The sequence below is a fragment of the Corvus moneduloides genome, chromosome 5, assembly GCF_009650955.1.
Source record: "Corvus moneduloides isolate bCorMon1 chromosome 5, bCorMon1.pri, whole genome shotgun sequence".
NCBI classification, from domain to species: Eukaryota; Metazoa; Chordata; class Aves; order Passeriformes; family Corvidae; genus Corvus; species Corvus moneduloides.
The window spans coordinates 69,981,825-70,126,003 of NC_045480.1; the positions used below are offsets into that span (position 1 = coordinate 69,981,825).

Here is a 144,179-nt window from a genome sequence, read left to right on the forward strand (position 1 = left end):
GGGAAGAAAAGGCAAAACAGTTGGCAAGTGGCATACAGGAGATTTGGTTATTATTTATCGTGTAGAAGTGAAACAAGGCCTTCATGGCCTGCCTTGCTCTGGAGGATAATCAGTGTGTTAGTGGTCAGGGTGATACTCCATGGTGAATTGCACCAGTGCACTCTATAGAGCCTAAAGCCAAGTAACATTTGTTTACCTTAAAAAGGCATGAGAAACTCCAGGTCTAATTGAAGTTTCAGCATTTTTTGTTCCAAGAAATGGAAGTTACTCCACCTCTCACACCTGGTTTTGTGTCTTAAGTGTGAGGTCTGCTTCAGCAAGTACTTACATGAAAACAGAGCTCAGGTCTGACTGCAGGTTCAGGGCTTTAGCAGGAGTTAATTTTCATTAATTTAGGATTGTATTTTGTGCTTTTAAGAAAACAAGGTCTCGAAGAATTGCAAAACTCTCAGCTCCCATGCTGGCAGGTGGATCATGAAGAAATGATCTCTGAAATACTTTAAAGTCTTCCAAATAATCAAGTATAGTGACGAAGATTTTTCCAAATGAATTCTTAATGCAGGATATTCTACTGCACTGTTCTTCTATAGAGACTGCCAACTTCTTTCTTTGCATTCTTTATCTCACATTCTTTTAAGCACATGCTATTACCTTTCTTTGTGCTGCTTCATATTCCCATTATTGCTGCTTCACTCAGTCAGGCCATTCCAACATACACATTGCACCTGCTTGGATATCTTTAAAACTACCTCTACAAATCCCTAAATCCATTACAGATGCAAACAAGAGCCTCGCAGTGAGACAGTCTGTCTTGTGGACACCAAGTTGTCATCAAAAATCTCACCATCACTTCTTCACCTGCTCATGTGGTACCCAGCTGTGCCTTGCTGTGGCCCTGCCTTTGCCTGGAGTGTGAGATTTGCTGTTCAGAGGAGAGATTCCCATTTCTGAAAGACTCCATGTCAATCTCTAGCTGGCCCCCGTATGTTCTTCAAGAGAACATACACAATTAAGTTTTGATGGGGGAGAGGGGAATGCTTTAGTTCTTCTTCCATGTGCGTTAAAATATAAGTGCATATTGTAAAGAAAATATAGCTGCTTAAGGAAGCAGAGTGGTTAGAGTGAAAACTTCCAATAACTCTGGAAGCCAGTATCTTAACATGTTTTACATTACAGTTCACTGTGTTAACACTTGGCCACAGTGCTGTGCAGCTCCTAATGTATCAGAATTATGGAAACATCTGGGCTAAATAGCTTCATGCCGATCCACTGAGAAAATTCACCAAGGATTCAATACTTTTTAAGATATTTCATTCTCTGTCTAGGATAGTAAGTTGCATTATGCTTATATACCGATTTATGAAACACACAGGAACATTTCGTTTCTTTTTTTTTTTTTTCTTTTAGTCTTTTAAGTGCCTACAGGGCACATCTGTGCTTTTTTATTAAGAGCTATGTTATGGCTGGGCCTTGCGTGGCTGCAGTGTGGGAGAGGAGCAGAGAGGTTCCTTTTCCCTTTGCGCAGCCCATCCAGAGACTGCCAAAAATCACAAACCTCTCCAGAGCCAGGAGTAATCCTCTGAAAGAAAGATGTTTCTGCTGCATCTCTGTCCTGCTGGCCAGGAGAGCTGGCTGACCATGTGGGAAAGTACCAGATTACTCTGTTGTGACACAGCCAAGGTGCTCTGGTTGGAAGCCCCTTTGCTGCAGGCATTGCTTCCCACACGCTGTCTGTCCCTGGCACACCCTTCTGCTGGGACTGCAGGAGCAGCACGTCCACTGGCATCCTCTGATCTCACCAAAGTGCTGTTCTGGGGACACCCAACTCTGCTTTGGTGTGTTTGTGTTGTGCTGGTACAGAGAGGATGGTCTGTAGCAAGCACTGAAATCTACCTTGAGGTCTCTTGTAGGGCACACACGGCTCCTGCTGACTGTGAGGTCTGTAGTGTTGTACACTGATCCCATTTGGTGTCATAAGGAGCTTTTGGGTTCCAAAACTTCCTTGCCTCCCTGAAAAGCGTGCATGCTGTACGGTGCTCTGCTGCATAACCCTTACAAAAAACTAACAGCAAGATGTTGTTCTGGTGTGGCTTTGGCCTGTGCAGGTCAGTGCTAGGCATCAAAATGTCTTGAGTTTCAGTCCAGCAGATGATCAGTGTGGGGCTCACTCTGACACCATGTAAAATAACTGCCATTAAACTTTTACTGTTGGGCAAACCCTACATTCTCTTTCCTAAAGAGGTGAGAGATTGCTACAGAGCCTTCATTTTTTCCCTGGAAGTATTCATGTGCTGGATACGTCTTTGAATTGCTTCCTCCTGGCTCTGAAAGCTCAGCCTTCATCTGGTGTTCAGGCTGGACTTCAAATGAGGTGAGGAGCTGGAGAAGAGACGTTTTGTGCGTAAGGGACTGGACTGTCCTGTGGCACTTCCTTCCAAGGTGACAAGTTTGCTTAAGTTAACTGGTCAGGACTGAGTCCCAGTCACGGACTAGAGATCTTCAGGTGCGAGGACACAGAGTTACTCTGGTATCAAGATGACATCTTTCTGTGTGGAGAAGAGAATGTTGTCATCCTTTCTCTGAGTGTCAAATAAAGCATATTCAGCCTTGCTTGTGCAGCATGAAGAACACATAAACTTTTTTTTTTTTTTTCCAAAAAGGATTTTTCCAGATCCTTCAATTTTACTCACATTTGAGAGCAGTAAATTAAACTCCTTCTCATGGCGTGAATTTCTAAATCGTCTGGTACAAAATTTTTCTTCTGTCTCCTTAATTAAATTGGATGTCTTCTTTTCTTCTAGTGAAGGGGATGATTTTCACCCACTGTAATGTTTTAAGCTGACGTGATAAACTCTTGCTCTGATGGAAAACCCGTTAAAAAGCAGACCTGGGAGCAGCAATACCAGCTTGTCACCCAACACTCATCTCCTTGAAGTAGGTATGTGAACTTTAGTATCCCTTCTACCTAAGGTACAGGTTTTGTGGGGTACAAATAAGAACCCTTCTACGTTGTGCTGACTTGCTCTTCACTAGGCCAAAGAAATGTAAATACAGATCAGGAAATGTTCAAGGCAACGCATGGTATGGGGAGTTAATCTACTTTATATGCATATAGAAAGCTTTTATAGGGATGATCATCAACACAAGCTCTTGTCTGATGTGCACTGTAAATAAAGTTGTGTCCCAGGCCTCTGTAAATCTCAGCAGCCTGGACTGCCCTGAGCATTGAGAGAACCCAGCTCAGCACGGAGAACAGAATGCTGACACGTAGCACTTCAGGTCATTGTGAATTTCCCAGCTTTAAACCGAGCCCTAAACACGACTGTAAAAGCGCTGTGATGAGGCCTCTGTGAGCATGAGCTTCCCAGGGTGCGCTGGGATTTTCTGGGATGAGAACAAAGCGCCTCTGTCTGAGGGCTCAGCGTTCTTCGTGACTAATCTGGAGCTGGAGACTCAGCCCCAACAGCAACTGGTTTCTCTGCTCTGGGTTCCAGCTGCTGGGCATAGTTTGTTTACTTTACCCTCTGCAAACCTTGTAATGTGTATACTTAAAGGAAAAAAGTCTGCAAACTTCAGAAGATGAAAGACACCACTTCATAAGTCTTCCACCTCTGAGTATAGGAACAAAGAGCCAGCCATGATTATATTTAACGCATTGTTGCCAAGTATCCTGAAAATACATTGAGGAGTGCTGTATGATTTTTGTATGCACTGGAATATAGATGTGCAAAGCTGAACAGAGCTTCATTTCCTTCCTGTGATTGGTGTTTGCAATGGCTTAGAATCTCTTAAAATGCTTTGCCAAAGTGAGATGGTGAAGAAAAAACATTTTATTGATAGAATTGCTGGTTTTCTCTCCTTTTTTAATGTCATGAGCCTCCATGAAAGCACATCTCCCAATTCTCTTGCCTGGAGTAAATTCCAGGAAAGATACATAGCACAGTGTGTTTCTTTGCATTAAACACCAGGTAAGTGCTGCAGGTGGACTTGTTCAGTTGGCATTACAGATGTTTTCAAGTCCCCAAATGTGCTGGTGACTGGTGTGTGTTCTGACATTCAGGAATACCCACGTGTCAGTGAGAATGAATTTCATGTCATTCCTGCTTTGTTGTAGATGCACCTTTCTCAGCTGTTCTTAGTACTGAAAGTGCCAAGTATCACATTCACACAGTTAAGGAAATCATTCATGAAATAAAAACATATTTTCCAGGACATTTATTGACTTCGTGTCCAAGGGGATCCCATCTGCAGCCCAGGAGGGAAATGCCATTTGGAAAAATCACAGGAGGATGTCTTGCAGCTCTCACTTGTTCTCAGGACACCCATGATTCCTGTCAGTTTTCTCAGGTATTTTCAGTTGGAGAAAGATAACACAAACTGTTGTATGGAACAGTTCTTTATTTACGAATATTTATTCAAGCTTCTTCATTTTTTTACTGTTCTACATGGTCTTTACTGAAATTGGTGCAGTGTTTATCTGCAATGTTTTGGAAAATACTATGTTTTAAGCCTTTTATAAAGGGAAGAAATAAGATAGGGTTGTCAGCATGTTCTGCATTCTCTGCTTTCCTAATGGCACGAAATTCTGTGGAAAGTTGGAGGAAGAAGTTGATCCCACAGTACAAGAGGTTTGGGAAATCCCCATGGCACTGGGATGGTATTTTCCCAGGAATGTCTGAAGGCACCTCAAGGTAGGTGATGATTGTTACTTGTGTTTTGCAGTTGGTAAAATTAAACCACTAGAGGTTTAAGTGGTTCACCTGAAGATCAGGTAATAAATCCAGAGTGTGTTAAGCACCAAACTCCCCAGTTCTCAGCCTCTGGCAGCATAGCTCCACTTAGGAAAAAAGGAAAAAATCCCCAAACTCTCTAATTAGTCGTGGAAGGAGTGAATGTGCAGGAATCTCATACACTTTAAATCATACAGTTCTTTTTTCATTGATGTAAAGCATTTCTGGGGCTTGAGTTCACAGGGAGAAAGGGTGACTGAGGTGAGAAGTGTTCAAACAGCTGAACAAACCACACATGCACTTGAAATTACTGCAGGGTTTGTAAGTTCATAAAAGCCTCATAACTGTAAGGTTTATTAGCCAGCATAATAATTTTCCAAAGGAAATAGGGGGACTTGTGAGTTAATTATTGCTCCACTATGCTGCATGTGCTGTAACACTGGAGAAAAAGATGATTTTTCTTTTTTTTCTGCATGTGATTGACCAATACAGTGGTGATCCAGAGAGGTTATGTGGCTATAAAAATAAAGCAAAAATCCCCAGCAAACCAAAACCCTCCAGTAAGAGTGACAGTGGGGTGTGTCATGTTGAAATGCCTCCAGTAGAGATAACTCATTATTAATGCTCCTGCACACAACAAGGGAGCCTTTGGGGAACATTTTTCTGTATGACTGTGCCATTTTTCTCTGACTTGCAAAAAAGGTGCATTCACACTGAAGCTCATTCAGAGAAATGAACGTGGCACATCAGGGGAATGGATTTCAAAGCAAAATCCACAACTTTTAGGTGGAGTGATTTATTTTTCTGATGTGAGTTTTGTTAGGATAATGATCTTCAAAAGCGTGATTTCTGTGGTTAGAGTAATATCCTTGGTGAGCTTTCCTGCAGCTGGCTAGTATGATTCACTAAAAGTTGGTATTTTAGAATTTGTTGGTTTTTTGGGGGTTTTTTTGCAGGAAAAGTAATTTTTTCCACAAGACTCTGAAAGAAATTTATAACGCATATAAATGGAGTTTATTAAGGCTTTGGCAGATTGTGACCCACGTTAATTTGTAAAACTCAGCGTCTCGTAGCAAGTAGTCAAGTTTAGTGTTCTTGGGTTCAGGTAAAGATTCCTGGATACAATTCTCTGATTCTGACCTCAAGCAGCATGTTTTCTTGGACAAGAACATGTTTTCTCCAGTAGGTGTGGGACAAAAGCTTGTATATTGATCAGACCAGCTACTTCTATCAGATTTAAGGTATAATTCACATGTCTGAAGTGGGTAGCGAATATAAAAGTATCTCAACAGCTGCATGAGCTAAACAGACATTTGAAAAGCTTTGGAGGCTTCCTAAAGCCTCCAAAGAGTAAGACTGAATAGTCAACCTACTAATTTTCCAAGGGAAGTAGGTGATGTGAGTTAACCCTCCAGTACGCTGCACACATTTTAGCAGTAGGAAGTGCCATATGGAACAGTGTTTTCACCTTTTTATTTGCTGACGAGAAGTCAAAAGCACAGGGAAAATCCCTACAGTTGGTTCTTTTTTTTTTTCCCAACTGCAGACTGTTATGCCACTTTAAATAAACACGGTAATCTACCAGACTGGTATTAAGATAAATGTTTTGTGGCCTCAGCTAAGTCCATTTCCTGCACTCATTTCTCAGCATGCAGTTGAGAATGGCAATAGCTGGAGCACTTGGGAGGGATCTGGACAGAGACTGATAAAGTACTCGGTAAAAAAGAAGGAGCTGATCACACCCATGGGTGGTCCTTTGCAATGTTTTGTTTACAGAGATCTCTGGCACTATTTGCAACAAAAGCATTCTTCTGACAGGAGGCTGTTCTGGTTTTTCTGAAGTGTTCTGTATGAGTTAATAGGCAGATGTCCTAAAGAGGGAGATTGAGAGGGCTAGGGTTAAAATCCACTGATGTAAGAGATCGTGCACTTCTTCTGTGTGTAACACGAAACATTTGTCATTTATAAAGGTGATTGATTGCCAACCCGCTTATGTTACCTGAACAAAGGATTTAAACCCAGAGTTGAAAATGGACTGCTCAGCTTAGTGGATTTACTCCTGAGTGGATCCACTTGCTTGTTTGGGAGACTAAGAGATACTACATGATAGGGCTTTGGACACTTGGGATATCCATGAGATTGAAAGGCCAGGTATTCAGTAAGTTTTCCTTGGGACAGGAAGAAACAAGGCAGGTCTGGCCCTACAGAGTTGTTTGCAGGCTGAAGAGAGTTCAAGTTTAGCAGAAGGTGTTAGATCACTCTAATGAGTCTAAAAAGTTTCCAGATAGTGACAGGAGACTTCACAGCAGAATTCCAGAAACAGCAATCCAGATAAAACAGCTCTGGAGTCCCCTTTTTTGTTTTTAGCTTTCTCTTCAACATCTGTGTTTTTTCCAGTGAAACTTTTTGTACCGCTAAGGTACAGTAGACAACGATCCCTCTGCGGCAATATTTCTCCTCCTAGATCTTGAAGGAATACTGATTTAGCTTCCATAGTTTATTTACTGGCATTGCCTGTGCTGGCTGTAGGAAGATCATAATAATGTAGTACTGTGAGTAATGATGCATGTGGGGACCTGATGAGCTCCCAGCAGGTCTTCTGATGGCTGATGCCACGTTGCAGGAAACTTAAGAGAAGCCCTTCAAATCATCAGGTACTTTTTCCCTCTTAGGAGCTGCTGCTACAGAGTTTCAAGATTCCCTTTGAGTGGTGTTATCGTTCCTCTCTGTCCTGTGGGAGAGCAGAGGCTGCTTTATGAAGCTAGTCATGGGAATCCTCAGTGGTGTCTCACTAGAAATCATGTACAAGATGCCATTGCAAAAAGATGGATTTCAGAATTGCATGTATACAGTGGATGATAAATACAAGTGACAACAAAGAAACGTCAATAAGAACTTTGTGTAGGAAAGCTACTGCACCGACTCAATCTCCTTCAGTAAAAATGATTGTGGTCCATAGATTCTGGTTATTCCAGCAAAGCACAGTTTACCTTATCACATTTTCAGTTTCATCTAAACTTGCAGAAAGGTTTATTTGAGCCTTGAACTCTACATCAAAACAAAACCTTTGAAAACTTCAAAACTTTACCAGTCTTTTTTTCCCCCATCCACTCCTTTCTGTTCAAATCCGTTTTTTCCATCAGCTGAGGACATTGGCAGATGAATTGGTATTCCTGAGCTAATAATATTCATTCTGGTGGGACCCCAAACTGAGAGAGGCCTTGATGGGTGTTCCCCTCCAGCAGCGACCTGTGATTCTTGGCAGCCCTGGGAAGGAAAGGGGCGACACCAGCCAGAGGAAGGGTTTCTGCTTTCAGTGCACCAGCCAGATTTTGGGTGCTGCTGCCAAGAATGCAGATTTTATTAGTGCTGCAAAAAGAAACTCTGTTCAGGGGTCTTTATTTTCAATTCCAGTTTAATTCATGTTAATACTGCAAAGCGTATTCTCCACTACCCTGATGCCGTTTCACATCCCTGGGTGGAGTTGCCCTTGTGTGATGGAGTGGAAATGGGTTCAGGGTCTTTAGGGAGTTTGATTTATTATACCAGATTTGATGCATAAATGGGCAAATTACGTGGGTGGGGGAGAGATGGGGTAGGGAGAGGAAAGGCCTGGGATATGTGAACTGGTTTCAGTAAGAACCAGTGTGAAATTTCATCCCATTCTTAAGAAGAAACCAGCCTTTTCAAAGTCTCCCCATTTTTCCAGACTTTAAGTAAGTAAGTAAGTAAGTAGCCCATGCTTCCACTTGTTGGCTTCCAATGGAACCCAGAACCAGGGGGTACAAAAGAGACACAAAAAGTCATTTAATGGCTTGAAATGAAGTAGTTACAAATGGATGAGGATGGGATAGGATTGGTTCTTAAGAATTGCCCTATTTGGTTTCTGTAGCAGAAGAAACCTGAAGAATTTTGTTCACCTATTGGTATGTTCACTATATACATCAAACAGGCTATGCCAGGTGCTTGAATAAAGAAACACTTAATTCCTGAAACTTTCATTTACATTAGCTCTAAATTTTGTTACTTACTTTAATTACCCAACCCAAATAAACACTGAGGAGTGTGTCTCACATTAATTTGGGCCCAGACTCAGCAAGGTAATTTAATTAAGCACCAGTATAATTCACAGCACATTAGAAGTCCCACTGAAACCTACTTCTGCCGCTTTGCAGTTGTTTCGAAGCTGGTTTTATTTCTTGACGCTCCAATACAAGCCAAGCTTATTTTTTTTTTTTTTCATTTCAGCTCAAGTTATGAGCAGGGGAGAAAGGCAATTTGAGGTTAAGTGGAGAAAAATTTTACAGACTACTTGGGGAAAAGCTGAATTTTAAGTAGAAATGGATGTAGAGGAACTGAAGCACGTGTGGGCTGGGTGTTTCTCAGGCTGCAGGTGGAGGATCCTTGCCGTGTCCTCAGTTCCCAAGGGTACTGCTTGGATGGGTCTGCACAGGAGGGGACAGGAGGCCACTCTTTCTTAAATACCCTGGGGCTGGGCTGTGTTGTGCCTCTCACGAGAAGTGCCATGATAAAAATCTTGTTGGATGCTGGCAGAGACCAGATCTGCACTTGATTGCTCACCTTGCTTGCCTGCATAGCTTGGAGTGTGCTGGGGGAGCCTTTTGCTGCTGCTGAAACTGTGGCAGAGGAACTGCCCAGATGAATTTCTGTCCAAAAGTTATAAAGAAACCCTCACCTTGGCATTAGCTTGGTTGGAATACTTACTTTTAAGATCCAGCTTGCTCAGAGTGTGGTCCTGCTCATGTTGGTATGAATAACTCCATTATGTAAAAAAAAATTACGACTGCATAAATTAGAAGAAACTTGGATCCTGTGCCATTCTTTCAAAAAATTGTAAATGCAGTTGGGGAATTGACAAATATCTGGAATATTAATCGAAAACACCAAAATACAAAATTTTTTATTTCTTGTTGTGGCTACAACAGTGTTACAGCTCACTCTCTTTTAGCTTTAAATAATTGTCTCGATAATTAAAGATTTAGTTTTAAACCTATTAAAATCACGCTATAAAATTAGTGCCAGTTCTATATAAAATGTAGAGAAACTTAGCCCATGTGAAATGGTTTTTAGTCAAGGAAAATACCTAAACAACTTTCTGGAAGTTCTGAAACATTTTGACAGAACTTCTGATGTAAAGATAAAGATTAGCTGAAAGGTTAGCATTTTAAACCAAATCTTTTTTGTGTAAAACAAGAAGAATCAATCATCACGTTAAAGGGGGACTGTTATAACAATGAAGCAATTTATCATATGCAAATGCAGGGTTATGAATAGACTCTAAAAATCTCTTAGCTTCTTGTCCAGAGCTGCTTTCCCACAAAGTTAGCATTATGTCACTGACAGAGTTGCTGGGAAACTGGGATACTTGCACGGAGAAAATTTGTTTGGAAAATGTTTCTATTTTTGGATTTATCAACATATAATTCTGAAAAAAGACTTTTCTCATTCTCTCCATACCCTCTCCCTCTGTTTGCCTAAAATTTCAAATGGGAATGCTGCTGCCTCAAGTGAATAGTGGTGCTTGGAAGCATTTTAACTTTGTACAATGACACAGAAATGCAAAGTTGTTATTTAAAATATTAAAGAAATAATCCCTTAAAAATAGCACTGCTGTGTTTTCAAGCAGTTTCAGTTGCTACCACTTATTTTAACTGAATTGTTTGTTTAATTTGCAGCACACCTTCTGTGCAACCTGGTCAGTCTGTGGCAACTGCTGGATTACTCCTGTTTCTTTATCTACTCCTCGGGAAATGTTTCTGAGTCAGCAAAGGGAACCCAGCACATTTTCCAGCATCCAGGAGGGAAGGCTTAGGAGAAAGAAGGGCAAACCATTGATGAGCCAGTAACAGTAAACAGAAAGGAGGAAGAGCAAAGTGGAGCAGCTTGAAAGGAAGGCCCGGGTGGACACCAGCAGGAAGTGCTGAGCACTCACTCTGTCAGTGGGGTAAGAAAACTCAGAGCAAGCACACACAGCAAGATCATGATGAACTTCTCAGAAATTAGCCAAATTGTGTTGCACAAATTTATAATCCCTGCTACACTAAAAGTCACAGCAGGGGTGCTTGTCTTGGTCTTGTCTCTGACACTCCTGTTCTTCAGAGAGCTTAATGCTGTCCAGGGGCTGGAAGTGTGGAGGAAGCCCTTCCTTCCTCCCAGCTGCACCTCACATGTCCCAGGACCACCACAAAAGGGATTGGGGTTAGGGTTCTGCTCTTCAGAACAAGCAGCCAGCCCTAAGCCTTCTTCTCTTACAGGCCCCTCATTGTCCTTGTCCTTGTTCTCCAGGTTTTGTCTGCTCTGTGCACATCCTCCTGGGATGGTGGTGCCCGCAGCTGAGCCTCCTTCTTCCCCCCACCAAGCCAAACACAAGTGTTGCTCCCATGTGTTCTACAGATGACACTTGTTTATTCTTCCCACAATGGTTTTCCATTTTTTCCCAGCAGCATGATGTTGTTGACTCATATCTGTGATTTAATATACTATAGCTCAGTAAGGAAATGGTAGAGGATTTGTGGGTTTGATTTTTTTCTTGCCTGTCTGACTGCTTTAATAAACAGAAGAAGAAGGTACTGTAGAATCACTGGCAGATTTAGCTTATTTAATTTATTGGTTTTCTCAATGCTGAGGTTGAAAAGCCACATTCACATATGTACCTGCTGATATCATGATGTCATTAAGACTGGGCTATCAGAAGAATTGTAGAGCCCCTTCTAATGGTATCAGCTGAGAGAGTTGTGCTTGACTTCAGGTTTGTTTGTCTTCACAAATTAATTTTAACCGTATTTTTTTAAATTGGGTCTGAAGTCAGAGTTTGAAAGTGAAGCTAAAAATCTAGTCCTTATTTCTCTTTTGTTTCTGCAAAGCCAAAAGATTGCTGTCCCCTCGCTGTCTGTGTCACAGCAAGCTCAACTTGTTTTCAGCCAAAATGTTATTTGTGTGTCTAAGCCTTTTTCCTCCTGTCAACAAATCCATATTGATGGAAGGCTCAGTTTTGTTATTCATGCTTAAAACTATGTTTTAACTTGCAGGTCTACACTGGAGCCATTATGGTGTGAGAAATATCAAAGATAAGAAGTCCTACAAAGCCATAATTTGTGTGCAAGCTGACATGGTTCAGCAGCATGGACAGGGATAAAAAGGTTGTGGGGGTTTTTTGGGGGTTTTTGTTGTTGTCTTTGTTTTTTGGCAGGGGGGGGTTGGGGTTGTTTTTGGGGGGTTTTTTTATATTTAAAAAATGATTTGGAAACAGATGAATGCTTAACCTCTTGAGACCAAACATATGTTAGTGTGAAGTAGCAAACTTGTGTGTTTGTTGTCCAGTTCATGACTACAATCTGAAAATATTTTGACATCACTAGTTAAAGTTTGATAAAGGTAATTACTGGTGTAGAAGCACCCAAGATGTTTGCCATGTTGGCTGCCTTTCAGTCTATCCCACTGAATATTGCAGTGCTTTCCAGTCAGACATTAGAGACCATGTCATGAATGCTTACAGCAACCTGGCAAAGTTTCCTGCCACTGTATGTGCACTGGCTCCATAAATCCCAGAGTATTTATTTCTGGGTCTGTCATTTTCTTCTTAGAAAAACATTTAATACTCAGACTGTATCTTCTGCACACATTCAAGTGGGAAAAGAAAAGAAAGAAAAAAGAGAGAGGAAAAAAAAAAAGAGACTTGCAGTAGTTCATTTTCAGCTCGTGTTTTGTGTTTGTGGGTATTGCAACAGTTGTAGATCCTGCAAAGTGGAATGGTTCTTGATTTAGTCTGTGACATGATTTTACTCATTCTCCCACTGCTTCCTGAGCTCAGCATGTCCCAGTGTTGTTTGGGAGAGATACGGAGTCAGCTGGCTGCTTTTCCAGGCAGCATTAGTCTCCCCATGCCTCTCCCTGCAGACAGCAACTTCTGTGTGATAAGGCTAAGTTTTCAGCTCTGAACATTCATCAAAACACACCATTCCTCTAGTAAGAACATTAAACTGAGATCTCTGATGCATGGCCAATTCGTCTCCTACACAATGCTCTTCTCAGTTTGCACCTTTAATGCAGCAGGTTTGGAAACAGGCTTTGAAACAGGACCATGTGGCTGAGCACAGAGAGCAGGAACCAGGAGGTTTGACAATTGCATCATTATCTGTGTCATGCAGACGGAGCAGCCCCACAAGAGAGAGCTCTGTATCACAAATGTAGTGGTGGAAATGGGAGTCAGTCCTCTCTCTCCCCATCCAGAATTTTGGGCAGTAGGCTGGGCAAACAGCATGGATGGTTCAGGGCTGCATTTTTTAGCTCCTGGGCTTTTTGGTTTTCCTTCCTTCTTTCCTTCCTTCTTTCCTTCGTTTCCTTCTTTCTGTCTTTCGTGCATTGGTAGCTTATCCCTCCCTCTTCTCTACAGCATCCTTGAGGCCGATGTGCTGCTAGTAGAACTAGACACTCATATTCAACCCAAATCTCTTCTGCTTTTTTGCCAGCTCTACTTGCCAGTTCCAAATGGTCAGGGGAGCAGTGGTTCTAACCAGGCCAAGGGGCATGTTAGGAAGTGAGAACAGGAGACTGTGAGCTCTTACCAGCAACAAGAAAAGGCTGCAGACAGCTCAGCAGTCATCAGGACTGGAGAAGGATGGGGGCAGAATGCTGGGAGTGCTGCTGGTTCCTGCAGAATTCCACTGGAATGGGTATTTCTGACTTAAGGGGAAAAAACCCTCCCCGTAAAGAATAGGGTGGGTTTAGTTCTTAGGACATTTAATGATGTACTGGCACATAGTAACTGCACTATAAATATAGTCTGAAAAAATACGAGCTTAGTTTGGAAGCTGCTCTCAGCTAAATTATGGGGTTTTTATCCTGACCTAAACTGATCCCACATGTTCCTGGAGTCTCCCAATGTTTGAGTGCACAGTAAATCAACTGTAATTTTTGCTTTTTATTGCAAAGAATGAACAGAAGAGATTGGAAATTATATGACTTTAGCATATGTTTATCACATGGTTCAGGATTGTTTGATATCTTTTTAGCTTTAAGATTTAAATAAAGTTTAAAACAGGTATAGAGGATCAAAACTTGTTAACTGGCATTAGCTCAGAGAAAGCAGCCTGAGGTTTACCAAAGTGTTCATTTCACAAACATTCAGTGCCTCTACAGAGAAGAATGCACTGATTTTACAAGTATTCATGTGTTCTGCTCACACATACTGACTGTGTGAAGAAATAGTACCACAGTAAGGAACAGTAAAGGAGGAGGAAGTATCAAGTGACTTCTTTGGTTATGATACCCACTGCTTTAAAGCAACAGCCATTGTACCCCTGGATCGTGGTGTTTCTCCTTCAAAAAATGAGCACATTCAGTATTTACTCTTTTTAACTCTCCTAAGGCCTTCTCTTCCCTCTTCCTCACTCCTCCTTGTTGTACCCACTTCAGGGGTGATGCCATAAACAAGTGTCTGCTCTGCAGCGTGGAGCTTAGCCTGCCCATTTCAACTTTGAAACTCTTTGCCTTTCTGTTCACAGACACATTTTTTTCATCTGATCCCTGCCCTCCAGCCTTTTTTAAGATATTTCATACTTTTTGTTGTTGTACCTTGTAACTTCTTCCTACTCTTTGGCTGCTTTTTCCAATTTTTTTCTTTTTTTCTTTTAACTTCAGAGTTGGTATTTGTATTCTTTACTGGTACTACTGAAATATGGCTAAACTGTCTTCTTGAACTTGGCTTTCCTAATGGACTGGCTTTCCCCTCTGAAACATTAGTCTTGCAGCATGAGTTTTGTGAGCTGACTGCCCACACAAGTCTACTGCCATGTGGGCTGTAGAGTCAGCTTGTCTGAAGCCTTCCTCAGTAATTACCAGGTAATAAAAGTTAACTGCCCCATAAAACCACATGGATGAACCATGCTATTGCTGGCTTGCCCTACTCAGCCATCCTCTTCCTGTGTGCTTGATCTTTTGGGCAGGGGAAAGGACTACCCAGGGTCCCTTTTGGCACTCTTCTCTGTGTTTCTGATAACTGGCGACCTGGCTATGGGCTGCTGCTGACAAGGCTCAGAAGCACATCTCAAACTAGGAGCCTGAAGCAGTGAATCTGAGCTAAGAAGTTCCTACTTTATCTGTCAGAAGGGGGAAAAAAAGAAGTTAAGGCACTCCAAACTCCTCCAACACTTAACTGTTTTCTAGACGCCTTGAAAAGTGTTACAGAGTAATGCTTCAAAGCTTATCTGTTGGCAGCACTATAACTGCTGCAGAGTGAAGGTGTCTAACATGGACTCAAAAAGAGATCAGCTTTGCAACTTCCCTGAATTGGCCATGACTCAAACTGGCAGAACTAGTCTTGATTTTGTAGTTCAGTAGATGTGTATAATACCTTTCTGGAGAATTGGAAGTGTCAGGTTTCTGCCAACCTGCTAACATGATTTATATTGCTCTTGTAACTTGTAATTTTTACTGCTGGGGCTCTGGTATCTTCTTTCTCGTGTGTGTCTTCTACCTCATTTTTTACTTCTCGATGAGATAACAATCCCATTTGGGGGTTGGGTGTTTTTTTTTTTTTTCTTTCGTTATTACTAAGTAACTGAGTTTTCAGTCTTCTTCAGGGCTGCAAGTATGTCTGTGCAGAGTTCCTGGGAGAATTGTAAAGGAGTTTAAAAATGATACAGAAGGCTGTTAAAATACAGGTGGTAGCTTGGGAGGGGAAGCTGCTGAGTTGTAGAGCATCCAGAAATAGCCAGAATATCTTAGGATATCACTTAATCCATGCTCCTGCCCCAAAGAAGAATCTTTACATTAGTACTCCGAACAGAGGCTTGTCTAAATTGTGCTTACATAATGACAACCCTTCAGCCTCATTAGGCAGCCGCTTACCCTTAACCTTAACCCTTGGAAAGATTTTCTTAATCTTGAGTCTTAAGTATTCCAGGATCCCAGAAAGAACCTGTTTGGGATAGCGCCAAAAGAATTCAGCTTCTCTTTTGCTTGCTGCACTGACTTTACAGGAGCGGAGGAGGGAAGCAACAATATGAAAGGTACTTCCAGAACAAAGTGGGTATTTTCAGTCTTTTTTGTCAGATTGATTCTTTTGGTCATTAACGTTGCTGGGAATGCCTGCAACCACTTCAGGGTGTCCCCTTTGCAAGAGGGATCACAGCTGAGTGTTTCCTGCACTGAAAATAAAATCCTGAGCTTTCTGCAAGGGCTGCACATGGCCACACTGCTTTTAGTTAAAAACCAATAGGCTGAGAGCCAGGCTGAGAGCTAGGCAAGGGAACTGAGAAGGGGAAGCACTTGAGAACGCCTTGATTAATAGCATCCCTAAATGACAATGGCTGTTTTATGGTTTTTGTAAGGACTACAGTGTTTCTCATACATAAAAATAGACAAGATGTGGTTGCAATTAATGGAGAGCTCTTTGTTGAAGCTGTTGACTGTAGGAAAGAACCCAAGGGTTTCTTAAGCTCCTCAGTTGTAAAACTAACTAAATACATCTAGGGCTGCCTTGTGTCACTCCATGGCATCTTTCAAAGCTGTAATTAGCAGATACCTCATGAGTTGTGGCTATAGCATGTGGATCAGATGACTCAAATATTTACTTTAGGCCTCTGATTCTCTGTCTCTACATGAGGGAGAATAACTTGGGTTTAACGTCTAGAGACTCATTTTTCTTTGGTTGTCTTGCCTAGACACTTCCTTTCTTCCCCATGGTCTGTCAAACTGAGTCCTCTCCGGTTTCGTCAGTGGCAAGGTACATCTAAAATGTTTACTGGTGAGTCCTTGCTTCATGAAGCCTATTTTTTATTTGGTAAGAAACTAATCTGAAAACTGAATTTTCACTTTCATTTTTTTGCAAGATTGTCCTGTTGTTTCCCAGTGCAACTTTGGAGCACAGGAAACAAATAAAGCCGGGCTACGTTTTTAGCTAGGAAAGGTAAGGGGCAGCTACAGCCTTTGTTCCACTGCTGTCTGCTTGAACAAAGGTAACAGCTCACAGTGTCAAGAAAGAAGTTGTTTTCAGGACAAGAGTTTGTGTGTCAGTTCAAACTACCTAGTTTGAAGCCTTCCCATTTTTTCAGCCCCCAGGCATTTCTTCTGTGTTCTTTCCTTAGCCCATTTGTAAACTTTGAATATTAGCTTTGTCATTAATTTCATATTGACTGTGCCTGAGCTGACCTTGGTTCAGAAATTTCCTAATTGCTCCCTGTGCTCAGCCATTCCACCATAAAGGATAAATACTCAGATGGACTAAATATTGAGCTAAATCAAAGATAGATCTCTCTGTTAGCTGTTTTTGTACACAGTTGGTTGTTCCTAAAGACTGTTCAAAGCCATTCTGTAAGAAATAACTGCATGAGTTCGGCTGTGAGAACAGCACTACACCTAGACCCATACCTGCAAATAGTGTGTTATGGGCAGCTCCTCTTGCATGTACCTGAAACGGATTTATTCCTGCAATCAGCACTTTCCTAGGCATGTGTCCCAGGGGACCTGAACTGAATGTTCAACAATTCTTTAATGAAGAAAGAAAAAGCATGGGGGAGGTTAGCATGTGCTGTAAGTGTATCTGTTTTATAACAGTCATGGTTGTCACAATAAACGTGATTGATGTGCTCTTCATCACCAGCCACTCTCTTAATTCTTTAGATGGTGGCAAAGATGAATAGGGAGCGAACTTCATCCTTCTGGAAAGCTGTGAATTTAAGCCGTGCCAATCTCATGGTTACAGGCAGCTGACTGAATCCCGTGGGAGGTGCAGTCAGGCCGGTAGTGCTTTTCCTCACAGTGATTTTTCATGTGCCAGTCTGGTTCGCCCCTCAGCCCAGTTGTATTTCTCTCGATGAAAACAGAGAGTACTTTTTCCTTTATCAAATTGGCTGTAGTCTTTGGGCACTGAGTAATTCATATGAGTTACGCAATTTATGAAGATAGGCATTACTTTGGCTCCAAGTTCTGTCAAAATACTTAAGTTTGTAGTTACATTTCTGTCTATGACAAGGATTTGTCATATAGTCTAAAGATACGGGTATTCTTTGGGTTTTATTAACCACACACAAAGCTGCAAAACTAACTCCTGTGACTGGTGGGAACAAAAGTTTCCATGAGCCATCAAGTAGGTAAATAACTTCTGCTAATAAGATAGCCTGCCTTGTCTGTCAGTCAGGCAGATCTTACTCTTCTGCTCGCTGCTTTCAGACATACTTAATGGACTGAACTAAAGGAAAATGCCTCCTAGCAAGGATCTTCTTGCTTGAAAGATGTTTGTAACTCTCACTATGAAAGCTTCCCCAAAGTGATCTTTTTAGGATCTGTTTAAAACTAATGAGAAAATCCAGAACTAAAATAGGTAATGAGAGTCATTTAATTGCTTCAGACTATAAGGAAAGTAATTCTCTACTTAATGATTTAGGCTATCAGCCCTTGATCTAGAGCTGAGGGTCTGAACTGCACAGTGTGGTCTGCATCTGGGAACACAAAGGTACAAATTACCTGAGCATCCCTACTCCACCAGAGCCCTCAGCTTCCAAAGTAAATGGGTATCGTCATGAAAAGGCTGGAAATAGTGAGACTGGGAGATGCATGGCATGGCCAGACACTTTCCATTAGAGTCTCCCACCTCTTGGTGAAGCCCCTGGACAAAAATATTGGTAATATTCCATCCTTTTCTTCCAAAGAGGTGACTCATGTCTGGGATCCTGCAACTTTTCCTAAAAGGGAAAGAGTGAAACTGCTGTTGTAGAAGAACTGATTGCAGTGTTTTCCCTCCCTTCAGACCAACATTTTTAACTGAACAAGGATAAAACTGGCAGATAGTCTTTAAGTTTTCTGTCTTGAAATTCCAAACCATTGAAAACAACTAAGCCTGTTCCTGAGTATTCACTCAGAGAAGAGACATAGATAAATAACAAAATTGCGTTTGGAGATGAACAGATGAGTTGACCTTCTGGTCTTTTCAACTTGTTTGCAGTGATTGATGTGAAATTATTATAAAACAAAAATCTGATTGTCTTATAATTTAAAAAGCAGCTGCTGAACTGTTTGTGAAACACAATCAAAGGCTGGTTTACTTCTCATTGTGAGGGTTTGGGTATTTGTACTGAGTGAGAGGAATGGGTTGCTCGTAACCTACCAGGGCACCCTGCTATGGTCTGACCTCAGTCTGCCGGGCAGTCTCCCCTTCATAACCCTGGAAGGGGCTCAGCAGTTTCAGCTGAGATGGGATTTAATCACCTTAATTGCCTATGATGTCTAGGAGCACTGGCAGCTGGATAGAAGGAAAGGATTCCTGTTGGTGCCCACACTGACACACCAGCAGAACCCATCAATTACCTCATGGGTTTGACAACAGCTGCTGGGCCAGCCCATGGCTCCAGCTCCACACTGACCACAGCAGGTATCCACACCTTCCCATGAAGAGTAGATGGCTTAGGGCACTGGAAGGAGACTTATGGGACAAAAATAAGCAGGGAATCAAGTTCTATTAATTTTGCTCCTCATGGAGTAAGCTTTTATTATTGGAGTGGCAGAGCAGCCCCACAGGTCATTTTCTGTCAGGGTGAGATCCCTCTCATCCAGTTTTCAAATCAGGTATCAGTATGTCATGTGCACCTATTTTATTTCTTCTTTTCTTTCCTGCAGAAGGCTTGTTATAAATACAGTCAGAAATTCTAGGAGTTTCTTTCATTTTGAACACATTTATGAAATATATATATAATATTAGTGGAACAAAGGCATAACCAGTACTTATGTACCACTTGTGGCCATCAAAGCATAACCAGAACTGCATTTTACAGGCTATGTATATTTTAATGTCCTTAAAAATTGTCTTCAGTTGATTTTGAAGATGGTCAGAGGTTGAAATACTGATTATCTGTTTTGAGAACGTTATTCCAAGATACAGCAACTGGCAAAGATAATACAGTAGTTTAATAACCTGTGGTATGTTCCTGCAGAGTGGATATAATTTTAAAAAATAATACATAGCTCACAATGCTTGGATGTTATTGACAGATGAGTGAATATAGAACCAAGCTGCAGCCAGTAAACTTCATCTTTTGTGTTGTGAGATAAGCTCGTTTGAAGTCTAGTAGCTACTTTTAATTGTTGTTCATTAACCTTGAATTTTGGCCCCTGAATAACAGGTGGGGGCTACTGTGACCAATGTTTTGGGGAGCTAGAGCGGAGTGTGATGTGCTGATGTGGGAATAGGGTACTGTAAGACACAGCAGCCTTGGCTGATGACTGAATTGCAGCTCTTAGCCTGGCTGGGTTTTTTTGTTTATTTGTCCAGGAGAAGGGGGAATACTGAAGAAATTGTGCATTATTACAACAGTGAACAGTTGGCTGTAGTTTGTATCAAGAGACAAAGAAAGTCATGCCTAATGACTAAAACAGACAGCAGGTTGCAAATTTGGGCTTCATGATGCATTCCAGCCAGTAACATGAAAGACAGGAAATACCTTACATGTGCTGCCTTTGGGAAACCAGAGAAGATATGGAGGTCAAGCATGGCTCTGCTACGTTTGCTGATAAATCTTTTCTAATAGTGGGCTTTTTCCTTTATCTTTTCTTTTTTTCTCCCTGAGCAGCAGGAAGATGAAGCAGCCTTGCAGCCAGCTGCTCAGCATTGGTCACTGCCTGCCAGAAGGATGGGCCCATCATCGTGGCCCAGCACGGCCGTTCATCACCCAGCACGTGCAGAGGTGGGCTTGGGAGTGACCTTGAGCACTGCACCAGAAGCACTTGGCCAAGCCAGTGGTAATGTCCATCCCTTATCTACAGGCACAATCCAACAGGCTGCGCAGTCAGGGATGGCTCTGGAGCAGTTTGTAACTGCTGGCATTTGAGAGCATGTCTAAATTCAATTTCGTGAGACCACTACAGTGTTTGAAACCTCTGGTGTTATTAGGGCTGACAGAGCCCTCTGTCTGTATTCCTTTGCACTCTTGGAAAAATAACATGGCAGACTTAAGGGGGTGTTGTTATTTCTGTTAGCAAAATCTGGGAAAGTCACTAGAAAAATGGTGTGGTAATGAAAACCGTAAAATGGTGGGGGTTTTCGTCATAAATCCTGAAAAGCTGTGAAAAATGGCAACTTTACAGTTGCTATCCAAACACACCATAATAGAGCAAATGACATTATGTGGTTCCTAATATTTTGGCTGTTACCGTTCCTGCTAGAATGACAAGTTAACACTGGCTGCTTTTATGTTACTGAGGAGCAGGATCTTTGTTCCAAGCAGTTGTCATTTAAAAAAGGAAAGAGCAGAAGTGAAGGAATAAGTTTCATGTCATCGATGGATTTCTCTTTCTCAGCTCTTTAATTACTTTATTGTGGTAAGAATGATGAAGATTTTGTATATAATCATAGTTAAAAATCAGCCATTCTATGTCAGGAAAAATATGTGCTGAAGTTCAGTCCTGTTTCAGCAGAAACCACTATCCAAATTCAGAGTAAGTTCAATATTATAGGTTAAGGGATGCAATCCCTGGGTTCGAGTGCAGTAAAAATCGACCGGAAGCCCAGAGAATCAGCCAAGAAACACTTTCAGAAGTCGGGATTTCCTGCGCATAATGAATTCTCAGAACGTCTTGTGGCCCAACAAGGTACAAATTAGGTTGTTGGTTTCCAGCTGCAAGTTATTGGTGTGGGGAATGACATGGATCAACAAATGCTTATGCACTTCCATGTTTCTGGACTTTAAAGAGCTAGTGACAAGGTAATTGCTTGATAGATGCAGTATGTTATGGGACCACTATCCAAATAACCAACATCAACATTTAGTCATATTGTCAGCATATGAGTGATCCGCTCTCAAATTGTGTCTGAAAGCAACAAAACCACATTTTCTCAGAAAAAAGTTACATTTGCATGTTCAGTGGAGAAAAATCTCTGCTGGTGATAACACATTGTGGTCAAAATGTGTTCAAAATGGCTGAGTAACTTCTGCCAGATAAACACACACTGAATTTATTCTGTGAAAACTAAGCATGAGCTTGGCTGGCAGAGCACAGCCCTACTCAGACATGCTTATTCTCCAAATGAACTCTGGGAACCAGTCTTGAAATTCCAATTCAGTTGGAATTCAAACTTTCATTGCTCTGAGCAACGCCACGAGTTTACTGAGTTAGTGAATAGGTTTGGTTGCTTTCATATGAGCCTTCCAGAAAGCAAATTAGGAAAAAACCCAGATCAATAGCATTGAAAATGTCCATTTATATATTATTATACTTGGGTCTGCTTGCATTTTTTTTCTCCATAATCATATTGTCATAAACATTTTCCATTGAAAGTATAAAGTGAACAACCCTTTTATTTTTCCAGGTTGATGAGTTTTTAGGAAGATGAACTGAATAACACATAAATCAGAAAGTGTTGATGGTTGTGTTTCCATGCATTGGGGCCATTTATGAAGGAAGCTATAAGGCAGTTTTCATGTATGAGGTAAGAAAATGGTCACTAATAGGTCTTAAAGCATTTTAGGAGACTTTGACCTTATGTCATGTTAAGCCAGTAAGTTAGAAGTGACTCAACTCTATTAATAACAAATGAAAGTAGGCTTGAAATTTCTGTAAAGTGCCCTTAGAATAAATTCCACCTCAAACAAGTTTCATTGTTCTCCAGGTTTTCCCTGGTATTTTTCAGCTGTGGGCGCATGTAAAATATTAAATATTATCCATTGTTTAGTGTCTCTAGTGCCACACCATTCAGGAAGTGCATTTGGCGTGTCCTGGGGCTAAAAAAAGACTGAATTGTACTTGACACAGTTTCTTGTTACAGGGTCTTGCATGCATGTTTCTCTCTAGAAAATGAGTCAGCATTATTGGTCTGTCTTTCCATTATTGCCATTTTTCTATTTTTAACATGTTTTCTATTAGTGTGCCATAACTCATGTTAAAAATCAGTTCATCCTGTGTTATTGACTCTAGATATTGCTCCTTGAAGATGCAAATTTGCTGACAAACAATACTATTTAAAAAGTAAAGAGTTTCCTTTACTTGCAGACTAAGATAAAAACAATCTCTCAAAACAGATTGATTCAAAGTTCTCCAAGGAACATGTTTAAAAATGAATGGGAAGACATTCGTCTTTGTAATGGATAGTGTATTTTTAGGTAGTATAAATTTTATAGCAGTCATAAAGTTTTATGAATTTCAACAAATGTCCTTCTCAGAATAACTTGGATCTTATTGTCAGTGTGTTATCTGGGAAAAGGTCACCAGATCTGTTCCTAAAAGCGAGGAATTTGCAAGTGGGAGGTTACATAGGCTTGGGAAGAGAGTTAAAAATGAATCCCTGCTTGCTAGTCCCATAAGATGCAAATTGCCAGACCTGAGCTTCAGGAAAAAATGTCCCTGAAATCGCTGTGTGTCCGTGTCCTATGCACTGGCTGGCACCCAGCCCACAGGTGTGCCTGCACTGAGCTCAAAATCCTCCAGTCACCTCGAGGTGCATTGCAGAATTTAATTCCAGCTACAGCCAGGGACATAAACCATGTTATAATTACTGCTTCAAACCCCATTACGTTTATGGATCCGGCTTGCAGTAGGATCCTGTGCAACGACACAAGATCTGCTCCAGCAGAAACTGGGAAGCAGTGACTTTCACCATTTTTTTTCCTGTTCACTTTAAACTGTTGACATGGTGCTAAATTCAGTACGCTGAAGGTGTTTCCATGTGTCACTTCTAATAGGATACAGGTGTCAGACAATTTGAGATTATTTCAAACCTAATTTTCTTAGAGCAAAGATACAAACAGCTACACCAGAAGCAGATGTTGGGCCTTTCTCACCCCTCCGAAATGTGGTTTGGCATCCATCCAGACTGAGTCTATGGGGAAAAAGAGAAAATTATATTTAATTTTGGCTTGCTTGGTTTCCTCCTTTCAAAATCTACATGAATGTGTAATAAAAAAACAAACCCATCCCTTTTCCCTCTGCTTTACACAGGGACTGAGTATCTTGTTGCAAACAGATGGAGTACAGGCAGGTTGGGACGTGAACGCTTTTCCATCTCCACACTATCACTTTGTGGCCCAAAACATGACATAAAATGCTGTCTTTTCCTTTTTGCCCTCTTACCCATGTCTCTGCCACTTGCTTTCCTAGGGCACTGATGCTGAACTAACATCCAGGAAGCAGAGGGGTGGCAAGGACTGCACCTTAACCACCGACTCAGGGTCCTGCCTCTGGCCTGTCTCCATTGGCCTGCTTGGGGGTGGTCACTGTGACTCAGGAGAGAAGTGCTAAAAGAATCTTCTGTTCCTGTGCCTTCCAGCTGCTTCCATCTTCCCTAACTTGAACATCTCAGCTGTACACACGGATATAAGGACTACATCACTTGCTGGCGCTGGCCTGTCCTGAGGACAGTAGGTGTTCTCCATCAGTGAGTTTAGTTACACTTCATCTGAACTTGTGGGTGTCAGAAAAATTGAGCTCATAATCTTAATATTACAGCCTTGTAGAAAAAGACCTTACCCCGAGGTTTGCCATGTGAATTTTGGGTTCTGCTGCTCAAATACCTCTTTCTGCAACTGCTTTTAGTGAATGAATCTTGTGACTGGGAACGCTGCATGCACTAGAACTGTGTTTAAAGCTGAATTATCAAAAAATACTCCAAATTAACAGGGGATTTTAATCCGTGTTTGTTGGTCATTCACATGCTGCTGAGCAAGAAATCCCTTAAGAGTTAAGAGCCACACATGTACACTTGGAAGTGGAGGAGGAATATATTTATATCCTCCAGCCCTATGTGCCAGAGGAAGAAGGGCACAAAGTCCTTCCACACGTGGAGAGGACTCCACAGACAGACAAATACAGGGGGAGAAATGAGCAGGTGGTGGACAGGAGGCATTAAAGCCACAGCTCATCTGCATGGGGGCCCAGTCCAGATTGCACCGGGAAGGGTCCCGAGTTGGCTCCCTGCCGAGGCCGCCGGCGGAGGTGAGGGAATGTGATCAATAGGAGGCATCAAGTGTTGGCTTGGGAATCAAAGGCAAAACCGTGGAAATGCCACTCTGCAAATGGGGTTTTGCTGCGTTGCCAGGAGGTTCTTTAGAGGCATTGGAAGACCAACCCGGTAACAGGAAATTAACCAGAAGCGTTTTTGAGCGGCTCCTCGGCTGGTGAGTGCTGCTGGGGCTATTTATACCTCTGAACTACAGCAATTTACCCTGTTAAGGAGCTGCTCAGATGTCACATATTAGCCACTGCCAGAATAAGTGACCTTTCTGCACAGTACATTAAGAACAAAGAGATGGAAATTCCCATTTTCCAAGCATGGTCCAAAAAAACCTCTGTGCTCTTGTTAAACCAGCTGCATTGAAGAGGAGTGATTAGAACAGGCCTTTTTTTTTTTAAGCCTGCACCTGTCTCTCATTCCACAGCTGAGGACACACTGCAATCCACTTCCTTCCAGACCTGATCCTGTAAGAGCTTCAGGTGGTAATTAAATTCATCATTATCTACATCTATTCTACTTAAAACACTTGAGGGGAAAAGCCACCTGAAGGCCAACAGTTGCTGGAACTTGCAATAATGAGTCACCCACAGGAAAAAAAGAAGCTCCCCCATTTCTTCATCCCCAAATGGGTGAGATTTTTCTTGGTTTTCATTCTTACAGAAATCAAGATCTTGCAAAGGAGGGAGGATCAGTTTTGAGCAGCCTTGGGTGTCAGTCTCTTGAGAAGGTGACAGCCTCACTCCCAGCTAGGAATAAAGGTTCCCTGGCTGTTCTATCAAGAATTACACAGGAAAGAACTGTGCCAGATTACTGCAGGAAAGACGTAAGTGTGATTTTCTTTCTGAGGAATTTAAGACATTTTTAGGGAAAAACCTGGGTTTGGCACTGTCCCTGGAGAAATGGGACCAGTCATTTTTCCTCCTGGCACATCCCTTTGTTGTAAATATGTTTCAAGTGCACAGAGTATCATGAGGTATTCTACTTACTCCATGGAAATGAGCAGTGGCATTTTTAAGAGTGGGTTTCACTTAAAGTATCTCTTCTCTTTCATAGGAATCACTTTTTTGTTCTCTATTATTTTACTCGGCTAATTCTTTCACATTGATCTCAGCTGCCTTCAGAGCTGAAGTTTCTCCATATTCCCTCAGTTGCTCTTCCTTTATGAACGTGCACACTGCCAGCAGTCTGATTTCTGGCAGTGACACAGAACTAATGACTTCAAAATTGTCACTATTGGCATTTTTTAAATCCAAAACCGCTGAATATTTCTGCCTTTAAAACGTGATGGGTGCCTGTAAATTACTGGCACTGTACAAGAAAATTATTCTTTGTACAGTCAGTCAGAAATCCCAAATAATCTGTATTTCTGGGGAAGGAAAAAATCAAAGTAGAACTTGAATTGTTTTGTGACAAAGTGCTGTATGAGGCCGAGGCAAAATAGCACGATGTTCACTGAAATAACTAACCAAAAACATTCATAGCACTAAAACATGTCAAAACAGGCTAATAATAATACATTACTGTATATAAAATGCTGCTTCATCTTGACCCAAAGTGTCACACCAGGTTTTATCACATGGCAATTAGGTGCGAGGTTCTAAAAAATACTAATTTTCAGGGGGAATCGTAGCTATTTCTTTTGTAGATTAATTCTACTTTTGTCACTGCCTGAAATAGGAATAACATTAGGTTTTTTCAGGCAAATGCATTTAATGCGAACAATATCCCCCAGAATGTCTTGCTTCAGAATTAAAAGCAAACTAAACAGGAAATCTAGGAAACTGTCTTAAATAATTTTTAGAGAAATTTTAGAAATATGCCAGATTTACTGAGGATTTTTTGCCTCCTAAAAATAGTCATGAATGTATTTATCTTCTATCAAAGTAAGACACTTGTAAGTTTTTTTAAATTTCAAGGCTGTACTGGAACTTTGCTTAGTTAGATTTTGATTACATATGAAAATGACCACTTTTGGCATTCTAATCAGCTAGTGAATAAATTCCCTAAAAACTAGGGCTATGAACCAGAAAATGTTATTCATTAATTTTGTTTATGGTTATTTAATTTTAATTATAATACTTTAAAGCTATTTAAATCTACATTTCCATCATGTGTAAGTTAATGTAGCATATTTTGCAGAAATAATCAAGGCCTGGTGATACAGATCAGTACAGAGCCCGTAATTAAATCTTTGATGAGAGTTTCAAAGTGATTTTTAAATGTGCACATGGCTTATAAAGCACTTTACAAAAGCTGTACTTCTGTCGTTGTGTCTTCCCAAATGTTCCTCTGGCATTGTCCAAGTTTAATTTCCATTCAAATTCAAAATGGAAGTGTTTGTAATTGAATAATTGCCTTGTAAATAAGTGTTGTCTTTAGGTAAGGAAAACAGTTAATTTTCACACCAGCTTTCCTGTTTAAGTGATAATAAGGATCCATTTTACTGATGTCAATGAGCCCCCGGCCCACCTGCCCCTCTGACAGCAGAAAAATGGGGTGTAAAGGTGTGTTGTTGGTGGGGTTTTTTTCTGGAATCATTTCCTTGTAATTGAATTCCATGTTCAAGACAGGCTTTCACTGCCTCATGTTACAAGATGGGAGCTCCAGGTTTGCAGCGATAAGCAGGCTGCCTGCAGGCAATTAGAGACCTCAGGGCTTGCAGAGTCTAGTCACTAAAATATGTTACAGCTCGAGTCATTGTTTAACAATCCAAGTCTCTTACAGCTGTGAAACACTCCCATCATCAAGTGGGTCTCTGGGACTCCCTCAGGAACGGCAGGCTCTAGATATCCAGCTGCTAGGAACAAAAATAAATCTCTTTGAAGACTTATTTGCCATCACATTGTGTGAGGACTTAGAAAGGCTGAAGCCTTTTAATCATTAATCTCTATTCATCAAATCTTGTCATTTTTAACAAAACTCCAAAATAGTTTCAGCTGTGAGCTGGATGGTGATGACACCAAACTCTGTCTGTAGGTATCAATTTCATGGTTAACATGTGCCACACACAAGAAGTGCCTGTTGCAATCAGAACAGCCCGTGCAGAGACACCGGGGAGCATTTCAGAACTCATTATTATTTATGCCCTTGGCTGTCGTGGAGGGAGAGCAGCAGAACTTTAATACCTATTGATCATCAGCCTCTATTCAGCAGTATTAGAATCTCTTTCATTAATAATCAGTCAGCCTTTGCAGCTGACAGGTGGTGTTGGGTGTCTCTGCTGTGGTGTGATACCATCAGCAGCAATTAGAAGTGATCACCTCACAGAAGTATTCACTGCACAAGTTTGGTTGAAAAAATACCTTAATGCCTCTCAAGCTCGACAAAACCTGGAAGTCTTGACTTCACTGGGGTGTGAAGAAATCCCATTTTTCTAATTGTTTCTCTCTTCTTTTTGTCTTTTCAATATTTTTAAATTTTATTGCTGACCTAAAAAGAAAGGAAATTTTAAGAATTCTAGGAAAATCCAGGTGTAGTTTTAAAACATTCTTTGATCTCTTCCTTCCTAGTCCTTGAAAACATTAGATAAATTAATAGCAAACGTGCTGCATGACTTAGAAGTAAGCTCTTAATGACTTAAAGGTTTTTAGGCTGGCAAGTATTTCCAATACATTTTGTTAGACTGGTTTTCCTTATTGTGTTCCTTGTTTTTTATAAGCCATGTTTTGCTTCTTCCTTCGGGAGCAACCCAGAGAGCATCAATGCCACACTTCTGGCGTTGGACTGGGCCGTACAGTCAGCAGAAGGAAAGGTTACTGCATGTGGGAAAACACACCCTGGCTCCACGTGCACAAGTACCCAAAGTGAGCACTTCAAAGGAACAGCAGCTCACTGCTGGCCAAGCACATGGATATTGCAGGAACACCCTTAGTGTTCTCTGTCCTTCCAGGAGACAAATTTCCCCAGACTTTAGCAAAACTTTGCTTCAGCATTTCTCTGTCCTTAAAATTATGTAGAGAGAGGAGCCTTATCCCACTTCAGAGACAGGACAGCTTTCGGAGGTGCAGAGGTTAGATTGTCTTCCCAAATCGATACAGCATGGGAATGAGGAATAGAAAGTCCTAGCCCAGGAGTTACTTTGGAGGAGTTTTAGTTCTTTGGAAGCACAAGCCAAAACCTCTTGCAGGCTCCTGTGGAAATGTTCACATTAACATCAGTTTTTAATTTTTCTGGGGTTTGGATCTGTTTGATGAAGGAGAGAGAATAATGTTGAAATTGCTATAAAATGGTAAAAATATTTTTACCTGCTCCTGAATTTTAATGTATTTTTTTAAGCTGTGTGGTTTTGACTGTGGTTTTATTTGTGCCCATTGCTGGAGGAAGGGAGAGCCCAGGCAGTGTTTATGCAGAGTGAGGAGGAGACTCCCTCAGTAGCCCTGCTGACCTCACCTTCTTTCTCAGTACAATTTCTCATCAAATTTCCTGTAGCTTCTGATATTTTTGTTTAATTACTCTCTTCTAGAAAAGATTTTTCCTCTTATCCTTAGTTCCAAGGACTTTCTGTGTGATTTATCTTCTATTTTCATGACTCAATGAAGCAGAAAAACAATGTTAGTCTTTGGTGGCCAGGGAAAAGGAGGAAAGCTCGTGGAGGTGATCTCCAGATGATCTGGCCCTGACTGAAGCAATCTCCTTCCAGAAGGAGGGAGCAAAGGGCTGGCAAGTGCAGGTAAAGCTGCCTGCACTCCATGTGCTAAGAAATCACCCACACAAACACATTCCAGCTTTGGCAGTGCTCAAGTAATGGCCATTACTGCTCCAGGGAGGAAATAATTAAAGCCATTTCTTGACTCTGACAGTTTGATACTGGTGGTTTTCAATAGCAAATTACCAACATCTGTACAGCAAAATTCAGCTACTGCAGGAATTATTCAGCAGGGCTAACCACAGAGGTGCTAGGAATTTTTCATTTTCTAGATGTCCCCTCGTTAGATGTGAGCTGCAATTGAGACCCAAGCTCCACACGATGGCAAACTGCGTCTCTCACGTTAGAAATGTAAATGAAACCATATGGAAAGCTGAATATTCCGTGAAAACCCCAGTGGCAAATGCATCAAAGCCAGAAAATGAAAGACTGGAAAGACATCTGAATGGCTTTCTTAATTATGTGACAATTTCAAGTTTCCAAAGCAATTCAGAAGTAAAATTTACACAATTCATTCGATTCCACAAAAATTAGGGCTTTTCATTCCCACATACTGTTACAACTGTTTTGTGTAGTAAACACAAAGAGTGTGACTGTACAAGCTGAAAACTCACATCTACAACCTGTAGCAAGCAGCACAGCACTGCAGATTTTCATGGCTGGTGAAAGAAAGGGGTAGCAAAAAATCTAAATAAGCTTTATACATCTGTAACTCAAATTAACTTCTTTTTAAACATTAGCTAGAAAAGGTAATACAAATCTGAGCAGAAAAGAGAGGCTGAGATGAAATATGTTTCTAGGAGAGAACTGATTTGGGATTGTTAACAAAAATACTGCCTTATTTCACTGCTTATGTTGTAACTACTTGTTTGTCAGGGTTTTATGTTGTAATCCACTTTGGTCATGGATTTACTGATGTATAAAACCTGAGTTTAGTTTGTAAATTGGCACTCTGTCTTCAGCTCTGTTTCACTGTTATTTAAGCTGCAGGACCCCATCAAGGCATAGTATAATTTGCTGTAAAAGTATGCAGTAATTTTAAATTAGAGCTTCAGACTTCAGCAGTCTTTGGGGTGGCCTGGTGGGGGATAAAAATAGCTTGTGCACCTATGAGGTGATAACTGAGAGCTTTAAAATAAATTATAGTCTTCATGGCCCATGTCAGCTAATTAGGCAGGCTGTGGCAAAAAAATCACCTGTAGACATGGGACAATTAATCCCTTGCTTCCCTTTAGAGAAGAGAGAAACAGGCTTGAAGTCCTAGAAAATCAGAGAAAGTTCCTCCCAGTTAGATCAATTTCATTTAGATATTGATATGCAAGTGCCAGTCAACGTAATAACGCATTTAATTGATTGCTACACAGTTATATTTTGAAGTTGATAAGGAAGAGAACCTCTTATTGTAATGCTGTATTGCCATCACTATCATACAGTAATTTCCAGTCCTCGTTGCAAGCAGTGCATTGTGCAGCTTATGGTGAGACTTAACCAGTATCCATCAGCCAAGTCCTCCTTCTAAACTTCAGGAAACGTAGGTCATGACGTTTTTTGTGGTAGTACAAACTTCAATTGCTGTGCACAGCTATGAAGTGCAAACTCAACAGACTAGGAGATACTTGTACAGTTTTGAAAAGGAAGGAATTCTGCTCTGTATTCAGTCAGGTGCACATTATAGAGGAGAAAATAGCTCAGTGAGTATTTTCTTTTCACTCTTAATCTTCATTTGGCATGAATGTGGGCAGGCCAAGCCCCAGGGTATTATATTCACATCAGCAATGCCTTCGGACACTGTGATGACTTAGTGCAGTGAGACCCACATGAATCAATATTGATTGGCCACTTACTTTAAGGCTACTTAATTAAAACTAACGATGGCACAGCTTCCAGGCAAATCCACAGTGCTGTGATTTGTGAGTGTGCTTGAGAGAAAGTGGGAAGGACGCGGTGTAACAGTTCTCTTTACTCTGCAGTTGAGAGCTTTTTGTGTAAGGTGAAATTAAAGAGTTTAAAAAGAGGAACTGAATGAGTGCAATAAATAAACTAAAAGGGCTGTTTTGTCATTATGTAGGCTGTTGGAGAGGACTTCTGGCTTCTTTCCAGGGTACCTGACTGTCTCATGGCATATTGGTGTCATCCAGGGCATCCAACATGAAGCTCTCTAATGTTAATGATAAAAGAAAATTACTTCCCTGTGACGGGGGTTGGAGTGAACACAAGTGGCATCACTGTTCTGTCAGGTTGGTCTTTTGTGTTTCTACTGAATGTATTTAGTTCCACTAATACATCGAATGATAGTGTTTATTTACAGTATCTACGTCTAGGGGAATCCACCAGTCTGAAATTAGGTTTTTTCCTAGAAATCTCCATCTCTTGATGCTTGGGAGGCAGGCATTTATTTTTGATCAGGCTGGTTTAGGCAACAAGTTGTTCTTTATCTGACAGCCTCGTGTATTGTGTGTGAGATGCAGAGAATCCAGTTCCCTGTGTCACTAACGAAACCCCGGGGCTTTGCACCTCCAGATATTTCTGTTTCTCAATGGCCAGTCAGAAGGAGAAGCAAGGAGAGTCTCACAGATTGAAATGCCATAAAGAATTGTTTCTCATCTGCTCATATTTACACAAAAATAAATTGAGAGAATTATGCCTTTAAAAGTTCAAGCCTTTGAATTGTGCTTAGCAGGCATAAGTCAAGAAGTCACTTGCAACACAACTGGGTTTGTTTTTTGTCAGCACTTTCAATATCCTGAATCTCTGCTTGCTATTGCAAACAGTTTGGTGAGGGAGCAGCTGAGATGCCAGAGGACAATGTATTGCTCTCTGAGGGGAAAGTCTTGGACATTGTTAAGATAAAGGCAAGAATAGTTTAGAGAAGTGTGATTTAGGCAGTGAATTGGGTTTTTTTAATATTTCTCCCACAGCAAGAAACAAGCTGTAGAAAATCTTTCTTGACATCTTATGTTGGAAGAGACCAAACTTTTTTCCATCTCCTTATTGTACTAAATGATAGTTTGTGTTTTCTGAACATTCTAAATAAAGCCAGACAACTCCAGGGTTCCTGGAGAAGTTTACTGATAATCTCTTAATTGAAGTAATGCACTTGGCTGAAATCATCCACTCCATATTAGTTCTTCAGTTTTGTTCAGGTGTATCAATTTCCAAAGACTGGCAGGCATCAGTTCTCTGTATTCAAAAGACAAAATTTTTGAAGGTTTTGAACCTTAGAAGTTACAGAACTTGCTGCTTCAAGTATTTCATCTTGGAGTTTTGTCAGATGTCTGAAAAATTATGCTTTTGTTTCTTGAGTTATCTGTAAGGGACATAAAGTTCTCCCAAGAAACATGTATTTGTAAGGAGTTCTTGTGAATGAAAAGGATTTTATTGAATGCAGAGTACTCACAAAACTCCTTGAACCATTTGCTTTCTCATTCTTACTCTTCACTCATTTTCTTCATCATGTTTATGGCATCAGTGGTAAGATTCTTTGAAGGACAGAGTCTCTGACCTCTCAGGAAAGTTTGAAAAATTTTTCTTCTTGGAACTTGACTCATCCTGGGATTTCAGCAAAGATGGTGGTACAGTTGAGCTTATGAGAAGAAAACCCTTCGAAGAGGAGTGCACGTTGCTCCCTGCCCCTCTGCATTAGTGCTGGGGATTTAGCTGGGCAGGACCCCCTGGACTTTTGTGTGGGTGAGAGAATTGCTGTCTTGTGATGTAGTGTTAACACAGCACTAACAAACTGCAGGACTTGCTGGGATGTTTCCCTCTCCTATTAAAAAATATATTGATATAAAGTAATATTTCTCTCCACTGCCATCTAGTGAAGTTACTATGCTCTGTAAAGGCTTTGAGACTCAGTTGAGCATTCTGATAGTGAACTGTGTCATAGTGGCACAGAAAGTCCAGTTCCCTGCAGAGTGTCTGATATTCATCCCAGGGCTAACAGCAAACAGTGCAAAATAAAGGAGGTACAACAAATTTAATCATAGAATTCTGTCAATGGTTATGATGATAGAAACAGTAAAACAATCTGTGCATGTTATCAGCATTGCAGAAATGACTGGCACCACCAAGATTCAAGTTGTAAATAAAGCAAGCACCAAAACCTCTGTTGGCTGAAGGAATGGTATAAAATCAGGCTTTTCTGGTAGAAAGCACACAGGGTCCCTGGGGGTCCAGATCTGCTGCCTCCAGTCTGGATCTTCAAGCCTACAGAGTGATGCCCACCAAAATCCTCAGCAGAGTTCTTCAGCCTAGAACTTGAATGACACTTTTTAAAAAGAAGTTTTTGAGATTTTCAGCAATGCCCAGGTTGTGTTGGGCCGCACACACAGAGGGTGTGCTCTGACAGCAGTGCTGGGATGGGCACCAAAGGGCTCAGGCTGTGAGCACATTGCACCTCTCCATTTCCATTCCACTCAATGGCATTGATTTTGCTTAAAGATCCTTGGCTATTTTTGTAACACACAAGTAGGTCAACCCATCGCTTCCTGATAGTGGAAATAGCTAAAATAGGACATACAGATCAGAAAGCATTATTCTCTTCATGTATCATTTAGTGAGCAAAATCTCTCTCTTAATACTCATATGAAAGTCATCTTAAAACCAGAAGCTGTTCCCAATGCAAGAGAATAAAATAGAGTTGAAAAAAGACATAATATGATTTAGAAGAAGAAAAAATCAAGACAAGTGCAAACCAGATCCCTTTGATGGCTGGAATGTGCATTTCCATTGCCATAGCTGAGCAGTATCTCTGCACTCTGCTTCATTTGCCGTCTTTCCACTTCAGTTTCACAGGCATGATGGAAAAGCCCAAATTCCTACTGATCTGTAAACCTGTGCACTTCCCTTTGTAGCTGCAATAGCAGTGTGGTGGTTTGCTTGTCTACTTTTCGCTTTCCTTCTTCAGATTTATTTACCACAGAATCTATTGGGCAACATTTTAACGGCAAATTGTGTGAGTATCCCTCAGCTCTACCTGAATTATACATTACCTTAAAACAGAAATGAAAGGTGAGTTTATATTTTAACTTGGTGTTGGCTGATGAAGTTTGTGCTTCTGGGTGGGAATTGTACATGTAGAGACTTGCTGTATTTTCTAAAGTTGTGTTAAGGAAGTAAAACAAACTGATCATCTGGCAAATAAAAGACAAGTGCAGGGTGGAGTAAGTTTATTATTATTATTTATAATGTAGCTAACCTTTTTAAGGTTTTTCATTGAATCGTGTCATAAATTGTAAATTACAGAACAAAATTTCTTAACTTTGTTTGCTAAAATGTGTGAGAAATTCAGGAACCTTTGTAAAATCTGAACCTTGTAATTCTGAACGAGTTCGCTGTATTCAGTAATTGGAGCCATGTTTAAAGAAAAGGAAAATCCTTTATTTTACTGAAGAAAGGCTAAATAGGATTGAGTTGTAGCCACTACCCCCCAACCAAGCCGAGTGACTGAGAGAGTTGTTGTTTTACCTGTCTCTTGAGGCAAGGAATAAATCTTAACTAATAAATATATCTTCTAAATAATCTTATTTCACAGTCTGCCCGGGCACATTTGCAGTATGCCAGGGCAGCCAGCCAATGACCGTGCTGCTAGTTATAAGTAAGCAAACAATTTGGTTCATTGGCAACTTCAACACTGATCTTTTTTTTTTATTTCATTTTATTTCCAGCCAATTTGCATTCAAGCTTCTTTGTTCAAGGAGTCCCCTTCCTAAGTTAGAAGCAATGACATTTGAAGTCTTAATTGCATAGTGCCATAATACTTGCACTTCATTTTTATTGAAAAAAAAAATACAATTCTAAGTAGAAAACTTCAGCCAGTGCATTTTCTTTATTTAGAGTTTCATCCCAAGTGTTGCAAGGGGATGTCATAGAGAGAATATGGTTCCTAAGCAGCCCACTATCAATAAGCAGCTAAGAAAGTACATTAGGATCTTAGAGATCTTAAATGCATCACAGAGAAGAAAAAAATTGAATTATTACAGTATTTTCAACCAGAATTTTAATTCCTGGTTTTGACATTGCCAGGTAAGGTTTTAGTATTTAAAAGTTCTCTTTTGTTCTTTCCATGATTGTTTATGTTGGACCTCACAGACTCCAAGCTTTTTTGTATTTCCCCAGAAAGCATCAGAGCTTATGGATCTCCCAGTGGGAAGTAAATTGCCTTGATGTCCCAGGGTCAAAAGCAGCGTGGCAGATGCAGTGGCACATCCCCTTTGGAAAAGCAACGAGAGAGAAAAAGCGGCAGGAGTGCAAAGCCGCTCATTCACTCAGAGTAATTGGTGATGGATAGGGAGCAATAGAGGAGGGATAATACAGGGCAGTTTATTGGGACACAGGAAGTGTGAAGATGGATGACATCCCCAGTTCTGCACGGTGCTCCTTCCACACATGCTATTAAATCCAGACTGGAAAGTGAAGGTAAAATACTGTAGGATGTGCTGAATGTGGCTTTGCACTAACTTGCAGTGCTGTCATCATTTCATTGCAGTATTGGTTTTAATTCCATCCTGTAAAAATGTTGTGTTGAAAAGATAAATCAAGTTCTTCAGATATATGAATATGCAGGACTACTGCAGTTGGATTTGATAAAGTGATACCAAAGTTTCTCATTGTGCCAGCAAGTTGAACACTGTCCTATTTCCACAAGCGAAAAAAAAGGTTGTAAAAAATGGGACATCAAGAGTAGTCTTTGAATAGTTTTCCAGTAAAAAATATACAGATTTTACTTCTAGTCCAGAGTAACATATAGTATCTGCAGAAATGGTTTGTTTTGTCAAACAAAGATATCAAGACAGGTTTTTTTTGGTTGGTTGTTGATTTTATTTTTCTTAGAAGTCATCCTGGCTGTTACATCCTCTCTTTCTTCTTTCCAGTCAGGTAGTAATTGCATTCCACCTTTTACACAGGGTTTCCATTTCATGTCAAAATGGTGCATATTAAAATAAAAACACTGGGAGAAGGGAGAAAGATGTGAGTTACAAAGAGTGAAGGTAATGCTGTCACATAAGACAAGTGTCAGGCCCAATATCCATCTTGGCCCTAACCCTGTATCCTAAAACCACCAAGAATTAATACTTGGGAAGAGTGTAAGTATTCCCAAGCAAATGGTGGTAAAAGGAGAGACTCCCAGGGAAATTTATTGGCAGTCTACATGTCTTAGCTTCTCTTGGTGGATGTTACTTAAAAGTAATAACAATCACTTCATATTTGTAGGGAAGAGCAGAACTCGTCAGCTGTATAATATTGTAAAAATTTATGTACAGTTTTAATTTTCATTTACTGAAAGAGTAGAATGATCAAGTAAAATCTTTTGAAAAATCAAATGAGTATTTTTTTTCCAAGGAGAAGGCATAGAGATATTGCTAATAAGGCTGCATTCCTTTGATGTCAGGCCTCACGCTGCATAAACTTTATGGACCCATCATTAGTCCTTGTCAGCTCTTAGGGTCTTTTGGCTTGGGGCCAAACAATTGATATAGTGGAGAGCTTCCAGCTAAAACAACAGCCTCTGCATCTTTATCTTCCCATCCATCAGATTGTTGGTGGAAGATAGGGCTAATTTGTCACTCTACCCACTTGGAAAAGTTTGATAAATGGCTTAATTAGACTTTTTTTTTTTTCTTAAGAAATCACATTTCTTGAGAGCTAGAGGTTGGGAAAACAAGGGCTGAGGATTGAATTAGAAAAGGAAAATATTTTTTCTTCAGTACAGATCCGAGGAAACACAACCATGATACAAGCAGAGAAGTGGAAAGAATACAGTTGTTTGGAAGGATTTTCAAGGGCAAAAAACCCCAAACCACCCTAACACACAAATGTTCTGTGGGCTGTGCAGCTGCCCAAAGACTGTGGCAAACCAGTCTCTACCATTCACCTGCAGGGTGCTTTCTTAAATATGCTGCCCCCCAAATTGCAGTGCCTTTGTGTTTAGAGCTCTAGAACAGATAGCCAGGCACCCTTGTACCTAAAAGAACATCTAAATAGATAATTAACTATCTCTGGGTGATGCTTTTCCTATCTTCCAGCAGGCAGTCTACACCAAAGGGAGCTGTGCCTTCCAGGAGGCTCCCGGGTTAGTGGCCACACCACTCAAAGCCAGGACTTTGCTTCAAATCACACCTTTCACTTCTGGGACAAAAAGGGGCTGCTCCAAGGCCATGGATCAAGGTCTAACCAAGTCCAGATCACAGTTTTGAATGTTCCTGCTCAGGACATGCTAAAGGTAAAAGGATATTTGCATTTTCTTCTTTTCTTGAGGTAATTTTGTGACTTATGAGTCACAACGTACATGGATTAAATTAATTGGTTTTGAAGTTTCTCCAACTTTCAGCCAGAAGAAAGGGAGAGAGAAAAGGAGTAAAGTTCTTCTCTTGATTGTTATTTCCACCACTGTGTTTGGATAATTATCTTTCCATTTTGCATAATTATGGCATGTATTCCTATATGTGGATGTGTTGGTGAGGGCTGCAAATCTTGTCATGTTAGAGATGTCTGGGCTTTGTATTTCTAATCATCTTTTAATGTAAGTGTTTCATTTGGGTCACTGAGGGAATATATTTCTCCTTTCTGTGGTCTGACATGAATTAACAAAGCAAGAGACAAACTGTATCCTCCTTTTTTTGATAAACTGTCCAGAAATTGGATGTAATTCAGAAATAATTTAAGAGCTCTTTAACCTCTGGGCAGAAATTTATAATAGTAAGGAAAAGACAAATATTTTTCAATTAAAAAGATTTAGAATCCCTTTCTCTGTAGAACACTAATCTGAAATGACACTGAGGGGTAATAGGCCTGGTGTTAGTGCTTCCCCAAAGAAATGTCTTATCTTTTGCACTAAATTAGTTGTGTCTTTCTCACACATCCTAAAGCTGTCTGTTTGGGCATTCTGTATAAGGAAGTTCATGATTTAAAGTTTCTGAGAAGAAAGGCAAAACAAAAGTGTTTAAACAGTAATGACCTCTTATGCCCCAATCTCCATGATCCGTTCTGAAGAGGATAGCATTAACATTAAATCATTCACATTGCAGGGAAAGTCATAGGTACGAGTTGTGGGAGCAGCCTCCGTGTGGGTCAAGTCCTGGAGGCGTGGTGTGCAACTGCAGCAAATGCCAGGATAAAGTGGGGGTCGGTTGGGATAACATGGAGGTCTGGCAAGGGCACCATTGCAGAGTTCTGCTGGCCAACCTCCCAACATAGTTACTACCAGAAATGATCCCACCTGACTCCTTGCTGGCATCTCCAAGACCAAATAATATCAATGCAGATGCCACATGGGAAGGGTGCTGTGTCCCTCCGTGCCAAGGTCACAGAAACGGGACCTTGGTGACCCAGTGCCAACAAGCGCTGGCGTGCTCGTGGCATGGTTTGCCAGGTGGGATGCAGCAGGGGTTCTTGAAATGGCAGTGAGTGGTGGAGCTGCTCCATCCCACCTGGCAAGCCACGCCAGGAGCCCAGGTCCTTGGCAGTGGGGGTGCAGATACCTCACAGCCGCTGTGACCTGGAGTTTGGTACCTTCCCTGCAGCAGTTTTCCAGCTGAGATGGTAACAAGTGCCCACAAGCTGACTTGGCTTGTTCTGCATTGCTGCCTTCACCCAGGCAGGAGGGCTGCCCTGGCCTCCAGCTCAGCAGATGTTGTTTGCAGAGCCACTGTTGCAAAAAGTGCCCCATGTGCTGTTCTGCATCACCCTGCTGGTGGCATCAGTTGCAAAGTGCCCTCTATTAACGCTGGGAGATCAGAGCTCGAAGGTTGTGCTTGTCACTGTGGGACATCTTTAATATAACAGGGAAAAAAGGATGTAAAAAGGCATCTCATGCTCCCACAAGCTGTGTAATGGTGATGGCTGGATGTGCTGGTCTGGGTGGAGCTGTTCATGCACAAGATCTGGTTCCAAGACAGGAATTGCCCGTATCCCCAGTGAAGTGAAGATAAATTGTATTTACAGCTTTAGATCTTCACTAGGAAATCTGATTTACCTGATTGCAGAATGTAAAAGTTCAACAAAGTTGCTGCCATTGGGACATGAAAAGTGCATTTACAGGATTATTTTTTGCATTGAAGAGAAGTCAAGCATTTTCTTCTGTATAAAGAAATGTCTTGGACATGAGGAAAAAAAGGAAAATGTTAATCCCTGTGTTACTGATTTGCTATTTTAAAGTAAGTGAATATATCCAATATGTTTTACTTTATTTTAAAAGTAAGAACTGTCAGAAATAAAACTCTCTAAGTCTAGAGTAATTCTTTTTGATTTGGAGCCAGTTGTGGTTATTAATATATTAAATGAATTCAATATGTTTTGAATTGCTTTGCCACTTGGTTTACTTGGAAACTAAAACCATTTGTAACAAAACGGTTAGACTGGTTTTAAGTCAGACCAGTATAAGAGCATGTAAAACCAATAGTGCACTTCAGACCATCAAAAAACAATCTTCTGGACTAGAAAAAGGATACTTCTAAGAAACCAAACCTAAAACTCTTCAGGTACTTGAAAAGGAAAAATAATTCTCCACACTTCTATCTTAGGATTTGCAATTAAAAAAAATAACAAACAAACATCTCAATTTAAAGGAAACTCAAGGGTCAGGATGAGATTTCTGCATGTGCTGAGCATCCAGGAGAACTGGTAGGAGTGGACTGGAAGTAACTGGAAGTTTTGCAGCAAGTCTTCTGTAAATCCAGACAGATGTACAGTTTTTAGCCTGCCTAAATGCATGTGGCAGGTGATCTCCAAAGGTGTTGCTTCATTTATTGATTAGGAACTGAGGGAGATGATCTTGGTTTCTTCAAGCTGTCAGATGTTCTTCTCTTTTTTTCCCTAGTGATTTTCTACACATAGAGCAGGCTCAGATACTTTTTAACAGGCACACATTTAATATCATTTGCAAAATGATTGTAACTCTGCCATCAGTTTGCTTGTTTATACCTGTGACTTTAGAAGAACCTGTTACATGTGAGTGGAGATGAATAAATAGCTCCTAACCTGTGAAATTCACTGTGCAGAAATAATCTCTAGCAGTCTCTCCTAAGGCATGAAATGAAGGATGCTTTCAGTACTTCACCTTACAGTACACTGAGTTTTATTCAAACCAAAGTCTTGAGAGTTTTATTTCAAGCCTGAGCTGAAATCTGTGCTCTTAAACTCTTTATAAAATGCTTGGGAAAGTTGATTTTTCAATACAGGTTTTCAAAATGATGCCTTCATTTTTATCCAGTGGAAAAGGTTAGACTGAACAGAAGTAAAGGGCCAGATTTATTGAAGCATAAAAACCTGCCCAAGTGGATCCCAGGTGGAGTTCAGTCATGAGCAAAGATTTCAGGTCGTAGTGATGACCTGTGGATTGCTTAGCCATGGACCAAGCTCGCTTCTGGGAAGAGTCGGTGGAATCTACCCTGAAATGAAAAAGTTGCTGTCCTTCCACCTTCTCATTGCACAATGATCTCCGAATATCACTTTTAATTATGGGCAGCTGTAGCTTTGGGATTTGTCAGATAAATGGGAATTTTGTTTAAGTACAAGTGTATTGTTAATGGTTTGATCATTTGGCTGTTGTCAGAGGGGAGAAAAACAGCACAATGAGTATTCAAAAACTTCAGTGCTTCAGTGTCCCTCCAGTGAGCGTGACAGTAGCAGATCCTGTAGTTCCTCTGGCCTCACCTACTGACCAAGAGATACAATTTCTGCCTGAAGTCTCTAGCCCACTATGAATTATTATACATTAAATTAACTACATTTTCTTTTCAATATAGATTCCAGTTGCCCCTGGACTCACTGAGAATGTAAGAGGGAAACACAGTGATGAGGGGATATAAACTCAAGGGCAAGACATAAAGCAGAGGATATGTATGTACTCAAAATGGTTTATATATGTTTGCTTTGATATTTAAATGTAAACCTAATGCTTATCACAAGTTAGTAATTGCTTGCCAGAACCAGATTTGCCTTGCACTGTAGCATCAAACTTGAGGCAATGAGAGCAACATGAAAAACAGCTTGGCAGAATGAAAAATAGCTTCTAAGTTCTTAATGCCTTGGACTTTTTTGCCTTTTCTTTGCCTGTACAACCAGAGGTAAACATATTATCCTTTCGAATTGCTTTGATAAATCTCATTCCCTTTAGGATTAAACATTCCTGAACATTTTTGTGCCTCATTGAGCTCTTCCAGAGAAACATAAATTAATTCTTAGCTCAACATTTAGAGTTGTAAGACCTAATTCCCTTTGGCTTTAGTTATTGTAGCCATGGCCATTTGTGCAGAGTGACCACACTGTTACTCTCCTGCCTGCTTTGTGCACTTAGATTTTATGTACAGAGATTTGGCGTGGCTCTGACCAGTGGGAAATGACTCAGCAGTGTCCTGCAGGGGTGAGTTGGATGGGTAGATGTCAAATATGGATTTTTGGATACAAATCCAGGACGCTTGTGTGCATTCCGTGTATGCAAAATCAGGCTTAACCACTAAGTACTTGACTTTGGGTATCTCAGCTGAATCCAGGCTAAGCTGAACACAGAGAGACAAGAGTTAGCACCTCATAAATACTCCCAAATATTTGCAGAGTCATTGGCACAATGTCACTCAGCTCTCCTGAAGTAATTGGGCCACCTGATTTATACCTTTGGAGGGCGGGCACCTTGGAAAGCTGAGCAGGGACACAGCAGATGGGGTTTTGTATGGCTACCGTGTGGCTCCTTGGAAGGAGATCTTGACCAGCCACAGTCCTTTTGGTTATTTGGCCCTCTGTCCTCGCAAAATTATTTTCTAAGGTGGCCGAGGTCAAAAAGTAAGAATTTTGTGAACAGCTGAGGTTTTATATGATGAGAGTTTGCTGTGAGATGGCTGATCTGAAGCCATTCTCCATTATTCCTGTTTGCCTTTCTAACAGCCAACTAAATCAAACCTGTATATTTCCACAAGGAGCATCCCAATAAACAGTTCATGTGCAGTATTCAATATTTATGTAGCAGCTTGGAGTAGGGAAACAGGTGACAAAGTGTGTGAACCTGATACAGACTTGATAGAAGGTGAATTTTTGTCCCAGCAAACCTTTGTAAAGAAATCAGTGCTCAGGAAGAAGGAAGGAATGGTCCATCCCAGCTCAGACAAAGCCTGAAGCACCTATATAATAGTTTAACAATTCATCTTTTCCTGTGTAATCTTAAACTATATATCTTGGTGATGTTGCACTCCTTGAAAGAGTGAGATAGCACACCAGGTAATATGACCAAAAAAAAATCAAGTGAACAAGAAGAAAAGGACATTTTCTGCTTCAGATGATGACTATTTTGGAACGAATGAGACTTTAAAAAAGCTATCTGCTTTTTCTTTCCTGTGTCACGTAAACAGATTAGGAATTCTCTGGTTGAGGAGCAAGGCTTTCTGTGTGATACAGTACTGAAGTGCTGAGGTGCAACAAAAACAGTCTACAGATGTGAGATACATCTGATTTGCCTTTTACATTGGACCTGCTGTTTGGCTGCTGAACAGCCCTTCTGTAATTGGACGTATAAAATTACACCCTCATTTCCTTTAGTGACAGGGAGATTGCTAAAATTGCTAAAGGAGGTCTCTGCCACACTCACTTTAATTTAGATGATCATCCAAATGCACAGATGTTTGTTCCAATCTCCTCCACTAAAGGAAGTGGGACTCTATGATTGTGCTACTGTGACATTTCCAGTACTCTGGACAGGGCAGGATCCATGCAAAAATGCTCTTCCTTGCACTGCGGAATCAGCTCTGGCAAGGAGTGCAAAAAAAAGGGAAAAATATATTAAAGTAGTCTGCAGGGTTTTTTCTCCAAGTGGCATGATTTGGGATATCTTGTGTTCAAATTAATAGATACATTTCCAACTCGTGTGTTATATTTTTGCACAGTATGGATCTAATTAAATTTGCAAGCAGATAAATAATTCCAAATGAAGTTAGAGGTGACCCATAATACTCAACTTGAGTGCTTCCATATACTGGCTTCCTATTAGATTTCATGTAGTAATTTTAGAATTTAACAGTGCCAGTAACTTCATGTTCATACTTAAGAGTTACTCCCTGCCATTGGTGCTTTTTAACTAAAATAAATGCAATCACATTTCTTTTCCATCTATTATCAACTCTCCATGTGTATTATATAGTAAAACTGACCTCCTAAACCTGCCCAAGTGAAAACCAACTAACCAAAACAAACTAAGACCAAGTAAATGTGATTTCAGTTGCAGAGTTTTCTGGCAATTCAGTTCTGTTGCTTTCAGAATGACATCTTTGGTATTATTGTCCTTAAAAAACTGGAACAAAGTACTAACCACGTTGCAGAAGTAAAATGTAAGAACAAGGCCGTTGAAAGCTTCCTAACTAAAATGGTTCAAGTGTCCTTTAAGAAACTTTGTTCTGGTGCTCACATACATCAGCCTTGCCCTTACAACTGTATTTTTGGGAAAAAAAACCTAAATCACCATTTGGGAGCTGTATTTCCTCAGGTAACATTGGTAAGGCCCATAAAATCCCTCCTGCTTAAGCCAATGTAATCTTGTGAAATCTGTAGGCTGCCATGAAGCATGTATAAAAATGTGGTGCCTGCACAGGCCTTTGTGTGGTGAATGCCAGAAGTACCACTGTGTACAGGACATATTTTTAGTATTGATGAAAATGGAAAAAAAAACCAAGCTCAGCCTGATTTGTGCCCCAGGCTTGCAATGTGAACACTGACAACCTCTCTCGGCTCCATCCAGCAGCGGAGGATGGGGAGGTCAAGAAGTGCACAGGCTGTCAGTGGCTCCTGTGAGCCCCTGGCTGCCCTCATGTCTGGTTGTCATCTTCCTGACTCCTGTGTGTGGTAAGAAAGGATAACATTTCAGTTTAACAGAGAAAACTGAGTTTCAGAAAGACCAGCACTTCCCTTCCCGGTGGTGGAGGAGCGAGTGATTCCACCCACAGCCCAGCCTTGTCTGTCTGTTCCTCTCCCTCCCCACTGAAGGTAGAGGAAGGTGGGATGGGAGGTTAAACCAGGTGCTGGTTTTTTATATGGTTAAATTAGGAAAAATGAATCTACCTTGGCTGACTTCCCCAGCAATACGCACAGTGGTTAGCTGGGGCATGATTAGCTATTCCATCTGCTGGTATCCTAATTACAGATATGGTAACAATGGCTTTTGTCTTGCTGTATGACTATGGAAGGAAAAGACAAAGAAAATTAGGCTCAGCAGACACAAACAATAAGGGGGTGGTTTTTTGTGCTTAGTTATTTTTTTTAACCTGTTAAAAAATCAATGTGTTCTGCTTGTCCTGGAATGTTATTCTCAACCAAAATCTAAGTTTTGAAAATTATGAATTGTTTAGCTCTCTCTGTCTTCTAATTGCTTAATTTAGTTCAGTTCCAACTCTAGAGTTCTTTATGAATTATATAAGGAAAAAGAAATCATTCAGCCCTGAATTGAAACACCCTCCCTCAGTGCTGCTTCTCTTGTGGGCAGTGGTGTCATTTGTGCAAGAGAAGTAATGAATGAAAATGTGATCCAGACTTCAGAACTAGTGACATCTGACACTGACACAGCGCCTTGAGAAAACAATAGGATAGGCTGGCACATCTACTGTAACATATTAAATTAAAATAACCAGGATAAATACCTAAAAATGCCACCATGGATTAATAATGTATCACCAATGAATCACTGCAGTTCCCACCTCCTTGAATTTCAGGAAAGAGCTTTTGATTTTCCTTAAGGGCCTCCCTTATAATAGGGGGGCAGCTGAGGTTGATAAATAAGCAAGGCAAGCCACAAGTCCCCTGGTTCCAGGCTCCAGCCTGGATCTGCTGTGTGTGATCCCAGCAGCCTCCCAGAGCCAGTGGCATTAAAAGCGCTGTTTGCAGCAGCAGGGCATCTCCAGGGTGCAGGGTCTGCTCTGAGCATTTCCAGGTTTATGTGGAGGTTCTAATTTCTGCAGCAATGCAGGACAAAAGCTCAACCTGCATATTGGAAAGTTCGTGTGGGATTTGTCTGAGGATGCTGTGATCAGTGCAAAATGGAGAGGTTTTGTAGTTGAGACGCAATTAAATCATACCTGTCTTCTTCACAGAACTAACTTTTTCTCCTGAAATGACTAGCTGGGGTTCAGGCACACTGCCACCAAGGAAGAGGCATTCCTTAGTTCTCTGCTGGTGCTTCAGTTCTCTCTGGCCTAACAGACAGGATGGAGTCTGGCCTGCAAAGTTACCATTATAATGTCAATATAAATATGATTACATTTTCTCCAGCAATGGAATTAGTGCCACTAGGAAACAAAATCATTTTAGGTTTCTCCTGCTGTGTTTGTATGAGCTTGGGGTCTAACTGGCAACCAGGGAAATTTGGCCTTTGTGCTCAAATAATGCAATGCTGTGCTTTCCATTTCGAGATGAAATTACTGCTAGTGGGATTTATGCCGTAGGAAAAGAATTTGTGTTGCTAAATCTTTTGGTAGTTGAGGTTGCTTTGTCTCACCACATAAAGATAGTTATTTACATGGCCTTGCATACATAGATGCACAGCTAGGGCTTATGTGTATGTGTGAGTGTTGATTTGGGATGTCTTTTTAGGAACATTAGTGTGATGTGAATCATTGTAAGTGCAGTTTTTATGGAAAAGAATATGAGCCTCCTGGTACCTATTCCCTGTCTCTCTGAGTGCATTTTCTAGGGTTGTGGAGGTAGATGGGGGATCTCAGCAGTAGGCCTGGGATGCTGCTCCCTACATCTCCTTATTGGAGACCCAGGCAGGCCATGCTAAGGATTTCCTGGCAGGCCATGTACCCACATTTTTCCTGGTGAAAGCAAGGACTGGATGTAGAAAAGGGGAAAGGCATGATTAGCCATAGGCTTGTATTCTGTGCTTTAATGTACAAGTCAGTTGGGAAATAAATGAATCACAAGAGATTCCTGGAGCATTTATTGTGCATCAGGAAGGTGGCTTTTCCCTCAGCATCATGGAACACAGAATTAACTTAGAGTGATGATGAAGAGCTAATTCTCCTTGTAATTGTACCTCCTGTGCCAATATTGCAGTGTTCCCAAAAATGGTCTCAAATGAGATAAAATCAACAAACTGAAGCAAATGTCTCTTACACGTAGCCTTAAGCCTTTTTTCAAAGAAATCTGAAATTATACTGCAGGATAAATATTCCAGCTGCTGCTTCAGCAGTGTCCCACTGTAGTGATTTAGAGCAACGCCTCCATGAAAGCAACAGGAAATTTGGCCAGCTGGATTCCAGGTGCAAATCAAGCCCTTGTGCTGCCCTTTTTCAGGGATAACAGTACAAATAGGCTGAGGGTAGGCTGGCATTTTAGGTCAGATCAGAAGGGCACTTCTGAAGCAAATTTCCTAATTTCTCCCACTTACCATGCTTTTCCTTGCACCTCAGGTAGGAGCATAGGAACTGGGGTTTTGGATTAAACCAACATCAGAAAGGTGCTCCAGGAGGATAATTCCTGTGCTCCAGCCAGTTAAGACATGGGGCCAGACTGGAAAATTCAGCCACATGTACAGAATGGATGTGGGGTCCCCACTACCAGCTGTGGATCTGCTCCTGTTTAGCTTTCCAGTGTAGATGGAGCCATCTGACACCCAGGTAAAACAGCACTAGTGCACTACAGACTCCCATTTTGAGTAAATTGGAAATTTAAAGAAGTACTAGAAACCTTAAAATAATATAATGCTCATCCCAAGTGACTTAAACTCAAGGCTTTCAACTCCCTAGCACAGTTTCTTTTTTCCCATCCTCAGCTGAAGAAGCAACTCCGCTTTTGAGACTCTCCACTACCACATGCATGTTAAACCAAACCTCTTTTTCACTATGATTTACATGCCAAATGCACTTATTTACTCCTAGGTAGAATTAATTTAATCTTTAATTACTTTTATAGCAATTACATGCTTTTAATCTGTGGTTTAGTGATCTATTATTTACAGCTGCAGTGAACAAAATACACATTGGCTGGGGGAAACACATCCCTTGTGTAGGTGGCCGCTGTAGGCCCTTTTTAAATTATAAAGCCTCATGAGTTAAGGCCTAAGTAGTTTTTAGGATTTGAACAAATGAGCACATTTCAGTCAAGGACATCATTGGCAACTCCTTATTGGAAGTGTAAAGAGGGTAAAACCCAAAAAACTTGCCTAGAAAACTTAAGATCACATACTTTCAGGATTGTGTTCAAACACTCTGTACTGGTTTTAGTCTTCCTCTTGTTTTTCTCTCATTGCAACTGGGTCAAATTACTCAGGATAGGAGAAAATTTTTCACAAACTTTTTAGGTATCTGGATTTAAAGTTTTAGTTGGACCGAATTCTAGTGTGCAAAAACTGTACACTTGTATTGCTCTTCCCTCCTAAACATCTGAAGATGACAGCAGTAAAGAATTAATCCCCAGAGCATTATTATCTACTTCCAACTGATGGGGCACAAAGAGATTTGATGGCTTCTTCAATACACTGTGGTAAAGCTAGGAAAGGAATCCAGATGTCCTGGTTCCTCATCCTGTCCCTGAACCACAAACCACACGTCCCTGCCTTATTAGTGACAATCACAGCACATGAAAACAGACTATTTATATCTAAATATTTCATCTGTTCTCACTCGTTATTCCCTAACTCACCAATGTAATTATGTTGGCAGGGCAACAATCTCTTTTTTCCCAGTAAGAGCAAACAGATTGTTAGGTTTTCTGCTGAGATACAAGCTGCACAAGAAGAACTCCCAAATAAATCAGATCAAAAGGACCATGTTCCCATTGAAACATCCTTGGTCAGGCAGCAATGGGAGAGAAGATTTCGTAACATCTTCCTCAGCTGACTCGAACAGCTGCATTAAAAGCACTGATCACAAAAGGTTAACTTTGAAAAGAATATTAACCCAGAATAGGTTTAGCCAAAGAGGGGGGGAAAAAAGCAATAAAAAGGGGCTTTGGAAAGTTCTGGTTTTTGAATGTCATGTGATATTTAACAGTTCTCAGAGTCTGCATAACAAGCAGCTTTGAATAGAAAAATAAGATGATCTGTGCAAAATAAGTCCAAGATTCACATTTCATAAATATCGCTACAAGTCGCTTAGGTGATTACATATTCTCTGATTAGCAAAAATGATGCTTGTTCTGGTAAAACACTTGCTTCCATGTATGGGGAATATCAGTGCATCTTGGACAGAACACAAAGGTCCTTGAGAACTTCGCTGCTGAAGTCAGAGACATCACATTTCCCTCTACAGAAGGCAAACACCTCACAGGTCTTGACACTGCTTGGGCTGCCTCATCCTGAAGTGGCAGCTACAGTCTGTGTCCCCCGTGCAGCCATTATAGACAGATAACGTGCTTAATCACATCCTTTTCATTTCCCAGTGACATGCAGACACAAGGCTGTGTTTGTTAGTGTGTATGCAACACGTGCACTAGTCCTGCTCAGTGGGATACTGCAGTTTATTGCCATAAAACTTCAGGTTCCGAATTCCAAGCAGACTTAGAGCAAAGGCTGAGAGCATAACATGGATTCATAACGTTCAGGTTTCAGAAAACATTTTGGCTGGGATTTTTTCGCTGCCGACCACATGCTTCCAAATGTAACCGTGAGAAATCTCTCCAGTAGTGGAACATGACTAGTGGTATTTGAGAACACTGGAGGGAGAAGGCACCTAAAGAGCTTTGTGTTTTCATCCATTACTAAGTCAGAAACCCTCCACTGCGCATATGCTCTTCTGTTTTCTCTTGGCCAAGGTTTGGTGACTTGGTACAATCCCACTACATTTCTGAAACCCTCTGTTGTTTAACACCACGAGTGAAATAGGTACCATAACCTCTGTGTGGCCCTGGAGCTGCACAGGAATGATTTCCTGCTCTCTGCAAAGGAAGATGCCTTCAGATTCTGTTAAATGATAACAAATAAGGAAAAGGAGGCCTCCCCTAGTTCTAGCAATCCTATCCCTCCCACTGGGCTTTCCTAGAGGTGGCAGAGTTGAAACTTGCAGGTTTTATTTTCAGAACATGGTCATTTCTCATTTTAAAGTAAACAATCCTTGGTTCCCATGTATTATTCAAGTAGGGAGAAGTGGGTATCCAGTGCACAGATAATCAAACATCCAGCCTGCACCAGGCAACCTTCTCAAATCGCTTGAGAAACTTCCCTATTGCTGTTGTTATCATTCTCCATCCACTTCCTCCAATTATCCAACACTTCAAACATCATATCCCACGTTTTCCCCACAGCTGTGGGGTGAAGCAAGCAAGAGCTGTGTTCCTTCCAGCTCCCCTAGCAGTGCTTGCCCACAGGAGAAGAGAGGGAGCTGCACAGATGTTGCTGGTATCACATTAATACAGAAATAACCTGTTGAAAGTAGATTTGTTTTCAAACCTTTCAGTGAGAAAATATCAGTTTCAGAGAGAGGAATTAATGATTTTAACCTGCCTATCAAGCTCTTTCATTGCCAGCATATAAAATCATTATTGGTGTTTCAAGCTGCAAGTAGTAATGTTGAGGGTATTTTCACTGCTGCCAAAACATTTACATGAAACTGCTGTTCAGATCAAATTATCTTGGAAACTGCGAAGCGTGCGTGGATTCCAAATTATTCAACTTGGAGAGATTGTTGCGTATTGAAATTACACAGCAGAAACCAGCAAAACACCACGATTGCTTCAAATTCACAGGGATAGCAAAAACAGCTTTTGTAAGAACTCTTCACCTTAAATGCAGTAATGAAACAGACACAGGCTTTGGCTATGTTTAAACCAGTATTTCACCACCAGAAAACCCTCTCTTTGAGGCAGAATGGGTGCTTCTGGCTCTCACTTCCACCACCTTCAGACACGGACAGCTCAAAGAGAACAGTGGTGTGGAAGCGAGGCATCAGGAAACTAAAGCGCAGAGAGTAAAGAGCTGTGACTATTTGGGGAATGACAAACTAAAAATATAAATTCCAAAAGGGCAGTAAACTCTCAGAGGTGCTCGCTGCTGGTAGGATCCTATTAACTACCTCACGTTTACCTTTCAGGAACATACCAGTTATGGAAAAGACTCCAGAATATCACCAGAAAGAGGACTGGGCAATTTCAAGTCTTTGATGAGCCATTATTTGAGGTATTTTAATGTGCTTTCCTTTGCATAATGTTCCAAACAAACCGTTGCTTTTTAGTAAGGATTCTATGTTGCAATGAAAGAACAATCTGTCCACATTAAAGACATCCTGAAGAAAAAAGTGCTTCCCTCAAAGAACCATAAAGGTGATTTTCCAAGAATCGCAGGAAGGACTGTCTAATTTAACATCAGAGGTGAGGGTTCATTTCTCTCTAGCAGAGAGGGGATGGACAGATGAAAACACTAAATGCAGAAAAATCTTAGAGGTAAAACTAAAAAACTTCTAACTGCTGTCAGGAAAGAGTTGACAAAGAAAAGCGAGGGCTGTAGGAAGAGCTCACCTGTGAGGAATATTGAGTGTGGCACTGGAGCAGGGTCCTTTGCCCTTTCAGTCACTGATAATTGGAGGTTAACATCTAAAACTTGTGTCTTTTTTCCCAGCAAGTTTGTAATTGATTTGTTCTTGTTCCTTCAGAGAAATATCCTGAAAAGCAACAAAAAAAGCAATAGGGTAAGACAGGTTCCCCAGATGTGGTGGGGAGAGCTCAATGGATGTTTGTCTGCAACAGGAAATAAGTGCCTGTGTGCTCTGCCACTGTGGTGTGTTTTATCATGGCATAAAATCACAGTGATTTCAGCATTGGCCTGATCAACAGATACTCTGCACTGGTGGGTGTCCTGTGCATAAGTCACAGACGAGGCATCCTGTTCAGAACAATCTGATATGCTTCTCTGGGAACAGGAAAAGGAATTAAAGAAAGAGCCGTATCGGGAAGAAGGAAATACTAATGATCTCTTCAGGGGCTGTGCTTTTTCCACTTCTAATGTGCACACAGTGACAGCTCTGTGAGTAGAACATACAGAAGAATGTCCATGAGCTTACACAGTCTGCACATTTCAAAACAATCTGCAATACCTGTTCTCTGTTGCATTCAGACGAACTGGGGTTTTTTTCCTGAAGAGACCTAAGGATTGAGGTTTGCATGTCTTAGGAAAAAACCACTTCTGCAGTACCTCTGACATGGTTTGTTTGGCAATGCTCTTGATGTCACCTGGGAGAAGGGGGGCACAAGGTTTCCCACATCATCTTCTTTCTTGCCAACCCTTGAGGCTTCCAGGAGGGAGATATCTCTTTGTTTTCCACCTTAAAGAAAATCTGAATTAGTGGCTTTGCTTCAGTAGGGCATTTCAACACCTAGTTTAAAGCATCAGATGGGCTCCAGTGGGTACAGGGAGTGTGGGGGCAGTCAGAGTGATACAAGCACATATGTAAATATTTCCCTAGATGAGGCTTCAAGTTGCATTTGGGAAAATGTGAAGCTGTATAAAGAAAAGAACACATTAATTCCTTTTCTTTGTTTTCAGCAGTGCTTAACTGCATTTTTCTTGAAGTAGGGATGTGTGAAAAACTGCACTATTGTAGATAAAAATATATAAAATGTGTTAGATTAAAGATTTGGAAATTAATTTCTCAGGAGACCTTTTTCAGTCTAGACTCTATTGACATGTATCCTGCCAATTTGTTTGTCTGGTCTCCCTGTGAACACAGCATTTGATACTGTAGGCAATGCAAAGATCTCTGATAAGCTTTGCTGCTTCCTGCAGCACTCTGTGTTCACAAAGAACTTCTTAAACACAGCTTTCAGCTTTTCTGCATCATCCCTATTCTGCACTTTTTCACCATGTGCTTTCATGCTTCTCCTTTTTGCGCCCTGTGCCTTCATCCCATGGGGGACCATTCTCAGCTTCCAAATCTCCTGTGAGGACAAGGCATCTCTGAGCTCACACCTCCTCATCCAGCTCACCCTCTGCCTGCTGGATCCTCGCTGCTGAACTGGTAGGATTTGATTGTGATCTTCCTTGTTGCCGGTCCTCACCCTTTGGTAGTTCGTATTTGGATAGGAGCCACTGGAGGGAAAGGTGAACCTAAGGAATTAAAGGTGCTTCCACCAGAAAGACTCCAGAAACAAAGCTGATCTCCAGGGGGTGATGCTGACTCATTACTGGTACTTGTTGCAGTGCCTTTATTGCTTTTTAGTTAAGCACACAATGCAGCTCTGTAATTAAGCCACAGGCATAATACAGGACAAAAGTCACATATGGCTTTTTTTCTGTTTTTAATTTTCTTTTTTGTAGTTATTACTTAGGCCCACTAGACATGAAGAACAGTTGTGCTTGAATTTTGCCATTTTAGATTAATCTGTAAAATTCATGGTGTTTCCTGAAAATAGTATCTTTGTTGCAAGTTAGATAAAGCACATTTTTTCTGAATGCCTTCATTAGTCCAGATATTTTGGATTGAAAAAGAAAGGCAGGAATATTTGGAATTCAAGTATGACCTGGGAATAGGAGAAATCTACAAGCCTTGAAATTTAGGGAGACCATGCAAGTCATCCACAAGGCAAGCCATCTCTGTTTGGAAAAGTGTTTTTACACCCTCACCTATGAGTAATGAATGAAGCTGAGTTCCAAGTCAATATCCAGGCCTGCTTAGGTTGACTTTATGTGAGGAACCTATTACAGGATGCCAGTGAACATCCAGAGGCCTACTTCAATTTTCATCATTCAAATACACCAGCATTAAGAAACGCCCTGCACATGCTATGTCATCTCTGCCCCTCAGCATCCCTGAAATTCTGTGTTCAATCATGGTGTTCAATCATCTGAGTAACCAAGAAAGGAAGAGCAGCTGGAATAAGCTCTGTGTCTTGGTGCTGCAGAATCAACTGGCTAATTAAAATTTATTAGGATTCAGTTTTTTGCCACAGAGGCAATAAAGCATGATTCTAGCAGGCTCAGAGACCTGCTTCTTACAGAACCTGGCACTGGCCTCAAAACAAAATCCCAAAGCCCCCAAAAAAGGCATTCTTTTAGGAATATGTGTTTCTGTACCTTGATCTTACCAAGGGGTAGAAATGTTCACGTTTTCTTTAGCAAGGATGTAATGTGGCTTCCTAGGAATAACTTTAATGTATCCTTGTGTGCATCTAGCATTAAGAAATGCTCCACACCTCACAGATTTCCTCTGGGAATCTTGCTTCCTCTGGCTGATAGCAAGTTTCCTGTAAAATCAGTTTGTACTACAGATGCAGAGGAGTCTTTGTCAGAAAGAAATTCCTCCCAAACCATGGATAATCATTATCCACTCTGAATTACCCAATTATCTTTCGGGGGTTTTATTTATTGTGCGGAAAAAGAAACAAGGAGTTTTCTTGCCAGCTCCCTCAGAAGTGACCTAAATGCCCACTGTCTGAGGGAGATCACAGGCTCAGGCCGCTGTCCCATTGTCCAGCTGGGTGCCTGCAATAGCCTGGCCCCATAAAACAGACATTTAGCTGAACAGAAGCAATTAGCCCTCCATCGTGGCCCCTGCTCACAACAGAAAAACCAGCTGATGTTCCCTTAACTTGAAACAATGGGAGGACAGGCATGGGCTGTGGAACTCTTACAAGCACAGTAACTCCTTCCAGAGGGGGACCGTGAGAAAGTGGAGCCTGTAAAGAGTCTTTTCGTGGATGAACTCCTGAACAGTCTTTTATCCTGTGAACTCATCAGTCAGCTGTCTGTGGGTGCAGCTCTCTTTAGAAAACCCCAGTTCAACTGCAACATGCCGGTTCGTAGTGATAAACCTTTCTGCTGAATGATGTTCTGTCTCAGCGCTGTGTTCACCCCAGTATGGATTTATTCAGCAGCAACTTTTCCCTCCAGCCCTCTTTCACATTCCTTACTGTGCTTGTTCCTCTTCCTAATGATCTGGGAATAGCAATGACCACTGATGAGAGCATGGCAAAAACTGAATGTTGCTCCCAACAATGGCAATGAGGGCTTCACTTAAAATTCGGATGCTGAGAAAATTCCAGCAAAGAAGCTGATGAGCTCAGAAATTCAGCCCTTCCATATGAATCCAGTAATTTACTTCCTTTTGACTGCTTTCTCCTCCACCTAGTTGGAATCTTGCCACCACCCCTAATCACTTGTTACCCAGAACTCAACTCCTGCTAGCAATAAGGCTGTGTTCAATAAATGGTTGCTCTTTAAGGCTGTGTACAGCACTGTCCCCATTCCCACTCAGAATGTTGTCCAAGCACCTTCAGGCAATAGTTCATCCCTTGCAAGTATGAAACTCTTTGAAACCACGAGGCCTCTGCTAGTGACAAGGCAAAGATACCATTAAGTTCGGGAAATCAATCCACAGTAAATAGAACTACCTACTTCATTCAGCACCTTTGGCAACAGCCCAATGATTTGGTTTCCAGCTGATGATGTGAATTTCCTGTAGGCACACATTCCTTATGAGCATCGTTTATCCTTCCCCTTGTGCTAAATTTCCCTGTAGTTCAGCACAGTGTGGATACCACAGCTCCAGAGGTGTGACTCCTGCCTGGGCAGGCCTTTTGCCAGCCAGCTGCAAATGAATATTCTGTTGCTTTCGGAATCTCCTTCCTAAAACCCAATCTAAAATCAAATTGAGTAAGGATTTTCAGTGAATATCACAGAATAGTTTGGATTGAAAGGGATCTTTAAAGACCACCTAGTCCAACCTCCAAGATGTCTCACTTCTGCTGCTATTACCATGGTTTGCATTAAAAAAACCTTTCCTTTGTTCAGCCCCATCGTGGATGTTTCCCCATCATGTCTACTCATTAAATCTTTTGCAAGAACTAATAGAGAAGCCATCCCAGCATAGGATACTGAGAAGACTGGCAGGACTTTGTGGTCATTGAAATGTAACTATGACATCTCCCTAAAAGTGCCACTGGAAGAATGAGGAGTGAAATAAAATAAGGGCCACTACATTTATTAAAAAGCAGATGGTACCAGAGAGCCCCTACCCCTGGATTATCTGTCCATCCAGGGACCTGGGTAAAACAACTGAACAGATTTACTGGTTTTATGGGCATTCTTCTCTTGCTCACCGATAGATGGGAGCAGAGATTTCTCTACTCATGAAATTTTCAGGCTGCAGCGCTTGCAGTTTTTTGTAGACTATGAGGGGGAAAAGATAAAACCAACCAATGACAATATAGCTCATTCACATGCCCACAGGGAGAAGGATATTATTTTGTTTAGTAGCATACAGATGAGGTTTGTAATAGGAGTCAAATGGAAACCAGGAGTCAGCACTCTTGAATTCTTTAACATTGGAATTCTCTGGTTTGGTATCTAGAACTGGTCAGAGGTATTGAATAAGTTTACAACCCCTCATTGTTATTTCCCAGATTGTAAGTGTGTTTTGCTTGGATCCAAGCCTTTACAAAAGCAATTAAATGTGTCCTAAACTTCCATTCATTTTTCTTAAGAGATCAAAGAGGAAAAGCTGTCCAGATGTAAATGGCTAAGCCTCTAATGAGATGATCAGTGAATTGTTTCTCTCTTGTGTTAGAAGCATTTAAATTACAATATTGCACTTAGGGCACTCTGCACTTCTGACTTGTATAGCAGGATCCCAGCACCTAACACAAGCCAGACAAATAACTTCAGCAATTAGCTTTCAGCATAGGTCCCTGCCCTCTGACCTCTCCTGTTCATCGGAGGAAAGCCAAATGCTTTGTTAAACAATATTAATCGGGCCTGGCACTCCTCTAGGGCTGGGCACGTCACAAACAGTTTCTAACAGCAAGAAGCTGTTTGCAAGAAGCAAAATCTCGTGTATTTTCTGCTCAACAGGAGCCTGACTCAGCCATACTGGAGGTGAAGCAGAGCCTGATCTGTTTCTGTGGAAATTTGGGAATGGTAGCTCAGGTACCACCTGTGTGACAGTCAGGACTCCTCTGAACTGCCAGTGAGGGAGAGGAGGATCAGTTTGCATAGCCTGGGGTTGGTTGGTTTGTTTGTTAGGGGGATTTTTGGTTAATTCCCTCTATTCCTGCATAAATATTTTGTGTAAGCATAGTAGGAATCCAAATTTAAGTGCCCCTGGAGCTACCTATAAAGACAAGGGTTGGTGGGACAGAAAGTAAAGAAAACCTCTCTCCTGCCCAGCTGCTGAGTAGGTGCTTTGGGACATGGGCTGGTGTTCACAGTGTTTCAGTACAAACTGGAGGTGAGGTCACTATGAGGTGCTGCCAGGGAATACCAGCGATGTCTGCAGAGGTAGAACATGGTGCTGAGGTGATGCCTTTTCCTGGCCTTAAAATCAAGAATCAAACACGGTTAGAAGGGAAAAAGGGATTTTACCTCGGTATTTATTTTAAGGATCCTTATGTGCACTATGTCCAGGTGGAATGCACTGAAATGCACCCCGCAATGCACACCCACAACAGATCTGGTATAACGTTATAGGTTTTACTAACTAGCATATCTATCAAAAATTCCCCAGTGAGAGGCTTGAATGAGCCCCTCTTCCCCAAGGAACCTTCCCCTGGGTGGTTCTATCTTAGCTTACAGAATGTGTTCTGGAGAGGACCTTGGGGTCTGGGGCACACTGATCCCTAGCTACGAAGCTTCTGAGATGTTTCGTCTCCTAGCTGAACAAACAAGTCCAAGAATGTAGGCAAAAAGCACTAAAAAGGTATAACAGGGGTATAAAAGAAAAGGCAAAAAAATCATCATGGCATCAGAGGCAGGAAGAGAGGATTTCCTCTCTGTTGCCCCTCCTCTGCACCTCGCCTCAGACGGGCCCCTCAGGTTGGGCAGCAGTGGGATATAACCAGGGAGGTGCTTTGCCTGAACTTCTGCCTGGTTCCCAGGCAAGTCTTTAATTGCTTATTTGTTTTTCTTTCACTGATGTTCACTACCATGTTCATAATTTAGAGCTGAAACTTCCAGAGACAAGCAGAAGGTAGGAGCATCTGTAGGTTTCATGAAAGGGGCATCCAAGCTCCTGAGGAGAGCCTAAAGAAAATGTACTTACCTAAACTCATTCAATCTTTTTTTAAAGAGATTTCTTCTTTATCTTAGAAGTGAGTTTACCACCCTTCCTATGAACCTAGCTTTCCAAGACATAGAAACCTTCCAGAGTCTTGATCTTGTCCCAGGGTGTGATGTTGGCTTTGAACAGCATTTCTTAGCTTTTTTCATGTCATTTCCTTTACTCAAGGGGAGAGATCTCTCCAGCTCCCTTTCATGGCAGGGCTTCTCTGAAGCAAGGGTCTAAAGTGATTTTTTAAAAATTTTTTATTTTGGCAGTAATCCTACAGATACCACTACTCTTAACTTGCACTACTCTTAACAGCTAAAGTAGAAGTTGCCAAGAGCTCTGAAAAAAAAATAAAGGAAAACAAAGGCAGCCGACTGCATGCCAACTTTGGAAGTTAAAAACTCTGATTTGTAGTTTGGGTGTGTTCCAACTTTATCAAAGCCATGCCTCCATTCTAGTAATACTCTCTGCTAAAAACCAAACTCCTCTACATAAAACTGACTTTTGACTTCCTAATTTAACAGTAACAGCAGCCTTTCTGAAATGATAGTTTCTGTTAGTGGTGAGTTAAAAATTAAAATTCAAACCTTATCCTGCAAGAGGGAGCAATTTCACACATTTTTAGGCTGCTTACTGTAAGATGGGGGAGGAGTGCTGCAAAATCACCCAACAAAACATCAGCTTAAGATGCTGTTAAGGATGCCAGTGCTCCCTACCTTGTGTGCCCCTTCTGATCTGGAAGTCAGCAGAAGCTCTTGTGAAACTCGAGTGCAGAGGCTGCCCCACTGCTGTCCACAAGGATGTGGGGAGGAGCTGCACAGGGGCCGGGCTGCCCTGCTCACAGCACACATTTCCCGTCCACTCCCAAGGCATTCCTGCTGCTCTGCCAGCCAGCTGCTGGCTCCAGGCCCAGCCTGGGCTTTGCATTCAGGGGATTTAGCTTTGACAGCCCCTTGTCATTTTGGTTTTACATTATCAGCTCTTTTTGTTATAAGCCATGGGCTTCCAATATCAGCGATGAAAAACAATTTCAGGTGGAAGCAGCACCATGGGACCGAGACAGAAAACATTCACAAAAAACAAGTATTTCTCATTTCTTGTAATCACCTGCATTACAGCAATCAAGTGTTGAGTGGTGGTTGGTGATAAGTTGCTTTGCAGGAAAGACAAAGTGAAAAAGAACAGAAAGAGAGGGGTTTTCTGCGTTTCTGATAAACCTGTGGTTATGGCCTTCAGTGACAGATTTGCCAACAGCAAAGAGTAAGACAAATATCTGCAGTCTGAAGTGTCTGGAAGCAAACTCACACATGCCTTCACTGTACTGCTTTTGTTTGCAGAAGCTTTCAATCTGGATGAGTAGCAGGAACAGGAAAGCATGTGAAGCTTGGAAAACAACCATACTGCTGTCTATAAAGCCCTGATAGGATTTTTATGTGGAGCCCTAAAGAGAATGACATGCAGTGCTTTTTTGGTTGGTTTTTTTTTTCTTTTGCCAAATCCAAGAGCTCAGATGTTTGCAAGCAAAACAAAATAAACTCAGGCATTGAAGCTTCTTCCTGAAATGTGTCTGGTGGCTGATGCCATGGCATGTCCCCCAGCACATGCCTTGTGCACCCTTGGGCACTGCTGTGACACTACTAATGGCACCCATGGCACAAAAGGGAAGGTAATCAGCAGAGAATGATTATTGGTGCAGCTAGAAAGTAGATAAGCAATCTTTTGGGTTTCAGTCCATTGCCTTCCCAGACCCCCCCTCCACTGGCTGTTCCTTTCTTCCTTTCTTTGCTTTCACCCCCTTTTTGCAGGGACTGTGGCTTGTTCTGATTCACTCCATTTCTTTCTTCTCAAACAGCCACAGGGCATGCTTGCTGTTGCCAGGGATATGGTCAATGCATGTGACATCGTGCCACCAAAAACAATCCCATTTATTTCTGGTGTGATGGTGCTGAAATTGGCGCAGCCAGGCTGGGAGCAGGACACCTCAGTCAGCCATGCAATTTTGTGAAAACGATTTTCCGTAAAGGAAGTGTTCTTAGAAAATAGCTCTCAGGGAGAAATGTGCAGGTTTTGCTTGTAAAGTGGTTGTTGGCAAAGGTTTCCTTGCCAAAGTCCAGCCAGAGTATCAATGAGGGATGGTAAACACATGCCATTTTGACTAGAAATTAGAAGGCTACATAGCACTGTGGAAAATATTAGACTTTCTTCTTCCCCTGACCTCAAAGGCTCTTGCCTGTTAGGAGATTAAGAATCTCCAGCTCTCAAAGGTATAGCTGTTTTACCGAAATTCAGTTAATGAAGAATAATATTTTGGGAACAAGAGAAAACACCTCTGTAGCATGTGGAGTGTTAGGAATAGATGGAAAGTTGCCTGTATAAACAGTTCAGCAACTCTGGGATGAATTATAGGAGCATTTGTATGCATGATTGCCCGTCTGTGTAAAACAAGACATGCAGTCACACACAGGAATGATGTGCAGGGCAGACCTGTGGGGCTGATATTAACGTGCTCCAGAACAAGACCCATCCTGTCACATCCAAGTTTGACCCAAGGAAGTTGAAATAAATAAGTAAATAAATAGGAGGCCTCATGGGGAGGAAACTCAAGGTATGCTATCTACATCTGTGTTTCTGAGTTTGGAGTTTATTTAGACTCAAGTCAGATTTTGGACTGTTACTTCTCCACTTGAAGTTTTTTTGGCAGTTCCAGGAGGGCTGAAGGCTCAGATCCAGCGGGTTCCTTGCAGCTGCGCGGCCCAGTGCAGGCCACGGGCACTGGCAGGGCCTGGGGAGCTGCAGGACTTCAAACCAGGGGTGTTGTCAGGAACTCTGCCTTGCACAGCTCTCCTCTCCAGTACCAGCTGCGAAATGTCAACACCACCTTCCTCAGAGAACACAATTAATTAAAGGAGGCCTAATTAATTAGTGTCAGGAAAGCAGATGTAGCAATTATGGCAGAAGTAAACAAATGTACATATTGTAAATTGTTCTGCAAAGGATTTGTTCTGGAATCCCCGTGGCCCTTTTTGCTCCTCCCCACGATGCTATTGGGAAGGCCATCAGGGAGAATGTAGAGATAAACTGCAAATTGATGAGGAACTAATGTACTTCTATAAGTTTATGTCGCAGGGAAACAATCAGCAAACGGACTGCTTTATTAACCCCTTGGGACTTGGGGGTGAAATACAATCCTGATATTTTATTTCCATCTCATGCAACATCATGTTCCACAAATAAGTCAACTGTTTAAAGCCTGTTTAATGTGAATGGAAAAAAGCAAATGTGGAGCCACACCAGTCTGGTGTTCGAGTGGAGCCTTTAGACTTTATAAAGGATCTGCAGTGAAAGAAATCCCTCTTACCTTGTAGATATGAGGATGGTCCAAACTCAATATAACAGGCTGTGGAATAGTGAAACACACTTGGAAAACTCAGATAGAAAAGTTTCTGAGTTGCCTTTCAAAATTTCTTCAAGATAAAGAAATGATAAAGAGGACAAATTAGGCTGGTTAGGGATGTAGCTGTAGAAGCAAATGGGACCAGTGTACTGCAATAAGGAGTCGAGATATTAAGAAACCAAGAGCACTGTGTGTGAAAGAAAATGCATTGCACAGTCAGTGCCATGCTGAGGGGAACAGCCCCACGGGCAGCCAGGCACAATCACTTTCTAGATCTCAACAGAGATTTTTACCCTTCACTCTGTGCTCTTTTTTGCTCTGCAGGTAATCATGGCTTTGGTGGAGAGAGGATGGGAGCTGGGATTTAATTTACTTTAGGGTAGAGTCAGTTCACTAATTCATGCTGTGAAGAAGCTGTGAAGGTGGAAAACACCCCCTTGCCCTGGTGATGAATTAAAGGAATAAGGCAGGCAGCAGCAGCCTGTGGCCGGGGTGCTGCGAGAGGGAAGTTGCAGTCAGAGGCCACTGCTCTCCCTGCCTCTTTGTGATTCCCCTTTTCCCCCCAGATGATACTGATATAAGTCAGAAAGAGAAGCTTCCATGGCCCATGCCAAGTTATCTCCTTTATTTCTTCAGGTGACAGTATTTCCTGTGCAAAGGACTGCCACGTAAAGAGCTGCTTAGGAATGCTGCTCTGGGGGTATGGGCTGTTCCCCGCCACTGCGAGTGCCTTGCCCTGCTAATGGGAGATATTTGTGGATTTTCAGTTTCGTCCTACGGGCTTTGAGCTTATGTGAGTTTCTCCTTGCTTTCAAAAGCCAAGATTTAAAGGTGAATAACTCTGTTTAATGATGGTGCAGTGAGTTGCCAACCTCATGTGGGAATGAGTTTGGTTTCTATTCACAGATATTTGCTTCCTTAGCGCTTGTCTCAAACAATTTTTGTTCCAGTGAGTAAATGAGCAGTGAAACAAGTAATGAGAGGAGTGAAGGTGCAAACAGAATAGCTAGAACAAAGTTTAAAAACCATTCCAAAAAAGCCTACCCACAGTAAGATGTGTGAGAAGAGGAAAGGCAGCCTGTTCCTGTGCCCAGCCATAGGATGGAGAATCCATTCGGGCAGCTGGCGAGGCAGATGGATAATTAGTGCCATAGGTTAGGACCTGGGCAGGCACTGCTGGTGACCTGGAAGTTGCTTTTGGTACTTTATTTGGAAATCTCTTCCTCCTGTGCTTTAGGTACTGGCAGAATAGCACGGGACCATCTTGCATTAGGGACTGGGGCAGCAACAAGTGTGCTTGACTCTTTTGGATCTGAAAAGGAAAACAAAACCTTTAAAAGAATGTTCGAAATCCCCCTTTTTAAGTCTCTCAAAGTCCAAATTCTCCCCTTTTAAGTGGGACACAGGGCTCTTTTTCTTCCTCTTCTGTCTCATTTAAAAAATTACTTCTTTTGTGTGCATTCTAATGCATTTTAGAGTTTTTACAAGACAGCTCTGCCAGCTGTCAGCTTTCAACTACAGCTTCTGTAATCTGAGCACCTATTCAGAGAATGGTAACTTTACTTTTAATAATCATTGACAGGTTTTACACAAACATAAAATATAAGTGATTTTCAGGGACTTGATGCATTGAAAGCTAACCAGCTCTCTGTAACATCCCATCCTATTTTTGTACCTTGTTTTGTATTTTAGATCCCACTTAAAAGGCAGAGAGGTAATTAAGGTAGTTGAATGAAATGCTCTGATAACAAATAACATTTTCTTGTTTGTAAAAAGTCATCAGTCAGATCGTATGACCTCTACCTGTGCAGGAATTGTGAGAGTGAGTCCAGCACCATTACTGCATTACAGAGCCCAAGTACATTTGTGGACCTTGTACCACTAGATGTCCACAGGCATCCCCTTTCCTGCCTCTTCATTTGTGTGTCCTTGTGCCGCACCCACACAGTGCTGGCAATGCCTTTCCAAATCCCTGTTTTTTTTCAGCAGTCAGTGAATGACAAGCCAAAAGCAAACGGTATCAAATTTGGCCAGGCAGGGCAATGTCAAAACGAGCCCCAACAGGGTGGTGTGGCTGCAGTCTTTGCTACCTGCCTGCAGCTGAACAGGTTCCATCCTCATATCCTGTACATTTGGCTTAATTGGCCCAGCCCCTCCAAGGAGAGGCAGCAGCACTGATTTACTGCACTGTATAAATGTGTTTATAGCTTGGCACCAGCACACTTACGCTCACTGTTTTCCAACATGGATTTCCAATAAGCCCTTTGCTCAAATGAGTCTATTAACTTTAAAGTGCCTGAAGCTAAAACTGAATTATGAGAGGCAAGCTTTGGGGGTTGAAGCCCAAAACAGCTGGGAAAGGCTCCTGAAGTCTTCTGTTAGTACCTGTTGTGGTTGATATTTATATTAAGGAAAAGTAATTCAGAAAGTAAAAGCAAACCTGGGACACACATGGCCTCAGCCTGAGCTGCCTTTCACTTCAGCTGGCGCTCAGACCCATCCCATTCCACAGGATTATTAGAGCAGCTCCCGATTTAAGCCAATGTGCAATCAGAACATAACCCGTTCCTTCCTCTGCTTATGAATTTAACTTCCAAGAGTCACATTTCCCTGTTTCTGCAGGGGGGTACCACAGCCTGGGGAGAAGCTCATCTGACTGTGGTGCCTCCAGCAGTGAATTTCATGGCTCTGGTTTGGTCTCCGGCGTTCCGCAGAGCTGGAACACTTCCCTCTCCTCTCCCAGCCCGGGGGGCTGCACAGAGCTGCTCTTGGAACCTCTCAGTGCTGCCCTGCTTGCTGCTGGAGGGGCTGGGATACTTCCATGTGGAACACCAATTACTATCCCTGCAGGGACAGGAAATCAGGCAGAAACTTTTAGCAGACCCCTAAGTACAGTCCATAATTACCTACCTGTACCTGCTCAAGGTTACATCTCTCCAGCTAAGGAATAAGACTGGTTTCTAGTTGCTTGACTGCTTGCTAGTGGCTTGACTTTATCTGGAATAAAAAAGGAACGCCTTAAAACCATGGAGGGTAAAAAAAGATTTGTAGAGAATGGAATTAAATTAGGAAAAGTAGAATTTTGGATGAATATCAGGGGTAAAACAGCCATAGTAATGTCTACTGAACTGTGGAATGATCTCCCAGGGTGAGTGAGTGATGGAGCCCCACAGTGTGAAGAATTAAAGCAGCATCAGGCAAAGCCTCAGGAAATCAGTGTCCAAGGAGGCAGTGTGGCCCAGCCATGGCAGTGCAGGAACTGTGCCTGTGTGGGAATGTCCATTGTCTGTACACTGAACCTGGTCTTGCCCTGTAGTAAAATCTGTTGTATTGCTCAGGGAGGTGTGATCTGCTGAGCTATAAATCCTGCCTCCATTTAAACTATTGGAGTCTTGCAGGCTAATCCAGCAGCAAGCACTCAGAGGACTCTGGCTGATACTCCCCTGTCCCATCCTCAGCACGTGATGCCTTAAAAATTCTTCAGACTTACATGAGGTAGAACATGGGTATTACTGGGCATTTCTGCTTTAAGAAAAAGAAGTCTCCTTTTGCTTTTGCAATTTTTTATTCCAAGTTACAGGCTGATCTGAGGAAGCATGGCTGCTCTGTCAGTTGGGAGCTGCTCCCTTTCCACTCCGGTTACTTTAGTGCCAGTAAAATGTTTGTGTGACAAGGGAAAAAAAACCCTGTGCACCAAGGTCAGGGTGCAGTGTCTTGCTCTCTGTGAAGATCAGTTTGCATTGTCTTGTTTATGGATGACAGCCATATGAAAGACCTGCAGACATAATGAGAGGATACAGTTTTTAATTACAAATTATGATGTGTTGGTATCACATTATTAAACAAACTGAACTTGTGAATTTTTGCAGAGTACCCAAATTTAGAAAACAGTATTTTTGATGCAGTATTTCTTGGAGCTGCTGTGATGAGTAAATACTGGACTGCATAGACAGTCATCCAGAGTAAAGACAATAGGATTAGATGAGGGAAAATTCATGAACTTGCTTTGTGTAACACTCAGACATCTCACACCATGTGCAGAGATTTTACCATCCAAAACAAAGGTGTGCACACATGCTAGTCGTGACCCTTGTAGCTGTGCTCTGGAAATTCATGTTTCTGCATAAAAGAAGAAACAGGAGCAGAGAAGCAGCGAGTGAGGCAATGCTCCCTCTCCCGTGTGTTTGGACTAAATGTGGGAAGCTGAGGGGGGGAACAGGGCTGGCTGAACCTGACCTAGGGCTGTGCAAACAAATCCATCTCCTGTGGCTTGACTCCCCCTGAACCTGGGGAACAGGACCACTGCAGGTAAGCAGGATTGCTTCAAAGACATGTGGTGACAATTCCAGTTTTCCTTTGTAACACAGAATATGTGGAGCCCCTGGGTTTTGTTCAACCACTTAGACCAAAGCACTCAGTCTCCTGTCTTTAGCTCCCTGGCACAAGTCATGAGGCAGTGCTGACAGACTCTTCAAAGTCTCGTGGTTTGGGTCTGTTCAGGAAAAAAGTGCCTCTTGCCACTCACCAGATATGCTGGAGGGCTCAAAAAATAGATGTGGAAAAGCAATGGCCATGGCTACTGTCCTGGCTCCTCACAAATGTTGGCTTTCCCATTCTTCAGTTCGACTACTGCTACGTCACAGTGCGCTTCATCTTCCGGAATGAAATTGGTGCCATTTATTTGCCATCTGGGTTCTTTTCTATATATATATTTTTATATAGTCTGGAAAGCTTATCCCTTATAATTTTTGGTTTTACTTGACTGGCTCCACTTCCATGGTAACTCCCTTCCAGTATTTCCCATCGTGGCTCAGAATGGCTGGGGGGCTGCAGCAGGTGGGAGAGCCAGGATCTCAGTGGAGCTCTGCAGCACAGATTCACCAGAGATGTCTGATCCAGCAAAAACCTGCATCAGCCTGGGACACAGGATAAATCATTGCAATGGAAACTGAATCTTTCATTTGCTCTTTGTATTTTCTTCCCTTGCTTTGGGTTTGTTTTCTTCTCTTTTCTTCCTTGCAATTGTCAAGGCAGCATCTGGGAGCTTTATGAAACAGATGTTAGCCATTAAAAGCCCATTGCTGCCTGCCAGAAAGGAAAATGGCATCTTATTGAAAACAATATGTAATGGTTATTGCTGTCTTGTTCCAAGTTATGCCCTTGAAAAATGTTGGAGACATTGGTGAGGAAAAGCCCAACTAAGGCAGAAAATTAACTGTTGCATTATCTTTTACAGCTTCAAACACCATCATACAATGCCTGGTCTGTTGTGTTCCTAGATGTGTTTACAGTTGCTTCAAGGACAAGGAACAACACTTTTCCATGATGCTTTTGTTGCCTCAGTGTTGGAGTCACAAATAATTCCTGTCTGGTTTCACATACGGGCCTTGGAGCAGTGATGGAGACTCCGGTCCTGACCAGGAGAGCACAACTCCAGCGATGAAGGTAACAGACCCCCTGCACACACAGCACCCCTTGGGCACTGCCTGGGGGATACTGTGCCTCCAAGGACACTTCTTACCTTAAGCTGGCACCCTCAGCACCTGTATTGCCAGGCCAAGCTGCTGATTTGCTCACAGACTGTTAATCTTTTTTAATGTTTCTATCTTAATCTGTTTTGTATTGCCTTTTATTTCTTTCATTTATTTTCAAGTTTATCTTGTATTAAAATTAGGATTAATAAATTACTATTAAGTGATTTTTACAAATCAAATTAGGAAAGACAGATCTTTTCTCTTGGAAACACGGCATTAATTTCTGCGCTCTGCGAAAGCCCCTCTCTCAGCACAGACTGGAACCAAATCTGGTGGCAGAAGTTGTCCTTCCTAAGACTGAGCTACCATTAATAGGGTAAATATGACTGAGGGTAATGGCCAAAATCCCTGACAGCCTCAAGTTTGCCAGCAGTGGATTTCCACATGCCTTCAGCTGGGGATTGGGAACCTTGGCTGAGCACAGAGCACTGAATGTGCCGCAGACGGGGCCTTGAGACTTCCTGTGCACACGTGAGCAACAAGCAATGGTTGGGAAAAGCTTGGGGTTCCCACCTTCCCCAGAGCACTGGTGGCAGAGGAATTCTGCCTGGGGTCAGGCACGTTGAGAGGTCCCATAAAGGCACCTCATCCCCTTTGCCCTGACACCTCATAGGCCCTTGTTAACTCTTCTCTTTTTATGGCCCTGCAGGTAAAGGAGTTCGTCCTACTGGAATATCCCTGGGGCTGCCAGCGAGGAACTCTTGAGCTGCCCGAACACAAAACCAGATGCACACGTTCTCCATGGGATCAGTGTGCTCTGATGGGTGAAGCTGCTCCAGCTCCACGGAACAGGGACACAGAGCAGCCCCAGCACAGGCAGAAGGCTCTGAAGTGACACCGGGCTGGTGGGGAACAGCGTTTGTCCCAGGATTATCATCAGGCCCCTCACAACCACATTTACACTCGCGCTGCGTGGATGGGGACTTGTTGACAATTCCCTGAATTCCAATTTGGAAGGAAAAGTTTTGTGTTTGAAGTGGATTATGGGATGGAGAGGCATGGGCTAGAGAGCAAAGCTGCACCGTGGAAATCGTGGTGGAAATTCCATGTGCAGTTTGGAGGCACTCATCAACACGATGGTAAATGAAAAATGAATAGTAACAATCTCTGTATCACAAACCCCACAAGGAACGTAGGTTCAGCTGCCCAGTATTTTCCTCAGCCTCATTTCTGATTCCTTTTGATAACTGTTGGTGCCACTTTCTGGTGCCTGGCCAGAGATCATCACTCAGTCCGGCTTCATTTATTCCTTTCACATCCTGATGACTGTGGATTATGGTGAGTGCACAGTTCAAAGCTGCTGGTGTTCGCTGTGATCTGTCTACAGTGTTACTGAGGGATGTGTTTTCAAGGACTGAGCTTGGCTAACAGGGTCACTGAGTGGTGTCAAGCTGCATTTAGCAACATGGAAAAGGACTTTTGTTAATTTTTTATTGCAAATACTGACTGATTGCTGGTCAACACACAGGAGTGGCAAAAAGGAAGAACCAGGAAACCTGGAATACGAGAGGCAGTGAAAGTCCCAGGCAGGGATGGCAGTGGAGGGGCACAGAGGCGTTTCTGGGCTGGGAATTCCAGGAGCAAACCAGGACACGGCAGTGAGGACAGGCTGGAGCTGCAGAGCCTTCCCGAGTGCCTTGCACAGGGAGTGATCCACGGGGAGTGTCCCACGGGATTCCTCTGGGAAAGGGATTATGCGTGTTCCAGGTAAAGTAGGGATGCTCTTGCTGTGGGATTGGCAGCGGCAGGAAGTGTTGGAGCCCTTCCCAAACTCCTCTGTGACATCAGAGTGCCCCAGGCATGAGCAGCCTGGCAGTGCAGCCACCTGGAGCTGAGGTACCTCCATGGCTCCTTCAGCTCTGGGGCTTTCTGTGAACTCTTCTGTCAGATAATGGAGAGCTCTGAGCCTCTGGGCTCATAAAGCCTGGTGATTTCATGGTAGGAATCGAACCTCGCTTAGGGCTCAGCTTTGCTATTCCAGCTTCATTATCGCTCCTTGTTTTGGGTGCGTGTCACCCATCTGATGTTCAGCTCTGCTGTTCCCAGAGCAGAATCAGCGCTGGCTGGATCCTGCTCAGCAGAGCCCGAGCCCCTTTTCTGAGGGGGATGAAGCAAACCCAGACTTGCCCTTCTATTCTGAGGAGTGAAAACAAGGCAAGGTTGCCTTTGGAAGTGTGGGTTTCCTCGTGTTTCTGCAACTCCCTGTCCTTAGGTTGCTCTTTTTTGTCTTTTAACATAAAGCAGTGTTGCCTCCTGCTCCACAGCACAGACAATAGAGGAGGCTCCCTGGATAAAAGCTGGGTGGTTCCCTGCTGCCTTCAGCCTTGTTCTGCAGTGGATTTTCTGTGCAAACACCCTACAAGGGCACTGAACAGGCTGCTGATGGGAGGAATCCTTTCTGTCCTGGCTGTGGTTTGCAAACCCCTCACTCCCACCCAGATCAGCAACCTGATCATGTAATTAATGGCCCCAGACAGAATTCAGTGTTGGCCTAAAACAATTATTACCATCCAGCTACTGGTTAAATATGTAATTTTTCAACTTCATTGAGTTCTTGCCTTCCTGCTGGTATTAGCCTGGCAACCCTCACACTGCAGCGATTTCCCCTTCGTTTGCTCAAGGTGCTGCAGTCCCGGGAAGTCGGATGGGGCCGCATCAGGCGCTGACATTTAGGTGCCATAACTTCTCCTGAGAAGGACCAGAGGCAGCTCAGGAGCTGTGGGCACCACACGGGTGCAGCTCCTTCCATCCTCTCCTCTGCTCCTTGCCGAGCCACAGCAGCGCCAGTGTCAGTGCTGACAGACAGAGGGGCAGGGCTGTGATGGTCGGTGATGGGCAAGGAAATGCTGCTTTTCCCCTTCCTGGAGAGAACATTTCCCAGACGGAAATGGGAATTCTCACCTGCTCCCCAGGGGCTACTGAAGGCTGGAGATGCAATGGCCACGTGTTGCTGCTCGGGCCTGCAGGAATATTCACCACTCGGGGCAGGATTGTTGTTCAGCAGGGCACTCCTGGACTCAGTGAGGTGGGGGTGTTTTAAAAGGGGCCCCTTCCATTCCAGGAGAAATGGATTCTGTCCTCAGAAACCTGAGTGTGTGTTTACCTTGGTGATATCCTCAGCAAGCAGAGCTTTTCCTTGTCAGTGCATGTAACTTACCTAACAAACTCCCCAAGGCACACAGCAATCCTCAGTGCCAGGGCTGGCATCTTCCAAGGCTGAAGTGGCAAAGCTGCAGAAGGTCAGGCCATGCTGCCCATGGAGAGAGCTTTGTCTGCACCACTCATTGTTTTGTTGTCCACCCCTCCTTGCCAGCACAGTAAAATTCACCAGAATGTATTTAAGCAAAGCAGGGACTTGTTGGTGTTTGCTGTTTCTAGAGAATGGGGTCTTCTGGGGGGGCATAAGGAGTGAACTCCCTCTCCCTAGCCTTGGAAATGCTGTTTCACATCTGTTGTGAGTTTCTGATTCATTTTGACAACACCTTACATATTCCTGCCTTAAAGGTCAAACCTGCTCCTTGCCAGCGACATCTGACAAATGAGAATATCGGTGTTGGAGAAAAATGACATCCATAACAGGTTAATCTGCTCTTTATCAACGGAACCTGAGAGGATGCTCTTGAGAAGGGATTGGGGAGATTCACCATAAGCATTTCTGAGTCTCTCAAAAGCTCAACTTAAGCTTCCGCTGAAACAGACTAAAACTGATCGATGTCATATCTGAGAAATATTGGGGGATCAAGGCAGATGCCAAGTTTTCCCAGTCACTTAGGATTACTCTATCAATGAACCTGACTGCATAACTAAATCTGCAAAGGTGCCCTCCAGACAGAACAGGTTTTACAGGACCTTACTGTCAAAAGAGCTCCAAAAAAGGTACATTGTGTTTTTCTAATAAGTGTTTCTGGAGCTGAGAAATAGACAAAGGAATCTTAAAATATTTTGAACAAACCCTGAACCGACTCAGTGTATTCCATGTATGTCCAGAGTGGCACTGCAGCTTTAGCTGGAGTGGTTGGCATAGTAAAATTAATATGGATGTTTGGGCTCCTCTGAGTTTGGGAATATGGAATCATAGAATCATTTAGGTCGGAAAAAACCCTTAAGATCACTGGGTCCAATCATGAAACATTAAATGGGCTTTGGGCTGCCCACAAAGAAATTTCTGCCTTGGCTCTTGGCAGTGCTGTGCACTTGAGGCTGTTCAAAGCTCAGGAGTGATGTGACACATCATCCTGTAAAGACAAATTAATCTAACTCTGTAAAGGCTCAATCTAAAACTGATACACAGAGAAAATTAACTGGGCCATTACTGATAAATAATGCTGAAGCAAGCAAACCATAAATCGAAATGACTTCCTTTACAAATGCATTCCCAGAGTTCCTGTCAGAGCTGTGCTCTGCTGCTGCCCAAAGCCCTCGGAGCAGAGGCTCTCCAGGTGCCGAGTGTGGTTTATAGAGGCCCTTTGATGTTAAGGTGACACCAACGGGCTCCCAAGACAATGAATTCCAGCAGTGTGAAAGCCACCTGTGACCGGGCTCCCCTTCCCTGGCAGCAGAGCTGTGCTGGAGGCTGCAGGGACACCTGAGCAGTGCATTCCCCCCGTGCCACTCCCTGTTCAGCCCCTGGGCTGCGACGTCCCGGCAGCGGGAACGGGAAGTCCCACGGCGGGAGCGAGGCCTGTGCTCTGCTGGCTCGGAGCGACAGGCAGGGGACCTGGGGGAACGGCAGGGTGTTCTCTGGGGAGGAGACAAATGGAAAATAGGGAAGGGCACCTGCTTAGCAACTGCACCAAGTTTCACGTAAAAGGAGTGAGCTCAGCGTGGTCCAACAGCCCCTCAGCAGGCGCCCACTAAACACCAGAGGTGCGAATGGTGGCAGTGCCAGCCACCCTCCCAATAACTGGGCAGCACTGGCAGTCCAGGGGCAATTCCTGTCCTTGTCCAAGTCAATTCCAGTGGATTTGGATGGGGGAATGAATTCCTCCTCCGAGTCCTCTTCTGTGCAGTCTCTCACAGTTACTCACAGTCTGTGTTTCGTGTTGCTTAGAGAAGTGCCAAAGCTAAAACCTCGAGGAGCAGACCTTAATCTGACTCTATAAATAGCTTTAATTATCTCCTCCTTTCATTTTATTTTCTTTTTTGAGGAAATCCTAATTGGTTTTATACAGCCAGAGTTAATCCAAAATACGTCTCTTCAGGCCACTTTCTGGCCTTGCACAGATCATAACACACTTCTTTTTTCCCCTTTCATCTTTCTCCTTGCTGGTAAGGAAATGAAAGGAGTGAGAGATGATGCGAGAGGAGCTCAGTGAAGGGCAAGTGCAAAGCTCCTCGCTCTCACCTTTGAAATAAGGAGGGAGCATCGCCCAACAGGTGGAAGATGGAACTGGTGGAGATGCCTTGTGAGGAATGTATAAGGGATTAATAGCTGAGAAGCCAAGTGAGTGCTGAGGGTGTAACTTGGAGATGCACAATAGACATTTTCCCAACAAAGGGAAGAAGCAGTTCCTCATATTTCTGGGGAATATCAGTGTTGCTGTTACTGCTGTTAATAACTCTCACCCCAGGGCTCAGGCCATCACCAGCAATCATTTCTGCCAGGTCATGGGGATGGCTGAGTGTCTCCTTTGCTGCTCAGTGACGCTCAGCAGTCCCAGTTCTGGTCAAAACAATTGTAGTGGGAACTATGAGGCATAAAAATAATGAGACCAATTTTCACAAAGACGTTTCTCCCTCGTGAATGCAATCCCAGCAGAGCAGGGGCAACTCTCCCTGCCTGTGCTTTCTCCCAGGACCTGGATGAGCCTCAGTGTTCAGCAGGAAAGGGGTTCCAATAAACTGTCTCCTTTCTCCTCTTACTGGAGTCCCAGCTGTGGAAAGAATTAAGCAATGAGGTGAAATAATTGTTTAAAATTACTGAAAATGAATCTCGATCACAGCCTCAAAACTGAGAGCCACGATCATTATATTTGCACTCTCATGAATGCCCACGAAGGTACTGTTGTGCACCGGAGCAGATATTTGTGTATCCACGTTACCAGACTGAAGTGTTGGTGATATCTCAGTGAGCAGGAAAGGGGCTGCCCTGGCTGCACCCGTTCGTAACAACTGGATCCAGTATTCGTGGATGATTTCCAGTCACCACGTGCATCAGTCCCGATCCTCAGGACGGGCTTCCAGCTCCCCAGATGCTGCACTGGGAGTGGTCTGTGAGCTCTGGGACACCACAGGTTCGTACCAGCCCAGCTGACCCTTGGGAATGTGGGCAGGGGTGATGGCTTCCCTCGGCCAGGGTAAGGAATCCCTGCTTGTTCACAGGCGGAATTCCCCGGGTGTAGCAGCTGGGAACGAGGGCCAGTGGAAAGGGACACGAGCTGAAGTAAAAAAGATCAGGCTCACACCAACAACTGCTGAGGGAGCTGAACAGAGGCAGCCTGGGCAAGGCAGAGGATGGAAATACTGAAAGGTGAATGTGCCGAGACTCGCAAAGGACAGAAAGCAAAAGTCCAAGCAAGCAAAAGACAGCATAAACCCTGATGAGAAAAAGAGTCTTTCATTTGCCTGTTAGTCATGAAATAAATACTTTGCCTTCCAAGAGGCCTTTGTTTGTCCCTGGGCTTTTCTGTCCTCGTGCTGGAGTACTTGAAAGGTCTTGGGCCAAACCAGAGCAGTTACCAACACTGCGGATGGAAAATGGGGAAATATTGCAGCTCCTGTGGAAGGTTTGGGAGCCACACCCGGGCTGCCAGAGGAGCCCTTCCTCAGTGCAGCAGGAGCCAGCTGGAGCCAGGCAGGAGCAGGCTCCTGATCCCAGTCAGGCACAATCAGAGCCTTGCACTGACCTCACAGGGCTCGGGGCAGGTGCTCAGCTGGTTTTTATTGTGGACTGAGGGAAGTGTTCAGGCCTGGAAGTGCCTCCCAGTGCTGCTGGATAATCAGAACCTGGCACAGCTGAGCCACAGCAAGGCTGAAACAAGTGGTCAGGATAAGTCTGGACACTGGGGAAACTCTGGGGCTTTTCCAGCTTCTGGAATTCCTAAGAGTGACCCTGCTGGGACTGTGCAGAATACCCAGTGCAAGGGTCATCAGTCATTTATGGATGGCAGAAGCTCTAGAAATTGAAAAAAATACTTAATAATCAATTGATCTTTACATGGATAAAGGTTGTTTTTCCCCTCATTCCCCTGCTATAACGGGACTTTGCCTTAACAAGAGTAGTTGGACTCCATCAATGAGAAAGCACATCAAACATGAGGTCTGGTTTTTTTGACCCTCACTAGCTGCAATGTTGGCTCACAAAAACAGAAGTACTGACAAAATAAATGTTGGTAAAGGAGACAGCCATTTAGTGACCATGGATTCTGAAAACTCATGTGTTTGGAGCCACAGGCAACCTCCGAGCCAGTGTTCATCGTGTTGAGAGCTACTCAGGAATTGTATCACCTTGTTTCACAGCCCCAGCTCCCCAAATTATACTGTTTATTGCAGGAAGAACACGATGCAATTTGTTTTGCCATTATCTGTGTGACAACAACGTGTGCCATGCAAATGTCATGAGCAGAGATGACAGCAGGCTTTGGTGTGAGAAGCAGAACAGGTTGGATTTAGGGTATGCTAATGAGATTAGAGGGAGACAAAATATAAGATAATATGAGCAGAGGAGCATGTGGATCCATCCAGGGATTTCTGAAATGGAAAGCTAAATAGGCAAAGATTGAGCATCAGGTTTAATTTATCACTTTCATCTCTTTCTGCTTTTGAAACCTAGTTAGTAGGATGGTCTTGGGCAGAGTTTTAAGGAAGAAAATGTCATCAGGCATTATTAATCTTACCTATATATAATTGCCTAAAAGAAGGAAAGGAAAGCAACGTTGTTTATCTTTGTTCTGAAGCCTGCAGAGATTGTGGCTATTTTGCATAATGCACACTGGTATCAGTTCATGTGATAGTCTATAAAATGAATATTAAATGCTTCTGGCCAGCTCTTAATCCTGCTCACGGAACACAGAGCAAGTTCTCCCCTCAGGAAGGGCCCCGCTGGCCGCCGGTGCCAGGCTCCACCCGGGCACTCCCGTCCATCTCCTCCTCCTGGCAGAGCCTGGGCAGGGACCCCACGTCACCGAGTCCCTGCGCCCGATGCGGCTCCCGGGCTCGGGGCACGGCCCTCTGGCCCTGCGCAGTGCAAGGGGCTCGCTGGCTGCTGCCGAGCCCCGACTGCTGGGATTTGAGTTCCTCTTCCAGAGCAGCCGCTTTCCCTAAGAGAGGCAGGGCAGCCGGCATCGCACGGGAGCACAGTCGTCCTTGGGGAGCTGCTCCTTCCTGGCAGCGGCAGGTGGGAGCTACCTCATCCCGAGCTCAGGACAAGGGGAGGAATACCTGGATCGTCACCTGCTGGTGACTGCTCAGGCCTGGGGATCTTCCAGCCCTTCAGTTCCATCCGGCCGAGCAGAGCTGTGGGTGTTCCCGTGCCTCAGGAGCGCCTGGAGCCATGGGCGGCATCAGTCGGTGAGCTGGAGGCGGCACAACCAGCCTGGTGTTCGGATAATAGGACATTACCTTTTTAGGATAATAAGAGAATGCAGATAGGCTGCATTTTATGCCTTCATTTCGGGGGAGGCTTCCTACCCTTTTATCCCACGTGTGGTTTTTTGCTACACTAAAGCAGCTCTCACAACAGACTCAAATGTGTGAGAGGTCCATTCCCTGTCACCATCTGTGGGGATGTCCACGGTCAATTCCACGACCCTGTGAACTGAGACTAATAAACTGGGCGTTTTTCTGGTCTCAGAGTCGGAGTCTTAAGTCCTGGGTTTGTTTTTTTTTTTTTTTTTTGTTTGTTTGGTTTTGTTTTTTTTTTTTTTTGGTGGGGGTGAGGGTGTGGAGGGCTCAGGGACAAAGTCCTGCACTGTTGGCACTTGGAACCAGTCCCATCTGGCCTGGCCCAGGGCTGTGAAACAGTGACTTCAGTCCTGTGTTTTGGGAGTGCAAAGCCTTGAGCACAGAGCCCAAATCCTGCATTTCGGGGCCCAGCAACAGACCCAAATCCCGTGTGCGAGTGCTTGGAACACGGAGCCCCGGCCCAGCGCTGTCCGGGCTCGGCCCCGGGCTCATCGGGGCGGGTTCAGGGCTGAGAGCACCGCTCAAGCCCTCCATGCTGGGGCTCCGCAGCAGAGGCAGAGCTCTGGCTGAAGCCCTTCCCACACCCGGGACACGGGTGGGGCCTCTCCCCGGTGCGGATGTGGTGGCGGAGGACGAGCCGGGAGCGCCGCGTTGCGAGGCTCCTGGGGCCGGTGTCTGGGGACTCGGGACCAGCCCCCGCCCCGGTTCCGGGTCCGGGAGGCCCCACGGCTGCTGCCGGGGCGGGCAGGGAGGTGCCGGGGGCAGGAGGCGGTTCGGGAGCCGCGGCGTTCCCGGGCGGTTCCCCGGCCGCTGCTCGGGGACCCCGGCGCGGGCGCTGCGGGACCGGGCGCACGGTGCGGGGGCGGCCCCGGCCGGGGCTTCCCAGCCTTTATTCGGTGCCTGCGCGGAGCCGCCGCGCCCGTTCAGCGACCCCGGGCCCGACGGAGCGGGACGGGAACGAGGGTCTGGGGCCGCCGGCTCCCGCTCCCCGCCCGCTCCTCCTGCCCGCGGCGCCGGGACGGGGAGGGTGACACCGGGACGGGGCTCGGGGCGCGACAGAGCCCCGGGAGCCGCGGGGAGAAGCGGCACCGGCCACGGCCCCCGCGCCACCGCCGCCCACCTGCGAGCCCCGCCCCGGCCCCACCCGCAGCCGGGGGCGGCCCCGGGCCGAGGGTCCCGAGCGGCGGCCCCGGGCCGGGAGCGGCCCCGCGCGGGGCGGGGCGGGCGCGGCGCTGCCTCAGGGGCGGGGCGGGGCGGCACCGGCGGGCGGGGCCGGCCCAGGTGCGCGCGGCGGGGCCCGGCAGGTGCGCGGGGCCCCAGGGCGGCTGCGCGGGGCGGGGCCGAGGGCATTTAAACCCCGGAAGTCGCCCCCGGCGCCATTTCCAGCCCGGCGCTCGGTGGGGTCGGCAGCGGCCGGGCCGCGCTCCCCTGCCGGGCCCAGGTGAGGCGCGGGAGCCTCGGCCTCCCACCGCTGCTTCTCTCTGTCCCTTCTGTTCCCCTTCCTTTCTCCCCCTTATCTTCTCCTCCTCCCTGCCCCCCGCAAACCCCCAATTCCGCTCCCCCGCAGCTCTCCCCTTCCTCCCTCGCGCCTGCTCTCCCCCTGTCCCCGCTCCCTGCCCTCCTACGCATCCCGACCCTCCCTCTCTTCCTGCCCCGTTCTTCCCCGCTATCCCTGCCCTCTATGCGCCCTGCACCCCTCCGGCCGCCCCCTGCTCTCACACCTTCTTCCCCTCCTCTCTCCACGCTCCCTGCCCATCCCGACCCGACCTCTCCCTATGTCCGCTCCTGTCCCCCTTATCCTCCGCTCTTTCCCCCTCATCTCCCCTCTCTCTCCTTTACTCCTTCTCTCTCTCCCTTATTCCCCTTCCCTGTTTCCCCGCAGCCGCGGGGTTCGGGGCGCCGGAGAATAAAGCCCAGAGGGCCGGAGCCCGGCGCCCCTCGCTTGAGCCCCCACACGGGGCCGGGCCCGCTGTGCGGGTCCCCCCATGCGGTTCACACACACCGCCCGACACCGCCGGGGCTCCGGCTGTCCCCATCACACTGGGGGCTCCCGGGGGGTCGGGGGGTTTAGGATGGGCCCCCTCCTCAGGAGGCGGTCCGGGGGGGTTTAGGATGGGCCCCCTCCTCAGGAGGGGGTCCTGGGGGGGTTTAGGATGGGCCCCCTCCTCAGGAGGGGGTCCGGGGGGGTTTAGGATGGGCCCCCTCCTCAGGAGGGGGTCCTGGGGTGGGGTGGGGTGGGGAGGGCTGGGAGGGAGGGAGGGAGGGCCCCCTCCGGAGGGGGGGGTCCTGGGGAGGGGGTTGGGGCGGGCCCCCTCCGGAGGAGGGGGTCCGGGGTGGGAGGGGTCAAGGGGGGGTCCACCCCCTCCTGGCCCCTCCCACCCCGGACCCTCTCCTCCGGACGGGGTCCATCCCGACCCCCTCCCTGGGACCCCCTCCTCCGGACAGGGGCCCGGGGGGGAGGGAGGGGCGGGTGGGGTGGGTAGCAGAGGGGGTCACGTCACTCTGCACCATAAATATAAAATGTTCTCTGCAGCAGCAGCCTCGCCCCCCCCGTCCCCCCCCCCCCCGGGCCCCTGTCCGGAGGAGGGGGTCCCAGGGAGGGGGGTCGGGATGGACCTCGTCCGGAGGAGAGGGTCCGGGGTGGGAGGGGCCAGGAGGGGGTGGACCCCCCCCTTGACCCCTCCCACCCCGGACCCCCTCCTCCGGAGGGGGCCCGCCCCAACCCCCTCCCCAGGACCCCCCCCTCCGGAGGGGGCCCTCCCTCCCCTCCCTCCCTCCCTCCCAACCCTCCCCATCCCACCCCAGGACCCCCTCCTGAGGAGGGGCCCATCCTAAACCCCCCCGGACCCCCTCCTGAGGAGGGGGCCCATCCTAAACCCCCCGACCCCCCCGGGAGCCCCCAGTGTGATGTGGGGACAGCCGGAGCCCCGGCGGTGTCGGGCGGTGTTTGTGAACTGCATGGGGGGACCCGCACAGCGGGCCCGGCCCCGTGTGGGGACTTCAAGCGAGGGGCGCCGGGCTCCGGCCCTCTGGGCTTTATTATCCGGCGCCCCGAACCCCGCGGCTGCGGGGAAACAGGGAAGGGGAATAAGGGAGAGAGAGGGGGGACAAGCGGGGCAGAGAGGGAATGGGGGAATAGAGAGGGTAGAGGGGAGGTCGGAGGCCGGGTCAGGAGGGGCAGAGAGGGCGGACGGAGAATGAGAAAGAGGAACAGAAGCGGGATCGGAGTTTGTAGGGAAGCGGGGGGCGGGGGGTTATGGGGAGGCCGGGTGCGGGGGGTGTAGGTAAGAGAGGTAGAGGGGGAATGGGGGCGGTGGTCGGGCTGGGTGCCCGGGGAAAGGAGAGGGGAGGAAGGAGGGGTAGACTGGGAGCTCGGGATGTACAAGGAAACAGGGAGAGGAGGGAAGGGGGTTTCAGGAGGGGAGAAGGAGCGGGGTAAGGAGGAGAAAGAAGGAGGGGTAGAGCGGAGGGTCGGGGTGTGCAGGGAGAGGACGGAAGCGGGCACTGAAGGGAGGGAAGGAGAGATACAGGAGGGGAGAGGGAGCCGGGTCACGGGTAGGAGGGGGAGGAATGGAAGGGCAGTGTAGGGGGTCGGGGTGTGTAGGGGAGCAAGGAGAGGAGGAAAGGGGGTGTTCAGGAGCGGAGAGGGAGCGGGGTAAGGGGTACGAGGGGGAGAAAAGAGAGACAGAGGGGGAGACCTCACCTGGGCCCCGCCGGGGGAGCCCGGACCGGCCGCGTCCGGCCCCACCGCGCTCTGAAGGAGCAAATGGCGCCGGGGGCGATTCCTGGGGCTCAAATCACCTCGGCCCCGCCCCGCGCAGCCGCCCTGGGGCCCCGCGCACCTGCCCGGCCCCGCCCGGCCCGAGCACCTGAGCCGGTCCCGCCCCATCCCGAGCACCTGAGCCGGTCCCGCCCCATCCCGAGCACCTGAGCCGGTCCCGCCCCATCCCGAGCACCTGAGCCGGTCCCGCCCCATCCCGAGCACCTGAGCCGGCCCCGCTCCATCCCGAGCACCTGAGCCGGCCCTGTCCCGCCCCGCCCTTGGCCCGCCCTTGGCCCGCCCCGTGCGGGGCCGCTCCGGGCCCGGGACCCTCGCTCAGGACCCTCGCTCGGCGCTGTGCGAGCCCCGGCCCGGGGGCCGCTCCCGGCGGAGCTGCGGCAGGGCCGGAGATTCGCTCCCGGCTCCTGCCGGTGTCCTGCTCTGGCTGCGCCCGGCTCGGCTCCCCGGGCACGGGCCCGCTCCGGCCGCGGGGAGCCGGGGCTCTGCCGGTGCCGGGGCAGACTCCGGCATCCCGTGCTGAGCCCGCCGCGCGGGGCTGGGCTCTGCCCGTGCCCCCAAACGCGGGGTTTGGGCTCTGCTCTGCTCTGAGCCCTAAAACCGTCCCGGGAGCCCGGGCTGAGCCCCAAAGCACGGCACTGGGGCTCCGCCTCCAGCCCCAAAGGCAGGTCCGAGTCGCTGGTTCTGAGCTCTCCGTGTGGCCGGGTGAGCCCGGGATTGGGCTGTGCCAAAGGCAGGCCTTCGAGCTGAGAGCAGAGACTCACGCTGAGCCCGGTTTGAACACCAGAACACGGGATTTGGGCTTTACTTCAAGCCCCCAAAACGTAGCACTTAGTCTCTCTTTTTGTGAAGCCCAAACCCCAAAACACAGGACTTGGTCTCTGTCTCAAGCCCCTAAATTGCAGAACTTTCTGTGAGCCCAAATGTTGTCTGAGTGACCCTGGTTTCAAGTCCCCAAATTGTGACTCAGTTAATATGTCTGCACTTGGCCAAAGTAGCCTGGTTTTGAGCAGCCAAACTGCAGCACTTGCTCTTCATTTCAAAGCCCAAACACACAGACCATGTGTGGTTTTTTAGGCCCCCAAAACACAGGACTTGGTCCCTGCTTCTCAGCCCTAAATGGGGCCACATAAGGCCAGCAGGATTTGCTCTCCATTTCTCAGCTTTATCACTGGCCACATAAGCCTAGTTTCAAGGCTCAAACACTCTACAGGACTCAGTCTCTGCCCTAAGCCCCCACAATGCAGGACTTGGAGCCCAAACCTGGGTGAGTGACCCTGGTTTCAAGGTCCCAAAACACAGGACTTAGTCTCTGGTTTTGAGGCCCTAAAATGTAGCACTTGGTCTCTGACTTAAGAAAAAAACACAGGGCTTAGTCACTGTCCCTGAACCCCAAATCTGGTCATATGAGCCTGGTTTCAGAGTCCGAAATTCAGGATTTAGTCTCTGGTTTTAAGCTCTGCGCCTGAATTTTGAGCCCTGCAAACGCAGCCCTTGGTCTCTCTGTGAGCCCAAAAATTGATCAAATGAGTCTGGTTCTGAGCCCCTGAAACATAACAGTGATTTGAGTCTCCAAAAGCCCAAAACTGCGTGATTCTGTCTCAGTTCCAAGGCTCCAAGCCCAGCATTGAGTCCTGTTCTGAGTCCCCCAAACCCAGTGCCTGTGATGATTACAATTCATTATTTCTATATAAATATTCCTCTAATTGCTAAAGCAGGAGAGAGGATATAACAGGTTTTCCTTTAACAGATTTTTTATTTAAAAATCTACACAGAAATTGCAGCTTACATGTCCCCTTCTCTTCTGAAGTATTTAATACTTCTAATATATTTCTTTTTTCACATTACTGATTTGAAAAGAGCAAATTCAGTATTCGTCATTTGACCTCAAGTAACACTGAAAAATACTTTAGTGTAGAAACATTTTCTGAGTAATATTACGAAGTGAAACAGACAGAATGGTGTTTGCCCATCTCCTCCTGCCATTCCTTCATGGGGAACAGTGGCTGGTGCTGCTGGATCTTTCTCCCCAAGGGATGGGAGCTGTGTGTCAGACCCTGGAGGCAGCTGAGGTGACGATTAAACAGTCAATCAGCCCCCGTGCTGCTCCCTGGGATTTCGGTGCTGCATGGTGTGGGCAAGACAAATTCCAGGAGTCTGGAAGCCAGGTTCCTAAGATTCCTTTGGCAAGAAGAGAGGCCAGTACATCCACCCTTTACAAAAGGTGGCTGTGAGGAATTTGTCCATGCCCTCCTACCAGTGAGACATTTTCTGGGCACTGTGGGTCATTACAGCACAGACTGGAACCAAATCTGGTGGCAAAAGTTGTCCTTCCTAAGACTGAGCTACCATTAATAGGGTAAATATGACTGAGGGTAATGGCCAAAATCCCTGACAGCCTCAAGTTTGCCAGCAGTGGATTTCCACGTGCCTTCAGCTGGGGATTGGGAACCTTGGCTGAGCACAGAGCACTGAATGTGCCGCAGACGGGGCCTTGAGACTTCCTGTGCACACGTGAGCAACAAGCAATGGTTGGGAAAAGCTTGGGGTTCCCACCTTCCCCAGAGCACTGGTGGCAGAGGAATTCTGCCTGGGGTCAGGCACGTTGAGAGGTCCCATAAAGGCACCTCATCCCCTTTGCCCTGACACCTCATAGGCCCTTGTTAACTCTTCTCTTTTTATGGCCCTGCAGGTAAAGGAGTTCGTCCTACTGGAATATCCCTGGGGCTGCCAGCGAGGAACTCTTGAGCTGCCCGAACACAAAACCAGATGCACACGTTCTCCATGGGATCAGTGTGCTCTGATGGGTGAAGCTGCTCCAGCTCCACGGAACAGGGACACAGAGCAGCCCCAGCACAGGCAGAAGGCTCTGAAGTGACACCGGGCTGGTGGGGAACAGCGTTTGTCCCAGGATTATCATCAGGCCCCTCACAACCACATTTACACTCGCGCTGCGTGGATGGGGACTTGTTGACAATTCCCTGAATTCCAGTTTGGAAGGAAAAGTTTTGTGTCTGACCTTTTATCTCCAATGCTGTGGGTCTGCCTGCCTTGCTGACATGTCTTCGATCCATCCCATTCCCTCCATTTCAGTTACAGATGAGGAAAGCTAAAGTAGCAACGCTGCTCTTTTCTCTGTTTTGCTTTTGGCTTACAGTGTTATCAAGCGATCCTGGGTTTAGCTTTTGCCTTCACTGCTCTCACAATGGATGACTGATAAGGAATGAACTTCTCTCACTCACAACTGCTCCAATACGAATTTTTAAAATCCCTTTGGACTGAACAAATGCAGAAGATATTATTGACAATTTTCAAATGACATAATAAATCTTAATACGGTTTTTCATACATATGTACTCACAAAGTCAGAGCTTTATCTGAACATAATCTAAATGCTCTGAAAATTTTCAGAGGTCTCACAAGTATGAAGACACTTTTCTCAAAGTCACAGGAGGATTAAAAGTGAGAGACAAAAAGACATTACCAAGAAACCAGCTGGGTACTAAGTTCCCTTGGAAGGATTTAGCAATGACAGCACTCCAGTCTAAAAACTGGTAGCTGAGAAAGGCAACCTAGATATAGGAATGGAACCAAGGGATGGCTTGACAAGAAGCAACCCAGCAAGTTCTGACTCTGCTGTGATTTTCTTCCTGCCCCCTTCCACCCCTCAAAAAAAAAAAAAAAAAAAAAGCACCAAGTTATTTCAGATGTAAGCACCTTAAATAAATGGCATCTGTCCTGAAGTCTTGTAAAACAAACTGTAGCTCTCTAGTGGGAATGTTGAAATGTTGACAAGCCCTTCTGTGTAGCAATGCAATGCTGCCCCCTCAGAGAACAAAGCAAAGCTCCTGGGAAATAATTTAAAAACATTTTGCTCAGCTTGTGATGCAAATACAGACTTTTCAGGTTCTGCAGAAATAAGCCAGAAACCCACAGAATATCACCAAAACAGACTAAGGTAAGGAGACCGACTGATGTTTGTCCAAATGCACCTGAAAGGAAGCGAAAAGGCTGGGAAAGAGAGAGGACAGGAAGGTTTCTGAGTAGCTTCCTCTCTGTCCTTCTGATTTTTTATTTTTGTAGTCTGATGATGGAGGCAAAACATTTTTTCATTAATCCTGAAGCCTTCTCCTTCATCTGGAAAACTGACACCAATTATGACTTTAGCTTCATACTTTACTAATTCAGAATCTTGTTAGAAAACAGTATTTGCATATTCAAATCTGGTATTTTCACTGGTGTGTGCCTATATTCTGTGTCAAGCAAAGCTTTTCTTACGTTACCTTTTTAATGGTGTCACAAATAGCAGGGCCTCCTCATTACATAGATCATACTTGGTTAGCTCAATACTTCCAACTGTTCTTCATCTCTGTTACTTTTTGATTTAAGAAGAAAATCTACTGAAAAAAATAACAAGGAAAACCAAGTATTTTAAAATGGATCACTTAATTGCTGATGTCTATCTAACAAAGCCATCTATGGGTTATTTTGGCAACATGGTGAATTTCGGAGGTAGCTGACCTTAAATGGGGCATTTCTGGGTAAGAAAACAGTCAAATCAAGACTTGAAAAATTAAGACACAAACGACAGAGAGGAGCCAAGTCACGAAGTCTCTTATTTCTCTCCTTTCCCAGTCTTTCTCATAGAGCCATAATTCACTAAGGGAGTGTTTGAACATTTCCACAACTGCAAGAGTTTGGACAGAAGGAATGGGTGAAGGAAATGCATTTTACCATTTAGCCCATACATGGTGGTCTCCTCCTATTTAAAGATGCAAGCCTGAAAAATTAAGAGGTGTGAAATCCATACAGTCCAAGGTGTGAAAAAGAGACAGACAGGCATTTAAAACATTTATCACTTTTTATATATACTGATGTTTAAAACAGCATTGTTTAATGACACAGTATTTTTTCTAAGGTACCTGAGTCCCTCATTACTGCTGAAGCCATTTAAAGAGATTATTCAATTTTTACATAATTTCTGCAGCACAATGAGGAAATCCCACGATGGCTGCATGAGCATTCTTGCCATTGCTTGTGGTTTGAGATGCAGTGAGTTTCCTGGACCATTGTGAGAGAAAATCATGTGCTGAACATGTAAGCCAGCAATGAATGAGTAAATAGCTGCTTCTCTGAAGATCAGCTCATTAAGAAGCAGACACTGAATGAAATAAGGTTCCTGGGAGTCTGTAGCACCACACTTGCCAAGAAGAGAGGCATGAAGCCTCGTTATGTGCCATGACCAAGCAAAAGGAATTTCTACCTAGGCAGGATATGTGGTTAATATTCTGCTCTTGTGCTTCGCCCACTGAAGTTCCAGCGTGCTTTTATTTATGATGTGGTTCTTGTTCAGCACATTTCCATGTGAGCAACTGCGAGTGGCTCTGTCACCCTGGGCACAGAACGGAGCCCAGCTGAAACGCCAGAGGCTGCAGCTTTCTTTGTGATGTGAAGAAAACCAAAGAAAAATACCAGAATTTTTCTTTTTTTTTTTTTCTGTGACAAAAGCCTCAATAACAGCTTTCTTATTCAATAGAATGGTCTTGTATGGATATATTACAGCTGGTCAAAAGACTCCAAGGTTATTTAGCTTTTAGTTAGCTTTTTTGTACAGTTAATTTTGTTAGTCATAAATAGCTGAATGACACAGTATTTGTGTAACTTAGCAATACCCAGTAATATTCACAGCTTAATTAAATAATTCATATGCCAATCTCTAGTCAGGATGCAAAAAGACCAAAAGACAAATTAAATAATCATAGCTCACTTGGCCAATTTGTTGAAAAGGAGGAGCAGGGTCTGTTGAGACATATGGCAAACAATGTTTTCTGCAAAACAGCAAACTAAAACACATCACTACTCCCATGTAGTAGGAGGCATGATGCATTTTCAAAGCACTCTCACCCAGAGCAGCAGGTGTGTAACTGAGCAGTTGCACCAGTGTTTTAACAGGGAATTCGATTACCATGAACTGAAAGGTAAAGGGAGGAAGGCAGGAGAAGGGATGAAATATGAATTAAAATCTCAATTTCCCAAGAAATTTTTTTTATTGTTTGGAAATTTGTGAAATGTGACAAACAAAGAAGTGATTCAGAACACCCACTGCACTGAGATCTGTCTCTGCCAACACATGCATAAGTAGGAATCAGCGCTGGAATTAACTTAAGCACCCATGCCAGCAGGAGTGAGGAATGAAGCCACAGATTTAGTTGCTATACATCTGCCAAGGTTTGGGGCTTTTTCTTACATCCTGGCTTCATTCATACCTAATGACCCTGTTGTGATACATCCATACTGTATGCAAAAAAATACATACAGCACGAAAGTCCAAAAAAGTCACTATGTACTGCTTTACATTGTGTTTAGCAGACATTATCCCACAAGAGAACAACAACACTAACCTCAAATAACTATAGTTTTCTCTTGACCAGGTTCTCTGCTATGGTGATGTTATTTATGGTCATCCTGGTGTCACACAAGCAGCCTTGTGCAGGGAAATCCACTGGTGGCAGCACAATGGTAAGTGATCTATTTGTTCGTATTTTTCTATTGCATATTTGAAAAAGTTAAACCCAAACAAAACCGCCAAGATACTATACTCCTTGAGAGGAAGAACACGGTTTATGTGTCTCAGCTTTGCCAAAAAACTCTGGAAACCAATGCTTCAGTTTGTGAATAAAGATGTAGGCACAAACACTGCCTTGAGCAGGGTGAAGACCACCCTTGGGCAGAAGTGTTTTGGAGCTGCAGTGGTGAAAGGATGGGGATGTGCTTTGTTTTGCAGAACATTTGGGTATGTATAACAGGCCTGTCTAAACAGAATTGGTGTGTCTGATGGCTGATCCAATGTTCCAAGGAGGTCCTCTATTCAGAACTTGTTTTCCTTCCCACTTACCCTACTTTGTGTATTGTGCTAGATTATACTGGTTTCATAAGTGGCAGTCACAGTTACTGTCCATCTGGATATGTTTTGAGGCTCTGTAAAGTTTTAACAACTGTGAAGAGGGAAAATACTGAAGTATGCAGCCAGTCTGAAGTGGTTATCTTGAGCTTTAACCTACTGTAGCCAGCAAGGCACAAAAAACCCTTCACAGGGCATGTAAAACTTTTTAAGATTTGTACCTTAATAACACAGCAAAAAGCATTCTCTTACAAGATAAGAGATTCTCTCTTTGTATCTGTAATCTCTTAATGAATGAAAATTGTTATAATATTAAAATCATACTAACACATCTCTATACATTCAGTCTTGATTCAGGACATGTATAACTGAATCAGATACTTGGTTAACTCTTGCACTTGTCTTATTGCTTGCCATTAAACAAGGAGATTTTATACTTTTCAATATTTTTAGTAAGAAAATTTATTCTCATATTATTCATGATGGAATGCCAATCAGTTCTCAAAATGCTTGTACACGCTTGTCATGTTTTTTCCATGTTTAAAAAGCCTTATTTTCCATGTTATCCCAGACTAAATTACCGTGTCAGTCTTTAACTCCTAGCTCTGTGATGACACATAATGATATACATCTGGCTAGGCAAGAGCATGGCTCTGCAAATGAACTACTCTGGTGCCCATCCTGAGTCTGTGCAGGCCTTTTGAGGTCAGTAAGGTTTAGACTGGTCATCTTTAAGTGTTAACAAGTCAGGGTCAAAGGGACACAGGGTATTGGGACCATGTCTCTCTAAGGTACCGCCGGCACATCATCAGCTAAGGCACAGCTGATCTCCCTCAGAGCCTGGGCTGGGGTTTGTTCCCTGCCAGGGCTGGCTTTGTGCCAAGCCGGGCCATGGCATGTGAGCGCAGACCAGCACAGGCCACTCACCAGCTCTCTTTGCTCCCTCAGCCCTCGGAGCTGCTGCAGGCACTGGCACCGCTCCCTCCGCTCAGCTCCTGCCTCAGGGCTGCCGGCAGGATGCGCAGGCTACCCCTGGATGGTGCTGACTGCAGCTCCCTTGGCACCTGTGAACACATTAATGGGAAACAAGAGCACGGCTCCCAGTGCCAGATCTGTGCTGGGACTGCCTCTGCGAGAGGAGATTTATTGGCATGGCGAGTCCAGCTGAGCTGGGAGCTGAGCCTTTCTGTTCAGTGACGGGTACAAAAGGATGTGGCACTGGCCAAGTCCTGGTCCCCAGCGTGCCTTTGCACTGCCTCACTGCTCCAGCCTTCAGGTAGCTCCAAATCACACTGCTGTCCAGGTTTGCTTTCTGATATATTGATGAACACACAGCAGAGGAGAAGCCAAATCACACAAAACTGTCTTGTTTTGATATATGGGGCAGTTAGTTACCATCAGGCCTCAGAGCAAAATAGTACCTGGGCTGAGAACAGGGCTCTTTGCACAGCAGCTGAAACTATGCCTGCAATTCCAAGTGTGATTTAAGTCTCTCTTGTTCTTACACAGCTTCTGGTACTTCATCCCTTGGCTATCCCAGATAGGCCGATAAATTCTTTCCTTTGTCATTTGTAATGGAGGATTAAACCATGTTGGGCTGGAGAAAATCTCTTCTGCTGGGGGGGGGGGGGGGTGGAAGTTACTGCGAGACTATCATAAGGCAGAGATGCTGTTGAAACAGCAAAAGATTTTCCTCAAGGTTCTTAGTACCCATCTGCAATAAATTTTTATGAGGGTTTGGATAAAGTAGAGGCCTGGGCTAACCAGCAGGCTAGTAGTTTGGAAAGCTGCACAGCAGAGTTACTGGCAAATCTTCGTTTTATCCACCCTGACAGGTTCTGCCATACTATTTATTTTTCTAATGCAATAATATAAATCACTGTCAGGTCATCAGCATTCCCACAGTTTTCCAAAGTACTTTTGTGTCTGCCAAAGGTTCCCGCTGGACCTCTAGGCCTACAGGATGCTATACAAGCTCCTTTAATGGAGTGTGTAGTGCTGAGCTGTGCTATGCTGCAACATTCCTGCTCAGAGGAAGAGCTGTAAGGAATGAGGTGGTCCCAAGAGTTACAGTTTAAGGAACATATTAAAGACCACCTCTAGTGATAAAATGTCTTAAACCGTGAAAGCAAAGCAAAGCAGTATTTTACTTAAACAAAAGCTTTTTTCCTTCACTATCCACTTAAGAGAATTCTATATGAGGAGCCCAGAGTAAAGTAAGACACTGTCAGGATACTGGAATCTATGCCATACTTCTGAGACCCATACTCCAGCTGAAAATAGCTTAAGAGCAACGTGTGCTGGCCACGTGTTCCCCTGTGCCTTGTTGTTCAGCTTTTCTTTTAGGTAACTCTTTCCCTTCTTCTTTTTCTAAACTGTAGTGGAGCACTTCCAAAAAATGTTAAAAAATGAAATAGAATTCAGTTCACTGATTATTTTGTGAGAATCTTACTTCTGGGAGTTTAAATTATTGCTTTTACCAGCCAATACCACGACAGAAGTCCCAACAACAAGAGGTGGGGTCCCAGATCCCAGGGCTGCCCCTGCCATGCCACAGCAATGCCACAGTGCTCTCGGGCTGCCCTGCTTTGCTGAATTTCAGGAAATCAAAGCTCCAGCCATGCACAACAGGCCCTTTTATTTTCAGATCATCTCAAGGGTTTCTGAGAGTGGGAAGAAACCAAATGACAGCTAATGGATCAAGGAGGGCCTGACCTGAGGATAAGGTTAAGTGGTGCAATAATCTCCATCCTGAACTTGGTGCTGTGCAGCAGCTTCCTTGATGTGCTTGATCACCAGGTGAACCACTCTGAGAAAACCTCACAGATTTTCTGCCCATGTCACTTAGAGCAAAGCTTCTGTTAAACACCTGAATACTCCCCTAAAACACTTCCTTTTTATTAATTAATGACTACTTTCCTCCACACTACACTCACTGATAAACTTGCCCTATTTCTGTGCACTGTCCTTTCTTTGGTGCTCTGATTTTTTGCCTCCAAAAGAAAAAGTATCCCATTTTCTAGATCTAAAACATTTCTTAGTTCAATTATAGGATTTCTTCTTTGAAAATCGAAAAAGTTAATGCATGAGTTCTCTTTGTTTGGCTTTGTTGTGAGTGAAGGAATGGTCTGGCTGCAGAGTTGTTTTTTTTCACAGAGCATTGGATGGGCATATCAGTCAGATTTTTGCTTTTCCTTCTTTGAAGGAAAGATAAACTAACTAATGAGTTGCAGAGTTTCTCTAGGCAATGGCCTCTTTATGCTTGTTGTTAAGACCAGTGTAGGCAATGTTATCCACAAACCTTATTAAGGAAAAATGTTTTAATGTCCTTTTCTCAGAGACATTACACATATCTTTCCAGTGGAGGAAAAACAGCTGAGCTAAATTTCGAATTTCTCTAAAATAAGAAAGAGACCATCAGAGTCTCTTCTCAAGGGAACCCACAAGGATTTATTCCCAATATATAATGTCCCAACTCAACCCAGCCATACTCTTGGTATATCATTGGGCTGGAGAAGCTCTTGAACTTACAAGACTTAACACCAATACACCAATGGTATTTCAGTATGGAGAGAAGAAACAGCCATCTGATTTAAAATAAACCAAACACTGAATAGAGGTAGGAAAGGTCATCATGATGAAGATAAAAAGTGAAGGAAACTCTACTCACCGTTTCGGGATCATGTACGAAGTTCTAAACATTAATGAACATAGCTACATTGAAATACAATATGTCACTTGAATATACTACCTGAAATTTAAAAATATCAGGCTATGAGCTGATCACAAGATCAGTCAAAAGAAACGCTGGGGTAGGAGACCAACACTTGGTATGCAGACAAGCAAGGACTTGAATCTGAGCTCTGGAAGGTAGAGGGAACGGAGCAGTAGGCCGTGCAGTCAAGTAGGCAGCCAAGAAAAATGGAAAGGAACTGAAAAACAGAAAGGATAAAAATAATCCTTCTAAGAAAGTTACTCATCTTGTCAGGATGGAAAGGCTGCTAAGGAATTGGTTTGGAAACAGTGGCAGCTGCAATCAAAAAGTCTACTGTATTTGTAACAAAGGTACACAGATATTCTACTCTGACTTGGCTGTGAATTGTACAGATAAGGAAAGTGCAATTAGAAGTTTTTGAGAGATTTACAGAGTAGCTCCCTGTTTAAAGTGTTCATATGAGTGAAGGAGATGCGTGAGGGGATTCAGAAGTGGATGCAAGTTGTTTATAACACAAGCATTAAAGGTAGTATGCTTCTGTTTTGTTGGCATTCAGAAAAGACATTTGAATAACCTGTCATCTCTGCCAGTTGTTTTCAGCAAACTTACTCTTTCCCAAAGAAGCTGTGTGTGACTGATCTGTGAAGCAACTGCTGAGTTACAATGCCACAAGTAACTTGGAATTGCTGTCTGTTTGTGTTCTCTGGTAAGTTCAGCATTTTCACTTAATTCAGACTGTTGTTGTCATGGCTCATGCTTTCAGCTCTAGGAATCCTCTGTCTGGCTTTTTGAGTTGGCCAAGGGAATTCCTGTACAAATAAACTTACAGGATTTTGTGTCAAGGGATCTTCTAGCTAATTCTCAAAAGGTCAGCATTTCTTCGGTTTGGTTGATTTCCCTGGACTGAGAAGGAACACATCAGTGAAGAAAATTCACACTTCTCCCAGCCCACAGGCTGGTTAATAACTGAGGTGCTAATGCATGGTCCTTAGGCTTCCAGACTGACACAGCAGCTTGGGAGGAGAGAAAGGATTTTGTGTCCTTGATGTGTCTGGTTTATGGTACCACAAGACCCAGCAGAGCTCACCACTCTGAACCCGCTGTCAGTGTTTGTTCCCACATGCACATCTAGGCACCTTGATTTTAGCAACATATATCCCTAGCAGGAAAGAGAAAAAACAAAAGTGAATGAAATACATTCGGAGTCTTAATAAAACAATAAGAACTATAGCAGAAAGAATAATGAAACATTGGAAATGATTTATGGATGTAATGGATCACTCTCTCTGTCTTTGCAGAAAGAAAATATCCAAATTACCTCAGCTTTCATACTCATATTCCCAGTGACTGCAGATGAGGAACTTTTAAATGTTTAAAAGTATGTTTAAGACTGGAAATGGTTATAAAAGATCAGAGGCTTTCAAAATTCACTTTGTACGAGGTCTAGTGAGTGCAATGCCAAGAGCAATATATGAAATCTGATCTGACAGTTTCATAATTTCCCTTTGTTTGAGGAGATCCCTGTGCAATGAAAACGTACAGCATCATGCCAGGACTAAAAGAAACAGTTAGTGGAAAGGACTCAGAGGTAAAGACCACTAGGCAGTTTCTCACTGGCAAAATATAAAAAGAAAATGAAGAATTAACTACATTAAGAAATCCCAAGGAGCGTGGTTTAGATTAAAGGACACTCTCTTCAATCAGGCCGCTGGAACATTGATGTAGCACTGTTCATGCAGATGTTTGGAGAGTATTTCACAAACTCTAATTTTGGAGAGGGCTTCTAAAGACTGTTGCTCTTCCACTACTCTGTGCCACCTCCAATTTATCTTAAGCCTAAAATAGAAAAAAAAAATAAAGAAACTACAGCTTCTAGTTAAATAGGAGTCTTTTTAAAGAAATACAGTAAAACATAAGATATAGTCCAAATCCCATAGATCCTGTATCTGTAGTAGGCTGGCAGGGGTCTCCTTTTACCTATACACAACAAAAATGAAGTAAAAGCAAATCTGTCGAAACCCAGCATGTTTAATGTAGTCCCTTGGTTCATACTGGCTGCATGTGAACAGTGCATGGAGCAATAAATTGCTATATTGAAATCTTGGGAGTTCAGACTTGGTTGTGTGGTCTATCTTTAAAAGTCTGGTTCTGTATTAAGCTCTGGCTATTGATTTTTAGCAGACTATGCACCTGGTAGCAGTTCTTCAGCCCTTCTCAGATATATTCCAAGTTGGACCGTGTTCCCTTAAACATTAAGCGCACAAAAAGGTTACTTAAGTAAGATCTCAAGTAAGGGAGCTTGTGTTTGGGCCAAATTCTGGGCCAGTGCTCTGAAGTTCTGTTAATTAATTTTGCAAATTTTTGTTAAATTCTGACTATCAATTGATGAAGAGCTTTGAGTATACTTCAAGTCAAAAGGCAAGAGCTTAATCTTCTCTCAAACAGAAACAAACCTGCCAAGTGGCGCCAGTTCAGCTCTGAAAATGACAACTCCACTCTGCTTATGTTCTGTCTACTACATTTTCCTGCAGGAGAGGAGAAATGCTCCATGCTGCTGTTCCCCTGCCTGCTCCCCGTTTCTGACTTTGTGCATTTTTGGGTAGCTTTTCTGATCATCTCTCCAAGACTCTCTCATTGTCTGGAAAAGGTGTTACCTCATGGCAATACCCCAAGGAAATAGCTTCTCCTTTCCTTTCCACATTCCATTGTTGCAAGTGCTAGATGTGATGAGGGATGGCTCTTGTCTTAATGAAAGAGAGTGAAGGTTCCATTGACTTCACTGGGGTCAAAACTTCACCCTCGGGGACCTATTGGTAGAAATGGGAGGGAATTTCCATTTTCACAGAGAATTTGCAACCCTTAATTGTGTTGAAACTTCAAATATTTTCTTCACAGGGCAAAGTTCGTATCTTATTTCGGATGAATGTAGTGGCTGAGCGTCATCTGCTGCTGGAAAACCTTTGGAAGTTACTTAAAACTAAAACAGGCATAAAAGAGAATCGGGGTGGGAAAGGGTTGTTTGCCATTAAACACCAACACAAACCAAGCTGGGCTTTTTGTCTGTGCCCTGCCCTTTTTGTTCACACACTCCTCTTCACCCTCCAGACAGCCTTAGAATGCTAATTTTTCTAAGCACTTGGAGAATGAAAACTATTATAGAAATCAACTGAAATATTATTTTAAACCTTGTTTAATGAGACTGGATCCACACTATAAATAAAATCCTGATCTTTCCCTTCTTGACTTTCAAAAATGGTATTTCCCACACACTATACAATCTGTCACATTCCAATTCAAAGCAAATATTTGAAATAATTTTCAAAAAAAGGATGTTTACATGAACTGGCAGGTGAGATTTATGAAGAAATGGTTTTAAATAAAAGTGTTTGTCTCTTTTCACAGATATTTAGGATTTCTCTTCACATGGCAGCATATGATATGGATGCCCAGAAAGATTCAGTGCTATGATGCTGTAATGATAAAGATCTGATCGTGTCATTCTTTGTTGGGGTTTCCACCAGTTTCTGAACTTAAAGGTATTCAATTATTCTGTTTTTCTCAAGGGTAAAATATGCATGTAACCCTCAGTTAGCACTAAGAACAATGTGCAAGCCTTCACACATCAAAGACGTGACTATGTGCTTTTGTCTATCCTAATGGTTTGAGAGAAAATCTTGATAAATCAACATGAGATTTCTTTTTATTTTCCCTTTTTTCCCCTTTTTCTCTTTCTTACATTTTGTTGTCTTGATTAGATAAAAAATAATAGGGGGCTGTCAATCTGTTTTCTTTTCAGGTCTTCTCTGTCTCTTTCTAAATTAGTTACAGCCTGCTTTTTGTAGCTTTATAGCCAGCCTGACCTAATTTAATTACCATGACTTGTGTGGCTTAAAGATAAATAGTTTTATTCAGCCTGCTCACTTTTGTATAAGTTTTCCCTTTCACACATCTCTCTATATTTTGGCATTCAGAATTCTTGTCCACTGTTCTTCAGTAGGTTAACACAAGGTTGGTTTATAGCATTGTCCATATTTTCACAAAAAGGCCTTTGATGCTTTTAGTCCCTGCTTTGCTCTGAGTCTGGGGGCCTTTGTGGGACACAAATGAACATTAGCTGGGGCTCAGAAGCAGGGGATGGGAAATACAGCCCTATGCCCATCATGAGGGAGAAATCCTCAAAGCTTGCTTCTATACTGCTACTGTGGAAGATTTTTTCTTATTTAAGGAAAATACTTCAGAAATCAAAGCTTGAGACTTCTCTACAGATTATGGTAAACACATAAGTGGCTAGATGATCTCCAGTAACATAACTCTGTAGCATGAAAACGCCTTCAAGCTGTCCAAGAACACAAATGCTTCACACAGAGATGTCCCTAATGCCCAGATCCCTGAGGTTCATGCCAAGATCACTGACAAATCCTTCTACCATCCTGTTGGCCACCTTTGAATACAGAAAGCAAGCAACCAGCTTATAAACTCCAAAATCCTACTTAAAAGAAGGGATCATCATATTTCTTTCTCTCTGTCAAAATGGAGAAAGATTGACCAGGAAACCCTGAGTGATGCTAAATAGTTGTTAAAAAATCTGATTCAGGTTCTCTTACATTCCTATAATCAGTGCTTTTTTAAAAAAATCTCCCATATAACACTCAGATGAATGTACAGAGACTATCTCCATGTAAATATGTTGTGTTTTGCCTATGAACACTAAATATATTTTGCAGTAGTTTAAAAATAATTCTTTGGAGGCTTACTGCAGTTCTTAATACAAATGTAGATACAGAATTTAGTGTCATTTCTTGTGTCATCTGTATGTCATCTTAATGCTGCTAAAAGAGCCTCATGCCCTTTTTTAAAAATGCATCTACTTGGGTTTAAAAAGAGTATATCTGAGATCATTAGCAGAGGAAATGGCCAGCATTAATTCTAAACTACCACAGGTTTTAACAAAAAGAACAAACTGTGAAACTTAAAAGGAAACCTAACAAATGTGTTTTATGAATACATGTGCAAAATTTTGGTTACAATCAAATAAAATACTGATATGTGCCAGACACCTTGAAGTTGCTCTCCTGTGTCTAATTCTTCTGAGCTAGATTTAAATTAATCTCCCAGTACTCGGCCTCTTCCCACCCTTGTTAGTAAACTAACAAAAGCAATTTATACCAACCACATCATAAGCAAATATAAAATAAAATATAGCAAAATAAAAATAGCAAAATAGCAAAATAAAAACTCTTTCAAGCATTTGCTTCATCCTGTTGGACACCTTTACCTATAATCACAATAATCTTCTATTAAATAAAATTACATACATGCAAGCTTATTTCAATATGTAAAATGTTTTGTTTCCAAGTGCAATATTCAAATGCCTTGTTTCAGTACTGTTGGTCTATTAATCTGATGGCAGTATTCCACAGAATTTACATGAAACTAACCTGAATAGTTGTAAAGCTCCCAGGAAGCTGATTTGCTTCAGAACAGATTGTGACATTTCTGTAGGTGTACAAAAAAACCAAATCCAAACATTTCATATAAACTTTTCAAGAAATATTGCAATCCTCAGCAATATCACAGTTAACACATTTTGAGAAAACTCAAAACTTCAGAGCCTTAGGGCATATTTCTCACACAAATAGGTTCACCTGCAAAGGAATAATTCCCAGACATCCAGTTGGAGACATCTGAGTGGTTCAACCAGGCTTTCCCATTGTCCTTTTAATATTTAATAATGCCTATTTGGATCTTTTCCTTGACTGAACTGGAGTATAACTCATGAATACAAACAGACCAGTGTTTGACACTTGAGGCAGCTGCTATCATTGTCCTTAACCCTATCTGCTTCCTGTGTGCCATTGCCTCTGTGGAAGGAAAGATGAGCCAGAAGAGACAGGGAAGCAGTTCATGAATGGCTCAGGCTCAGGCTCAGTTTACTACAGTAACTTCCATCATAGTCTGATAATTTAAAAAAATTAGCACTCCGTATAATAACGAAGGCACCAGTAGTGGATAAGAACAGCAGAACCAGACACACATAAAATAGAATAGAAAATTTGTGTGGGACATGGAATCTGTGCTGAAGGACTCAAGTGAGAGTACCTGGGCTCCTTGAGAGGTTCTTCTGACAAAGGCAAAATGTTCTTGGCAACAGTGACTGGTCACTTCTGCTCTTCCTTCTAGGAAGGTATAAATCTGCTTCTTTTATGTGTCCAGAGTACTTTGCTTTTAAATGCTTCACAAAGGCTACCAGTATGAGAGTACAGTGGTCCTTGACCGCATTTGGTATCTATAGTTTCATGCAGCCAAAAGTAATATAAGAGCAACCACAGATGAATTTTAGAAAATTTCATTCCTTATTTACATATCTATGTTACACCCTGTACAAAAATTATGCAGAATGAGATATGCCATGAGGAAAAAAAAAAAAGCACAAATCAATTCACTGGTCTGAATGTGGATCAAACGCCAATTGCACTTGGCAGAAGCACACATCTGATCATTACTGCAGCCAGATTCCAGGAAATAAAGGACAAAATATGGCACATATTCCACTGCTCTCATCATGCACAGAAAACAGCTGATATTTCGAGGTTCTGAGGTTACAACATGTGGCTCTTCTAAAGAGCAGACTGCAACCTTGAGGGGCTTGTTTTGTTTTCCAACTGAAATCTGACATGCATTACATGTGAACATTTGGAAGTCATATTGTACATCAAGCATTACATCTAATTGCTTTAACTTGTACAGTGTGCAGTCATTAAAATGACTTCCAAAATAATGGAGCACTTAAGGGAACCCTCACCCACATGTGACCCAATAAAGAGGAGCAAGTGCCTAACTGCAAGCACTTTGTACTTTAGCACAGATCCATAAGCACCCTCTTTAAATGGGGTGATGCTTGCAGTGGATAGGAAGCAGGTCACCCTATGATCTATGGACACATAAACACATACAAGGAGAAATTATTTCTGGCACAGATTTACTTCACTCAAGATTCTCTGAGCAGCAGGGAGACATCTGATATGTAAAACAGTAGGCCCCAGCCAATTAGTCTGTGACAGATAAGAACCTTTCCCTTATTTGTGTTATAGGGTTTCTATGTGGCCTGTTCCTTCGATGATTTCATGTTCCCCTCTGACTTCACTGAAATCCAGTTTTTATCAACTGGGATTCTGGCATGCTTTCCAGGTGCAACAAAGAAATAACCTGTTTGGAAGGAAGGAAGTATGATATGTGGGCCTTGTTTCTGTCTTATGGGAAGCAATGCTTTTGTAGTTCTATTTCTCAAAAAAAAAAAAAAATCTGTGAACAAGGAAAGTACTTTATTATCCATACAAATGTACCCTTTCAAAGCATCACAGGGGATTCAACCATTAATATCTAACTGCAGCATCTATCTAACTATCTAACTCAAGTATGCTGCTTTGGAAATCTGCCTTGCCATACTGGTGCAAAAAAAGTTCATACAAAAATAGTCAAGAAACATTTAGAAAATCTCCCCCATCATGAATATCTTACATTGCCTTTTAAATCTGTGCATTACTACATTCCCAAAGTTAAGAAAAGTAAAATTCTCCTAAGCCTACATCCCCAAGGTGGATAGAGACCTGTGGGATCTGCTAGATTGTTGAGATGGCAATGTTTAGAACTTGTAAAATTTTAAACTGGTACTTGCATTACTCCACTACATCGGCAAAAGCAGCACCTCACACTTCTCTCAGTAATCATTTCACAGTGTGAGCCTCAATGATCATTCACACCCCTAAAAGGATTCCCATGGGGTTTTTTCCCTTCAATCTTGTGGCTCTGCATTGAAAGACCTACAAAGGCTTCATTCTACTGATGGGAGCAGAATATTCTGAGTGGCAGATGGAACAGCTCCTGAAACAACTTGGTCCATGGTAAAGGCAGTATTTCAACAAAGGCTATAGAAAATATTAGACCAAATGTTACAGGAAGCAAGAACTACCTTCTCATATACTTCTACTTTAAATTAAAAATTGAAAGGCCTGGCCAAAAAAAAAAAGAAAAAAAATTAAAGTTCTTTTAGGTATAGTATAGAAATCATTTTTGAGGCCTTACAGAAGGGATTTTTTCTTTCTTCTTCTTGTTAACTTGATTTATTTTTATGTATCCTGAGAAGCTGCAGTCAAACTTCACACAAAAATTACTTCCAACAAAAAGGGTTCATGCTTCTGGATAGAAAACAAGAAAAACTCAGATCCAAATTCCTCCTTTACTTCCGTGACCTAGGGCAACTACTGCTGCCTTTTAAAGTATGCGTGCTTCTCCTGTCCCTGGTGATTGTTATTAATACAGGTTAGGGAAAGTGGTGATAAAGATCAATTCCCAACCCAGAAAAGAAACATTAACTGCTTCTTTCATGTCTTCCATAGTAAGTGAGCAGCTACAGTTTCAAATGATCCCCAGATGTTTACTACTCCTGGTGCTCAAAAGCAGTGTAGGTTTTCTCCAGAGCCATGTTGGGTATTTTTGGTTATCCTGCAGACTTCAACCCCTTGTCATCAGAAGGAAATGCAAAGGTGGAACAGAAAGCTTGTGTAGTGTAGAAGTCCAAGAAAAAATAAACCAAGGATGGCCTCTTACTGTTGGCCAACTTAAGCTATGCCTCTGCGTACTAATGCAAGGAATTCCTACAGAGATGGGTATGGGAACACTACAAGCTTGTCACTTAATTACAAGAAGATTTCTTGACTCTGGTAAAAATAAAATTGCTGAGATCTCTCACAAAAACAGTGTTATTTTTCTGGTTCTTTACAGCAGTGTTTTCCTACTTCTTCTTACTCAGAGCTTGGACACAGGATAGTCTGCCTACATTTGTAAACATGATAGCTAACAGAAAATGAAAAAAAAAATATCCTCCTTAGATAATACAGATTAAGAATAGTAAGAACCATTTAAATTCTACTTGTCTTTCCTTTGCACTTAGTCCTAATTATTCCCTGATGAAGACTTACCTTTACTAAAGCGTAGTCCCACTGGAAGCAATTATTAGTGATAAAAATAGGCGCTTTCCAAGAGCTTTACATAATCCAAACAGATTATTATCTGAAGAGCCTGACAATTTTGTCATTATTATAACCAGGTAAGCAAAGACAGAAGAAGAACACGCCATACACGATATTAAAGTACTTCACCTTCTTGGACTGCACTGTTCCTTTCTCCTCTCATCTTCTGAGGAACATTGGCCAAAAGATTTAGTGCTGCATGAGCAGCAGAGATGGAGAAAAAATACTCCAAACCATGGTAGGACTCAAAGCCAATCTCTTACACCTGCTACAGTGTGTATAACTTAGAGAATGTAATGCAAAACAAAAGCCTCTGATCCTCATTTCAGGACAATTACTCTGACTGAACACTCAGGTAACTGAGCTGGGCTCTTCTTTTTAATGAACGAGAAGATGCCAATCTGACCTTATTAGATCAGCCCACATGGAAATTAAACATTTACATGTATTGTTACAGTTTTTCTTTTATGCCAAATAGGCAGGCCTCAAATTGACTTCTCTGCTCGTACAATGGTCAGAATGAACCAAGTTGTTCAGTCTCTGCAGGATCAGAACCAAAATACTCTCTGAAAGGTATTTTGAACAGAGGATGGAATTTTTGACCCTCTTTCCATTGCTGATACTAAGGTGATAGGATGGCCTTGTACACAAAAATGTGTTCCCAGTGGGAACAGGAACTTTTGAGTAAGACCGTGTTAACACAGCACAGTTCTCCCAATCAGTGCCCTGGCTCAACATGAAGCTACTCTTTATTCTACTGCAAAAATACTAAACATCTGTTTCTGAACAGAACAGCACCTACTTCACATGTGAAACATTTTCATCTGCTAGCATATAAAGGCTAATGAGTGTTGAGTTAATAGTCTGTTAATTCTTGGGTACTATCAGGCATAGATTTGTTCAAATTGAACTGAAAATTCACTTGCTCAATAACTCCTGACTACACACAATCTTACTTTTATCAAAGTCATGTTACTTACTGATATATTTCACCCAGCTTGTCAAAAACAGGTAGAAAGGCTCTGAAATGCAAGCACCACAGCCAGAGGTCTTCCAATGTGAAGAGGCCAATCTTCCTGCTGGGAAAGCTGAAAAAATAAATGCACAATAAAGTGCGTCATTGAATTTCTATTTACTGGGGAAAGACACATCTCTAAATCTTAAGAAGTAAGTCCAAATCAGAATCTCTCTTCCATAGCCCTGAAATGTGAAAGAGACATTAGAACTATGCTGACAATTTGGTATTGTGGTTTGCTGAGAGAAAATAGAAGAGCAGCTGGAAAGCAACTTAATAATTTCCACACTGTTTCTCCCACTTGCGATTCATTTTATTTCGAGTTTCTTTCCCCATTCCCAAGTCTTTCACCTTTTTGTTTTAGCACTTTAAGAAATCTTTAACTTATAGATTTCCCTTTCTTTCCCCCTTTTTTTGCAATCCAGCAATTTTTTCCCTCCCATTTCACCCTGGGGGAAGTCAATTTTCACAATTAGCTAGATGGTTATAGAGGAGAAACATGAAAACACATTGAAAAAATACATATAATAATTACAAAAATAGATTTTTTAAGAATTGCAGAACTATCTTCTCTTGAAAATCAATTTCATTGATAGGGATCCTAGTTCAAAGAGAAATTCTATTGTTAATTAAGAAAATTTTGCTCCAAAATACCAAACAATTATAATTAAACATGGGACCATTTGGTTACTTGCAACATCAGGGATTTCCCAAGTCCTCATGGGGTAAGTTGTCTTAAAAGCAAGGACTTGAGAGTTTATGGAGCTCTTGTGTAGGCCACCCCCTGAGGACATCCAGGGAAGCACAACAGAAATAACTTTGCAGTTGCACAACTCCTCCTAGGATTAACTGGCCAGTAAAAGTCAAAGGCAGGAATCCACAGTCCCATTCTGCCCTGACAACATTACTTGGTGGTTCTTTGTAGGAATTAGGATGCAAAGTCTTCATTCACTCTTCAAAAGCAGATAAAAGCACACCTTAACTGGCCATGACAAGAATGAGATTTAGCTGCATGCATAGAATTAAAAGGGGATTTACAGACTGCCCAGAAAAGGACCAGTTTCCACAAAAAGCATCCTTCTGTTTGCCCATCACCAGAAAGGTGGTCACAACTCTAAGATGATACTAAACTGTAGAGACCGTGAGGCTTTTAAAATATTCTTTCATGTCCAAGATTATTCATGTATCCTTTTAAAGTGTTATTTTTGTATAGATTAGCTGTGTTTTCCATCTGAATTCCCAATGAGACTGCAACAGCAGTGTGACCTCAACTTTTTTTTTTTTTCCCCTTTTAAATTTTTTTTTACTTAGCACAGATTTTAAGATAGGAAATAATAGCAAGCTCATTGGGCTTGAAGACAATCCCTAGTGGTGCACACTTGAGCTGGGGTGTAGCTGTTAATATGTCTGTGATCTAATTCCCCACAAGTGAAAGTCAGCCAGAGAGCCCACTTACTCAAAGCAAAATAATCGTTAGGTTAAATATCCTGGGATCTGTAAAATCCACTGTTTCTAAAATTAATCTCCTTTAGTCCATGAAAGAAGGCTAGGAGGATTATGCATCTGCAAAGAACACTCTACTACAGGTAGTTAAACTCTTCCCTCATGCAAACTGCTGAGGTCACTGCAGCTACAAAAGCAGAGGGTTTCCCTGCAGCATCTGCCAGGGGACTGGGGAGCAGATCCTGGGGATACTTCATGCAGCAGGATATAATTCAGTAATGGTTAATAGCACAGCCTTTAGCAGTTTTAGAGTAAAATGACACCTTGTACCTTTGAAACATTGGGGCTTGCTGGCATAGTCTGGCTATTTCCATTGGGGCACACACTGCAGCAAAGGAGCTGAGTCCACAAATTGCTCCATTGTGTGACCCAACCACACAACTGCCCCTAAAATACAAACAGGGCACAAGTGCAGACACTGTGCTGAGACAACTCCTGATCTGTGCAAACCAAAACCAGCTCAAACAGATGGACAAAAGTACAGGTGTAGTACACTCTCTTCCCCCCTTTCCCACATTCTCTATTCTTGTGCATCCATTGAAGCCTTAAGGATGAAGGACACAGTTTAAAAGTGAAGAATTATGTTTTGCGTCCTTTAGATGAGAAACGTGGTAGCAAATGGGACATTTGCTTGTTTGTAGGCAGATAAATTTTTATTTCATCTGTGATAAGTGTGTCTCATCAAACTATACCTGATTTAACAACTTCCTTAAAACGCACGTTTCTAAAATAGGGCTCAGGATGAATTAAAGGACCACATGATTGTTTCTGTTTCATTCTTTCTGAAATTTTCTGGATGCAAAGCCCCTTCACTGCATTGTAGCATGTTCTCTTACAAGATAAAGATTTGACTTTCTTAAAATATTGTTCACTTCTGAAGCTGCCCAGGAATGAAGGAACAAAGCCCTGTTTGGTGAAAGGCTGCAGATGAAGTGAGCATGACCAACAGCCACAAGGACACAACCTGTGCCCTGAGCAAGTGCAGTCAGCCAGGACAGGAAGCCAAGCCAACACAAAAATGTGGTGCAGATGGGCAAGATGATTGCAAAATAAAATAAACAGGCTTTAACAGGAAGCAGAAAAGCAGAAAGCTTAGCTTGTCCTTATACAATTCAAGCTACATTTGCAAGTGAACATGCTTGCAACTAATAAACATCTCCACTGACCACATTTTACATGAAATTGGAGAATAATCAGTTTTTTATGATAGGAATGAGTACATGAAGTGCTTTGCAGGAGCTCATATAATCTACTGTAACACTCTTGGCTTACTGAACACTTTGAAACAGAAACTGAGCATTTCAGCAGAAGTTAACCCAGCTCAAGAGCCCTTGAAATCGGCTTTCATTCATCACCCATAGATTATCTACTCTCATGACTACTCCTCCCTTTCTGCACTATTATTATTATTCATGATTTGTCAGCAGCCAAGAAATTCCTCTGGGTTTCAGTGATGAAGTGCTTCATTTGGACTAATTGTTTCATTTACTTTAAAAGAACAAAGAAATCTGTCAAAGCACATTTACTCTTTTGAGGCCACTTTTGGATATCTATTGCCAGTCATTAAGATTTTTGGAACTGAACACTGAAGATTGAACTTCCAAAAATATTTTAAGTCAGAGCAGCACACAGGAGACAAGGTGAAAAGCGCATCAAAGCTGTTGCATTTGTGCCACTGCACAATTCACCTGGATGTCACTAATTTTCCCAGCCTGCCTTGGCAGATCTCAGATATGATACTGGAATTACAGTTCTTCATCCTCTGTTCCCTGAAAACTCAATCTTGTTTCATCCCAAACTTTTGTCTCTGCTCCGCTGCCTTGATGTTACAGTTCTCCTGTACCAGTGCATCCTGTTCCTTTCTCTTCTGCTCCTACCCTCTGCTTCACTTCCAGCTTACCTGCATCACCCTCACTGGCCTGCTGGAAAACATTAAACTGTAGCTTCACCTGGTTCAGTGCATCATGGGTTGTCAGAATGTGGTTCAGGTTAAACATACTCTGGTTGGCCCCCCAAAAATTGAAAATCATTATTTTACCGTGTACTTTTCCCTGGGCTGTGCCTGGACTGGTATCCATTTACACTGCTCCCCAGTCTCCCATCCCAGTGCCTGTGTGGCTAACGAATTAAAACTTTAGTATCCAGAGAATGTAATGTACCTTTTTATTGTAAATTTTTATGGCATTATTTCCTTACTATATCAGTACCCAAGAAGAATGTTAAGAGCCATTTGAATTCAACTATTTGCATCTTTCTACAGACTATATAGAGTTGTTAAGGGAATACAAAATAGACCTCTATCATTCTTTAAGCTGAACTTCTTGTCTCACTGACAAGCCACCTGTGATGCTAATTCTGTGATATATTATAGGCTTTTGTGCAAGACTGAAAGGAGTTTGTTAGGTGCTACAGATGATTAACCATGAGACAAGTAGAAAAAAGAAATTTTCACCCCTTTAGTATTTACCAAATTTAAGACTTATTTGTTGTCTGTCAAACTAATATTTTAAAACAGAGGACACTTCAGTTTTAAATGGCATTACACTGAGAATTTGCCTGTTACAGTAAAAAATAGACAATTTCATTTTATATTTTTCTTTCTGCAGACCACAAAATAAATAGTATACCTGCATTTTGTGTCATGTACTTGGGCATAGTTGTAAAGATGCTGCTTCTCCTCACCTTGAAGCCAAACAGATTGTAGTTTTTCACCTAATGCTTAAACAAACCTGAGGAAAAGCTCTCATACTGTCAGTTCCGTTTTCTCCTAGGAATTCACAGTGGAACTGTCTTTCCCAAACCACTTGGGCTGTACAAAGACTTGAGCTCCAGCTCACAATGTAAGCAGCAAAGAGGATTTTGACACTCTAAGATAACTGGAATGGAGTTGTCCAGGCTGTCTCCAGTACCAACAGGAAGATGTTAAATAATGGCCAGCAGCAGGTGAGGTGAGTCCCTATCTTGCATCAAACAAACAAAAAAGCTGATATTGATGATGGCAGAACCAAAAAGAAACTCGAGTACTTCAGTATAAAATCATCACTCCAGCAGCAGCCTAGCACCCTCCCTGATTCTAGGCCTGCTGGCCTAGAGATTTCTCCGCATGGCAGAAGAAAGATTATTGAGCACATAAATCATCATCTGCCCCCAGAGTACACCCCATAAAGTCTATTTATTGCAAAGGGAGTTCCATGAAGGCAGATCCTATAACACCATGTTTTCAAAAGGTATTTACCAAAAGCCTGTGGCTGAAGTCCAGGAGTGCAGCTCAAGACCACATGCACAGGCATCTGACAGGCACTGCATTCCCTATGCCAAGCAATCCATCCAGAGTGAGCACTTGCTCCAACAGAGCAAGATCTTTGCAATCTAGTAATCTCCTCCCCCACATCACTCAATCTGTCCACCCTTCTCCTATTTCATACTCCTAGAGACAAGCAAATACTCCACTTTTCACTGTAACTTCTCTAGCTTCACGATTTCCCTCAGTTTCCTATCATCAGGTTTACTCAAGGCAGCTCCCTCAGATCAACCACCATTTTCTGACAGAGTAGAACCAAGACAAAGCCCAAGGCTCTAGTAAAACATGCTTGTCCCATCTCAAAACCTTGCTGAGCACAGGTTTCTGCTTTTATTCATTATTCACATTATTTTAAGAGTTTTCAAGCGATTTTTAGTACTATGGTACATTACACCTTTTGTGCAACTGTTGCTCCAAGTCAACAGGTTTTGTTTCTTTACCAGTTTTAGACTCTCTTGATGCCTCTCTAGTTTTTGCATTTCTAGGCAAATTAGTAGATCCCCTTCACTAGTTTGTCAATGGGTTTTTTTTTTTCCTTCTTTTGTGCAGCCTAACTCTTCAAGTGGTGTCCTTTGACTTGATTCCACACTGTACCTTCCTTCACATAGCATTTGCAATGCTTTGATCACTCTCCCCTCATCATTTTGTTCCTCCACCAGGAAAAATATATTAACACCAGAAACTTTCCACTCTAGGTAAGGGGGCAACTTTCTCCTTGGAAACTCTGCCTGTCATGCTCAGTTTTACATTGTGCCTCGTTATTGACATTGACAATGAATGTTGGCTACTTACGGAAATTGGGGACATAATTCTCACCATAAAACATTTACCGGAGTAAACTCAACCCCACAAACAAATTGATGCATACAAGTGGAATAATATAAAAGCCACCAGCAGGGCACAGCTTTACTTTATGCAGATGTACAGTTTGCACATTATGGGACTCAACAGCACTCAAGTTTCCAATAACTTCTTTTTTTTGCTTGACCAATTTTGTTCATTACTTATAGGTCCCTGCAGAATTCTGAGCTGTTATTACAAACATATACATTACAGAAGGAACACGGCCTGACATGCATAGCTGTTTAATAAGGTTTTCATCAGCTGCTTTTACTGACATTTTTCATTTCTCTTAAGCCCTGCTTTTAATGTCTCAGTCTTCATTTGATACCATGAAACAAAAGGAGTTGAACAGAATGTGTTCATGGCTGAATATCAAAAGAATCACACAATGCACTTGAAGCATGAAGGCTCTGTAGGCAATTTCCGTTCCTGTTTGCATATGCAATCTAGACTGGAAAAACTTCCCTCTTTTCCTATATCAGATCAACCCCATTAAAAAAAAAATTCTCAAAGAATTGAAAATAATACTGAGTTATAAGTCTAACATCCAAAGAAAAGCACGCCTATTTGCATGAAGAATTTGGTGAAATTTTCCAAGAACTGCTCTTGTGAAACTGTACAACACAAGTGGATGTTCAAAAATCACCCATCCCAGAGAACATGAGCCAAAACAAAGTGTCCTTTTATCACTGAGAAGGGATTGTGAAGTTCTAAACTTTAATTATTTGAGCTAATAAGGTTGGCAAAAATAAAAAGCAGTCCTCTATCTTACCAAGATGTCAATAAAGTGAGAGTCTGATGGCCAATTCAGGTCCACTAGGACCTGAGGCAAATTTATACTGGCTCGAGGGCACAGCTCTGGTTCATACAAAAAAGCATATTTTAAGTGGGGCTACATTTACTAAAGAGTGGTCTGTACCCAAAATCAAATTGTTATGATCCAACCATTAAAAAAAAAAAGCAAAAAACTCTGATAATTTTTTCAACTCACAGGTCAGTATTAATGGCGTCTCTACATCCCTCTCAGCCAAGCTTTCCCAGCAGAAAAGAGGTTGAAAGAAGATCCAGTACATTTTTTCTAGATATTTTTTCTACTTTGGTGGGGGGTGTAACTCTTCAACATGAGATGTTTCATGATAAGAAGAGGAGAAAGAGAGAGAAGCTTCACAGCCTGTGGTCAAAGGAGGTGAACAGAAAGTTTTCCTATGGATGCAATCCTGCTGCAATTACACTTCTTTTCACTTCAGTGGATTTCTATCGATGGCCATTCTTATAAACCTCTCTTTTCCTTAGCTCACAGTTCAGCTCTGCTGCATGGGGTTGGCTTTGTCCCAGCTATGCTCTACCTCCAGCAGCTGTGATGGATGAAGGATTCAGATTCACAACCCCCTTTCCTACATTTGGGACACACTACAACATTCTGGGCAAATACAGTTTCTTTTTCAGATCCCCATAAATATCAGCAGGTAACATGAAACCTGAGCTGCTTTTGCTCAGATCTGATACCCAGCACTGCCAGAAAAGAGGGTTATGCTGAAGTGTCCTGGACAGCTTTACGGATTGAAAATGCCAGTGCCAGCATATCTCAAAAGAATCTCAGAAGTTGACTGTTGATGCAATAAATCTGAAAATACATCCAACAACAGCACAGAACAAAGAAAAGCTGTGAAGGGTGGAGAGGAAGCTGGGAGAAAAAACCAGACAGGCTAAAAAGTTGGGAGTTGGTGTTCAGTGTTATAAATATTACCTAATTGTTTTGTCAAGACCTCTGCATTCACAGGTCATGCAGAATGCTCCAGAATTAGTCAGTGTCTGTCAGCTAAAACAATTCCCAAATGCCCTGATACCTTCAACCTGGCAAGTAACCCTACTGCCTACAGCTATTCCTTTTAACATCTGGGGGGATGATGATGCTGTCCATACAAATATCTACTGGACTTGCAAGTCACATTCAGGAGCAGTCATTACATTACCAGTGTGCAGTCAGAAATAAGTGCAGCTGGTAAAATACCCATCATTCAACAATCTAACGAGATTGTCACAAAGATGATTAAAACATGGCCCAGATTCCTGCTTTGACAGTCACTTACTCAGGCAAGAAGCAGTTCTGAACCTCTTTAGCCTCTGTTAATATAGGTATTAACAGTTAGATCCCAGATTTTACTTGCCTAAAATGGAGCTCACATAGTTTCTAGGAGTATTCAGTGATGTTATTTGATACCACTTTGCTTATTTGTCAGAAGGAGCAGTATTTTTGTTATTAAATTTTAATTTGCCATGGCTTCTATGTAAGACTGCCAGCTGCAAGGTTTTGTATAGGGGCTAAAACATTTCTGCTCCTACAGTCAGGTCCAAGTCTTATTAAAATTAAATGGGTATTTTGAGCATGTTTTGAGTCACCTCTGATTATTTTAAGCTACGGTTTGTATCATCAGACAAAAACACCCCCTTAACCTAAAAATAGTCAAGAAATATGTAATAATTACTTTTTTAAAACCTGCAATTTACAGTGACATTTAACCCATTTTCCACAGCTGCAATTTGACAAGTATGTAATTACATCTGACCAGTGATAATCACAGACATAAATAAAATAAGGCACATTGAGGCTGACCCTTCTTAATTGAACTTTGCCTGCAATTAATGATCCATTGTCTGTATATTATTTACAATCAAGAAACAATTTATAATAATCTTCTATGATTACATCCTATTTTTCTAAATGAAAATGATATAATGGGTTGTTTAGTTTCTTAGTTATTTAGTGTAAAGGGACTGCTCACTTCTCATCACCTTCACTCCTGCCAGGAAGCACAATCCATAGGCCAGGTGGGATACCTGGGAGACCTGAGATGGCTTTAGCCCCCTGTACTTCAGACCATGGCTCCCATCTCTTGTGATGACAATGACAACATTAAGCTTTACTCTTTAGCTCAAGTAGAAACAATGGATGTGGTTTATGTCTGAAAACAGCTAAATATATACAAATATATAGCTAAATATATACAAAGTGCCACTTACAAATATATGAGAACAGTTATTAAGGCAACCTGTGATGAGCACATATTTATCTCCAAGAACTTCCACTTTTAATGGAGAAGCATAACCTGCCTCCCTAATTTGTTTTCTCCACAGACCTTTGTCTTCCATCCCCAGCTTTATTTTAACAATTAATGAAGTCATTATAAGTCTTTCTATTGATTTCAGTAGCCTCCAGTAGAAGCCTCCAGCCCTGCCTCTGGGAGCTGCTTTCAGTTCTCTTGGCTAAAAGGAATTTGTTAGCTGTGCAGCATTACATATTAATTTATACCACCAGGTCTGACAGTCTGCCTGGGAGGCAGAAAGGCTGTAATTTAATATTTTAAGGCACATTATGTTCATTAAATGATATGTGTGCATTACCTGACTGTAGAAGTTAACAGAAATTAATTTTCATATAATAGAGTGCAGTATAAACTAATGAGAAATAAAGGCATGCTGGTCACCACACCATAACAAAACATTCTCACATCCACACGTACCCCCTGAGAATTGTTACCTCATGCCCTGCGTGACAGATGTCTACCAACAGTGGGCTTTGTTGTCTGAGGTGACTCACCTGGAATAAGTTAATGCCTCTAAGTGAAGCCAAGGAATGTTAACATTTTAAAGAGCTCAGGGATACAATAAATCCTTACACTGGATTTATGGTATTGGCATCATATTTAACTTTAGTATCTGTGATGTTTTTCCACATTAGGTATGAAAAGTGACTGAGAGGTTACAATTGTACTCTAGAACATACCTATACTGCAACTAAAACCTCTTTTTCCTTCTCTAATCCCAAAGCTAAAATGACTGTATTGATCCACCAATGCCTCAGGATAAAAATGTGTGCATATTTAAAATCATATTCTATAAAATGCAAATTGGCACACCACTCAAAAAAACCTACTGAAATGACACAAAAGTAAATGGAAGAACAAAAGATTCTTATAAACCAGATCGCTATTCCTATTGGATAGCAAACACCTGGCGTTTTCATGGCATGTTTATTCTGCCTTTAGCATTATGCTCCTTAGGACAGATGATTTCTCATGGCATCGGAAGGCAGCAAGTTCTGTCAAGATTTGCATGCCATAAATTTAGGCAAAAAGCACTGGAAAAGGTGCGTGGGCCTAAAAACTATTGAAACACAAAGGAATATTTAGATTCAAGATGCTTCGGATCAGCACACGAGTGCAAACCAACTTTTGTAAATAAACATTTTAGAAAAATAATGTAATGAAAAAGAAAATAGGAGTATCTGATGACTCATCTCCTTCCTTGTATTCAGCTTCCAAATGATGTACCTAGACATATGTATACATCCAGAATCTTCTCTGCAAGAGGGACTTAATATTGAGACATCGCAGCTTTCTTTGTATCCTTCATACTCTTCCCTGTGTTGCTATTGCCTCCAATGACCTATTTCTGTCCATTTTTAAGAGACCAGCTAATCCAACTGCACCTCTTGCTAACACCAGATCCTTACAAATGCATTACAGTGACTCTTGAAATTCCTGATTCCTCTCACCTTTGACTGAGATCCAGAGTTTCCAATGGCAAATCCATATTCTCACATCAGAAAAAGAGACTGCTCCTTGGATGTACTTAGGTTTCGAGCATCAAAAGCAAACATCTGGCAGTGTCTTGGAAATTGTTCTCCACTTTACAAATACGAAATGGATTTTTCTACAGTGCCAGTGGGAACTCAAATTTCTAATAGCTTTGTGCTCCACTGGCCCTCAAGAAGAAAATGTCCAGGTCTTAGCCATAAGCACTATTAGTAGATATTCCCTAATTATAATTTCCATGATACCTGAATGAATACACCTCAATGTAGGCTTCCAAAGCATGTGCCAAAGAAAGCATTTAACTTTCACTTGTACTTGTGCATGTATTACCCACATGACTGAACGCATGGAACAGAAGAGCACCAATTAAAAACTACTAAAAAAATAACTCTCTAACCATTTAAAAGTATCATCATTTACTTTATAAGGACAAGGATGCAAAATTCAGCACAGCCATTCTTACGTAAGTTTTCAAATCCCTGCATGGGGGATCTCAAAATTCTCTGACCCTCATAGGCAATTTTATCAAGCAGTGAGAATTTTCGGAACTTTTCTCCTCAAAATAAAACTACAAAATCAAACTGAATAACAGAATCAAAAGTCAGTAAAACACTAAGACTAGTGTACTAGTAAATATTACAGAATTATTTCCTTTTTCCCTGGCTGTTTTTGGGGGGGTTTTTTATTATTTGACAAGATATCACCTGGTGTAAAGTAGAATTCATTCTTTTCAGTCTGGAACACAACAGGACATTACCTACTCAATAACAACAAAGAAACCTCTCCAATGTCAGGGTTTATCTACTGGTTATCATGGAGGGCTGTGATGCTGATGGAATGTGAGCACAGGTCTTGCCACTTTGACCACACTGCCTTTCCAAACCTTGTCCCAAATGGAAACAAAAACCAGTTGTGACATCAGAAACCTGATTAATTGAGAGTGGCATTCTGAGCCTGCTGCTGGTGACCCAATGACTGGGAATTGCCCTAGAGGTTTAAAGTCTCGTGTCCTTCCCAGGGTGGCAGTCACAGATATAACAAACCTGTCCAGTTAAATTACATTAGCCAAGTACTGTTTACAAATGTGGGGATCACATACGGCCTGCCCCTTGTTTGGCACAGACAAGCACAATCAGCCCTGGCATTTGAAGCTGCTGACAGATTGCCAGCCCCTGGTGCAGATGGTGGCAGCTCAAGAGCGCTAATTACCGATGACATTAATGATGAGGTAACCTGTCTCTCTTCAGTTAATAAACAGATGTAATGTATTTCCTATTAATTTTTTTCCCAGATAACAAATTGCTTCTTAGATAACAAATTGTAGCTTTAATGGTGGAGAGCAACAAAACCAAATTATCTATTCTTTGGAAAAATTTGTTTTCCACTAACTGCTCTAAACAATCAATAAGAGAATTACAACTGGCATTACCCACTGAGAACAGAAGCAAAGGAGTCAAAGTCAATTAGCTTCCTACAGTATGATGCACTCAGATGGAAAGAGTCATTACAACAGAGTGTAAAAGTCAAACTATAAAGTGTGCAGCTTCAGGAACAAAGCAGACTCTGACAAAGTCTAACTGAGGGCTTTTACATACCTGTCAATTCTTCATGTATCACTGCAGTTCCCAGTTTTCCTTTAGATGCTTCCAAGAAAGGATAAAAGACAAGGTAAGAGGGCATCCTTGGCTCTTGGGAGCTCACTACAGCTGTAAGTCTTCAGAAGTCATGACCGAGAAACATCTCATCTACAGAATAAAAGGAACAGACAATCAGCTCAGTTCTCTGTCTTAGTACAAACATGATAAATGTGGAAAAGCCAAGAACTCCATGGGAGCTAGTGAAATATTGTGCAAGTGGCAGTGTTAGGTTTACAGGTGGACTCAATGATGTTAAGGTCTTTTCCAACCTAAATGATTCTATTGACCATCCACACCAGAGAAAAATTCAAGCACATAAAATAGACCTATTCTGCTGGAGTTCTCACTGGTGTTCTATTTCATTTTCCTCAAATGCATGAAGTTTTAGATTTACTTTTATGTTTTAGACATTATTCACACATTACTTGGTAGTTCTAGTGCATTCAATTAGAAAGTAACATTCTAACACACTTTGTGTTGGATATAACTCACTTGGTGTGTCGGAAGAGTCAATTACTTCACATTAATTCACATTAATCCCTTGTACCCTACAGTGAAAAAACGTCTATTTTGCCCTTGAAAACTGAAATCATGAAGCGCTACATGAGCCCCTGACTGATTTATCTTCTCTCCTGGGCCGAGTTCCTCACTTTTAGTAAGGAGTGGCTCTGGCACAAGCTACTTGAATGACAGTGCTTGCCTCCCCCAGACCCTTCCGTCAGGACACTCTCCTGCACAGGTTTATTTCCCTACAACAACATCTCTAATTTTATACAGGGTAAAAATTGCTGACCACCCATGATCATAATGAACTGAGCAATGTTTTCAGCAGTGATGTAATGCTGTATTCAAAAACACGTTATCTTCCCACTTTCTACTTTCTGCTGTTGCACACAAAGCAGTCCACTCACTCTTTCATGCAAGCACCATTGCAAAGGCATCCAAAACTTCTGTTTAAGGCCACCTACCACTGCTTTTCCATGAGTTATCAGAAACAACACAGCCAGCCTATTGAGAAGTGAATAACAATGAAAGCTGTTCAGGGCTGGGAAAGGTTTACATACATCCTCACAGCACTCTTTATTCAGAGATTGTAAATAACAACAGTGTGCAAGCCCTACAGCCACTAATTTAACACCACGTTGTGTCTCCCTCTGTTTCCTTCCACTTGCCTCAAACAAAGTCAAGTTCTAGTGACCTTTTTTGGCCACTATATATATAACTGGCTTTTGTGACCTCAGTAAAAAGCATTAAATACCTCGTACAAAGCACATAGTACAGTCTGTTGATTATCAATGGGTTATTATGACTGGGTTTATGTTAGTTTGTCTACACACTGGTGACTAATTAAGTTTTGTTGAAAGAGAAAACAAACATTTTGTTCTGTTTTGTTGCAAAACACTACTAATTCAGAAACTATTCTGCTGCAAAGCAGAAAAAGGAATGAAAAAAAATTATCATATTGAACAGTTCTCAGCTCTTCTCCTTGGCCAGGATTCTTGTGAAATGAAGGCAACATTCCTCCACGGCTGTACGCATAACAACAGTAAGTTAAGCCACCTGTATAACATGGTCTATTTTCCTCTGCAAGAGAGAGCACGTGGTGGTTGGAACGGAAACTTGATACAGGAGGAAACATCTCTCATACAGACTCTTGTTTACAAAGCCACTGACAAAATTTTAAATATTGTTCCAAATGCCTTGCTTACTTTTCCACCAGAGATGTTTTTTTCCTGTGCTAACACAAGATAGATTTCCACAGAATGCCAGCTGAGTGCTAACCTTTGCTCTTTACAATGTATTCCTCTACAGAGGAGACCAAATTCTGCTTTCCTTCTCATTTTGGCAACTACTGTATAAGTATAGTTGCACTGTGTCATTCTGAATCTCAAGTTCTGCTTATAATTTGTAGCATTTATCTCATGTTAGACAGCTTTTCTTCCTTACCACTAGAATCCTCATACTTTAAAGATATACAGGGTAGGTATCCAACAAAACTTAAGTCAGCTCTCACTATGCAACTTTTGCTCTTCCTTCACACACATGAAGTGTTTACACAATGAAAGGAAATCTTTCCTCATACTTTCTGCTCATCGGGGTCACCTGAAATGTGCCACGCAAAATGAAATTGCTACAAACAGTACCCCAGCTCATCCCTCCTTCTGCACTCTGCTAACACTTCACCATGCACACAATGTGGTAATTGCTTTTGCTTGACTTGTTCAAACAGCCATTTTCATGATGTGACAGCTAGGGCACTAATATATTTATGCCCTTTGTAATCGGCCAGCACTGCTTGTAATTAGGTGCAAAGTTAATTAAGTGCAATGCATCTAATAACTGCCTGCCAGAAACTGTAAAGTCTGATTTAGCGCATGAACTGTCAAGGTGTCAGAATGGTGTGCTAAAAAATAAGTCGCTAACAGAGAAACAGTCCTGCCACAAGCCAGAGAAAAGCACTGTGACAGTGAGTGAGCTGAGGAAAGGAAAAGCTAAGTCAAAACTTACTATTTCCAACACTGGGACATGAGCCACCTGCATGTTGATAAGTTTTATCTTGCTTAATGGAACAATAAATTGAAGTATTCTTTTATTTACCAGCCACTGTCTTCTCCTATAGACAACCCTTCCCTTCAAGAGCTATACATATGGTATAGAACTTTTTAAAGTCTGGAAATAATAATAAAAGAACAGATTTTTTTTTAAGTAATGCGTAAAAAGGGTTATAAGCAGAATGAAGAAGGCCCAGAGAGTCTCATTTCATGTTCAGGGACCTGGTTTTATTTGTTTCTTTTATTGCATAAAACACAGCTTTTCTTCTACAGAACCTAAGAGAATATTCCATATTCTTCTTCCTCCTTTACCTTTGATTTGCTCAAATGTTCCCTTCACCTCCATCCCTATTTGGTATCAGCGGCAAAATGTTCTTTTCCTCATTTTAAGCATTCAGGGCAGATGCAGAAGAAAAGCACAGCTGGTCAGCAGGGGCAAAAATAAACACCCAACAAGCAAATGACACAAATTCTCCATACAGAATAACGCAGGACTAGCTGTACATCAGGTTAGAAGTTCCAGCAAGCACAACTGATGAGCTGCTCACGTACCACAGCAGCACAAGATACCTGCATAATTCAATAATAATAATTTGATTACTCACACACACAGATGGATGAAGCTCAGAAAATTTCCTGTAAGATAAGAAGAAGGAAAGCATGGGCAATGCTCTGAAGCTTTTTTAGGCCAGCAGATGCAAATAAATTGATGGAATTTGTATACATAGAGGACAGCTCACAAACCTTCAGAGATCATCTAAGTTCAAGGGGAACATTTCTACCTCCAAAGCAGTCCCCAGTAAAGCTCTCCTTTTAAAACACTTGGCAGAAATCCATGTCAGATAAGTCAGTCTTGGTGGTTTGTTATAATGAACTGATATTTGATCAGGGAAATTATGCTCTGGGTTGACATGAAATTAATAATGCTTGTTGTGTGGTGCCCATTGACAAAGGTAAATGCTAATAGCTCTGAAACCCTAATGAATGCCAAAGTACTCTTCTGAGCTTTGATTAGTGCTCGTGTTGTGCAATTATGCTTTTCTATAATTACTGTGAATTACCATCATGATATTATTATTCTCATATTTTCTATTCCTCTGAAATTCTCAAAATTTCCTGCAGCTAAAAATGGATTTCATTTGCATTATCACAAGCTTTGATTGTTTAATGAAAAATAATTCCATGCAGACTCTCTTGTTAAATTGTCCATTTAAAATTTTCCTGTTATCTAGATTATGTTGAAGTGTCCTTTCTTTCATTTATCATTTGCCTCTATTATCACAGTCACTGCCCTCACTTCATGCTACATTTCAGAGAGAAAGAAAATATGAAAGCTATTTTTACTCATACCCTCATCTTTTGCCTGGAAGCCCTTTCCTCTGCATGTTCTCCCTTTTCCCTAAAATTCCTCACTTGGAAAGCTTAAAATGAGGGGGAAAAAAAAAAAAAGAAAAAAAAAGAAAAGGCTTTCTTTTCAGGAAAATGTGGTAGGTATGCTAAAAACAATTTTTTTTTTTTTTAAATTACAATAGGGTCTGCAGAAGGATACCTTGGACTTGCAAGTCAAAATGAGTATGGTACCAGAACCAGCAAAATCCATTCAAAAGCCAAGCTGCAAAAACTCTGGGAAATGTAGATTTGTAAGAGTATGAAGGAGCCTCGGAGGCATTGAGCTGAATAATTTTTAAAAACCACCAGACAGATATGACCTTAACAATTAAAAAGTACAAAAGCGTCCCACAATATAAAGAAGAGTTCATCTGATATTTGAAATATTTCTTCCTACATCTGTCACTGCTGCACAAAGCGTGTGTACATTTAAATAGGTGGACAAAAGGAGATAGAAACAGCCTCTATACTTCTAAATTTAGGGGAAGTCAGTTAACTTTTTCTTGGCTTACATTGAAAGTTTTCATTTCTATTGCAACAAAAAAGGAAAAATCTTGTGACCTTTGCACAGTTCTGATAGTTTTAAGATCTGATTTTCATGTTTTCCAGTCCCTCACCATCATTTTGCTGCCTGCAAATTAAAAGCATTCGTTGCGGTATTTCCACTAAAAGAGTAATTCAGTTATTTTTCAAGAAGATTATGAGCAATTTTTTGATGTATTGAGAAATTATGGACTAGAAGATGGTCTATATAACTAAATTTATATTATGTATTTCACATACATAAAAATATTATTTTGTGGTTTTTGTCTCCGTTATTTCTTTCCAGCCTTTTCCAACTGCTTCCATTTTCACCTCATATATGCATCTGATTTTCCTCTCCCATACACACAATTCTCCTGTGCAAAGTGTTAATAGAACGTGTGTGGTCACAATTTCACACTTGGATTATTCAAATAGCTCCCAAGTTAGTCAGGAGAAGTTTGACCATGTCCATATGTATACTTAAGGAGATGAAAGCCTGGATCAGATGAAGGAAAACAACCTTTTTAAAAAACAAAACATCTTATATGAGGTTATTTATGCCTTCATGATTTTTTTTTTTTTTTTTTAATTTTCACCAGGGATAAAACCAAATGGAAATACTTCATCTCTAACTTTATTGTGATGTGGGGAAAATTGAGCCCACATTGAGCATCTGCAGATTGCCTCTTTCAAAGCTGTGCTGCACCAGGGGGATTTCGTAACGACAGCTAAAGAATGTTGGGAAGCAATCGAAGCAGGGATGTGCACTCATGAAACCATGGCTTCTTTTCCTATGTTTGGCAGCATTACCAACCTGTTCCCATCACTTCCTACATGGATCACCATCCCAGTGGGCTGTGCAGATGTCCTGATGAGCCTGGGATACACAATCATCTCTGACCTTGCCATAAATACCATCCCTTGTCCAAGGGAATAGGCATGGCCATGACACTGATCACAAGATTGGCACCTTGCACACTTGAAGCTGCACTGAATTAAGTAGGGCTGTTATTTAGGTACCCAAAATGAGAGCCCATAAACAAACAAGATGGAACAAGACAGGGATCAGGGATGGGGCACTGTCCTTGCCAGTGAGCCAATCTTCTGCAACTGGAACCACTATAAATGGAAATTATTAGAGAAGCTCCCACCCATACTTCATGGAAACTTCCACCCTGCCACCCACATGGTCACTGCCCAGTCTTACCCCTCCTATGGGAGGGTCAGTACAGATTCTGCTCACTTCAAAATTTTTCTTTCATATTACAGATCAGCTTCAAGGGCCTAGGAGAGAAGCTAATCCTACACACATGTGCCTCTGGTGAGATGGCAACTGTCCCTGGCCAAGGAATTAACACCCCTTTTAAAGTTATCCTCTTTATTCTGAGCGTCCAACAAACAAATCAAATCCAGCATTTAGCAACTGCATGTTTCACATCACCAAAAGCCCTTTCAGATCTTGAAGCTGTACACACTGTCTGCTGGAATGACCCCAGGCACTCTGTGGCAATTGAATTACAAGCAGTGACACCCTCTTTCCCACCCCACTGCACTGAGTTACCTCCACTGGCTACAGAGAGGACTCCACAAGCTTTCACGCAGGCAGCAATGTGCTGGACAACAGTGGGAACAGATTATTAAATATTTCTTTTATCTTCACTTACAATGGCCACAGATTAAACCAGCCCACAAATATTTTCCATTAGAGTATTGCAGCCACAAGGTTCCAAGCCTTGGAGACCAAGGGTGTTTTAGGTGGTTAGAACTCTTCAGTCACTTTTATCTAGCCCAACCCACTTTATCCACAAAACCTTGAAGAAAATACTCAGCCACAAGCCACAGCACAAGACAAAATGTGGGTTGCTCTGCTGCCTGCTAGGCCTCTGAGATATCACAGGTTTAGCTGTTGACCTTTCACTGCAGTTTAGATTTTGTTTGAGGATGTCAGAAATATTCCCTGTGATTGGAGAGACTGCAGCCAGTGAGCTGGGTGGTCGTCTGCAGTTAGAGGCTTTCTGGGCTCTCAGGAAGTGATTGTGCTAATCCATCACTGAACTCAGTGGCTTGAGCAGCCATACTACTTCACTATTACTGCAGTGTGGAGGGGGGAGGTTCCTTTCTGGATGAACTGGACTAGCATTGACTCTGGATCCTGCCAGTAAATAAATATTGTCTAATTTTTAAAATTATCTTTGTATTACTTTGTGCAGTGCTTCACCTGTATGCAGGAAGCATTTTACTTCCTTCCCTCTGGATGGTCTGCGGAGAATGGAAGAGCAGCCTGAATGCAGAGATGTGAAGAAATTACACAGAGTGCTGTATCCAAATCCCTTCAAACATGGAAACGGTCTGATGGGTTCATATCCATTAGCACATGGTTATTCTATTTATTCTATTCTTTTAAATCTACCTGGCTATGGCTAATGCAGTGACTCTTAACTGCTCTGTGGATAACTCACAGGGATTTGAGAGAGGGAGGTCACATCCAGGATCTACTGCTTTGCTCCTAAAGAATCTTGGATTAATCACTTTCCTCCCCTTGTTACTATTTCTGATTGCAAAGCACAGAGTTATTTAAGGGCAGGAAGCTGTACTAAAAGTCATTATTATTAAAGGATACCCTTCTTTTCAAACTCCACTAAACTGAAGGTTTAAAAAATGTGCTGCTGTAATCAGTAAAAAACACAATTTGTTTGCACTAGGATGGTTCTACCTGTCACCAACTAGGTCATATTATGTAACTGTGGCCAAACAGCATTATTTTTTTCCTAGGCAGCTACATAGAAGCCTGGAGGGATGAATGAGCTGTCCCAGAGTCTGGCTAGAAAGACACCAAAGAACTTGTAGTTGTACATAACTACCAAGTCCTTACTTGGGCAACCAGGGACAATATACGGAGTAACTCACACAGCTTCAATGCCCTGGTTCAAACAGCTGTGAAGTAAGGAGGAAGCTCCTGACTGGCTCTTTGAATAATCCTTCTAGTGGGAGTCAGATACACAGCACATACAATTGTGGCTGAATCTGTATCCCATTCAGGTTGGCAGGTGATAAGATCTTCCAGACAACCCAAGTTATGCTGGAGATGGTGGCCCCAGCTGCCTGCTGACAGAATGCCACCAGAGTCACACATTTTGTTAGTTACCTGCCAGACTGCAGTGTCAATCACAGTGTATGATAAACTAGGCCAGTCACTTAATTGCATTTCAAAGTGGACAACTAAAGAATGTCATCTGTCCCAGATAAAAACTGGACTGTAGCCAGCAATCCATAAATCCCTCTGTCCTATCCTGAAGGCCACATACAGCAACATTTTGGACTCTCTGAAATGATCTTTACCACAGAGATAACGGATGAGATCCTGTTGGGCAAACATCACTGGCCATGTGGCTACGACACGGAAAGAATACTTGGCAGCACAGCTGTGCTGTCAGGATGCGTGAGCAGCACTGAAGATGCTGCAAGCTTGAAGGTGTTTGTCTGCTTGTCCTGCATCACATTAACCCAGTCCAAATACTGCAAAGCAGAAGTTTGTAGCCTTACACACAACCCAAGGTTATACAAATAAACAATCAGTAATCACAAGCACAGCACACAGCTGACCAAGCCAGCACACTGACTGTCTCCCTCTGAGAAACGCCTGAAAGCAAACAAGTGCTAAAAACATTTACAGTCCTCCACAAAAGTAGTAATGATCTTCTCATGTAGAAAAAATCCTAGGTAGTTATTTGATCTTACCTTCAAATAGTTTCGTAGTTTAGGAGAAAAAGCCTTTTGCCTTAATGTAGCTATCAAACAGAACCAATTTGAAACTTGCTCTGTACTACTGCATCCAAAGCTCCATTCCAGCTGGGATCTTCACACACTAACACAGAGTGAGCTGAAATGTGTGAGGGTTTGTTCCATCAGTTTGATTTTTTTAAATTTTGTATTTCCCTCTGTTTCCTGCAGCAACTGCTCTCCCGTGTAAAATCTGCAGATACCAAATACAGCAGATTCAGGACGAGCTTATTCCTAGACTGTGACATTCCAGCTCTTGGCTTTCTAAGCTTAGCTTCTATCAACCATTTAAAGATGAAACCAAGTATCTCGAAATTCACCAACAGACCTTTGTAACAAAAAACCCTTTACTTGCATATCTACACACACTAACAGCATTTTTACAGTATTTCGAAATGACATTTTAACACCAATGGCAAACGGAGCAAGTGCCTTTCAGAGCCAGGAGAGGTTACTTTGACTCTGGCACCACCTACTGACCAGGGAATAAAAGTGCCAGGACTACGACGGCAAGAAAGGCCACACTAATCAACGAAATAAACCCCGATTTCTTCTTGCAGTGTGAATACTTCTACTTTTTCATCCCCAAGACAGCTTTAACTTACATCCTCGAAAAATATTTTCTTAGCTTCTCATTACTGTTGACATTCATCAGAGTACAATGATATAATGTAATAGGATCTTTCCAGTCTGTAAGATAACCAGTACAAATAAACAAAAAGCTGCTTGCGCTGATTTTGCAAGCAATTCTTCACCACAAAGACACCGAGGAGGAACGAGCTGTTTCAGTGTAACTGCCAGGAATGTACTTAGCTGTGCAAAATACATTAAAATATGAATGCCAAAATAAAACCTCACACAAAGGCTTAGTTTAGAAAGCAGTTTTCTTATTCTTGCCTTCCTAAATATTTCATTTTCCCTTTCTAGACAGAAAATATTATCTATGCATTAACAAGGAAATCATAAATGGTATGGGAATGTATTTTCTGATTAATATTGAGGCTGAAAATATTTCTTTTTAAGAACAAATGGTGACTTTTTATCTGGATTTCAAGGTTACTGAGAAGTACCAAAGTTGAGTTTCATAAATTTTTGCCACTAGCAAAAATCAACTGTTCAAAGAGAGAACATTTGTACTAAATATATATATTTTTTAAATATTGAAAACTACTCCTAAATGTTGTAAAATTATAGGAGTTATGTGGAAAATATTTTGCCTTTGTCTGTACGAATGTACTGACCTCACTTAACAAGGAAATTTAAACAGAATTTAAATTTCAATCAAAATGTGTAAGGACAAGTAGGGGTTACAGCAAATTCCAAAGATGAAGACACAGGCTGGTAAGTAAAAACTGCTGCAGAATAATAAGAATTGATCACCTGTAGCTCTGGGGAATGAAATGAAGACAATGAATACTGTCTTAAGCCTGCTGGACATTCAGAAGAACAGCCCTGTCATGCTTGCAGGGCCTGCTGATTAATGCTTGGCTTTAGTGTAACATAAGATTTATTGCATTTTGCCTTAAGTGGGTAATTGAATAATCCCTCTAAAAAGCAATAATTTTCCCATGAAGTTCATAAAGTTAATACACTTCAGCTCTCCAAAGAGCAGAAAAGAAACAGCTACACATCTACCTGTGGAAATCACGGGACATAAATCATCATGCACAAATGTGACTTCATAGAAGTTTGTTATTACAGTGTTTTACAGGAAAGAATAAATAAATTATTTTAAAATAGTGCCTATGTACACCTCTCATGACTGGCTGAATGAACACTGATTCCTGATGTCCCATCTTTTTATATCATAGTAACTTCATTGGATCAGTGAATATAATTCTCACTTTATTTGGAGTAAAATAAAATTGAAACTCAAATTAGCCTGACTCAAAATCTGGTTGTTAGTCTTATGGGAGAATAAGTTCCATATGTAGTGCCTAGGCTCTTGAAATCAATGGGAAAATGGGGCAAAGGAAAGAAAATTCACGTTGATTGGTAGTGCATTTGGGGTTTATAGACCATATCCTACAAAATGCATGTTAGGCTCAGCCAATCAGCCAAGGAAGTAGCACTGAATTGTTAGGAATCACTGTGCACGGATGGAGGATGAAATCTTTGTCTGTGCTCCACAGATCCCCAGAATGGAGATCCTGTCAGACCAGAGGAAAAGCAAGGTGTCCTCTTCTCATTTGTGCTACCTCAACCAGGTCAAAGGGGCTACAAGAACAATCATATTCCATAGGGATGGATTTCTAAGTGTGCAAAGCTGTAGGTTGGACTAGCTCACCAAAGATGAGCCACTTAATTTACACAAAAAAGCTGATAAAAAAATTAAAACTAAAAGCAGCATGTGGAAACAATGTGGTGATTAGAAATTCTGCCTCAGATAATAATAAAGAAATCTGAACTCACAGTGTCTTTCAAAACCACACAAAGTGAGCTGAAATATCCTCAAATCTACTAACACCAAACTTACCAAAACCCTCAAGATTATGTACTCAAAAAGTATCACCTTTAAGGCCCCAACTGTTACCACACCTCTAGACATTCTTCCCCAGAGAAAGCACTGTACAGATACTGGTTCTGAGAAGAAGGAAATATCAAGCACTTAGACTGCCACACTTGAGAACACATGCTACAATATTCTTAATATTGAACACTATAACAAAGGTAGGGAAATATTTCAAGTTTCAGCTTCAACTGAAGTTTTGAACTCTCAACCTGTATTTTCTCTGTAGGCCCTAGGTAATACCGCAGTTCAGAGGTGCAAAATTATTAACTCCATATCAGAACGTGGACTCCAGGTTTTCATATGACTTTTCAGTCTCTGGGTTCCAGCTGTCTGTGACAACAAAATGGCCTTCTTGCTGCAGTGTGCAACTTACACTTCCCCTATTCCCCTCAGTGGATTACAGCTGAGAAAACTGTCATTTCTTTTGCACTAATGAAATGATTCTCAAGCTGGATTGCAGGGATACAATGCATTTCAGACATTCTTCTTCTGTGAATTAATGCACATGGGGCTACTAATGTACTTTTGACATCAGCGATCTTTTTTGGTAGTACACTTCATGTTACATGGTTTCACTAGGAACACCAGTGGAAACATTGGAATTCTCTATTCATAGTTTTAAGTTTCACTTTGAACCATCTGGCAGTCTCAGCCAGGTATGAAGTAAATTATGGGCCTCCAACAAATTTTCAGGACATTCTCTAGTACTTAAGACTAGATAAAAAGCACATTTTAAAAAACATGATACAGACATTTCAAATTTGAAAGCAATGTGATCACAACATATAAAGTAAGACAACGAAAGAGGGAGGGCACATTTTTGGTACTAATGTGTACTTAAAAAGAATTATGCTTTCATCCTTCCATCAGTTTTAGCATGGTACTGCCTTGGGAATTCTGTGCTAAGAAAAAGGCCAGATGGGATGACATATTGGCCCAACAGCTCTTAGGGAGTAAAGGGATTTGGGTTTGCTCCTATTAGAGTAGACTGATGGCATATCAGAATGGCTATGAGAAACAAGGGAATTGTTGGCTGAAGAAAAGTTACTCAATCTCAAAAGCAAGCAAGCAGAGTGGGCTGCCAGTGAAGCAGTCCTCAGTATAAGGCATTACACAAGTGATTTTCTTTGTTATTGGTTTAAGAATTTACAGTTCTTGCCCATGTTGGTCTGAAACATGATAAACATTGATTTGTGTTTCCATAAGAAGCCTGTAGTATTTCCTAACTCAGTAAGAGAATTGCTTGGATAATGTGCTATGCCATATTCTTCAAGGCTGCCAGTGAGCTGGGCCTGATTGGGTGGGAAGTATTTGGGATGCCAAATTGGCATTGTTCATAAAGCAACCAAAACACATTCTTTGGTGTCAAATTTAGGAGCTGTGGTAATGCAGCACCTTATGTAGGAAGGTCTGTTCCAGATAGCATGGCAAATACTAACAGGAAAAAACTAGAAAGGGGAAGTCCATGACCTGTAAGCAAATTACAGTGGGGCCCAGTGGATGGAAGTTTGGAATGGCTCAAATATTTTGAGGGGTGAGGAGGGGGATTGAAAAGTGGGAGTAATGCGAGATAGCAAATCTTGCCAAAATATTTATGTCTCTGACCTAGGCAGGTTAGATCTTCAGATGAGAATCTGTTTGCAACAAGGGGCAGCTAATAAAAAGTAAAATTTATGGCTTTCTCATCGTAAACGCTGCCCCAGATGTTCAGACACAAAGTACATAGGTTCACCACCAAATCAAATGCAAGAAAGAAGATCAATAAAACAACATCAGAGTATCCTTTTACTGGTAAAGGCAGAGTATTTGTCTAAAGAGCAAACAGTATATGGTATCTCAAGTGGCTCCTTAAAACTCTTGCCATAAAGTTATTGACGATGTTAATATGAGAATTGCAATATGAAGACCAAAGACTACGTTTTTTACTCTTCTTCTTTACAAGGGGAGAAACAGAACAGGTCTGGAAAGCTGAACAGGACTGATACTGCTCCTGAAAGGTTATGACAAGTTCATCTAATGAGATAAAATCCCTAAAACATGAAACATAGAATCATACTGTCCTTTTATTTGATCAAACCTACTCCACATGGACTTTGATGTATACTCTACCAATAAACTACTTTCTGAATTTCTGCACAAAGAGTGACACTGGAATTACTGTATCTGTGATCCCAGTGCTGTGCACCACACAATCCTTGGCTTCACCCAACAGCTGATTTTGAGGCAGACATTGCTGTGTTATATTTTATTTTGACACAGACATTGCTATATTATATATTATGTATAAATCTGATTAATCACTGTGCACTCTTCATATTCTACAGCCAAAAGGATCCAGAGCTATAACTCCTGAAATGCAAGATTTCCCTTGCTGTTTGCTGAGTAAGTCCAAAAAGCCTCAGTGTTAGCTGAAAATGCCTGTTTTCAGTTGCAAATAAGCTTTCTGCTATTATTCATAAAGTTCAGGGCTCAATGCACGATTATGCTAATCCTTGTGATAAAACAGCGATAAACTTGCAACCAGTTAAAAAGGTGAATGGTCCCTGCAAACAGAGAAAAACTAGAATAGGTTGGTGAATATTTTTGTGGTCCAAACTTTCAATTTTTTTTTTTTCTATATTTGCCAGCAGAGCTTTCTGTCTTTTTCAGTGCTGAGGCTTAGGATCTCTTCACTACATTCTATATAAAACTCAGCCTTCCGTGCTTCTGCTCATTAGACACATTAGAGACTTTTTGCTAGCAAATATTCAGAGATCATGGATAATATACAGAATTAAGCACATCTTGCCTCTAGTAAGCTTGTGAGGACACCATATGCCTGGTTCTCCTAGATTACTTTAGCTGACAATCTAATAAGAAAGAAAGATGACTTCTTATTTCATGAGAGAGACTTTAAGAATGTATCTATGGGGGAAACAGCTTTGGAAGCATATAAAAGTTGCAAATTTTGGTTCTGCTTTGCAAAGGAAATAATTAGAAGTACTTGTCATTTGCTGAAAAGCTAGAAATAAGCAGACTGAAAAGAAGACTTGTCTTTTTCAAAGCCAAGTTGGAAGACCAAAGGGTGCAGAAGGCTGAGCAAGGTGTGCAGGGATGAACAGCATTCTGTGGCAGTGGTGTGAGGAGCCAACTTCTGTACCATTTCTGACATTACATTACAGGATTATATTAACAACATTTCAGTTGCTAACAATCAGTCCTATGAGTGTTCACGTGCATGATGTCTCCATCATTTATGTCTCACAGTGCTCTCATTATCCATAAAAAGGAATGCCAAAAATTTAGGACAGGAAGCCTGATTAATTGCTTCATCCCTGCTGCTTTCCTCTATCTACTGCTGTTCAACACATGAGAAAATCATCTCTGGTCAGACCAAAGGTCCACAGCTAGCTGAGTAGCAGATGCTTAGGAAAACAAGGTATTTAGGGATTTACCCTTCCTTTGAGCTACCCTCTCAGTCACTCGAGAAGTGCCTGCTGGCATCTACTCAGGTCCCTCTTTTCTCTTATTGGAACAAGTGTATTCAAAGTGGAGTTCATTTCTCTGGGACACACAAAAAAGGATGGGACAAAGGGGATTTAATGACAGTTGAAGCCTACAAAGAAGCTGAGCTATAACCCTTGTGCTAAGGGTTTCATAGTAGGAACCCAGTAGTCCACCACACTGGATTTACTCATAAAATGCTTTCTGCATTTATTTTCAGTTTCAGCCTCTCCTTTAAACAGCACTGCAGTGCCTGACTTGAACAGCCCATGTTTCTGCATCAAAACTTACTGTTCTTCCTTGAAGAATACTGTTCTTTGTAATGTCACTTATAACGACTGCACTGTTAGGCTAATATAAATGTAGTCCAAATTTCACTTCCTTTCACATTCCATTTTTGCTGAAATGAAGTAGATGAGAAAAAACCAGAAACTTTAACAGGAATAGTCTTGTGCAGATGGAGGAAACCCAAATGTGCTTAGTAGAGCAGGTCTTGGTCAGAGTCAAAAGAGTCCAAAGGACAGATGTGTTGTTTGTTAATCCTTCAGGAAACCCTTGTGATTAGGAACTCCTAGATCTCCAAAAGGCCAGCCAACTGAAAACCGTACGGTCTGCTCCAGCACTCATAGTACTCCATTTGGGAGAATCAGGGGATTGCTAGGCCAGAAATAAGAAAGAACAATGTAAATAAGGTTATTATACATAAAAATCAGAGTGCATGCCCTGGAGGATGGGGAGATTTCAGTTCAATAAATCAGCTAGGAAGATCTGGCAAAGTTCATTGTCCAACTGGCTTAGAAATTTAACAAGAATACTAGGGCAGCCATTTCTTTAAGAAGTTTAAGGAAAAACAGAGGTAGATTCAAGCCAATGTATTAAAACACTATGAAAGGCAAGTGAAAGCCATTAGTAAAGAACCTGAAAGCAATTCAGTGTGACCCCCAGAGAATATCAGTGCAAGGGTGGAGGAAAAGCAGAGAATATCCAATGAGAGCTAACAAATAAAAGCATGAAGTCATGTGGAATATAGAAAGAGTTCAGACTGTACGAAATTTCTGCATGGATGAAAAGAAATATCTCCATTTTCTATAATTCTACCATTCTAATTTCTATAATACATGTGATACCCTATACTGCATTTAATCAACAACATTATTTTAAAACTTTTTTCTTATTAATAATTACTTGTATTACTGGGGAGTATTTCACAAACAAAAACAAAGAACACAGCTGCTGTCTCCGAATATGGACAAATACATAATAATACCAAAAAAAGAAAATAAATTAGTCAACAGTACAATCGATTATTTCAGCACATCATCTACATACTTGCTTTCAATATTTCTGTAGACTTCATGACAATGCAGAAATATCAGAGGGTGAAGCCCCTCAAGTGCCTTTGCTAACTCATGGGGAGCACCTTCTAAGCATGAAGGACATCACAGAAAAAAGTACAAGATGTTTCTTTGGAAATCTATAGGGGAATCAGCAGAGCAGCTCATATGGCAACTGCAGCACAGTACAGGAGCTGAGCTGCTGAGCCGAGCTGATGGTCCATTCAAGAACAGAAGCTCATGGAGAACAGCAAAGATTTCAGTCTGGACTAAAGGAGACACTGAATGTCCTTGTCGAGAGATTATCCAAAGATAAGTCATAGAAGGAAAAGAGGAGGAAATCAGGGGCACAAAACCCTGAAAAAAGGAGAAGGGAACTGGAGAGGATTTGCTTGTGATGTGCTGAAGGAATCAATAGGAAAGTAGAAGACAAATTGGGATAAGACAGAGGCAGGGCAGCCACACCAGACATGGTCTCAAGCAGGCAAGTGCAGTTGGATAGGTCAAAGGGAATGAGCAGGGACACTGACCAGAGAGGCCAGGAATGCTGGATAGAGCTTCAGTCATGCTAAACTGTGCCACCAACTTGGCTCAAATAAGCACCATATTTAAGTATTGGAACTCAGTGGAACAAAATGGTACAGTACAGCAAAATCATCTCTTTCTTGTTATTCCTAGTACAAGGACTGAGTACTGAACAGCTTTATGGCCCATCTGTGAGAGAACACAGCAACTGAAATTATATGTGAACACTAGGACCCTGGTTTCAAAAAAAAAATTAGTAATACTAATGTTCTCTTGTTATGCATACTCACTATCCTGAATGATTATATGTTCATCACATCATTTTCTTGTTTTGATTCTTCAGGACAAGCAAGATTAAAATACCACTGTGTAGTATGTTCCACTCTTCTATAGCTATAATCTCCCTACCTCAGCTGACCTAAGAGTTACTGAACAAGGAGTAGGGAGATAAAGAAATTCAAATTCTGTTGTTTTCTACTCATAGAGGAAACAATCAATACATAACTCTACTTCCACATTCACCCACACTAGGTCCAAGGGCAATTCTGTCATTTCTAGCAGCAGTGGTAGCACCCTCCTGCACACTAATGAAAAACGCACCCTTTCTTTGGTAGCAATTTTTTTTCAAACACCACTTGAGGGTTTTGGACAGAATAACCTTTACACCAGCAATGTAACACCAAAAATACCCCACTGTGTTGATAGTTACAAAATGACATCAGCTAACACATCAATTGATAACTCTTTATTAGTTTTGAAGATGCAGAAGAGATTTGAAGAGCCACAAGCTATGTAACAGCCTCAGCTTTGTATCTGACACTTAGCAAATCTGAGACTTGGTTTTGACCCAAGGGAAATTGGAATTTCACACACAAATGGTTGCCCAAAACAAATAAGCAACTTGCCCACAGTCAGATCTGATGTGGGAGGCCCTCTCCAGATAACATCACAAATAATCCCAAAATTAACAGAAATATGTTTTCATTTACTTATCCACATTCTGACACTCCATTTCTTATAACATAAATAAGTGCAGAAGTTGTTTTAAGGAAGGAAGTAAAAATTACTAGGTGTCGATCAAGAATTACAGAAGAATGCAAAATATTTTGATCACAGGATTCATTTCTTGCTAATTCATTTCAACATTTAGATCTTTATCATTTCAGGTATAGCCTGCATTAATAGTACATGTTTAAGAAAGAAACTCACATCAGGTTAAGTATTATCTGCCAAGAAAGTGCACTTTTTAAATATTCTTTAGCATGCAAAAGAAATATTAGATTTCCATGAATTCATTCTTAAATTCTTACTAACAACTGTCGTGGACAGCAAGTAGTAACAGAGACAGGCCAGCACAGCAGTAAAATATGTGAACACATCAATTTATAAAAACCAGCAATTGGTTATTATTGTTGGTTTTGAGGAGCAGCCTTGCCAGCTGTCACAAAATGCATAAAGAGTTCATAATCTGTAATAGTTCCTCAGACAGCTGCAAGACCATAAGGAAACAACTTTTATTCCTCAAATGAAACATGTTATTTAGGTCCAAAATGGACAGCTATTTTAGAAAACATATTCAAAAAATACAGCAGAAAATCAAGACTTTCTAAAAGACTTGCAGGGTTCCAACCAGATAAAACTCAACTTAAAATGCTTATTATCACTCACTACTTCCCAGAAGCCCTTCAGCTTCCTGTCTTCTCATAACTGTGTTATGCAGCAAATGAAGGCCCCTAAGAGTCATGGCATGAAAAAAAAAAAAAAAAACAAACACAGGAAAATCACATAAATATTCAGACTATGCAACATAGCTGTTCAGAGTTGGTGTTTTCCTTTGCAAGAGCTTGTGCAAACATTCTGCTCAATTTCGTATCTGTGGGAGTTTACATCCCCCACATTCAATTTTCAAAAACAAACTCTCGCAAACCCTTATTCTCACAATAAACATCCCCAGCTACATCTCACCTAAATTTTCCATGGTGCTGAGTTTAATAAAGCTGGATTTAGCACCATTATTTGGACAAGAATGGTTAAACAGTTTCTTGTAAAGAATCCTTTTTTTTTCCATCTGCACTAAGAGAGGCACAGAATTGGGTGCCTCATTATTCTTTGCATGACTATAGAAAATGAGGTATCTTCTAACACAAGGCAACTTAAAGAGAAGTTTAGTGATTCCAGCATACAAACCCATTCCATTGCAATAATGCCTTCTATGTGTACTATCAAACGGAACAGTTAGGGAAAAATACAACACAGCATTCAGAAAGGTTCAGAAATATTTTGTTTCTGTGAACAAATTCTAGGATTGAAAGTTTTCTAGCATTATTATAAAACTGAAGTAACAAGTGCTTTAGAAGAGTTTATTTCTGAAAGTATGCACATCACAGAAAACAGTTCCATGCCAAGTATCACTGTTGGAAGACCTGTACTCATGTTTGAACAACATGTTCTGTCTGAAGCTATGGCTCCCAGCTTTCCAGCCTTTTAAATACAGTAGAAAACACTACACTGTGTTTCTTTTAACAGAAACTTTGATAACAAAGGCCTGTCATGCTTCCTTGCTGAAGTTTGCACTCCCTTAGGCTGATCTGGAAGGCCATCTGGAAATTACCACTGATTAATTAGCTGTGAGCCTATGATGTGAACAGGGCAGATGGAAGAACACAGCACTTCATTGCTCCCAGCCCTGCAAGCCCTACCAATCCAACGCCCAATCCATGTCAAAGTCCCAGTCTCTTTCCAGGAAGATTGAGAAAGATTCAGATTCAGGAATTCTGCACAGTAATTGTATTTCCTTGGCTGCTTTTTCTCCCAGCTCTGTTCACAATGTTATCAATGCTAACAAACAATGTCTAAGAACCACAATGGAAGGGACCTGACTACAGAGTGTTTTCACCAGAAGTCCCACCTTCCTATCCACAGGACTTAGACAAAACCATCTTGGTTTTACATTTATCACTTCTAGACATATTCGCAAATGAAAAGACTGCAGTATTACAAACCTTTTTTTTTTTTTTTTTTCTCTAATGGAACAAGAGTATTTGCTTATCCTCCTGTACTTATCCACCAGACTCACTTGCACATGTCCCAAACACACACACATTTACTGCCCATGACCTTCTGGCCAAGATATGCAAGCCTTTTACCAATATCCTGGTCTTACAAGCACCAGAAGTACAAAGAAGCAATTTTAGACTGAGAAGGGGTGAAAGCAATTCAGCTTTATCTCTCCACTGAGCCTTCCACTTGCCCTCTCTCCATACACTCTAAGTGGGAAGGACAAGATGAAATTAATATCATTATCGTTATGCAAAAGCCAAACTATTCCGTAATTCTCTCATTATTGTCAGCTACTTTTACTTAAAAATTAAGACAGATAAGCAAAGAGGTATCAGCTTTGATAAACAGCTTTTCCTGCACAAACAGTATCACAGCACAACAGCTTAAATTTAGCTTCTTTCAAATTTATCACAGATTAAATACATATGCATGAGCATCACTGAAAAGTGCACTTCACAGGTTTTCCAAAAAATGTGGTCATAACTAATGACTTATGATTAACCTTAGATCAACAACATCCAACACTAGCCAGAAGATGGCTGGCTAGGAGAGGGATGAAGAATTATAGTACATTTACTATTAATGTTGAGACAGAATTTAAGACATAAGTTCTTCAATAAACGTGTTTACAAATATTTCATTGTAATTGGATTACGATGGTATTTTGGTCCATATTAAAATATAAGGCTCAGTACTTGTTCATCAAATTCTTTTTCTCTCTTTAAATTACTTTAGAGCCCCCGTTTTGAAACACCAAAGTCCTGACCAGGAATAAAAAAAAAAGCTATCTGATGTCTGCTCAAAAAAATCCTTCTTTCCACACTGAGACCTGAAAACAGAGTCAACTACCAGCTATTTTGCTCTGTCATATTTGCTGCTATCAGCTGTGCAGTTTTCAGCTTGTCAAACAGCCCACTGACTAGCTATTTTTAAACTACATTTTAAATATTCCAGGAGCAGCCCAAAGGTAAATAAAACCATTAAATCCAGTTTGCAAAACCTTTCCAGCTCATCACTATTTTCCAAGTGGTAAGTGTAAAGATCTTTTTTTTCCCAATAGGATGAATGACATACAGTCCCAAATCTGAGTCCATACATTAAAGTACTTAAGCTCGTGACTTTTCCATTACACGGTGAGAAGTTCAAGGCTTTTGCTATCAGCTAACAGTAATATATGTGTATGCAAAATGTTGCTTACTTTTCCCTCCTATTCTTCTTTCCTCTTCTTCCTTCTCCAAACCCCTTCAGTGTCCATGTCTTGACACACTGAACTCCCCAGGTTAGGCTGCTTTTGATTTGCAAGGAGAGCCACAATAGTTAATTACAGAGCGTGGTCTTCTGTGCCTCAAACATTTTGCATTTATAGGCTCCTGATATAGTCCAGAGCAGGAGGCTAACCCACATTTAATTTGTCCAACACGTTTCTGGTTAAAGTTCCATCAAATGGGTGACTGGAATCCCTCCGATTCAGCTGGAAAAGTCACTTTGAAGGAGGCGTTTATTAGCAACATTTGCCTCAGTCACAACAGGAGGCCCTGAGGGCCTGGGCAAAATCAGTGGTTGCTTGTAACAGTCAGACCTGGCCATTCCCCACGGGATGAAGTGTCAATAATAGGTTAGATATTATTATTCGGAATTGATTTTACAGCGGGTATAAAATTAAAGCGTTGAGGCCGTTTCTGTAGGCAGCAGAGGCCTGTGCTGTGCAATGCCCTCCGGCGCGGCCCCGCAGCCCCGGGCCCTGCGGGAGGCGGCGGCGGGGCTCGCCCCCATCCAGGTGCCCCGCACCGAGCTCGGGGCCCACCGAGCTCCGCACAGGGACAGCAGCAGCCAGCAGCTCGCTCCTCCAGCGGGACAGGAACAGGGTGCACAACATACAGGCCTTGGCTTTCTTCTGTCCTGTTGTTTGCTAGAGCAGTTTTGGTGAATGTTTAAACCTCTCTGCAGCCCAACTTTTGCATGAAAATTTAATGCGTGTGTGGTTTTGACTGAAAAAGACCCAAGTTGGGATATCATCAAGTGAAATATTCAGTAGTTAATTCTGAGGAGCTTCTACATTAAAATGAGAAGCATTTTCAGCAGTAGTGGGAAGGAACATGTTGGGTAGCCTTGTAACTACAAATATTTATTTCTCTCTTCATGCAGAAGTTCCTCTTCTTCAAGTCAACCATTATTATCCTTTCCTGGTTATTTCATTGTCCCTAGAAAATTCAATGGATATTGTTCTCAAAAGCTTTCTTGTTCAAATGTTTCATGAAACCAAAGCTCCTCATTGACAAACACCTCTAAAATTTAGCCTAAGTCTTGAAATGCTATAGGCACTTTGGAGCTGAAGTCTCAGTGAAACTCTGGTACAGACCCTTTCTGAAAACAGACTAGTTCATAAATCACTGAACACTGTCCAAAAAAGTGCAACATTTTTACATTTTTTCCCTGTTATAATCAGGTACAAGTCCACTAGTCCTACTGCACTTATACCCAGCAATATCAGGTCTAAGTTTCATCAACCCTATGTAAAATCTTGAATGTATGAAACTCACTTTCAATTCTGTCTTTTTCTTTTGAGGGAGTTGTATGAATTCAGTTTTTAAAATTTTATTATATTTTCCATCTTTATTCCCTTCTCTCTTTGCCTCCTTTAGAACCTCCTTCTACATTCTTTGCTTTTGTCTGTGTTTCCATCTCCATTCAATACTTCTTCACTGTCCCTTTTTCACAAGGTTTCAAGAATTATTTTTAAGCATGTTAAAACCAGGAAACTTGGACTTTAATCTCATGGGTGAACACTGTATTTCAAAAGAAACCAGACTTCATCTAGGAAAGATGGTCTAGGATTTTTTTTTCTGCCTTACTGTCCCCTCTGGGTGTGAGTGTGGAAACCATAGTGCCCAAAGGAGGATGTAGGAAGTGCATGAACTCAGGGAAGAATAAGATGATGGAGTATTTGTTCTGTCCACACCAACAAACATTTCTTCTAAGCCTGACAATGCATTTGCATATGTAGAATCACAGAAAGGCCTGAATTGGAAGGGACCTTCAATATAATCCAGTTCCAATCCCCCCACTAGAGGCAGGGATGCCACGCACTAGATCAGGTTGCTCAGCGACCCATCCCACCCAGACATGAACACTTCCAGGGATGGGGTATCCACAATTTTTTTGGGCAACCCGTTCCAGAGCCTTACCACCCTCTGCATAAAGAATTTCTTCTTAACATCTAACCTAAATCTCCACTCTTTCAGTTTAAAAGTTTTCCCTTGCCCTGTCACTATCTGCCTGTGTAAAAAGTCCCTCCCCCTCTTTTTTATAAGCCCCCTTTAAATACTGGAAGGCCACAATGAGGTGTCCCCGGAGCCTTCTCTTTTCCAGGCTGCACAATCCCAGCTCTCTCAGCCGGTAGGAAAGGTGCTCCATCCCTCAAAATCATCTTCATGGTCCTCCTCTGGTCCATCTCCAACAGACCTACATCTTTTCCTGAGCTGGACATAGCATTCCAGGTGGGGTCTCATGAGGGCAGAGCAGAGGGGGAGGATTACCTCCCTGGACCTGCTGCCCACTCCCCTTTTCGTGCAGCCCAGGACAGGTTGTCCTTCTGGGCTGTGAACACACACTGTTGCCTCATGTCCAGCTTTTCTTGCCAAGAGTGAAGGAAAAGCTGGGAACTCTCTTTATGCATATTTGGAAGTCCCAGGGATAAGAACGCTAATACCAAATCTCTGTCATCCAGCACTACTCCACACACCTGGATGTGACCTTTCTTCTCATACTATGCTTGTGTAAGGAAAAAGTATCCCCTGTACTTTCTCTACTTGTGAGTTGCAAACTAATTGTTAAATCTTTGTGGCAAATGTGCTCTTATTCGGCAGCAGAGACCGTTCTCAGTCTGTTGACACCTTACATGCATTTTATATTCACCCTCATTCTCTTCCATAAGCCATCATGTAAGGGCTATTAATTGCTGGGGGGGACCTTGATAAATTTTCCTCACTGCCAAGATTAGGCAAACTTTGAGGAAACTCTGCTGGTGTAAACACACACCTGACTTCAGTGCTACAGTGCTCAGCTGGAATGAGAGCTGCAAGCAAAAAATGGCTAATTTCAGTTTCACAGTTATGATACAAGTATCCTCCTCCTATCACACACTGAAAGCAAAATAAAAATGTCCCAACTTAGCCCCTCACTCCCCAGTTCCTGTCCTCTATGTTAAAGAAACAGCCCTGATGGGACCATGATTTGATTTACATCATCACAGAACCAATACATTAAATACTTATTGGAGATGATTTTTGCCATGTCCTTGATGCACTGCTTTCTAATGAAGTGTGCACAACACACACAGCTGGGCTAATAATCTGTGGAAATGTTGTGTGAACCATGTGGTAAGGGCTGATGGAAAAAAGAGACCAGCGAAATCTTCTGATTCTGGAAATAGCCAGCACCAAGCTGGGGTAATATAATTAAAAATGTGCAATGTTACATGGGCCCAAATATAGCAGTGTGAAATCTAATGTGCCACAAGAAATGCTGAACTTCAGTAGGTAATGCTGCTAACAATCATGTGACATTTCTAAGAAAATACCTTATCAATACAACCCATGATAGTGTGAAACCCCTTAAGTTTCTGTGTCTCTTTAAAAAAAAAAAAATGTACCTATTTAAACAGATTTTCCTGCTCCTATGAGAAGAAGGTGGTAGGTTGCTCCCTGGGATTAGGATGTCTGACTAACAAATCTTTGAAGACACATTTCATTTCCATAGCTATCCCTGAAGTATAGCTTTGTAGCCAAATTTACACTTAAGTATCTCTAAATATGATATGAACTGTTTTCCAAGCTAATAATCTAGCTAGTTATATTAAAGCAGTTTGGAGTATTTTTGGCTGAAGGAGATAAACCAATAATATTTTTCAATTATTTAAAACCAGTGTATTCAGATGGATTCTAAACTAGTACTTTTAGATTATTAATGCCAAGACTCAGGCACAACTTTTCAAGCTGTCAGTTTGATTTCAAATATGTCTTTTGTTTTGTATTTTTTTTAAATAGGAGCAGGTAGCAGTGCTGGGTTCTGGTATTAATTACACATGGAAACAGAAAACCTGAAGTAGACCTGGTAGCATTTTAAGAATCCAGCTATTGTGAATTCATCTGGAATTCATTGGGCTACCCCAGGCCATAATAAATTCATGCTGTATTAGCAGTAACATCATATGTACACTAATAGATGTTCTACTGAGATCAGTATTATTTAATTGACTCAAAGGATTACTTTAAGATCAGTTTTCTTCTAAGTGTATTTTTAACATGGCTTTCTCCTGAAGCACAGCTTCCCACAAGACAAAATGGTGACATCACAAGAAAAACATGCATAAGAAAATACACAAAATCAGACTACTTTTTTCTCCTTAGGAAAGATACAAAGAGCATTAGAATCATAGTCTATCCCTGATGTAAACAAATCCATGTGTTTATTTATAATTTTCTCTGTGGGAAACAAGACATTCATCTCTCCAAAAGTGAACATATGCAGATTCAAGAGAGGTATAAGATGCAACTTAGTAAAAGTGATGTATCTTAAAGTGAAAAAACGATGCAAACAATCTGTTTGCAAAGAAGTACTGAGCAGTACCACCTGCACATTTCTGCTTTGTCATGCACACTAAATAGAAGAGCACAAATAACATATTGAAGACTTGTCCGGTATCAGTTGTGTGACTGGGATATGGTAATTAATGGAAAAACCATACCTTGGATACTTTGGGTTGGAAAGGAAAGATGTTCTTAACTGTTTGCTGTGTCTTATGAACTGTACCAGAAACTGATGTGACTGGTGCTACCCCTTGGCAACTTATGTCCAGTTCACACATTAGTTTATATTTCCTTCGTGGGTTAGCTGCTAAGATGGACAGGCTGGTCAGCCATCAAGGCTCAGATCCATTTAATATAATTATTTCTCATCATTTGATGAGAACAAAACCCAGGTCTTCCCAAGTGTACTGGTTCGGCATCACTGAATAAATCACAAAAAGTAAAAATAAAGAGCTGGTAAGGTCCCTGCTTCTCATGTTTTTGTGCCAAACTCAGTGATGTCCTGAGTCACTGCTATGCCAAAGCAGCAGTGAAATGCAACCACAGACAAGGAAACATGGCTAAAAGGAGACCTTGTCTCCTGACCAGCCAACTAAGAGTGTGTGGGCATACAATTAAAAGCAAATGACAGAACTTGGTTGAAAAAAATCTTGTAATTCCAACTCATATCTCCTCTTGATATCCTGAAGAAAATAAGGCATTTCTGTTTTCCCTGTACTTTGAAAATAGCCTGGCTTTCTTCATTTTTTCCTCTAAAGAAAGAAACCACTGCGGGGAAGTGGAAAAAAACCCAAAAGAGATAAACAGAGAATACCTGGATTTGGCAATTCTACTTTTCTCAGAGAGTATATTCCACCCATGGACAGCAAGCCTTAGAAACCACCAACATTCCTTAAGTCAAACAGCTGCATTTTCTTATCCTTTTCTTTCAGATTATCATCCTCCCCGATTCTATCAATCAGCTACAGAAACAGCTCTTAGCAGAGTTCAGGGCTGTGTTCATAAAATAAATAGTCTGAAGGATTCAGAAAAGCTGCTCTCTTAGCAAACAGGAGTTACACACTCATGTATCATGTATATATCCATTACTGAGCCATCCCTCACAATAACTTTAAAGCTCTGCCAGCCCCCTTCAAACATTTTTATCAAAACAGTAGGGGTCAAAGAGATGTTAAATTTCTACAGTTTTCATGAACGGGGGAGAACTTACTAATGTCCATGTGGTAAGGAATAGTGTCTCCCAATCCTTGGTAGACATCAGATAATTTACACAGGGTTTATTATGAATGTCCCAAACAAAGGAAAAGGTTGAAGGAGGTTTGCAGCTTAGCAGACCTCAGTTAATACATTTCTAAGCCATTTTAATTGTCCTGTGGATTTTTTAGAAACCATTTCCAACTGTCTCATTTCTCTTTCCTTTTCTCTGTCCAGATTACCTGGCAACACTTCCAAGAATGTAGTTCTTACTACTTCAGTATCACCTCTTTCACAGTGATTTTAAATAATCAGAAGGTACAGCAACATACATTCATTTAAGGGAAGTGTAACAGAAATGAATGCTGTGGCTTTACACTAATCACCCACGACATTTCTGCATACAAAAATCCAAAAAAAAAGTTCAAGTGTTTCCTGGGATAGCCTTTGTGTAAAAGTGGGTACTTTGGAAGTTAATTAGAGACAATCTGGTTATTATACTGAGTTTTAAAAAAGCCAGTTAGAGTTAATGAGAATGCAAGTGATTGTCATTGAGATTTGTTTGATATGGCCCCTATTACAATTCTGTTTTTCATAGCAAAACAGCAAAATGGACATTAAAAGTGAGTGAACAGTGAAAGAATCCCAACTAGCTGGAATTCAGTTTTCTTCCAGCAAACTCAGCCCTTGTGCAAGAGTTGTGAAGGCGCTGGGGATTAATTAAACAGCGTAAGAAAGATATACTGAACACATGGACACAACAGAGCTACAGAACTTGCTAGTATTCACCAAAAAATCACTGACACAGGGAAAGGAAACCTCCTTTGTGGAACATATTGCCTCATAGCACGTGGTGAAAAGACCCTTGTTACAGTGCGCTCTCCGGGCACACCTAACAGCCAGGGAACAGCCCAGCTCCCCTTTGAAGGCAAATATACACACACAGGAGGTTCACTGAACTGGAGGGGGCAGAAATTATCTAACAGCCACCAACCAAATCCTGTAACTAGATTTTCATACCTCTGCACAGCAGAAAGCAGTGAAGAGATCCTTGAACCAAGTCTAACGCATTCCCACGCATCAAAGGGTCATGCAGTGCTGTTAGCTCTGGACCCCAGCTGCAACTAACAAAGCCCAAGTCTGTTTTGGGACATGTATGTACCTGCTTTTGTTTGTAAACCAGCTACTGGCATGCAAGGAAAAGAGAGTGCATTTTGTGGGCAGCTAGAGTGGGGCTGTTGCAATCATATGTATAAGAGCACCTGAATAATTTAGTGTAAAATACACACATTCATTAAAGTATCCAGTTTGGATAAGTTATTAAAAAGAGAAGGCTCATGTTACAAACATCCTCTATTCTAGTTGCTTCTGGTGAGTTACTGAGAGACATCTGGCTCCAAAGGTATTGTGCCAAAGCCTGTTCCCATTTTTTTGAATGTATCCTGGTTTCATTGTTTAACTAAGTGAGCTTGCCTTACTGAACATTTCCATAGGGGAAGCACCATTCCTGAAGACATTCTGATGTGGGTTTTGTTGATAAACTAGGGCTGAAGGCTTTCACTGCTTCATAAGCACATGCAATATTGTGTTGGCTGTGTTAACTCACCCAAGTGTATAGAAGAGAGACTTAGACAGATGATGGTCAAGCCCCAAACCCCACTAACACCCAGTTTCACACATCATTATAAAACCAGTTAGGATTCTTGCTACTACTGAGACACCAGAAAGGTGAGGAGTTCTGTTCAGGGTTTTGCTGTCTTAGAAGCAACCAAAGATGTCTTTACCAAGATGCCAAACTTTGATGCCAACCTTGTCATCACCAGGTGCTGAAAGCAGCAGAACCATTGTGCTGTCACTGACAGAGAAAGGGTCACTGAGCCTCTGTCTCTAAAGAAAAAAATTAAAGCAGATGCATCTGGCAGGCTTTACTCTTCTACAGATCCCTGAGGCTTCCCATTCCGCCAAATTTCATGAGAAAATGAAGGGACTTGGAGGCTTTCTGTGGTGTGTAGGAGATGGCTGGGGCTGTGAATGCTTTAATACTACCAAGACAAAGGAGATTGCTCAGTCCCAGAGCCTTCATGCCCAAAGCAAAAGCCTGTAAGATGCCTTTGGTGCACAATGCCCAAAGAAAAAAACTGCAATGCTTGTAGAAAAGTGAAGACCTGAAATTAAAACTACACAATTGATTTCCTAGGATTTTGAGACTTCTTCCTCACAGAAAAAAAACCTGTTCAGTAAAGTTCCTTATCCAGAGCTTTCCTGTCACATTTTTATTAATGGTCTGGATGATGGGGCAGGGTGTACCCTCGGCAAGTTTGATAATAGAAAACAGGGAGGAGCAGCTGATGCACCAGAGAGCCATGCTGCCATCCAGAGGGAGCTGAAGCACCTGGAGAAATGGGCTGACAGGAACCTCATCAACTTCTACAACGCAATGTGCAAAGTCCTGCACTTGTAGAAGAATAAAACAGCCTTCATGCACCAGCACATGCTGGAGGCCAACTAGCCAGAAAGCAGCTTTCCAGAAAAGGATCTAAACACCAGGCTGAACATAAGGCAACACTCAGTCTCCTATGAAGAAAGGCCGAGAGAACTGGGACAGTTTAACCTAGAGAAGATCTCCATCCTTGAAGACATCCAAAAGCCATCTGGCCCCAGTCCTGGGAAATCTGCTCTAGATGATCCTGCTTGAGCAGGAGGGGTTGGACAAGAAAACCTCCAGAGGTGCCTTCAAACCTCAACCATTCTTTGTTCCTGTATCTCCTTCAAAGTGCTGGAAATGACGAGCGTTATGAATCAGCGCATGTTGAATACATGTGTAACCCTTTCCCTTCTATTACCTGGAAAAGGCATCACGGAAAAAGGAAACCAACTGAGCAAGCACGTGTGTGTGTGTGTGTGTGTGTATTTATTTATAACTATAAACCCTTGGTTGAGGTAGAATAATGGAAAAGCATGTAGCACAGTAAATACAAATGAGTATCTAAAACTTGACTTACTTGTGACTGTTTCACTTCCACACAGCATGTAAATGTACATGTTTCCTACTTCCTTACATTATCCAGAACTTTGCTTTTCATTTTCCTCAGATATGGACAGATTCTAATAATTTATAAAATCTGCCAGCAAGCCGATGCCAATTTTAGTTTATACATGATTTAGACTTGCTTTTAGTTTAATTGACATTTTGCTTATTTAAAACACAAAAACTGGCCAGTGAGGAAAAAGCACTCACTTTTAACAGGATCATGGAAATATTAGCAACAGCAGTCCAGAAATCACTAAAAATGATTTTTAGATTCTCAGAGAATGAACGGCCAGTGTGTCAAATAGAATGGAGGTTTGATGGAGAAGGAATGTGTTTTTCTGGGAACAATTATTTTACTTCACAAAAATGAGTCCTGTTATAAAGGGAGGTCCTATTCCAACATAAGCATGGTTTTTAGTGTTCCAGTTAATAATACAGTTAGCCAAATATAAGAAAATTCATTCTTAGGCATATAAGTGAGTAACTGCACCTTTACCAAATTAAAAAAAAAAAAAAAAAAAAAAAAAAAAAAGACTGACCCACCTTAGTGGTGTTAAAGGTACGGATAATTTCATGCTACAAATCTCAAGGGGAAATAAGGGAGATATGCAGTTCTAATGTCACACTCCCAGACCATGTCCTTCTCCTCCACTCAAAGACTGAGAAAAGAAAGCGGGAAAAGGGTCATAACTGGGTTGAGCAGGGACGGAGACTGCCTATTCTAGAAACACCAAGAGTGATTTAACACAGCAGAAATACTCTGCATAAAGAAAAACTAAGGTAGCACTACATAGGTCAGTATTTTGTTTCACATTAGCTTTTACCCAAATCTGGACATAGTAACTTGTGGTCACTATTACCTAATACTGAACAGTGACTGAAAAATGGTTCAGGAGCCCTCTGCAAATTAGAACTAAGTCAAGTTTTCCAAAATGCTTTTAAAGTCACATCAAGAATTGAGTTGTGAAGGTGAAAAGTGTGCCACTGCCTTCTCAGAAGGTCTGCACACCAACACAAGTTACTCCCTTTCCGCAACAGCTCAAACACCAACTGCTCTATATGTAGCAAAGAAGGTACAGCTGATTTTTTTTTTGAGCCTTTAACATACTAAATGTTGGCTAAATCATCCTTATTCACAATTAATCATCTTAAGAGATAGGGCCTTTTTTTGGGTAACTTAATTCTTTGCCCAAATCTTCAGAGAGTCTCAAAATCCCGCACAGCCAGTAGTTTCCCATTTGTGATTTCTCCATGTTAATCTCAAGTCACTAATTTTCCAGCTCTAGTTGTGCTCAGCAGCTGTAAAATTCAGTTTGTACTCACTGCACATCCCTGAACAACTCTCTCAAGCAGGGCTGGCTGATGAACATTGCCCAAACACCACAATCTTTTACAAACCTATGTCATTTCTGGTACCATGACTACTGCAACCCCACCCTGGAGTACATGAAACTGAAGAATTGAATTCGTTACTGCATGTTTTAAGGTGTTATACAAAACTTTTGTTTACAACACTTACCTTTAGCTCATGTCCTTTAGCTTTACAGCATCCTGTTTAATGTTGGAGAATATCCACATAACATATCCACTACTGCTCCTTTGCTACAGGGTTTTTTTCAGTCTAGGTTCAGTTTTGCTACTTTCAGCATTTTTTAAAATATTTTTTCATATTTTTTATGAAACTGCAGCTGAAACTGGAGATGGAAACGATCACGTGCATGTCCTCTGCCATCTGCAGGGAATTTAGGTGGATTCTTTTTCCCTCTTTATGAATAACAGCACGATTTGTTTGGTAAATATAATGCAAAATCGCCAAGGGTAACGTGTAAAAACCTGCAGTTCAGCACAGATTTTTACAACTTCTAAATTCGTGTGCAAGCTGGTTGGCCAAAATGTGCCCAAGGACAAAGCAAGGTTAAGGCTGCCATGGAGAGGAAATCTAAACATCATCAGAGTAATGCAAACCTCCTGTGTGGCAGTAACTGGAGACAGCCAAGCACAGCGAGATGGAACTTTTGGCAGGGAGAGTTCGGCAATGCGGCCACGCTGGTGAGGGAACAAGCTGTTCTGGGCACGTGGAAGAGAACACAAGAGGATGCAGGGCATTTTACCCAACAAACTAGCACAGGCAACAAGAAGACAAGGTATGTCATCCTGCAGCATTTCAGGAGATTATTTAGGTAATAATAACAGGAGAAAAATACCCCTAATTTCTTATAACCATCCAGGGCAACACATCTTTGTTACCATTTCCCACTAATATTGTTTTGTGGGTTTTTAACATTGTTGACAATGAAAATGTTATATAAACAAATGTGACTATCAATAAAAAGAAATATTAGAGAAAAGGTTCTCTGTCACAAGTTTAATTCAGAGCAAGAGACTCCACTGTTTAAATTTTATTGGTATTGAAAAGCTTATGCAAAGTGAAAATACATGGAAGAGAAAGTAAACAAAACACAAAGTAATTTGACAGCTGGACTGTGGTTCTGCACTCTCTTTGCCAGGTTTGACCATTAAAGCTCAATCTCTTCCTCTTCCCTGCTATCTCCAAATGGATTTTCAATTCCCTTCTGTTCTGTGGCACAGTTTCAACAGATGGGATAAGGAACGTTGCCTAGCCAAACTAGCTTAAAGATTAGTGACAACAACACTTCCCTGGCCATGAGAGATGAGGGTTTGGATTTCCTCTGGATGCAAATATTACTGAACCTCAATGTTAGATGACTGTTCTCATATCATAGTATTAAATGGGTGTAGGCTCTGTCATCACTGTCACATCTCTACCAAAAAAAAAAAAGTGGAGCCTCTCTGTTCTTGAAAGTAAAAGGATGTCAGTGCACAAGGCATCTCCAAGGTAGAAGCTGCGGAAAGTCAATGTACCTGAGCTTGCAGGACTATTAAATCCTTCTGTGGAAATGTACATCCAAACTGATTAGCCCAAGTTCATACAAAGTCCCAGGTAAGCAAGGATGGAAAAGAGGCAGAGTGCTGACTCCCAGCTGCCACAAGGGAATTTTCCTCAGTAGCCAGAGTGACCTGACCCTTCAGGTAAGAATCTACCCTTGGTCTGCCTTCCACTGACTGTCAGATTACAACCAAGGAGTAGCTTACCTTGAGCAGTAATGCCATGTTTTCACTCAAATCAGATTTCGAGGAAGGAAGACTTTAAGGAACAATTAGCATCAAAGTGCTCCTCACATTACCAAGCCATCTGGTTTCTATTTTTACACTCCTAGCAATGTCACATTGGTGGTTTGGATGAGACCATCCACTGTGTGCAAGGCACAGGTAACTGCTTTGAAATTGAACTTTCAAATATTGTTACACCCTTTCCTAGTTTCTCTCCAAAAAATTTTGCCAGTGCTGACAAACAGCAAGCAGTGAATAGAACGTCCTGGCTCATGAATGACTCAGAAAATTATTAAATTATTAGAAAATCAAATCGTACCAGCAAACCTGATGCCTTGAGAAGCCACCTAAAACCAGAAACTAGACAAGAATAAGGGAATAAGGTAGGTATTTATTTGAAAGGCCTTCAAAGGTACACCCTGGGGAGCCAGAGGCTGCTGCTAAGAGGGACCCCAAGGTGTACGACAGGTCACAAATTCTTCACATTTTTGTAAGTTTGGTTCATTTGCATATCAGCATAAATTCTCCAATTAAAGCTTCAGTTAATGATGTCGTTTCCCCAAGTTTGCACCCCCTTTAGAGGCTTTGGTTTACATTTTGGGCCTAGGACGGTCTGAGTGTCCTTGTAGAGCAGGCCTGGAGAGGCTTTGTTATGGCTGCCTGGCATGAGAGAGCAGAAATTAACAGGCTACAAGAAACTTCAGAGTTACACACTAAGCAGTACAGGATTCGAAAAATATGAAAGTTAAAACCTAAGGCATCAAATCCTTTCTTCACTTGTTTTCACATGTGATGCAGAATTGTATAAGCTTTGGTTTCCACCTGATACTTCCCACACGTAGCTCAGTGCTGCTCTTGTGCAAAGGCAGCTTCTTTAATGGGTGTTAAGCCATCAGTGCTAGTAAACAGATACTGCTCCGATTTTCAGACAAAA

General features: G+C 42.2%; 4 long non-coding RNA genes across 22 annotated transcripts in view; 2 read left to right on the top strand and 2 right to left on the bottom strand.

Annotated features, from left to right (window-relative positions):
• The first annotated feature begins 4,214 nt into the window (after positions 1-4,214).
• On the top strand, positions 4,215-67,503 carry LOC116444799. Of its 18 annotated transcripts, XR_004240514.1 has the most exons (17): positions 4,215-4,347; positions 10,427-10,695; positions 11,780-11,890; positions 16,415-16,497; positions 20,315-21,062; positions 21,198-21,332; positions 22,051-22,170; positions 23,835-25,510; positions 31,401-31,569; positions 35,450-35,749; positions 37,357-37,553; positions 39,316-39,486; positions 41,077-41,170; positions 50,332-50,417; positions 52,160-52,251; positions 65,904-66,112; positions 66,851-67,503. It is a non-coding gene; the product is annotated as an uncharacterized LOC116444799 (long non-coding RNA). The 18 variants fall into 18 exon arrangements; XR_004240511.1 differs by lacking the exons at positions 39,316-39,486; positions 41,077-41,170 and having other exon boundaries at positions 23,835-24,850; positions 25,348-25,510; XR_004240515.1 differs by lacking the exons at positions 39,316-39,486; positions 41,077-41,170 and having other exon boundaries at positions 23,835-24,111; positions 25,348-25,510.
• LOC116444803 lies at positions 35,744-58,075 on the bottom strand. The gene is made up of 4 exons (XR_004240528.1): positions 57,990-58,075; positions 51,331-51,558; positions 50,756-50,898; positions 35,744-36,281 (listed from the first exon to the last, which is right to left on the bottom strand). It is a non-coding gene; the product is annotated as an uncharacterized LOC116444803 (long non-coding RNA).
• A 6,483-nt stretch (positions 67,504-73,986) lies between the features above and the next one.
• LOC116444801 lies at positions 73,987-95,199 on the top strand. Of its 2 annotated transcripts, none has more exons than XR_004240526.1 (5): positions 73,987-74,709; positions 81,294-82,559; positions 85,033-85,120; positions 89,808-89,923; positions 92,620-95,199. It is a non-coding gene; the product is annotated as an uncharacterized LOC116444801 (long non-coding RNA). The 2 variants fall into 2 exon arrangements; XR_004240525.1 differs by lacking the exon at positions 73,987-74,709 and adding an exon at positions 76,178-76,264.
• The window catches only part of LOC116444802, a 66,427-nt gene continuing 4,923 nt past the window's right edge, over positions 82,676-144,179 (bottom strand). The window contains exons 2-5 of the long non-coding RNA XR_004240527.1: positions 111,099-111,248; positions 99,227-99,334; positions 94,656-94,713; positions 82,676-91,053 (exon numbers count right to left, since the gene is read on the bottom strand). This is a non-coding gene — a long non-coding RNA (uncharacterized LOC116444802). The remainder of the gene's footprint in view (positions 91,054-94,655; positions 94,714-99,226; positions 99,335-111,098; positions 111,249-144,179) is intronic.